Source organism: Amphiura filiformis, chromosome 19, assembly GCF_039555335.1.
Source record: "Amphiura filiformis chromosome 19, Afil_fr2py, whole genome shotgun sequence".
In the NCBI taxonomy this organism is placed as follows: domain Eukaryota; kingdom Metazoa; phylum Echinodermata; class Ophiuroidea; order Amphilepidida; family Amphiuridae; genus Amphiura; species Amphiura filiformis.
In genome coordinates, this window is record NC_092646.1 from 35,013,629 (window position 1) to 35,157,807 (window position 144,179).

The following is a 144,179-nucleotide window of genomic DNA, read 5'->3' on the forward strand; positions in this document are numbered from 1 at the left end:
TATTTTGATGATACAATTGCAGAAAAATGGGGTCATTAGCAGCCGAACATAAAAAAGGGAAAGTAAGACTTTAAAAAAGGTTAAAAGGGTCATCGGGTATATTGGCAGGCACATACCCGTCATTTCTATAGTTGAGTGCTCCCGGTTGCATCATATTTAGTGTATTTTTTTAACCATTTTTATTGCACTATCTGCAGTCTAAGTGTTTCAAGCAGTCGTATGATCACTTTTCTTAAAGTTTGGTCAGTGGTCAAGTTTGTGTTTACTTGTTATGGTTGTAGATTTTAATTTAACCTATCTTTTCAGTAGATGTATAGGAAAACGTGTGGCTTTTATAGATTTGCATCCAAATTGTTTCAAACACTCAATATTTATTGTTAAACTACAGTCAGTACATAAATTTGTGGTTCTTGCGCGTGGGTGTGTACTTTTGTATCATCTTAGTCCATCATCGTGCGTATTGTATAACTTAAAATACTTAAAAAGAGACTAAATTTGAGTAATTATATTGTCACGATTACTATAAACAAAAACAATACATTTACCTCATTGATTTAATAACATGGAATAACACACGTACAGCCAATTGACATATTTTTTAAACTTTCAATTAATTTTATTGGATAGTTAATTTTGTAAAAGAATATAATTCAAAACTTACGTATAAAAATAAATCTTACGGTACTGTTTGCTCTAAAGCTGAATTTATACCCCAGGTTGAGCGACGAGTAATTTGTATTTGACAAATGAAGTAGCGTGTTTTTCACAACGAACCAAAAACCACACTACTTCATTGGCTATGTAGACCAATCGCTATCGCTCTACGATGTAGTATAAATTTATCTTAAGTTCTACCCTCCTAATCCAAAACGAAGTATCCGCCTTGTTTTAAAATCAATTTTTTGTATATCTGTCATGTTGTTTACTTGTAGATACATCATGTTCACTTACAATAAGTAGACTATAATAAAAGTAGGAATCGAAGATACTAGTTCGCGTGTCACGATTGGTTTGTAGCACATAAAAGAGTGGTTGATTCATTTGGTGCCTTCATTGGAGGAAAGGAATCATATAAAATGGTGGACGATGTAGGTAATTTTATAAGGCAAAAGGAAATGCCAAGACCTAACTTTTCATACGGTCTGTAAAACTAAACATAGGGCACGCTGTATTTCCGCTGCAAGTTCGAAAAAGTCAATCGTCACGACAAATTACAAACAAACCATCTCTGAGTTTGATTGATATTTGACGTCAGACACGAACTAGTTTCTTTAATTCTGACTTATAATGTTCAATCATCTGCATCTTAGTAAAAGTTAAATATACTGCGTTTTATCCCATGGGCACTATACCAGCCAAATTGTTGATCTCTAAGAACCATTTGGCTACAAAGAGAGTTATATAATGTATTGATCCAATCAGAGATATGGTAAGAAAACGCTTAAAATTGCGATATTGTTCCATGTTGAATGGTTACGTAGATGATTGTATTATGTAATTAACCAATTTAGCCTAAACAGGTGCGTCAACTCGAGAAGTCGGAAAAGTTATCAAATTGAAGCCCGAATTGAAACAATTTGGCGCCACCTTTTACGCTATTGTTTGTTATGTATATAGCACAGACCTCGAAATGTGGATAATAAGCTATAATAAATGTGTGTTTCCTCTAAACAAACAACACGTGCTTTTCATTTTATGATTAAAGTTGCCAAAACATGGAAGGGGCATTGATTGTATCCTCATCTAAAGGAGTGGGATGTTCCCTCTGGACAGTGTCCATGGGGTTAATTTCGGAGGGCAGAGTTAACTACACTTACTATTACTTGCCTACATGTAGGTCATAGATTCCCATACTTCTACAATAAAAATACCTTTGTTATTTATACAGTCAAATGAAAGCTAAAAATCCCAATCACCACCATTACCGTCTACAGAAATAATTTCTGTGTAACACAATTATTGTGTAAAGAATAATTACCAGATTACTAGTGATTTGTCGAAATTGCCGCACAGCCTTTCAAACCAAGCAATAGATAAAAGGACACTGTATAGACTTTTATCTACAAGTGCGTTATTCAAAATATTCGATGTAACATATCTACGTTATTTAATATATTCCCACTCTACGTGTACTCCCGGTAATGTGTAAGTTCTAACGAATGGTTGATGACGCAAAATCGATAATATATTTCTACCCGATATTACACGTATGTCACAATCGATAATTATACGTCATCAAACATTCGTTAGAACTTAAACATTACTGGGAAAAGAATGGGAATATATTAATGTAAATGTTACATCAATATTTTATATACGTTGAATACTAGGAGTCTGTAGCTGCTTTAATTATGGACACCATTCGTTTGGTACAATGGTTTAAGTACTTACATGATGTTGCTGTGTAATTATTGTTGCATGATAATTTCATAACTCAATAACGTTTTCCAAATTTAAATGATTTCTTTTTAGATTTTTTACTTTTGTTTTGTATTTCATTTTACAAAGATAATGCGACAAAAATACCTGAGGTAATTGTGGGTTACAATATTTTTAATATTAGCTGAATTACTTTTACTAAAGAGTAAATTTCCCTTAAAATTTACATCTATACTTTTATAAGGCCAAATAAAAAAGTTACTCTCAGGAAAAAATAGAAAAAGACATAACGGTTTTCTGTTTTTAGTGCAAAAATCTAAGCGCTATTGTGTTTTTTTTTTTTTGGGGGGGGGGGACTTTTTGTGAATTAAAAAAGAAGAAAATAAATGTTCTAAACGTGAAAAAAACGACGAAAATATGAATTTTTAAAAGCTACGCGCGGTCTCTTAAGACAAAACTCTATTTTGTTTGGCCTAATTTATGCAAATTAATTTTGCTTGTAGCATAAAACGGTCACTTTTAGGACTTTTTACTTTCTCAGAGAAGAGCAGATAAGGTAATTAAGCGTTTGATTATACTTCTACATGTTTATACTACAGTACATGCTGTGAAAAATGCTGTCAGAAAATAGAAAGGAACATTTCAACGAATATCAAAAGCTTTAAAATAAAAAAAACCTTTCGTTTTTGACCAAAATCGGCATATGGGAGCAATACAATAAATCCCTCCGCATTTGGTGTAAACATGTATAGTTCCAGTAAAAATAGCGACTATGCGATATCATATCAGCCTCCAGATTTACAGATTTCGAGTCACTCTTGCTTAATTATATAAAAACGATAGAGTAAGACAAGTCTGCAGCTCATATCTCAAAAGTTAATATACATGTGTAAACAAATCAAACCTTAATTAAATTTCATAGTGTCTACTTTAAGGAAACTTTGTCACATCTGGTAGAAAAACGAACTTACTTGGTTATATTTTTAAGTGTACTTGAATTAATCTTTTCGAGATATGGCGTACACAATAGGAAGGCAGTCTTCAATATGGGTAAAACCCGGCAAATTCAAAAGACTTTACCCATTTCGTGCAGCGCCATCATATTGTGTCCTCCATATCTCGAAAAGGCTAATGGGAGGTTTATTTAGTGGTTTACCTAATATGATGTAGATTTAACATCTAAGTAACATTTTTGCTGCTCTTCTAAATTCATTTATAAAATGTCCGCTCAGACCAAGGTGAGGTCCATGAATGAAGTATTACAGGCAAATTTCAGAGCCCGGCTTTCCTGGTACGCTTCCTGTACGAATTGAAATATGAAATGTTTATTACAATTATTTTGTAATACTATTAAAACTCAAAGGATAATCATGCTTTTACAAAGTGTATTCTCCCGATGCTTCTCATAACACGAATTGTAAACATGTTTAGAAGAACATAGCCAATTAGGCAAACTTGGAATACCGCTCAATGCAGCATTCTAATAACAATAAATAATACATTTGGGAAACATAGTGTACGATACCAGCTCTGCACACTTTACATATTTTTACTGCTCACTGTGGCCCACGGTACACCTAATAAACCATTTTATCATATTCAGGGATATAAACATATGTGACGTGTCATGTCAAAAGGAGACACTTTTGGGCAGTTTATCAATTTTGAGGTTTTTACATATCCTGAATATAAAGATATTTTGCTCCACAACCTCGTTTTCCCCAATGAAATCGGACATTCCTAAGCGAAGATATTGAGTTAGTAAGTTAGGGTGTTATGAAATTGGAAATTGAGATATTGGCCTTTGAAAATATTATTGACAATGTTGAGAGTAGGAATTACCCTGAAAAATGTCTCATAAAATACAAGATGCCAGTTATATTCCGGTCTGAAACTATCAGACAATATTTTAAACATTAGTAACATCACAAATTCGCAACAAACCCAAATTGTGAAAAATTCACCCCGGGCAGTTTTTTGGCTTTTTTCTCCATTTACGATCCTGCCCAAAAGTGTCTCCTTTTGACATGACACGTCACATATTTAGAGTCCACTCAAGTATTTAAATCTAACGCACTCAGTTTGCAGTCAGGGAGTGTGAATTTCAAATGGGGTTACCTGAAATGGTGACTTCATTTGAAATAATAGAGGTTGTGCATATGACGTATCATACCGTAAATGTGGCCGACTACTCAAATGCATTTAACAAAAGCATGATTGCAATCTACCGCGACATTTAGTCTCACACACATCAAATGCACTACGATCAACTGCACTGCGCCATGATTACAGTGAAGGACATCGGTTCAAATCCTTTGTTTGAAGCCAATCAATAATTTCACGCACATCCCCTATACACCACTGTGTGGGAGATAAATGGCATGCCTTACATGGGGGTGTATAGATTTTAGCTGGAGTAGCCCAATCACTTACCGTGTACCATTTCGTCATCGAGGTTAGCGCATATTTGGTCGTACTCCGCAGAGCCGAGCAGCATCTCGAATGCTGGATCCCACCATGATGGCAAAAGTGAATCTTTGCGAACCATGATAGATTCTCCTGCAAATAATGGGTATATTGTGACAATTAAATATTTTGTATTTCATTCCTCAAACTGACGAATACCAGATTATTAAAAAAACCGTCAATATATGGGTACTATCTGTTTCTGTGTTAAGATGTTCATTGTGAGTCATAGCCATCCAGAAACGGCGTTACATGTTACCAATAATTCATTCCATTGACAGACTGTTTGTGTGGAGTGTGCGCAAATCAAACCAGCGGCACTGGAGACTACTAAATAAGAGTAGGCTACTCTTTCGTGGAAATCTACGCTTAAAATACAAGCTCACAAATACACACTATAGCATACAATAATCCACAAGTAAGAAAACACTTTGAACACTATGTATATGTGACCTCTCTGCTTTTAATATAGATTATTATGGTTTGACACATACCTCCAAGCAAGCAAGAGTCAAATCGACGCAAAACTTCCAGTCCATTGTCAGTTGCAACACCTTCAAGATCATCAGATACGAAGATAGCATCGATCTGAAATGAATTGATTTAAAGTTATATACAATATTGTGATTAAGTAAGTTTTAATTATTTATTTGAAAACGTGATTATAGTTTGTTAAGATAGGAAACTCGGGAACGTCCCGTTATTAGTGGGCTAGTCTATAAAGCCAATATATTATAAATCCCTACGTGACCCATGTGTTATATACCAAGACCACCAAGAGATCAATTGATTTCCTAGCCCTACTTTTGGGTTGCAGAGAGCTGAACGTCTCGGTGCTGCGCGTCCGGCTGCTCGCGTATCGCGCTCGCTAAGTCCGCTAAGTGCCACGGACTGCGGCTATTGATTTCCTAGTTCGCAAAAAAATGCCATCAACCTTACTTTTTGTTTCAAGAAATAAATATTTAAAATATTTATTGACTGAAACTCTTAAAGTATAAACAATACAAGTAAAAAAAACAAACACAAAAAAACCCACAAACTAAACAAAACAAAAAAACAACAGTTGTGCTGCAAGCATGTCAACAAACCGCCCTTGTGCACGTTCTTATAGTTGTATGTTGTAACATTACGCACGCTATTCGATACTGGGACTAACAAAATACGTACATACGTCTATTACGGCTGCCTTCGCAAACAGCACGAACTCGCAAACCAGTTTGCAAGTTCGGTCTTTGGCGACGGACACGCAAACTTTATCGGGTAAGGAGAATATAAGATGCAATCGTAAGTATTAACATTGCACTGGTTTAATGGACATGATGGATATTATTCAAGGTCGTATTAAGGGCGCAGTACACCAAATCACTATGTATTGCAATACGAGTTATATAATAATTATGCAGTGGAGTGGGAATATTGGTGGGTGTGTATATAGGGGGGGGGGTATTATTTCTTAGGGGCTGTGCAATAATTATGAGCCCTGGGGAGGGTAAAATTTGGGTGGCGGGCCAAGACATTTTTGATGAGCCGAAAGGGGCAAGCAATTTTTGGCCAGGCGAGAGGGGGTGGGGGCAAGCGATTTTTGGCACACATTCATGGGGCGCCTTTTAAATAAAACGCTCTAAAAAGCTTAGGAAAACAGTACGGAAACGCTTTAATATGCAAATTTTCCTGCTCGCTGCGCTCACAATATATATCTTGACTGTTTAAGGTTTGCACATTGGGATCCCAAAAATTTGGCATGTGTCAAGGGGAAGCAAAGATATTTTGGCGGGCCGAGAGGGAGTGGGGCAAGCGATTTTTTGGCGGGCCGTTCATAAATTTTACCCCCGGGGGCTCATAATTATTGCACAGCCCCTTAGGGCAAAAATCGAAAACTTATCTTAAATTTGGGCGAATTTGGCTACTTGATACCCATCTTGGGTCAAAAGAGTGGGTTTTCTGTGCTTTTTGTCGGGGGGGCAAACTAATCGTAAACACACAATCCCGGGCACACAATATCATATACCATACCACAAGATAACGGTGTATTGACCTGCTGATCATGCAGTGAATTCTTCTAACAATGCCTTCTATTGATAATAAACGAACTGCCTAAGAAAGAGGGCAGTATACTATTTGGAGTAGGAATTTTGTATAGAGTTTGCGTTCCCGTCCAGTTTGCGTTTACGCCCTTCACATACGTCACTACCGAACTGGGGCGACCCAATGTATAAAAGCTATAATGTCAGCGCGCATCCGGTCAAGTGGGTATTGCAAAATAGCCTAAGCTTACTGTTTATAGCGGACTGTCTAAACAATATCTAAATCTTCAAAATACTTACTTCACCTGCATCGAGTGCATTTATAATCGAGGCCAAACCCACATCCTCGGGATAGATCATAATCTGGTTAGCCTCTAGCTGAAGATCCTGAAGAAACAATGGAAGAAGTTACCGAAAAAGAATGGTTAATGTACTGAAATAAATATATTAGAGGTTAATGACTGCGCAGCAGTTGTTGTGAGGATATTGTAAAATACCTAAACATTATGCTTTAGATCCGAGGAATATATTCCAAGGTCCAAAGCACAATGTTTAGATATTAATCTCATTCATAACTGTTACATTTGACTTTTTAAATTCCATTAACGTCACATTTTTATCTTTTAAATTTGAAAACAAATGCAATTCTTTGGCGGGTATCTTCCGTTCTCCCTGTCAAAAATTGAATAGCCAATCATGCGATGTCCAAATACGGCGGCCAGCGTCCGCGTAAATAATGTTCGAATGCATAATACGTCACGTAACGCGGACATTGTAAAGCGTTATTATAGCTACGTCACGAGATACGGTCATTATACTTTTTCAATAACCTGCATTTGCGTCCGCGCATTTAAAAGTTATTATCTGTGACTGGATTAAACACATCGCGAATATACTTGAGGTTTTGAATGATGACAGATGCAATTATCTGGATTTCAAAGTGTGGGTTGGTGTGTGTGTGTGTGTGGGGGGGGGGGGGGGTCTTTGAAATCAATTTTACGGTACCACGCAGACTTGCGGATGCTGACTTTCTCTTTACCTACTTTTTGCTCTTTTGGCTACCCATTAGTATGCCAATTTTTCACCAAAGAAACACCCACAAACACCCTAATTTTAAAGACACTTTCCCAAATGCGTCCAATTTGGTTCCACTGAAAACCCACCATCGAAATACCAAAATCACTGAAATGGAACCATAAAACAGTGCAACCTACCCGTATACCTGCAACCATGGACACATTATTTCGCCCGGGTGTAAAAGTATACTGCCTTACCCTTTATTTAATTATTTAATAATTGAATAACTACATGATTAAAATATCAATCAAGTAATGTATCAATCAATCAATCAATCAATCAATCAATCAATCAATCAATCAATCAATCAATCAATCAATCAATCAATCGATCAATCCACCCATCCATCCATCCATCCATCCATCCATCCATCCATCCATCCATCAATCAATCAATCAATCAATCAATCAATCAATCAATCAATCAGTCAATCAATCAATTAATCAATTAATCAATTAATCAATTAATCAATTAATCAATTAATCAATTAATCAATTAATCAATTAATCAATCTTACCGCAACAGCGTAAAAACAGGCGCTATCAGCCCACCAAGCCTCCAGAAATCCAACGTTGTTACCACTCAGGTCATCCGCGTTAATACCACCTGGGTTACCTGGACGAGTAAACAGGACGGGCACAGGAGGAGGGGAAATTTCACTTGTGAATCCAGCCGAGCGTGCCCTGATCGATGAATGTGCAAAGGCTGCGTAAAAGAAATCATAATAATAATGATGATAATATTGACGGTGGTGATGATAATAATGTTGATGCTGCTGCTGTTAATGATGATGTTGCCTAGCTTAAAATTGGCTTGATTCTGTCTTAAGTGTAAAGTTTCATAATTCAACTTTCAAACCATTTTTCTTTGATATGCAAAACGTTTCTTTTGTTCTATAATTTTAAGGAGTTAGGGTACTAAAAATTGCCTCGGGGGACCGGTCCTCCCTGGATCCACCAATGGGGTACCCCTCGGAGTCAAAATCGGCAAAAAATCGTGTCCCCCCGATCCGCTTCTGGTATCCTTAATTATTTAGGTCAACTGGGATTGCAGTGGTTTAAAACATTCTAATCCATCAGCATCATATAATAGGTTAACTACCACTAATTATTTATTACACGGGTTTCAATGGGAAAATGGCTAATTCCGGGTAGAATTTTGTCATATTCAGAACTCTCACAGTTAAATGCCACTAATATCAGGTGCCATGACAAACCAGCGATCAACTAAACTGATATACGCTCGTAAAGGGCGTTTGCTCTAATGAAAGTGGTTCCTTGTTATACAAATGAGAGAGTTTACTAGGAGGCTAGGTTTTTGTTATTTTCCTATTTCTCGTGCTCAAGGACATTTCTTTACAGATGAATGAGCTTGAAAAGAGTCTTCCGCACGACTATACAGTGCGGACATATGAGCTGAATTGTTGTTAAAAACTGTAATGAACTATATGATTTAGATGCCAAATAATCAAAAACTCAATATAGGTTGACCTGGGACTTTTCTTGTTTTAACGCACTGAACCGTAAACACCTTAAAATGGCAGTGCGCCCCGAAGCTGAAAGTTACAACATGGTAGGGCGAATATTTACTAAAAAGCCGTGCGTATGAGTTTTGGTACTATCACAACAAAAAAGTCATAATATGAGAGAAAATATACCAGTTTGAAGCATCAAATCCTTAAAAATACTTTTTTGGCTATTTAATGCGGTCTTTTCAGATGCCATGCAAACAAATAGTTACTCATCGTATTTCCATATATCGCCCAGGGCTACATGTATTAGTGGTAGGTAACCTATACTAGCTATGGGTCATGCATTGTAAAAAAGGCAATTAGTTATAATATATACGTTCCACATTCATTGGGAGTAACTTTTATTTTTTGAAAAGGGCTCACTGATTCCACACTACGCAGTTAGGACGAGCCATATTGTAACATTTGCTGAGGAGGTTTTTGCTCAAGTTTTGTCAAAGTTCTGATTTTTACATGATTATATCAGTCACGATCTCAGTCACGATCGACGGATTGACTAGACTACCCCGTGGTCCACTTGCCCATTGTGCATACTCTGGATATTGTATTTAAGCTTAAAACTCTGATTTAATTAATGTGTGCACAATTGATAGATTTTCACATCTGATCAGTCACCCTACTCCCTCTGTTTGTTAGCTTCCCAAGTGGACTACTGACATTGCCTTGCGGTTAAAATTTTTAACACGGGACTCAATGGAGAGTTAGACCAATTTCTGGCCTAACTAAAATTGGCCATGATGTAATGCATCTTTAAATGGATCTGCCTTGTGATTGGTCGCCCATACCTCGCTATGGTTTAAATCGTCTGGGCCCGCGCCATTACCATTAACTACACCGTAAACAACTGTCTGTGGTATTTGCGGCGCTTTTGTGTTGACGCGAAAGTTAATCTCTCATCAAACATCTAGCGCGTACTTGTGGTTAATGGACTGATAAACAAGTATGCTTGACAGTGTGTTTTTAGAGAGCAAAGTCCAGGGGGTAAAGTTCTGCTTACAATTCAAAGTTCATAGTCGAAATTTCTGGGTTCGCTATCAATAAACTGGTAGATTCCAAAATCAGAATTGTTCAGTATTAAAGTGAGCCGTTATAATTATGCAAGATAATGTTGGATTCAATTACTTTTATTGTCACTAATCGTCAAATATTTTTAACTCTTTATGACCATTTTACTATTGAATACTTTAATTTTAATAAACATCAGTATAATTTTGAGTTCAACGAAATGGGTTCATCATGACTAATAATAACATATTTTAAATAAAATTCGACTATGGCATAGTCTACGGATTGACACGCATTGTCGATATGCGCTGGAATCAAACCGCAATAATCTTTAATGTTTCTCAGTTATCCGGCTCACAATTAAAAGGGGACATACTGATAGTAAAAACTAACATTATGTGGAAATATTATATACAAATCTTTGTATGGAAATGTTACAATATGGCTTTACCCTTTTCCCAACGTTTCAATGTAATTATGGAATCTATTTAAAAAAAATATAATACGTACACATGCAGGCATCAATCCACTTCCCCATCAAAGCTCTTTGTGGTAAATTGTTGCTCCAACAATCCAAAAAGTCGCCTTGCGAGATAGAACAATTCTTCCCTGCAATCCTGCATACTGAAATTAAAGACATTACAATGGTTTACAGATGGCTCGTCTAAAGTTTTCAAATGATAATTTATAACTGGCATGAAGGCCCGAACATTCTTATTACAAGTTTAGACTTCAATGGCTCCCCAGTTTGGTTATATATAAATAAAGTAGTTAATGTATTTCGCAGTGATCTAGAGAACAAGCGTATGCTGTCTGTGGTAGGTCACCCACCTTAACGTTTACTTTAAGAACAAGCGCAGTGATTTATAGTGCGATACGCACAGGCACAACGCCTAGACGTTGACTCACAAGCCTCAGCACACTTTACATGTTGTCACTGATCACTATGGCCCCACATTATTCCATGGATCATTTAACAACAACACTTTGTAGTTTCAAGAGCGCACACCCTAGACATTTCACAAATGACCATCGCAACCAGGATCAGCTCCGATCAGCTACGAGTTTCGTAAGGGTTGCAAGGAGACCAATTAGCAGTAAGTTCCTTGTCCAGGGGTATTAAAAGCTAACTCAGATTTTCCACTAGATCGTACTAAACCACCGCCAGGGTTCCAACCCGCAACCTCTCTCACCATAATCGAACGCCTTGTCGATTGAGCTAACCTCACTGCTTTAGTATAATGTAACATTATATCTTACGATTTAAAACAAATCAACGATGAAAGGTATGATAAATTACCTTCATTGACGACGTCCACTTGATATCCTGCCAACTGATTTGTAACTGAGTCTCTACAAGATAATATTATAATGGTCAAAGTTGTGGTCAAATGTCGAGAGACGAAAGTGTCCTGCTGGGGGCACTGTTCGCTGATATATGGCGAAATGACTTATTACTTTTTTTATAAAGATATGAAAAACATCAAATTGTTAAAACCAATGCTATATTAACATAGCAATACTTAACGTAACGCATTGTTCCTTCCATAACGATTTGATTTGCCGACATGCTATTCATAAAATTGTACTGTTTCGAACAAAAGGGTTCCGCCATTAAATTGGTAATTGATAGCATTTGCGCTTTACACAGTAGGCGAGTATCAATAAGTGACAACAACAAAGTTATGTGTAAGCGCACCTCTTGAGAAAGTAGTACCATTGTTATTACACAGCCCAAGAGTGTGCTGGGGCTTCCTCAATTTGGTCGCACGCGCAAATATATCAGCGCTCAATTCAGACACAATATATGAATAAAAGCTTCAGTCCGTTGGTCATAACATGCCAGACACAATTTAAGTAATTGCTTTGCTGGGGGGGGGGGGTACTTCAATGCAAAAATTGATATAGGTGTAGGTGTAGGGCTGACGCTTTCACAGTGAATGGCATTCGGTGGGAGCATATGGGTCAGTGGGTAAGAGCAAGATTTTTGTCGGGGTAAAAATATTGGGTCATCACTCATTGAGTGAGAAACGGACAGTTGGACCTATAAGGGGACATTGGGTGAGAACACGTACTTTTTACAAATTTGAGCGCCAAAACAGTCCCAAAGACACCTCGAACTTTGAATTTCTAGTTCTAAATGCCTTCAAATGGCTTCGTTAGTTACAAAATAAGTAACAAAATCGGTTATTGGCTGATTAATTCGAAATAAGGGTCTTTGGTGAAAGGAAAAATCAGGGGTCTTTGGGAATTGTAAATTCAAATATTGTTCTCATATTTTACAATGTATGTGCTTTTAATTCCATGTTTTGTAAAGCGCCTTGAGTTCTTTTGATGTAATTGCGCTATATAAGAAATAAATATTATTATTATTATTATTATTATTAACAGAGCACGTGTTCGAAAATGGTGGATTCAGACAGAGTGGTGCTGTTATTACTAATGAAGGTTTCAGGAGGTAAACATAAGCCTGTATTGTAATGCTACTTACGCATAAATCTGTTTAATAGGAGCTGTGAAGATTAGATTGAAATTCCAGATTCGTGGATCATAGTGTAAGTAGGTGGTATCAACTTCTCCTATAAGAAACGAACAAAGGACAAGTGTCATTATTAAGATACCTATAAGCTATTCCAGTTTAAATCTATACACGAGCTCCCTATGGAAGTCACGACGTTAATCTCCTACACAAGGGTGTAGATTTCAAATGGGGTTACCTGAATGGATGAGTCCATTTGTAATATGTAACCCTTTGTGGGAGATTAAGGTCATGTCTCACATAGGGTGTGTATGGATTTCAACTGGAATAGTCCAGTTTGGTTAATGGCCTGAGCTTCAGTCCTAGCAACAAGAGAAGAAGAAAGTGAGATGATGTGATGAAATGAATACAAAATGAATAGAACTTAATGGATGGAAAGTGGGCATAGACGAATTCAGTCGGCCATTACCTGGTCCCGTTTGCACCAAACAGGTGTTGTGACTGCACATTAAATCCGCTTAAAAATCGATGTTGAATTGTATTGTGTTGTAAACTTTCATCGTTCTTTTGTCTACGAGTAACACGGGTGATGGAATGCAGTTAAATATCCTCGCCAAGGCACATCATTTAACATTTTAGGTAAGATATACGTAAAGGGGGACCCAGCTTTGGTGGCCATTGTGGTGTAGGAATGCGTGAAATTGGATTCGTCTATAGTTGAGATGTAATGGACGAGAACCCAAAACGCACCAGAGCACACCAAACACATCAGCATGATCTAGGATTAATACATAATACAAGAAAATACCATAGGCGTAGATCCCGGGGGATGTGGGATTAATCCCCCAATATTGTGATAGGGTGGATGGTCCATACAAACATCCCCAAATGTTGGCGCCTGTATGTGGGTGTACAAATTAACCTCATATTTGCCAATTTTAGCCTAATTTAAGTGTCAATCAAAACAATACATAGATAGTAATGGTGGTTAATGAGAAATAAACGGACAGAGGCTGACAAAAATTAAGTATTAAAACAATACACAGAACTGGTGGTTAATGAGGAGAGTACAATTAAAGTGTATTGCAATGGAAGCGGGACGTGAGACAAAATAATTGAACTTAGGATTGAAAGTTCAGGCCATTAACAAAATTCAACTTAACTACAAATTATATAGAGCAATTGTGTGAATACCCGCGCAGTTTCTTTCAAAAGCTCATTCTTTAACTTTATTGATATAAGGCAGTTATGGATATTGATTAAACCATTACCAAGGTGAAAGGTAGAGGTATGCTTGTTATTTAGGGAATAAACAGATATTTTTGAGAACGAGCCGTGTATCTATCGCCTGATAGAACACAAGAGATGCCATTATATTTAGCGGAACAACGAGGCGGGACACCCGATTTGCTTGACACAAAAATAATAGTGTTCTTTGTCTTGTTTCGATAATAGACACACGGCGTGTCAAAACAATATTTTTATTTTCATTCCAAAACAGATCAACCGCAGTAAAAAGCTTCTTTGAATAATTATAATTCGCGTCCCCTTTTTATTGTCGTTCTGATCAAGTTCAATGGGTTTTATACAAGTCCCCCCCGTGCACGAAATTGGTGAATCCATTCAATCTATGCAATGTGATTGAACTCGAAATGCATTAAAGGTCGACAAGAGGATATCACGACATTAACCCAACAAAACGTTTTACAGAAAACGGTTAAATGTCGGGTTATATAAGGGGTATAGAATGGTTTAATAACATTCAGAAAGCATTTATGAAGCTGTGAATGCAAAATATTCTAACATAATGTTATTTCAAAATAACATTACATTTTGACAACATTTTAAAAATATTGCTGTAATATTTTTTTCATATCAAACGTTTTTTTTTTTTTCATGACCGTTGTTATAACTCGACTTTTTAAATATTCTCAAAAGTTTTATCCAAAACCAGAACGCGTTTGGTTTAAAAACATTGTTGTGTGTGGTGGGAATATTATGTGATACGATCTGGTCCATGGGGGCCAAAGGAGGCATTTTTGAAAATTGAGTTACTGTAATTTTTACATTATACATACAAAAGGCTATCATTTACTGAAAACACCAAAGCAAGGTCAAGCATACTTGGTTCTAAAGCAGAGTATGATTTAAGGAAGCCCCATCATACACTGTAAAAGTGTTATCACTAGAGTTTCAACTGCCACTTTACTTTTCCCATTGAATTCTGTGCAAAAGACGTTGTTTTAGAATTGTGAGTGTGTCATTATTACTTGGTCGATTTCAGAACAAAAGTGATGTATGCCTAAAGAATAATTCACACCTTCTGAGAAGTAATTCATTGGTAGCGCAGTCACCTTCGGAGCCTTATTTCACCCTTATATAGATGAGCACTCCATTATAATGCCTCTTTGAAGGTGTTTTGGGAAGTATTTCTTGAACTGCATATCTCCTTGTCTTGGGTAGGCATCAAACAATTCTCTTAGGTCTCTAGACTTAGGACCAGACTCTGGTGGGTTAAACCGGTTTTAAGGGATCCCAACCGTCAAAATGTTTTCTTCGAAACGTTTTAATAACATTTAAATGTCGGGTTATATAAAGGTCATAAAAACGTTTTTAAAACGTTATTGCAAATATTTTTGGCAAACATTTTTCGCAAAATATTTTTTCAACCCCAAAAACTAACTAACTAACTAACTAACTTACTAACTAACTAACTAACTAACTACATAAACTAACATAGGGGACTTATATAGCTTTATATAGCGCCATAACGTAAGATCATCGCGGTTTGCAAACATATTTTTAAATTCATTATATTATTTTCTCCCTCGCTCAACAAATGGCCCTTGACAAGTCATTTATGAACTATAATACCCGAAGCCTGTTGCTACAATGTATATTTTTATTCACAACAAGCGTTTTAGAAATTCAGCAAGCAAGCCAGAAATGCATGGTACTTTAGGAAGTGATAATGCTACTTGACGGGCTATAACTCAAAACCTGGAGCGTATGACACTTTGACACCTTTTTTTTATCAAGGTTTATGAAAGATAGATATGTATAAATAAAAATCATATTTTAAAATTAACGTTTTAGAGAAATTGGTTCACAGTAAAGTACAGAAGTATTTCAGGAGATGATTATAATAGTCAATAACAATATTGTCTCTTTTCAAAATTGTTGTTAATACCAATTCAGCGTGATTGGAGAAATCCGTTTCTTTATTTATCATAATTGAATTTAAATAACATAATAATATAATGAGGTTAGTTTGGTCAGAAACATTGGGGAAATGATTGTATGGACCATCCCCTTGCAAAATTTTTGGGGAATTTATCCTCCATCATCCGGAATCTACAGCTATGATGGAGGTTTCGCCAAATCTGCAAAAAGGACCAATATAATGAGGTTAATTTGGTCAGAAACATTGGGGAAATGATTGTATGGACCATCCCTATGCAAAATATTGGAGGACTTTATCCTCCATCGCCCGGGATCAACATCTATGATGGTGATCGAAAATCAAAGGAAGAAACAAATCCCGGGAAACAAATGTTCTAATCTAATGGAAAGTACGGCGTTAGTTATCTTGTTCGAGAACGCTTTATGTACAAATCAATAGAGCATCCAGATAATGGAGCAATTTGCAACTTTGCGACGGCACGGTACTCTGTGACATGCGACGACATAATCTATGTAATGCTCTATTTTTAGTTCGGGGGCACTCGTAATTCACGGACGTCTCTGATTTCAAAGACGGGTCAGTGATTTCACATACGAGGAGTCTGTGATATCACATACGTCGAGCTTTGTTGACAGCTGGGCACTTGATGCAGCACATCGGAACGAAGCTAAGTGTATTATATAGAATAAGCTTTCCTATGTTTAGCAAATATCTACCTGTGCAAAAATTATATCTATCTGTGCGAATTCTGACAAATGGTCCCAGAACATACTTATATTGCAATGGCCAAAATCAAATGTTTTGAAGTAAAAAAAATCCCATGAGTACCCGAGTCTGCGCTCTATATCATGAATTGGATAGTAAAATTAGCAGGCACTCCACTTGGGCTACCTACAACCCTGATAAGGCCTACTCACAAAATTATTCTCACTGTGCCGGCACATTCACCAAAATTACTAATATCGTTTGCGACTGGGTTTTAAAACTAGGGAGTTTTGAGACGTGATTTATGAGACGTGTCTGAAATATGATACTGTAATGTGACATGACCCTTCAAGAGTATTTGATATTATACGTCCGTGAATTATGAGTGCCCCCGAACTGATTTTGTGTGGCGCTTTGAAAGATAACCAAAATATTTCTTGTTTTTCAAAGATCCAAGAACCAGAAGAAACAGTGGATATTACAACGACGTAATCAACGCAGGTGACTGTCCTCTATTTTATTGTTTTGGGTGATTGGGATGTGCGGTCACATTGACCCCCAATTTCTAAGTCCCTCTCACCCAAAAACAGTTAAATTTTGCTCACAAATGTGACACGATCTGGTCCATGGGAGCCAAAGGCGGCAAATTTGAAACTAAAGTAAAGGTAAAAATATTCCACATTAGATTTAAAAATACTCACAAGCTTTATACAATTTTTTGATTAATTATATTTTGTATCAGTGTTGTTGCTACAAAATGCCCCGGGATAAATAAAGTGGTTTACGTGAGGAAGTTTAGTGTGTCAAAGGTTCAAAGCTTGTAAATGAGTTTTGAAATCCACTATTACCCAACTGTGACTAACTGAAAAACTTGTAACTTGTAACTTATACCTTGAACTTTATTGTCAATATTTCTGACCCGAATTGAGGATACAATGGCTTGGCCATCTCTACGTGGGTGTCGAAACTGTCGACTGCAGTGCAGATGAGAAGTTTCAAATTTTCTTTCAAAATTGCAGAATTGTACATTTTCAATTCCATATCAAGAATCATCATGAAAAATGCATTAAATTGAGTAGAAACAAGCCCGGCATTGGTTTAGTTGTTTTTTGAAATATCTCGTGATATTTTGAGAAAATATCTCAAAACTTGGACTTTATATCAAAGCCTATGGGCAGCATGGGAAATTCTGCATTGGTTCAAGTCGATCGTGGGCTTGCCTGGATAAGATAATATTTTGTCTATCCTAAAATGTTCATATAATGACGGGAATCCTGCCACAGTTTACTGTGAGGTTAGTTTTACTGATTGTGAAGTAAAGCAAAATATTATTGTAGAGTATCTTCTCACTCGTTAGCACGTGTGGTCTCCTATGCATGTCACATGCAGAGCCTCTATTTCAAACATATCGCGGTGTCTTTTTAAAGCCATTTCTTGTTCAATATCGTCCGGCGTGATTATGCTCTACAACTAACATAAGAATTAAGAATCATGTGGAGTGTTACAGTGGTGCTCAGAATATCAATGTAAATAAAAATTACTCAAAGTGAGTAAATAAATAAATAAAATTGAGTGAATAGAATTCAGTGTTGATTAAATTGTACTCAAATTGAAGCATATAACCAATATTGAGTTCCATTTGACTAATATTGCTGCTCTATTCCCTTTTTACTCAACACTGAGTATTTGTTACTATTTTTTTATTATTCAGATTGTTCAGTACAGACAGTAAATGCTAAATCTCTTGTGTTTTGCTATTTTTTGTGTGTAAGAGTGCATCTCACTGTCAAGAGGTATTAGTGAAAAGCGACAAATCTTGTCATCTTGACTTTGTAACCTGTTATTTACGCTACAATGATTCAACCAGTATAATCAAGCTTGTTTTCGCACTTTACAAATATTTTGTTGTCTTGCCATTTTGCTTTTTGTTAACCTTTCTGCTACAGTGATTTGGCCATTAATCAAAGTAGTTTTTTGAGTTTACAAAACAATTTTTTTGGATTATACATACCGCCAGTCTCTCCACCGCCAATGATCATCTCTCCAATCTCTCCACCACCTGCAACAGGAAAGAAATCGAAACCTTTCAAAGTTGTTTTTGTATTTTTTCTACCAGTTTAATTATTTGTTGCATCGCCTATCAGTCTATGGAGACTTTGTCGTCAAATTCTTCTTTTGTACAGCATTGGACAACTTTGCTAATCGGTTTTGCTCCATGACACGTTTAAATTCTTGTAGTCAAGCCTGTGAGTGTAAAGTTAGGTAGGCCTATGGCTAAAATTGCTTTTATGTTGATGTCCTGTATAAGTAAATTGTTCCAATTTGATTAAAATCGCTTTTAAAATATTTTCTGGTGATAAGTATTAAAAAATATCCGACTTATCCGAAAAGGTCGAAGGTGAACATTTGGGCTCCACACGTGTCGAAACAGAAATATATGGTCTCAAATTATTTGTGTTATTATATATATCAAAATAAGAATAGTTTGCACAATGTATGACATTTTGTTCCCTATGTAATACGGCGAAATTGGTCAGCCTACGGTACCTATTCAGTCGTATTGATTGTGACCTATTTTGCTTTTTGCTTCCTTGGTACAAAAATCTCCTACAAGTGCAAACTATACTTTTTTGAATTACTAAATTAAAATAGACAATTTGAGATCATGTTCATCCAAATTGGAGGTATACTTTCCCGTTTTGAACCACGTGGATCCAAAATGTTAATCTTCGACCAATATAACCTCAGGCTGAGGTCGTTGACGTAGATAAGGCAATCTACAGACAACAGAAGAATAAGTTACCCATTATGTTCACCCCTGTATAAAAATGCCGGGTATCTTCATTCTTTTGTTGTCTGTTTATATACGGCTCCAAAAAGTATTCTTACACTTGGAAAAATAATCACAATTTCAAAACTGAGCCATATTGGGGTACATTATCTAATCCGGCACATTATGACACCCCATTGAATTCAATGTGACTTCAAGAAGTAAAGTTACAAGCATTTGATTAGACAACGGTCTAGTTTTAGAAGTGACAAACTGGCCTATCCAAAACTCCACGGACTAGACAACTGGGTTGATAGTGGTAAATGGCTAATTTTGCTAACAAAAGGAACAAAAGATAACTGAAACAACAGAGATGACAAATAAAATGGATGTTATGAACAGTACAGAGAAGAAAAAACAAATAAATGCTGGTTTGAATAAAGCTTCATTGAAGAAACTGTTGCGCTTGTTGGAATCTTTTTGCGCCTTGTATAGGCCAGTTTGTCACTTTAATAACTGGACCTTCGTCTATTCAAATGATTGTAATTTTACTTCTTGAGGTCACATTGGATTCAATGTGGTGTCATAATGTGCAGGATTAGATAGTGCATCTATTACAAATACAAATTTACCCCAATATGGTTCAGTTTTGATCTTGGGATTATTTTTCCAAGTGTAAGGATACTTTTTGGCGCAGTATATTTTCTAAACATTATTAAAAGAAAAATATGGAATTCGTTTGATTGAATGTGAGCAATTTTGAATTTTATGTAAGCTTTGACCATGGATATCTCGAAATGCTCAAAAAAGGTGAAATGCTTCATATTTATCCGTGATACTGATAGTCACACCCAAGTTTACACTTTTATATTTTAGGGTTATCTAATAGACTATTTGACGCACTGCGGAGTATTAATATTTCGCCTAGAAACTAATCCTGTTTAAGCCCGAATTAAACATAGTAGTTTGCGTCTGACATCAAGGCAAAGGCGCAACGACGGTGCGGACCTGCGCAGTCGGCTTACAGCATTTTTGGTCTTGTTGACAGGACGTCTTTTTAATTCGGTCTTCAATTACAGGCTCTCGATTTCAAAGGTTTCATCACTATGCCAAACAATTAATTTTCCCAGATCTTAAAAACATTATTTAGACAGATCGCTACCATAAACACAGCAAACAAGATAATCATTTTGAACGTTTAAATGATGGGTTATTTTGTTTCATATTCATGTCACCCCTATCCAGGATAGGACATACCACGTGCTGTCATGAAGATCATAAAAATATTTTAAAAACATGTTATGTCAACAAAAAAAAAAAAATATAATGTGGAACAATATTACTGTAAAAACTGCAGAGCACTTGAAAGCAAAACATTTGTAAATGTTGAAATAGAAGTTGCCAGAATAAGACTTGAAGTAAAATTGTTGACACTCCATAGTTTGTTGGCAGTAACCTTCATTCTTTCTTCTTCAATTCTGCTGAATTCTTTTTTTCATATCGGCCAGCACAGAGCGACCGTTTAAACAAACAAACAAACAAACAAACAAACAAACAAACAAACAAACAAACAAACAAACAAACAAACAAACAAACAAACAAACAGACAAACAAACAAACAAACAAACAAACAAACAAACAAACAAACACACGTTTTCTGACACCCTTTATGCGCTCATTTGAATAAGTTAAGAGAACTTAGATACCACAATTTATTTCAAACCTTTGTTCACACAATTATACATGAGAACCCTTATTGTACGCTAGTATACAAAAATATTTTTTTTACCTTTTCTCACCTTCCCCGCTTCAACAAGACACATGGTAGAAAGTAAGGCAATCACCGCCACATTGATTATAATTCGATTCATCGTTTCAATGTTTTATGATGAAATGAGAGATGAAAAATCTACACGCTTATATCTGGTCAAAATGAATATAACCTCTATACGACGACGACGTGGTAACCATTAAGATAAATGAGATAATGGACAAATAGAGCGAATTGAAAGTCTATATATAGGCCTAAAACTGGGGTCACGGTTAGTTGAAATACCTAAAAAGAGATGCTACCCCATTATCAATTGTTAACAGGTCAACTGGAGCCAAATCTGCCCCTGGACGCACACAGAGCGTATCGTTACCAGAAGGCTTTACCTGTACCGTTGCACTCATTGCCACTTCAATAGTTGAAATCAGTTGATAATTTTAAAAATTGTGATCGAAAACATAAGGATAGAACGAAATCAAAAGTTGCACTTTAATGTTCTAATTAATGAAAAGCACGGCGCTAGTCCTCTTATTCGTGAAAGCTTTGTGTACAAATCAATTTGTACAATTTGTTTCAAAAAAATCGGTGGTCTCGGAGATATGACCAATAGTGTAAAGTAGTCTTAAAATAGCTTGGGTCACTTTCGTGTCTTTGTGTAGCAAAAGTAACCAAAATGAGTTGAATCATGAACCATCAGGTTTCAATTTAAAACAATGGAGTATTTAAAGTGGTAAATCTTTGGGCACATACTTTATTATTGATAACCAAGTTCTTTTCCACTTACCTACGTTACCATTCGCTTTGATGATTTACTAATATTATATATTTTGTGACTGCAATTTGGTGTCTTCAATGTGTTTTAAGCTTACCATGAATTTAAGGCTGATATCTGGTTATGCTCCGTTTAGAATTTCTGTCTGATCGTCGGCTTTTGCAGGCAACAGAATGCATATTGGTTCACAATTATGTGGGTCTCTTGATGATATACTTACTTTGTATTCATTGTGACAACAACTTAATCTTCGTCTGGAAACAGGGTTCCAGACTGATTTCGGAACAGCTGTAGTCTTCGGCGCCGTATCAACCCTCATATAAAAGCCCTCGTGGCGAGCACGAAAGCTTGTTTCAACGTCTATTCTATACTTATTAGAAACGTTGACCTTTGACCATTATTTTGATTTATACCTGTTATCAAACCTATGTTGTGATTGACACCAAAATGAGGTATCTCTTTGTATATTTCGTATGCCGGCCAATGACTGACCTTGATATGTACGCTTGATTGGGTACTGCTATAGCATCCAATTTACGACTGAATTGTTTAGCACCTGGTCAGTAAATAATCATCCAGGGAACACAGTACTTTGACTATGGAGTGAACATGGTGAAAGACCCATTATTGTTTAGGCGCGGATAAATAAAAGCACAGGTCCTTAGCGTGTATAGCAGAACATTATAAATAATAGAATGTTTGGAATTTTGTAACTAAAATACTAACTGCATTTTGCGTTATTTATCTATTTATGCCTATTTATTTAAATGTTTATTAACTGACTTATTTATTTGGTAGATTAGTAAGTAATCATTGGTTTATTATTGATTAATGATATCTTGAAAACTGAAAACTTGATTGATTGATCGATTGGTAGCCATTTCACAAAATTTTATGTGGAACGTCTATGTGAATAACATCGTGCATTAGATAAATATTAGTATTGATTTATTCTATTCAGCAATATCAAGGACTACTATAAAACTTTTCACAGAAAATATATAGTTAGTTGGCTAAGTAGTAAAGCATTGAGTTTCAGAACCGAGAGGTCTTCCCAGCTCCGCCTACTTTTTACAAGGCTGAGAATTTTTTTTGAACTGCTAACTTATTTGGCGCCCGATCTGAACTAGTCCTTTTCTGATGGATGTGTCTCTTACAGGCACACTCCCCCTGGAATCCAAACCAGGTTCCCGTCCTTTTTAAGTACACATCCCTTACTTAAATTAATTCTAAAAAGCAAACTAGCACCATCTAACCAGCAGAGGCACTTTGGATTGATCTAAATAAAACATTAAAGAGGCGGAAAATAATTTATAAAAACTGTTTACTAGTATTTCATTAAAAAAATCCAAAATGGACAAAATGAGTTGCTAGAGATCCATGTTGTATTTAATTACACTTGTCTGCGTCAACAACAGTATGCGCTTATTCGCTTCTCTTATTTTTGTTTCTGTCTGTCGCCGCCTCTCTCTCAAATGTGTTCAGGACAATATAATTTATCCGTTCCGCTTGTGTGCTGTTGAAATGAAGCAGTCACACAACGTAATCGTCCTGACCAAAATAATAATTTGACAAATTTATCCCCGAATACTCTTACATGTAGGATGCCCCTGTCTGACTGCTATGGTGCTTGCCGCGCGACGGCGTATGAGCCAATGATGACCCTTAGTTGTGCACGTTTGTCATGTTTGTCTACAAACAGCGTGTGTGAAATTCGCTGAGCGACAGTGGCATGATGATGAAACTAGTATAATACTTGCAAGTGTGTTCTGAATTAAATGAAACTTACAACAGAAAGGAATTATGGCATAGTATGCCGTCTTTTTAGCGAGATAGTTAGAATTTGGAACGGAGATCTCAAACAGATTGGTTCAGTCTAGGAATCAGCGCTCACTAAACTTTCGCGTTCACTAAATTATAATACGAGTATGTTTCTACATTGCTGCATGGTTCGACTGTGTGTGTAATCAGTGGCGTATGAGTTTTGGATGAAGAGGAATGGGTTTTTGGCATTGAGAAAATTAAGGGGGGCGGGGGGTACAGGACTTTGGCATTTTTTTCATAGGGCAATAAGGGCATTATGTAATTATTTATTGTTACACTATCCAGAGATGGAACCGAACCGAGACTGTGGGTCAGTCTATGCAGCTACAATCCTAACAATAAGTACCAGGATGGGGTTTATTGGCAAGGCACATACCCGTAACGTCGACAGTTGAGTGCCCCAGGCCGGGCTGCTTCATCTTTTACCCATTTTTATGCCACTATCTACAGTATAAGTATAATGATAATTTTTTTCTTAAAGTGTGGTCAGTGATCGACTTTGTGTTTACTTGTTTATATGGTTGATGATTTTTATTTATGGACCGTTATTATTATTTTAATGCCGGAGGGGCCGGGAGAACATTGAGATTTAAGGGGAAAATTACCCAACCCCCTACTGCGATGAACCCCTGATGAGATTTAATTGTTTTTCTTGAAGTATAGTACACGAAGCACTTTTTGGCGCTAAAAAAAGTTATGGTACAAATATACAAATACAACTTATAAGTTCCCCCTGAATACTTTTTAAAACAAATCGAAAAATATTTGACAAAATGAAAATATGCAAAAGTGTATGGGTAGCCTTTTTTTTGTTTTACACGTATGGACCAAATTATAGCGTCACACGTCATTGCGTTTAGTCACAATGGTTTATTGTGTAAAAAAAAGAGACCGTTTTAAACCGTGTTGCATCTGAGTCCATAGGAGTCAGCTCTCAAACAATACAGTAGGCCAGGTCTATTGTTTGTTATGTAGCACAGACCTCGAAATGTTGATTAGTGTCCATAGGGTTAATTTCGGAGGGCAGAGTTAACTACACTTACTATTACTTGCCTACATGTAGGTCATAGATTCCCATACTTCTACAATAAAAATACCGTTGTTATTTATACAGTCAATTGAAAGCTAAAGATCCCAATCACCAGCGTTACCGTCATTAGAAATTTGAAAAGAATTAGCAGATTAGTGATTTGTCAAAATTGTCGCACAGCTTTTCAGAACCCAATTAAGATAAAGGTCCCTATACAGACTTTTTTGTGGATGTAGAATAATCGATGTAACCGATCTATGTTATTTTATATATTCCCATTCTATTTCTGGCAATATTTAAGTTCTAACGAATGTTTGATACCGTAAAACCGATAATATATTTCTACCCGATATTATACATAAACACATTATCGATTGTACATCATCGAACATTCGTTAGAACTTAAACATTACTGGGTATAGAATGGGAATAGATTAAATAACGTAGATATGTTTCATCGATTATTCTATACGTCTAATACTCGGAGTCTGTAGTAGCTGCTTTAATTATGGACTTCATTCGTTTGGTACAATGGTTATTAACTACTTTCACGATGTTGCTATGTCATTGTTGCATAATCACTTAATAACTCAATGACACTCAAACTTAATCATTTTTATTTCTTTTGGGATTTATTTTTGCTTTTGTTTTGTTTTTCATTTTAAGATAATGCGAAGACCCGAAGAACTGTGGGTAACAACATTTTTAATATTAGCTTAAATACTTTTATTTAAGAGTAAATATCCCTTAAAAATAGGGCCAAATAAAAAGTTGGTTTCAGGAAAAAATTGAAAAAGACAAAGCGGTTTTCATTTTTCTTAGTACAAAAGTCACTAGCTCATTCTTTATTATTATTATTATATTTTGGTCACTTTTGTTCTTTTACCCTTATAAATGCACAAAATAAAAAATAAAATAAAAATATCAAAACATGGGAAAAATTCTAATGCACGAAAATATGAATTTTTAAAAGCTACGCGCGCGATCTCCTGACACAAAACACTTTTTTATTTTGCCTATTTTATGCGAATTTATTTTATATTATAGCATAAAATGATCACCAATAGGAATTTTTACTTTCTTAGAGAAGAGCAGACAATGCAACTAACTGTTTGAATATATTTCTACATGTTTATGCTACAGTAAAATGTCCCTTTCTTCCCACCAATACCCTAAATTCTTCAGCATTTGGTGTACACATGATAGTTCCAGTAAAAAATGGTTATATTTTTAAGTGTATTTCAATGGGAGGTTTATTTAGTGGTGTAGATTTAACACCATTATGATGTAGATTTAACATCTATAATGTAATGTAAGTAGTGGTTTTGCTGCTCTTCTAAGTTCATTTATAAAATGTCCGCCCAGCTTAAGGTGAGTAGTCGATGCAAATTTCAGCGGCCGTCCTTCCTGGTATGTTCCCTGTATGAATTGAAATATGAAATGATTATTACAATTATTATTTAATACTATTAGTTATAAAACTGTTCGTAGTTATAAAAACTCAAAGGATAACCATTCTTTTGCAAAGTCATATAAGTGTATTCTTGCGATGTTTCTCATAATTCGAATTGCAAACATGATTAGAAGATTAAGTGTTTAGCATTAAATAAATATGTTTAGTTTTTAATATGTTTAGATAATGTTTAAATGTTTCAGATTAAGCAATTTTGGACAAGAACGTGTCCAGATTTCGTGTTGAGAATCTAAACACGATTACTTCAAGTTCTATCAAAGAATCAGATTGGCTAAGGCCTGGGTTTTAGGGTCTATTATATTTCTTGATGTGATTTGGGCCTATGACCTGGGTTATATCTTACATGCAGCCAATCAGGCAAACTTGGCATTCTTCTCCAAGTGGAAGCAACGTTGTTCTACATAATAACAATAAATAATAAATTCGGGGACTTATAGTGCGCGATGCCAACACACAGACCTCTGTGCACACTTTACATATTTTTACTGATCACGCTGGCTGCACATCCTATAGGCCTAAAACTTTTTCCACATTCAGGGACGCAGCTCAATATAAGGCGCAGTTGCCTAATCGACCTATATACAACCATCGCAGCCAGCTCCTCGAGAAACGAACGTTTAAACCAAAACAACTAGACGGGTGTATATTTCAAATGGAATCCCCCATTCAGGTAACCCCATTAGAAATCCACACTCTCTGACTGCAAAAAGAGTGTTCAGCGTTTAAACTGGTTACCGCGGGTCATCACTGACCAGTCATGTAGAGAATGTAATGGTACTTTGACTAGGGTAGCTTTTTAGTGAAACTTTTGAAAATGCATCTTTTTCATTCAAGGGGTCACCATGGCTACAAACTTTGAGTTATCCAGACAAATGAGGTATCAGAATTTTCGGAATTAATATTCGTTTGTTTTTTCTATTTCATTTTTTAAATTTGATGCATATATATTGAATTTTGTCTCGTAAGAAAGGGAGTAATTACTTTTTGGTAGTAGTTTATTTCAACCAGAGTAGTCCTATCACTTCACTTACCATGTACCTCTGGATCATCGAGGTTATCGCATATTTCTTGGTACTCCGGGGAGTCGAGCAGCATCTCGAAAGCTGGATTCCACCACGATTCCAGAAGCGAATCTTTGCGAGTCATGATAGATTCTCCTGCAAATAATGGGTATATTGTGACAATTAGTTATTTTGTATGTCGTTGCTCAAACTGACGAATACCAGAATCCGGGGTTGGGTGGGGATGGGTGGAGGTAGGTGGGATGGAGGGTGGTAACTGGATATATTTTTGACGGGGTGTGAGACTCCAGACTGGAAACTCTTACCCATTTCAAAGAGCCAGATGGACAGATACCCATTTCTAAGGATTTTCTTAAAAATATAGACCCACATCTAAGGATTTCTTTTGAAATATAGACCCATTTTCCCCGAAAAGATCAAGATATAGCTCTACACGTCATGCTCATGGAAAAGGGGTTTATTTCAAAAACGGACCCAAGTCTAATGATTTTCTAGCAAAATTAGGGACCCATGTCTCAGGATTTTTTGCAAGAAAGCAACCTATTGAAGCGGCACATCCCCGTATGCCTCTTGTATGGGAGTACCCCGACCAGAAAACTATAAACCACCCCTTTATGACACGTGAAGCGACAAAAGCACCAGTAACGATATATTTCTGTTTTCGCCGTAGAAGTGATGTAACAGGATAGGAAATAGGTAAAAACAATATCGCCCTGTGCTACAAGCAGATTCATAGATTGAATACCCGGGTTGAGTACACCTTTTTCGTAACTGACCACTTCGGTGCTGTTGGCGGCGTTTGGCTCTGCTAACTCCAATTAGGCTGGAGTTAGCGAAACAGAAAACTGAAAGTGAGGTCGAAGATGTAAATTACATACTCCCAATTATGCAAATAAAAATGCTACATATACATTGGGTACACACAATTCATGTGTTTTTTAAAGGTATTTGGTTTTACACACATCGGAAGTAAACCCTTAATGACCTTTGACCTCAAATCTGTGTTTGAGTGGCGTTATTGTCCTACTTATTTTGTGGGAGAAGTAGCATTTTGAGTTGAAATCACGTTTTTGACCATGTGACTTTTGCCCCCATGAGTTTCATGTTACATGTATTGGCATGATCATTGATGTTTGTGACAAAGTTAGGTCAAAATATGTGTAAGCATGACGTGAGAACTAGAGCAAATGTAAATGTAGAGAGAAGAAAGTCACGTCACGGCTGTGTAAAGAACCTGTACGATAAAGGTCACAGGGACAAGAAAGAAGACTCTGTAAGGAAAAACAGACTTGACGTATGTCTGGGCTACAAGCATACAATAATCTACAAGCAAGGAACTATAAATTACGCGCTAATACACTCTAAACACTATATATGTATGTGGCCTCTTTGCTTCATATCAATTTATAAGTGCTCTTTTTTAAAAGACATAGTTCATTGAATTTACAACCGTATGACAAAACAGGCCAAAATAGTAACTTTTTGCACAAGATCTGCAATTTATCATTGCTCATTCTAGTGACTCTAGTATAAGTGTGCTTTTTCATTTAATGACATAAAATTTGAAAAATATTGTAAGGAACACTGTCTTGAGGTTTTGACCTTTAAAACCTACATTTTGGTCAAAAAATGTGCTTGGATAGGTAGTTTTCAACAGATTTTCCACATTCGCCTTACTATAACATTGAATTGCGTTATCTGTTGACCTAGTGACGAAAAGTGTTTTAAGGAGAAAGTGTTAGCTTTCGTTTGATGTAAATAAATTCTGATTGGATGAATCGAACACTTGAGGTTTCCGCAAAAACCAATGAAAGAGGCCTATTTTTTCAGCGAGAAGCTCCACAGCTCGTACATTGCTATGCACTCAACCGTATAGTGTAATGAAAAACTGTGGTGGAGACATTCACTGCTTGTTGTTCTCTGCTTGGAAGCTCTGGGCGAAAAAATGTGTGCTCAGGTGTATCGAGGTGGAAACTGTGCGCAGGATGGTATATAAGAAAATCGTTTTAGTATCGAAACTTTTCCATATGAATCTCTACAGATTACGTGGTTTGTAACATACCGCCAAGCAAGCAAGATTCATATGTCATGATAGCTTCCAGTCCATTCTCAATTGCAACACCTTCAAGATCATTGGACATGAAGATAGCATCGATCTGAAATGATTTAGTTTAAAGAATACAATAATAAGTGAATAAGTAAGTATTGGTTATTTGAAAAGGTAATCACATTTTGTTAAGATAGGGAAGTCGGGAACACCCTGTTAATACAAGTGAGCTTGTGTTATAATCTCCACGTGACCCAGGGGCCCTTTACCAAGACCACCAAGTGATCAATTGATTTCCAAGTTTACACAAAATGTAATCAAATTTACTTACACTTTCTAAATTATTAAAAGAAAGTTTATTGACGAAATCCGTACAAACACTTCTTGTCAAGTAAAACACCCCCGGATATCCGTTAAAATGTGCAGGATAACCATCCACTGTGCCAAAGGTTCCTATTCTTTAGTTCCCCTCAAGTTCGGTTGTGACGTCAATGCTTTTTCGCAGTTGTTGTACGCGTGTGGGTATGTAATCTCGGCGAGATTTACATTATGCGCGTGATTCAATTACTGTGACTAGCGTAATACCATTATAAGTCTCTAATCTGTGTTTCTGACTACAGTAAAATCTTTATGTATTCGTCATCACTCGTCTAAACATATCTAAATCTGCAAAATACTTACTTGACCTCTAGCGAGTGCACGTCTAATCGTGGCCAAACCCGCATCCTCCGTATAGACCAGAGCCTGGTCTTCCGGTAGTTGAAACTCCTGAAGAAACAAGGAAAGACATTACCGGATAAAAATAATTGTTAATCTATACCTGAATACATGACAAATGCCAGAACCCCAATTGACCATGCCAACGTGCACAGTGATATTCTGCACATTTATGGTGACGTAATCTTGGTTTATTTACAAATGCTTCTATATATATAAACAATTCTATAACCTCACAGTCCGTTATTCAAAATCGTGTTCGCGTACTGTGATGCGTTTGGACGAATCAACCAACCAACCAACAAAACCAATCAATCAATCAATCAATCAATCAATCAATCAATCAATCAATCAATCAATCAATCAATCAATCAATCAATTATTCATTCATTTATTCGCGCAATCAATCAATCAATCAATCAATCAATCAATCAATCAATCAATCAATCAACCGACCAATCAATCAATCAATCAATCAATCAATCAATCAATCAATCAATCAATCAATCAATCAATCAATCAATCAATTATTCAATCAATTAATCAATCAATCAATCAAACAATCAATCAATCAATCAATCAATCAATCAATCAATCAATCAATCAAACAATCAATCAATCAATCAATTAATCAATCAATCAATCAATCTTACCGCAACATTAAAGAAACAGGAGACATCAGCCCACCAAGCATCCAGAAATCCAATGTTGACATCACTCAGGTCTTCCGGGTCAATATTATTCGGGTTACCTGAAGCAGTAAACAGTAAGGGCACAGGAGGAGGGGAAATCTCATCTGTGAACCCCACTGATCGTGCTCTAATTGATGAATGTGAAAAGGCTGCGTAATAGAAATCATGTTAATAATGATAATATTGATGGTGGTGATCATGGATATGATAATAATACTGATGCTGGTAATGATGATGACATTTGCTTTTTTTACCTAGCTTAAAATTGGCTGGAATGTGCTTTAATTGCACCGTTTTTGCACTGAAAAACAATCCTCAAACCTTTTTTTCTTTGAGGTGCAAAACGTTTCTCTTGTTCTAAGTCACAATCGGCAGAAAATTCGTTACACATTTTGCCCCCCACCTTTTCTGGTATCATTAACTCCTTAGGTTAATGGAGATTGAAGTGGTATCAAACATTCCAATCTATCATTCTCAGGGGGCATGGGAGTTTGGGTCCGGCGGAATTTGTTTTCACAGTCTTCAGGCGACTAATTTTAATGTATACCTTTATACAGAGTTGGGTGGGGTAATTTTTTTCACCCATCAGTGAGGCAATTTTTTTTGGCATCTGACTTATGGGCGAAGTTTTTTTTCAAACTCCCATCCTTCCGCCTGGTAATCAAATGGCGCGCCCCTTAATAAGAACGTTGTGCGTTCCATATTCATTTGGAGTAACCTTTAACCTTGATAACAGGGTACATGGCGTACGGGATGGTCATAACATAGCAGCAGAAACGAACTCAGTCACGATCGACGGAATGACACCAAACTGCGATTTTCTTTTCTCATTTTTTCTGCTGAAAATTACCAGGGGACAAATTTGATAATAAAAACTAATATTTTGTTGATGAAATACAAATGTAGTTTATGGAAATATTACCACGTGGTTTTTTCTAACCTTTTCTCAACACTCCAATGTAATAGGGAATCTGTTTTATTTATAATACGTACACATGCAGGCATCAACCCACTTTCCCATTAATGCTCTTTGTGGTAAGTTATTGTCCCAACAATCCAGTAAGGCGCCTTGCAAGATTGAGCAATTCTTCCCTGCAATCCTGCATACTGAAAGTAAATACATTAATATAATAAGACATCGATAAAAAGACTTTTTCGCGTCTGACGTCATCTGTCTCGAGCACGGTTTGTTTACAAATGACTTGCTGAACGCGAAGGCACCATGTCAACAATGGCTAGTTGCTTTTTGCCTTGTAAAAGTACGTAATTTTTCGCCATTTTCTGCTATTCCTTTTCTCCGATCGGCACCAGATAAATCGGCCTTCCTTTTTACGTGCTATTAACCAAACAAGAATCGTAGGGAATTTGATTGACAGTGACGTCAGACGCAATAAAGTCTTTTTATCTCTGTCTCTCATTATAATTTCAAGGTGGCTCGTTTAAAATGAAATGAAATGAAAGTCTTTGAATTCAATAGTCTTTCAATGGCTTCCTCAGTTTGGTTATAAATAAGAACATGTAATGTATTTCGCAGTGGCCTAGAGAACAAGTACATGCTGTCTCAAAACAAACAAACAAAAAACTAAAAAAAAAAAAAAAAAAAGTTTGATTGCTTACCTTCATTGACGACATCCACATTATATCCTGCCAACTGATTTGTTTCTGGGTCTCTACAAAATAATATTATATTCATTAAAGTTGTGGTCAAATGTCTACAGACGAAAGTTATGCTAGGGATGGCTGATATATGGTGGAGTAATTGAAATTAAGTGTCATAACCATGGAGGTTGAATAAACATGGAGACATGATAGATTACGTAATCCATTTCTTCTTTAATACAGATTTCATTTGCCGACATTATTTCGAACAAAAGGGTTTCGCCATTAAATTGATAACTGACCCGACAGCATATTAACGCTTTACACAGCTGCCGAGATTCAAGTGAACACAACAAAGCCATGTGTAAGTGCACTTCTTGAGAAAGTGGTACCATTGTTATTACACACCTATTATGTATAGAATTATCTAATTTGTACAATTATAGGTGTCGATCTCACGACTTCATGAATACTGATTGGCAACATTTTTGTCAGCACTCCAATCGACCAATCGGGCACAATAGATGAATAAATGCTTCAGTCGGTTGGTCATAACATGCCAGGCCAAAATATTTGCTTTCCAAGGAGCATCCAGGGGCACTTCAATACGAAATGGATAGGTGTAGGGCTAATACTTTCACTGTAAGGGTCATTCAGTGAGAGCGACATATCAAATATGGGATTATGTCATTGGATGAGAGCAAGATTTTTTTTTATTCTATGAGAGAAAACGTACAAAATACATATAAGGTCATTGAGTGACAGACGGAATGTTTGGACCTAAAGGGGCGTTTGGTGATGACACGAACTTTTAAAATAAATGAGTACCAAAACAGTCACAAAGACGCCTCAAATATTAAATTTCTGGTTCTAAACATGATAAATGGTTTCTAATGGCTTTGTTATTTCACAATAATTAACGAAATCAGTGTTACATGAAAGTTGCTGGCTGATCAAATTGAAAAATAACGGCCTTTGGTGACAAATCAAACCACCATTGGTATATGCTGTAAATCCATGATTTTCATTTCGCTCTTATAAAATTGTTTCAAGAGCTATTGATTTTACCTCTTAGTTTTATCGGTGAAAATCGCATGTTCATAGAATATGTAGTCGAAAATCAAGTTTGGCAAATTTGCACGGTACGGGCGCGCTCACATTTTGGTTTCACTGAATAGAAGAGACTCATGGCCATACATTGGTACCAAATATAACGGTATATCTATATATTTATAATTGTTTTTTTTTGGGGGGTGCAACAACCTCCCTTTGAAGTCCGTGTTACAAAATATGACTCAGTAGTTCAAGGGTTAATCACGTAAATGACAGAGTGGTATTATTCTATAATGAAAGACAGAGATAAAAAAGACTAGTTCGCGTCTGACGTCAGAACATTAGCGCGACGTGATTGGTTGCCGATCTGCGCAGTACGGCATTTTCTGTCTAGTTGTCAGAATTCTAGAAGCGAATTAGTCTTTTTAGTTGAAATGTTACTTACGCATAAATCTGTTTAATAGGAGACGAGAAGATTTGATTGAATGTCCAGATTCGTGGATCATAGTGTAAGTAGGGGCGACCAACTTCTTCTCCTATAAGAAACGAACAAAGGACAAGTGTCATATTAATATATTTAATTGGACTAAATATGTCTAAATGGACTATTTCCAGTAGAAATCAATACACCCCCTATGGTGTAGATTTCAAATGGGCTTACCTGAATTAGTAATTCCATTTGAAGTATACAAGGATGGTTAGGCTTTTTGTTTTGGCCACACACATGGTCAAAAACTAACACTTTCATTGAAATCGGGACACTTTTAGCTTTTGATTACTGTGTGGCCAATAAAACCGACCACTCCCCAATGTTGACGTTTCTGCTTATACATCAAGAATGGTAAGTCGCAGATAGGTCAAACTATACTTTTTCTGAATCGTTATGACCAGAAGAATGCTTTGGCAAATATCTGAGCAATTTTGAAATTTCAACACGGTTGTATAAAATTTGATTCCTGTTACATAGCTTATATTTTTCTAGGCACGTTTTTTGATCTAGTATATTTCCGGGGTGCACGCTAGGCCCTCCTTCCAACTAAACTATAGTGCGTAAGGATCGACATCTTAGGCCATTAAATTACCAAATTTGAATTTAACTACAAAATATTTGTGTGGATGCGCAGTTTTTTTTTTTCAAAAGCTCATTCATTAACTTCATTTATATCTAAGATAGTTATGGAAATTGCTGATATACGCTGAAATGTAGAGGTATGCCTGCTATTTAGCCAGGCATTAACAGACATTTTCTAGAACGAGCAGTGTATCTATCGCCTGATAGAATACGAGGTCATCATTATTTTAAGTGGAACAACAAAGGAGGCGGAACGCCCGATTTGTTTGACGCAAAAATGAAGGTATCTCATCGTGTTCTGCATGTATTATTACGGCGATAATAGACACACGGTGTCAAAACAACTTTATTTTCATTCTTTAACAGGTCAACCTTAAAATCTCCTTTGTAAAGTACAGGGTGTCCCAAAAGTAACTTAACATTGTGAATTGGCCATAACTTGCGTTGTATTAATAGTGTTGTTACAAAAATTGCACAGTATGTAGATAATTCTTTTAGAAATGTTATGATACCAAATATGCTTATGTGGTCATGACCATTTTGCATGAAATTAACGGATATCTACCGTACCGTAAAACCCACTTTTATAAACGCAAAATAACTCGTCATTTGAGACGTGATAACACCATATAACGTGTTATCGATTTCAAATCTGTTTTGTTTAATTTTGTTATGTTTGTTTGTTTGTTTGTTTTCAATGCGTAATCTTCATTTCCTGTTTTATCTGGATTTTATATGGAAACTGCTCAAGATCTTTTCTGAGGATTTTGTACGCGGTACGTTGTTCTCCATTCAAAGTCGACGTACTGATCGTCTTGGGCTCTTCGCCACCACTCTTCGTATGACATCGATGTTTGTAGCCGATCTTCCTGTTCTTCCACGTCCTGCCCGAAGTAGATCATGAACAGATCCAGTTGATAGGAATTCCTGCACTAGTTGCTGAATTGTATTTCGGCTGGGTGCATACTTTACATTAAAATGTTCCCTAAACTTTGCTTGAGTGAGTTTTTCCGACTTTGTCTCCGCAAAGAATCTGAATCCTTTGATCTATAGGAAATTCATCTTCACTTCAACTGTTTTAAAGTAAAGTTTAATATTGCCAATATATCCTAATTATAATCTAAAACAGCAGTCATGCTTACGCTAGGCCACGTAATCCATGAATGTTCATACCTAATTGTAGCGTGTGCAGTGAGTGAACCAACTCTATTGTTGAGATGAGGGAAGCACATCATTCATGTGCTTGAACAAAGAACATAATTTTTTTATGAGCTTGCTTTTGTGGGTTTGATACACACATATGTACAGTCGCACAGTAAGGTCAAGGGGTCATCAATAATGCTGTTTTTGGTATCAGAATAATTCTAAAAGATCAATCTATGTGAATATGTTCTCCATTTTGGTATGAAGTAGGAAATATTTGAGATATGGCAAATTCACAATGTTAAGTTACTTTTGGGACACGCTGTATATTAAAAATAACAGGGAAACCGAGTATTACATTGCTAAAAAAAAGGGTAAACTTTCTGCTCATTATAAAAAGTGGAGATTTGACCTTTAATTTTGTTTTTGTGTATGTACTGCGCTGTGTTGAAGACAGTGTTAAATTACATGTATTTGGTAAAGTAGACTTTAATAATGATGTCACTTTTTTATATTGATGCTGCTTGTGATTTTTCTTGTGTGTTTTGTATTGATTCTTGTGATTTTGAAAATATATAATGAAAATAAAAGCACAGGGCACTTTGTGTCTTGTGGAAAGATTAAAAAAAAATATCCTTTGAATATAATTCACGTGCACATTCGTTTTTGATCAAGTTCAGTGGGTTTTATACAAGTCGCCCCCTCCCCCGCATGAAATTGTGAATCCATTAAATCGGCGTAATTTGAATGGACTCGAAACAAGAAATGTCTTTGAAAATGACAACGTGATATAATTAATATAACAAAACGTTTCACATAAAAAAGGTTAATGTCGGGTTATATAAGGGGTATAAAAACGTTTTGAAATTCAGAAAACGTTTTACTTGTATTCTTACATAAGTGTTCTTTTAGAATTACATTGCATTTTGACAAAATATTGTTGCAATGATTTTTGTCCATATTATCAAACATTTTAATTTGTTTTCATGACCTTTGTTTTACTCAATATTGAATATTTTAGCAAACTGAATGCAAAATATTTTTACATAGTGTTATTTTAAAATAACATCTTATTTTGACAAAATATTGTTGTAATAATTCATATTATCAAACGACCTTTGTATAACTCGATATTTTAAATGTTCTGAAAAGTTTTAACCAAAACGTTTGTAACATTTATGATGCGATCAAGCAAAATCAGTCGGAACTCGGAAATGTTAAATTTTCGGTTTCTTATAGGATAGTAAAAAGTATTTACAAATCTGGATTTTAACACCATGAAATTGAACAACCCAGTTCCAAAGATATAAGTAATTAAAGTTTTCCCAAAACAACTGGAAATAAAAGGAAATACTACTTTGTATGCCTAAATCTCAAAATCAATATTTCCGAGTTCCGAGTGATTTTGCTTGATCGCATCACATTTTAGAAACATATTTGTGTGAGCTGGGAGATACAAACTTTCTTCATAGTTCCCCATCCTGATGATTATATATTTACAACTGAACATGCTGTCAAGGCAGGGTGCAATGAGCGCAGAACTCCGACACACATGTAATAACGGGAATAACGTTACTATAGTGAATATGTGTCTCGGTATCTGTCAGTCAGTATCCCCCCTTCTCTATCCCTCTTAAATGCTCGGAAGCAATATACCATGGGGTGTTAAATGAAGCAGTCACACAAAAAGCAACTCAAACGTAATCTTACTGAACAAAATAATTTGACATGTTGATCCCCGAATGCTATGATATGTAATAGACTATTCCAGTTGAAATCCACTACACCCCGTATGCCGACTTTACCTTAATCTTCCGAACAGGGAGTGTGAATTTCATGTGGGTTACACGAATGTGTGACTCCAGTTTAAATCTACATCCCGTGTGGGAGATTAAGGTCATGTCTTCAATAGGGGTAGCGGGGGTGTCTGGATTTCAAGTGGAATAGCCGTACTTGCAAGTGTGTTCTGAATTTAATGAAAAGTTAATTGAAATATGGAAATGATAGGACACACTCTGCCGATTATTTAGCCTTTAAGAGTATGAACGTCAATCTATATGCAGTTTTGTTATAAATATATACATTGAAGGGTATTGAAACTTGATTTTATTTTATACTCATGATAATTCACGGATAAAATGAAATTAATATTCTCTCAGACAATCAAACTATATTGATGAATTGATTTTCTGGATGTTGTGGCAAAAATCTGAAATTAAAATTGTATATAGAGCCTTCTTTACTACCTTCTCACATTTGAAACAGTGGCAATAGACGTTACGTTAGACTTAGTAATTATTTATATAATAATAATATAATAATAATAATAATAATAATAATAATAATAATAATAATAATAATAATAATAATAATAATAATAATAATAATAATAATAATAATAATAATAATAAACATTCCTTTATTAATAAGCAATTCTTCGGCATCAATATCTGAAACTAGAACTGAGGATTATCGTCTTACATAGGATGTTAATAAAGTCCCTATAAGTTGAACATGTTCAGTTCCAGTTACGAGTAAATAGCCTTTTCTTAGCAATGAGCGGTCAGTGACACTCTCTTACAAGTCTTAAATCGAGATGGTTTATGCGTGTATCGTGAGTCCTAACACTGCTTTACACATGTACTGGACGGATACGCAATAAAATTTACACTTGTTCGGAATTGTACATCATAATATTTTACAGTGGCCAATTTTTGCAATTTTGAAATGGGGGAAGGAAGAGCTCGTAATGGCGAGAAGAATACTAGCAGTAGTGTATTTGTTCTCCTGTGCTTCCTGGCTCTAATTGTTGGGATTGTAGCTGCGGCTGGATTAGTAATGGCGATATTGAATTATACCAGAGAGGATGACACACCTATAAATATATCACTTGATGGTTCATACTCCGGAGTGGATTATCGTGTGCAAGTAGGCGGATCAGGTAGAAGAACAGGTGTGACAAAAGGAACGTCTTATCAAGGTAAGCTTGCAAGACATATTGTTTTCTTTTAAATTTTAGAGCAACAATAGCTATAGGACAACATGGAGGACAACTCCTTGGTAACGGGAAGGTTGAAATGGCGATGCAAAGACATATTCTCTAAATATGTATATACTACTCTTACCAAACAAGCCCCGTAAAAAAGATATAAAAAGTAAAGTGGATAAGAAACAAGAAGAAGACAAACACATAGACAAAGAATGAACAACTTGATGTAAATACCCGTAAAAGGAGCAGAGGAGGCGAAGGAGGAGGAGAAGAAGGTAAAAGAGGAGGAAGAAGAGGTCAAGAGGAGGAAGTGGAAAGACGAGATAAAGAAGAGCAGATGAGTATCCTAGGTAAATCTCTTTGAATAACATGAAGTACCACAATCATTATTTCAAGTGCCCTACAAATTAATTATACATGTACAACACAATGCTACTTTTCAGGTCACTCGCTTGATTGTATATAAAATTATAATAAGCAGGGCAAACTTGACAAAAAATAGTAAATTTACTCTATTGTGATTGCTGTTTTGCATGACTTTATACGCGTATACTTTCTCAATTCTCACGTTATTTTCCTTAGCCACCGGTTGTTGGCTTTTAATTTCAATGCGTTTATGAACGCATTCAATGGTTACAAATTGGGCCTTTCAAATGTTTATGTAAGGCCCATTCTCAAGACGCTGGTCGAGGAATGTCTTTTCCCTTAATGTTATATGTACAGGTATTTTAAGACCATTGTTCTCCATCCCACGTTTGGCTTGTTTAGACCTATATAAACCCTCTCAGAAAAAAGTTGCACACATCTACCATTCAGCTGCTTGACGATATGAACAGAAGTAGAAGTACTTTGGAAATCAAGACTCATAAAATATAAGGTTTAAGATATCATGAGATAAGCAGATAGGTTTAATCGTTTTAGTAGTTTTGAATACATATAAAGTTATGAAATATTGTTCCTGTTAAAATGCTGTGTGAACCATTTTCGACATTATTCGCAAAAGGTTAGAAAAGGTTGCCAGAAAACGTTAAATGTTGTGTTATATAGGATATATAAAAGGTATATAAAACATAATGTTACTTTAAAAGTGTTAACAAAATATTTGGCAAAAAATGTTTGCAAAAGTTATTTTACAATAACATTTTGAAAGCTTTTAAAAATATTTTATAGTGTGCTTTCATACAAAACGTTTTAAAACATTTTCATTGCCTACCCAGCAAACACAAAAACGTTTTAAAAACGTTTTAAATAAGTTATATTTTGGCTTTTGGTTTAGGTAAAACGTTTTAATAACATTAAAATGTCGGGTTATATAAAGGTCATGATAACGTTTTAAATCGTTTTGTATGAAAACACACTACAACAATATTTTTAAATGTTTTCAAAAAATGTTATTGTAAACTATTTTTGCAAACATTTTTGCCAAATGTTGTGTCAATACTTAAATAACATTATGTTAAAATATTTGAACCCAGCAAACACAGAAATGTTCTTAAAATGTTTTTTTCAAAACCTTTTAATAACGTTTTTAAAACGTTATTGAAAATATTTTGGGCAAACATTTTTCGAAAAATATTTTTTCAACCCCAAAATAACATTCTGTTTAGAATGTTTTGTATCAAGTTTTCAGGAATGTTTTTGGAATGTTATTAAAACGTTTTTATACCCTTTACATAACCCGACATTTAAACGTTTTCTGTAAAACATTTTTATTTGCTGAGCAGTAGATTATCAAAAAATGTTTTTTAAGGATATGAAAACGTTTTATACTCTTAATATACCCTTTATATAACCCGACATTTAAACGTTTTCTGACAACCTTTTATAACCATTTGCGAATGATGTTGAAAACATTTTGTGTTTGCTGGGTATATATAACCCGACATTTAATGTTATTAAAACATTTTTTACCAAGTCCAAAAATCCAAAATATAAGCTATTAAAAACGTTTTGTGTTTGCTGGGATCATTTGTAGCATTTCCCTGAAACTAAATGTTGGTGTTTTGATATATTATTATTATTTTTTATTAAAGTGATGTTAAAATAATTCATAAAAGTGTATAGGTGATAAAATCTGTTTAACATAATCATGACACACAAAACACCCTCAACATAACCCTTGGCGTCTGTACTACATTATAATGACCAATATGGCATGTTCAGAAAATAGGTCTTGTTCAGTTCCACATTACAACCCAAATAATACAGGACTTTGCACTACCTCAGGTGCATAAACAATTGGCAAGAAACTAACTCCCCAAAATATGCGTGTTGAATGAAAGGTGCGCAAAGGAAAGAGGTTGAATGTTTGTTAAACTACGTTTCGAAATTCTCAGATGGCAAATTTATCGCCTTAGGCAACGGTAGGGTTTACTTAAGGAAGGGGTAATATATATAGTGTAATTACCCCTTATTTCTTTTGTCATTTTTGTGTTGTTTGTAATATAAATCGGGTACAATTTACATCCTTGAATCTTTGAATGGACTTTTTGTGGGTACATTTCACAATATAGACTTTTAGAATTGGGTTAATATAACGACTGGAATTTAATATTCATTTTAGTTATAGCTCCCCAATTGCAGCTAGTATGACTATGGGATATAGCTGGTCTAAAGTTTCACGAACACCCCTCTACCTTCATGAAGACGCACCTCCATACATCCCACCCATACATACATCCCAACCATAGACATCATTTTTATAGGCCTAAATTATGCACTACACACACCAACCCCACACTCACCCCATACACTACCCACACTCCTGCACCCTCCCAACATATAAACCTACTACATACACACACCCCCACCCAAGCATCCACCAGCCTCCACCTCCACATCACCATCACCAATACCCCTCAAAAATATACACATCTATCATGCACAAAAACAAACGCAAAAAAAGTTCGCACAAATACCACCTATTTGGACAATTGAATTCTACTTATATAACAAACAAGACAAACAGGTGTCGCAAGCTGTATGTTAAGGTCATCTAAATGTATTTTCCCTATATTTTTTATACATTTCTATTTAGATAAGATTATTTTCATACACGAGCTAGGTTTAGATCCAAAGTGGGGAAAACACTTGCATGAAGGTGTCCTCAGCCATATGCAGACCAGTTAATTTCATTCCGTTTTAAATCGTCTTACAACTAATTAATCAGTTTCGCGGTTTGTTAATTCGCCAGGCATATCGAGTTTTACCGACTTTCATCTGATAATTAGTCCGTCATATAAGGTGACATGACAGGATTCCAAAGTCAAAAGGTCGTGTTACATTTAAATTTCATATTATGCAAATCCTTTTCCTCGAAGTTACTTCACTTCAGAAATGAACAAAATTTAAATATACAGTATGTATCTCAAGGAAAGTAACAATATTTGAAATAATTAAAATTTGTTTCGACTATTAAAATCATATTTATTTATTTATTTATTTATTTATTTATTTATTTATTTATTTATTTATTTATTTATTTATTTATTTATTTATTTATGTATTTATTTATTTATGTATTTATTTTCCTTCTTGTTTATTTGTTATTGCAAATTACAGATTTGCACTATGACTCTCAAATTTGGACAATACGACTCAACGACGAAGGTAACAGACTCAACTATTTGTAAGTATAAATGTTTTTGTCTCGCGGGCGTCAAACCCCCTTTCTTAGGCAGTATGCTTCGACTTTATTTATAAAAACGTATTTATAAATACGCACGTGACCACCTCCTCGCTGCCATAACAGCATGTAGACCTTCTACACAGCGGGGGTCTGCCTGTACATTTGAATGCAAAGGCGGTAAACAACACGAGACTACTGTGCACCCCGCTCGTCATGGCCGTCGGTTTATGTAAGGCCGTCGGTAGACGGAAGGCGTTGTTGAAAAAAAAATGGGTTAACAATAGACTATTTTTCACCCAGGGTGACAGGAAAAAGGGGAGAATTGTAAAGAAAATGATTAAAAATTGTGAATTACACATAAAAATTAGGTGTTTTTATGTTAGTACCGCCTATATTTTTTTTTTTTTTTTTTTTTTTTTTTGCTCTTCACTTTTTCAAACCATGCAAAAAATTTTTGGGTCAACAAATCACAACTTCCGTCGGTAAAAAATATTTCCGTTGGTACATTTACAAGAAGTTGTGCCCCCTCGGTTCTAAAATCCTGGCTACGCCACTGACTGTGCAGCAAAATTGTCTATTTTGTTCAACTTTGTGATTATATTGTAAACGTTTCCGTCGATAAATATTTTTCCGTCTGCAAATACTTTCAAAATGTTGTTTTTGATAACCTAACACAAAGTCGGAATCCCCCATTTGTAATAATTTTGCTATTCAATAAATACTTAAATTTGATGATATTTATCTAAAGAGTTCCTATCCTTTTCTGCATAGTGGTCAATGGCATGATGATTTGGTCATGCTTGCTGGTGTTGGTATGTCGTGCCCATGGGTCACGAGCGTATTTATAAATACGCATTTAAAATATAGTTGAAACATACTTTTAAGGTATCATTGCATTAACCATCCATCTACTTTTGCATTGAACGGTTTGGATAATGCACAATCTGCCTTGAATAACATCTCTTTATTAAATCTGTGTACACAATGGTAGAATACACCTAAATGCCTTGTTCCCTTAACACGATTTTATGTATTAAACGTGAACACTTGTTTACCTCCTTTCTATAGAGTAACAGCCTGTTGTCCTATAAAGCTTTGAGAGATTTGGTTTGTGATCGTCACGCTTAATTGCGAATTTGAACAGCATTTTGCAATTCGTAACATTGTGTTTGTATGCTAATCTATTGTAGCACAGAAGACGCAGATATTTTCCACACATCTTCTCTGACTGTTATAATAACAAGACACTGGAAATAAAATTCAAGTTTTAAGTGTTTTTTTTATTATCTTGACGTAATATTTATAGAACCCCGACACATTTTAAAAGTTTTTAAAGACTATTATTGCACTAAGATTATTTGCACTATTCAGATTTTCAAAGAAAATAAGTGTTCCGTTTCACACGCCAATGTAAAAATATTCGGATAACACTTTTGTGACACTTTAACACGTTTATTTCCGTACTTTACACTTAAAAGTATAGATGGCATTGTATAGGATTAACACGTCAACGCGTAAACTTATGAGGGTATTTTTTTCATAAAAAGTATTAACTCACCAACATAAATATAAATACCATACCCTTGTAAACGCGTTGTAGTGTTAATCGTAAGCAACGCCTCATTTACTTTTATATACCTGTAAATTACGGAAATAAACTCATTGAAGTGTTAATGACACATTATTTTGACACAACAGCGCGAGAAATACGTCGCGTTAAAAATCCGGGTATTTTTACAGTGAATAATGTATCTACAATACAACGTGTGTCGATATAGTCCAAAGAACAAATTAACAATGTAAGGGCTCTCGTTGTTTAATTTTATAAAGTCACATGAAGGCGGAATAATTACCCTACGCAATTATGTCCAAATATATGGTGATTTTATATAAATATTAGAAAAGTCTAGTTAGTCCCTTTTCCCATACTTCGCGTGGTTCGATCAATACGTCTTGAATTGCCTATGGCTCAATGTGTAGAAATCAGGCCAGGTGAATCAGGTGAATTCTGGCATGTTCCAATACATTGAATGTAACTTTAAAATGGAAGCTCTAAATCACACAGAAAAAAACCATCCTGACTAGCCCAATATCATGCTTCATACCCGTAAAGAAAATTTTGGAAATCCCTAGTGGAAAACAATATTTAAATTTTAAACGCTTTGAGAAATATCCTGTATACTGTTTGGGTGAGAGTGCTTTTAGTCTCCTTATTCATGTACGGCAATACTTCCCTGTCACCAGTTTAATCACTTTAATTGTATTGCTTTTAACTCCTAACACCTGTCCTCAAAATACGTTTTTAAATAATGAGAGCCATTTGGCTATTCCGTTTATCCACATTCCCCCTGTGGAAGATTTGGGAAATATCTTCCACAGGGGAGTAAGAATTTCGAATAGAATTGGCACATAAGGCAGTTCAATTTTAATTTCATATACCCTCTGAAAGAGATTCAATCCGAATCTTCCACAGAGGGACGATGAGCTTCAAATGGAGCTACCTAATGTGCTCATTCCATTTGAAATCCATACTTCCCCGTGACAGCTATTTCCAAAATTTTCCACAAGGGGAGTGTGGATTTTAAATGGAACAGCTGACTTGCACTGTAAGATGTAAATTTCCTGCATCAGTATTCGTTACAAAATTTAAATAAAAAGGTGGTCCCATATCCGATGGATATCTATGCCAGATTATTCAGACTGTTTCTATTTTGAATTCTCTATTTTCTCCTGAATATATTTACATATTCTCTACGCTATATCGCTCGCTGTGTTGTTTAAACGGCACGATATTTTTAACTTCATACATTATTTTCATCCCCGACAGATGACCCTTGAAGAGTCGTTTATCAACCCTCTCAAAATTACTCGGAGCTTGTTGCTACAATATATTATTTGTCACAACAAGTGTGCTCGAAATTCGGCTAGCAAGCCAGAACTGCATGGTACTTTAGCAAGTGTTGTATGACACTTAAGGTGTTGCTTTTGAATCCTCTGCATATATACCTGTTTCCGTGAAACCCGGAGCATGTCAGCAGACCCTATTCCAAGATAAAAAGCCTTTTTCAATATCATATGCATATTAAACTAACGTAATAACCTGAACTGCCCAGAAAACCACAAAACGTTTTAAGGGAAATGTTTGGATTATATGGAGTTATATAAAGGGTATTTAAATGGTATAAAACGTTTACATTCTGAAACATTTTGGACAAGTTGATGCAAAATATTGTAATAGTATTAACAAAGTATTTTGTAAAAATGTTTGTCAAAAATATTTTAACTTAACATTATACCAACATTTAAAAAATATTAATAGTGTTTCTTTCTACAAAGCGTATTAATGCCCTTATCATAACACTCAATTTTAAATTTTGTTTAAAAAAAAACACGTTTTGACCAAATCAAAACACGTGTATAACTTGCTTATAACGTTTTTAAAATTGTTTTGTGTTTGCTGGGTGACTGCTGACTGACTATAGCGCCATTGATCATCTTGCTTTACAAAAAGATAAAACAATAAATGAGCAGAAAAACTTGAAACAACTGGATAAAACACTATCAAAGAAGCACAATATAAAACTACCAGACACACAGACAAGGGGGGAGTAAAGTGCAGAAAAAATAACACACGGCGTGCTTCAAGAACTATAGAAAAGATAACCTTCCAACCACCACACATTACTATCAAACACAAAGTCAAGAATTTCAAAATAAGATATTTATTTAATCACTAATTAGAATTTTCTCTTGACTTTTCTTAATCCATATAATTGCAGAATTTACATTACTTTACTTATAAAAGATCTTGGCAATTTAAATCATAATCGTATATTATTTATACATGATTGAAAAACATTCTGGTGTCATTTTAAAGCTTAATATACTGTGGCATGTTCCGGGCTTTCTGAGAACGGAGCTCATCACATTAAGTTATATGCACTTTCCATGCACTCATAACATTTTCCCCAAGATACCCTAGTTATTATACAAGTATCATATTTGCCCATTAACGAATGAATTATTAAATTTTGATATGCTTTTAAAATAAAATGGAAATGTATTATAAACATTGATGAGAGCAAAATATATATTTTGAACAAAGATGACAATAACATGTGTTTTCTTCTCATTCTAAAAGCATATTGAATATATAACACCCAAGTACGACAATCTGTGAAATGGAAGTCTTATTCTGGGGTCTTATTCCATTTATATTTAATAAATGCGACAATATGTGAAACATCACCTCCTTCTAAGCCGATTTGCAAAGATTTGAGTGCATGATAGACATAATATATGCTGTAAACATGCGTAAGACATGTTATCATGTTAAGGATGTTTTTTTAAACCTGGGCATCGCAGAACATGCAGAAGGTATCATAGCAGTCACTATCGCTAAGATTGTACCATATTTAGGGGGCGTGTGATACAAGTGGGCGAAGGATTTATTTAATAAAAAACATGTTGATAATATGTTGCCACAAGATACTATAGCCAAATGTGTAACATCCTGACAATTTCTGTTTGTCAGATAAAAAGATCAAAAAACCTCATGAAACGATTACACATTCACAGTGCATGGAAAAGTATGCGCCAACATTATCCCAATAAAAATAAAACAGATTTTGAAACCTTTAATTGGTCTTATAACAAAGTCTGGAAAAATTGCTCTTAATTTGTCTATGGCTCGATGTATAGATATTGGACCAAGTAAATGTTGGTATGCTTCAGTAAATTGATTGACACTTAAAAACAAAAGCTCTAAATCAAACAGTATATGGTCAATTCCAGCCAAAGCGGGACAAAATTCTCTCTATGTTAACTTTCCACTTTAAAATGTCATTAATAAAGGAAATTACGTTATTGATGGAGCATATCATGTCACGTCCAATGTGGTCTCTTTGAGCATATAGACCTTTACTAGCAAGTCATACCAGGGGACTAGTTATGATGGCTTAAATGAATTGGCGTTACCCACGAATTCAAAGATAAAGCACCATATATGTCATTGAATGTCCTTCAATCAAAATGAAATTATTTCCGTTAGAAAGACGTTTGCATGATCTCTCATCATATGTAAAACGATTGAATTCCACCAAAGTTTGTGGACTCTAGAGGCCATTAAGTCAATTTGGCTAATAATTTTGTTACCCGCGTATCAAAAATTAAATGATCGTTCTGAAAAATGTTAAGTGAATATGCCATAAATGGCTATATCATGAAACGAAGTTTCGTTGTATAATTCTGAGGTCCAAGTGATTATTTTATGCAAATACATTTTACCCATAAAATTCCATAAAATCAAATTTGACGTTACCCACGTATCAACTGTTACCCACGAGTCCAGCAAATATAATTGCCATAACTTAAATTAACATTTAATGACTTTGGACACTGAATTTAGTTTGACAAGCGCTTAAAATTGTAAATCGTAAAAATACGTTCAGCGCTTTCAAAAAGAACCTACGACGGTTTAAACTTTTGATACCCACGAATCCCGAATAGATGCTAACCTTGAAAAACAAGGAGATTGTATATTTTAAGTTTAAATCAGCACATATTCAAGCCATGGGTATGCTATAATTTTTACAGTACTTACAGTTTATGCACCTAAGAAACGCAAACCCCAAACGGTACTATAGTACTTATAGCTTTACCCACGAATTCGGCGTTACCCACGAATCCAAGGATTTACTCGTAAATTATATGTTTCTTATGCATCTTAACATTTTGAAAACATGCGCAATAGGTTCCAAAACAGTCCTGTTTAATAGCGTCCTCTTGAATGTATACTGAAGCTGTTTCATGAAGTTTTGATTGATTATCCTAAATTACCATATTTTGGGTAAATGCAATTGGTTAGAGAAACGGGAATCATTGAAACACAATGGAGGAATAACCGCATGATGGTTTCCAACATTCTGTAATATTTTCTATTTTGCCGCTTACCAATACATACCTTCAAATATGTGTTACCCACGAACATTTTGGTTACCCACGAATCCCTACTTAAATTATAGTTAACATTGTATTGATAGTGTTTTAGTTCATAGGAACTGTCAAACACGAGTTAATAGAATATTGCTGCATGAAAATATGGAATGATTTTACTAAAATAATAATATAAAACTGTTTGTTCTGTCTATTTGAATTTGGCAACTTCATTATTCTCAAATTTTTTATACCCAAAATGCCATAATGATCAATTCTAAATATTCTATGTAGTTTGTATTTTGATTAAAATTCATTTTAGTGCCATTGCAGCCTGAATTATTGACATACGGAAAAGTAATTTTTATTTTTATTTAAAAAAAATTACAAAGTTTAGGGGCCTGAGCTTTCGATCCTAGCAGGATCTTTATCAAAGGCAAAGTGACAAGACAACACACAAACATGCATATATATAGTGACATGGACATAAAGGAAAAGGAAATAAGCAAGACAATAGAAGACATAAGTGGTTCCTGGGAATTGGGGCAGGAAGTGGGATGTCATGAATGGAGATGAGAGGGATAAGGAAATGAATGAAGACAATGGGCTGAATAGAAAAATGAAAATGTGTGGTAAAAATAAAAACTACAAAAACATAATACATGATGATAGAAGTAAAAGGGAAATAAAACTAAAATAATAAAGTGGATGGAAAATATAAATAACAAAATAGGAAAAAAAAAAAAAAAAAAATGGGGGGGGGGGGGGTTGGTTGGAATATTATGATAATGAAAACCAAGTTAATCGTTTCCCTCTTGGATGTTGAGACCATGTGGCTGGATGGTACGTAGGCGCTTCATCCAGAATTTCTCCCTGCTGGCACGGACGGTGTCAGGACGGTTACCTAAAGACTCAATCCCCTGAAGGATCATGTCAGAGATAGAGTGGTTGGGGAGGTTAAAGTGATCACCAACAGGGGTGTCAAGCTTCTTGGTCTTGACTGTGGACCGGTGTCCATAAAACCGCTTCTTAAGTGCATTCTTGGTTTCTCCCACATACTGTATACCACAAACTCTGCAAGAAATGAGATACACTACATTAGATGTGGTGCAGGTGATGTTGCCCCTGATCCTGTGGGAGGAATTGTTGGAATTACTGGTGACAGAATACCCTTCTTGGATATGGTCCTTGCAAACAACACACCTGGAATCACATGTGACAGTACCCTGTTGTGTGGAAGGAATAGTATCAGAAAGAGGGGGGACTTCAGCTTTCACAAGAAGATCTCTAAGATTGCGGGGACGTCTGTAGGCCAGGATGGGGTTATCGGGAACCGCTCGTTGTAGCCGATCTGAGGTTTGAAGTATATGGTGATTGTCATTAGTGATGCTGCGGAGAGGAGGGAGGTTAGGATGAAAAGTGACCACAAGAGGGACTCTGGTATTGGTGTCTTGGCTTCTGGGCTTCCTATTGAAAAAATTAATAGGAATTGTTATTTTTCAGACGCTGTTACCCACGAATCCATCCGAGATCCTCATCCTGCGACGAGATACACAATCTAACTTTATATTTCTATGAAGCATTTATTCTAATCTTTCGAAATAATACAGTAATGTTAAATGACAGCCACTTTGGAAAGAGTTCGAAGAATTGACACAATCTTAACTGTACACCTGGTTCTTTCTTAAAAATTGTAATAACCAAAATATTTCTTTGTAGATATATGTAATAAAATTCTATTTTACGTTCAAAGTCTTCACCGATTTCTAGTGTATATGAGTCACACATAAAATATTGAAAGATATTAAAGAAGGTGAAATTTTATGGCGTACAACAGGTGAAAAAGGCTTGGATTCGTGGGTAACATGCATATGCGCATTTAACACTTTATTTGGTCTAGCAAGAAAAGTTATTTTTCAATCCGATGGCACTTCCACCTGATGATTCACAAGATATGATCGTCTCATTTGATAAGTCTAGAACTGAAAAGGAAAACATTTTTAAAATGGCCCCAGAGAGAATTTTGTCCCGCTTTGGCTGGAATTGACCATATATTCCTGACTTGGTCAATATCATGCTTTACATCACTGATGAAATATTGAGATTCCTTTTATTCTAGTGAAAAAAACAATTTTTGAAAATTGTAAAATTTTTTTAGATACACCTTGGTGAGAGCGCTTTTAGTGTCCTTTACCTTATAATACTCTTTGTCAGCAGTTTAATCACTTTAATTGTGCGGATTTAAACTCCTAACACCTGTCCCCAAAAGGCGTTTCTAAATAATGAGAACCATTTGCACTGTAAGATGCAAAATTCCTCAATCCGTATTTGTTACAAAGTTATAAATAAAAGGGTGGGCTTTATCTATTGAATATATATATACCAGGTCATCTATTTTGAGTTATCTATTTTGTCCGAATACATTATTTTTTTTCTATATAGTATACCGCTGTGTTAAAACAGCAATATTCATGGTTTTAACTTCATACATTATTCTCACCCTTGTCAAATGACCCTTGAAAAGTCATTTATCAAACCTCTAAAAATTACTCGGAGCTTATTGCTACAATACAGTAAGCCAAATAATTAAGGTACCAGTTACGTTCACCCCATGTATATCCTAAATAAAGGCAGATCTGTCATAATTGGAACCAACAGCCAATAGCTGCATCTTTTAGCTCGAATTTAAGACCTCATTTGTTGAAATTGTTCAAGAAATAAAGACACGACGATCCAAAAACCCAAGGAAGATGCAAATGAAAAAGTTGCAGTTTGCCATGCACATTGCATGCCCTATTGATTTGTACACAAAGCGTTCGCGAACAAGAGAAGTAGCGCCGTGCTTTCATTGATTAGCACGAAAAACTAGCGTCGTGCTTTCATTGATTAAAACACAAAAGTGCAACTTTTTATTTCGTATCTTCATTAGGTTTTGGATCACCGTTTCTTTAATTCTCAATCAATTTCAACAAATAAGGTCTTAAATCAGAGCTAAAGAGTACAGGCATCGGTTGCTTGTTTTAATTTTGACACATTTGTCATTATTTCGGATATACAGGAGTGAACACAACTGGTACCTTAATTATTTTGCTTACTGTATATTACTTTTCACAACAAGTGTGCTCGAAATTCGGCTAGCAAGCCAGAACTGCATGGTCGATTTGCAAGTGATGGATGGTACTTGCGGTGTTGCCTTATAAAGGAATACATCAAACACTTGTAGCCTATAACACTTTGACATGTATCCTTTGCATGTATCCTTTTCTTAATGTATCCTTAACATAACCGTGACTGTCTTACGAGAAACGCAACATGTTAACAGACATTATTCTTCAAAAATATACATGACATTATGCAATATGCATAAAAATGTGTCAATAATAACTAACTAACTAACTAACTAACTAACTAACTAACTAACTAACTAACTAACTAACTAACTAACTAACTAACTAACTAACTTACGAACTAACTAACTAACTAACTAACTAACTAACTAAGTAACTAAGTAACTAAGTAACTAACTAACTAACTAACTAACTAACTAACTAACTAACTTACTAACTAACTAACTAACTACCCAGCAAACACAAAAACGTTTTAAAAACGTTTTAAATAAGTTATATTTTGGCTTTTGGTTTAGGTAAAAATGTTTTAATTACATTAAAATGTCGGGTTATATAAAGGTCATGATAACGTTTTAAAACGTTTTGTATGAAAACACACTACAACAATATTTTTAAATGTTTACGAAAAATGTTATTTTGCCAAATATTGTGTCAATACTTAAATAACATTATGTTAAAATATTTGAACCCAGCAAACCAGAAATGTTCTTAAAGTGGTTTTTTTTTTCAAAACCTTTTAATAACATTTAAATGTCGGGTTATATAAAGGTCATGAAAACGTTTTTAAAACGTTATTGAAAATATTTTGTGCAAACATTTTTCGCAAAATATTTGTTCAACCCCAAAATAACTTTTGTTTAGAATGTTTTGTATCAAGTTTTCAAGAATGTTTTTGGAATGTTATTAATACGTTTTTATACCCTTTTTATAACCCGACATTTAAACGTTTTCTGTAAAACATTTTTGTTTGCGGAACAGTAGATTATCAAAAATGTTTTACATGAAAACGTTTTTATACTCTTAATATACCCTTTTTATAACCCGACATTTAAACGTTTTCTGACAACCTTTTATAACCTTTTGCGAATGATGTCGAAAACGTTTTGTGTTTGCTGGGTAACTAACTAACTAACTAACTAACTAACTAACTAACTAACTAACTAACTAACTAACTAACTTACGAACTAACTAACTAACTAACTAACTAACTTGGGGGGCTTATATAACTTTATATAGCGCCATAAAGTAAGATCATAGCGCTTTGCAAACATATTTTTAAATTCATTATAATATTTTCTCACTCGCTCAACAAATGACCTATGACAAGTCATCTATTAACTATAAATACCCGAAGCTTGTTGCTACAATGTATATTATTATTCACAACAATCGTTCTAGAAATTCAGTAAGCAAGCCAGAACTGCATGGTACTTTAGGAAGTGATATATGTTACTTGAGGGGCTGTAACTCAAAAACACTTTGACACCTGATTTTTTTATCAAGGGCTTTGAAAGATATATATGTATTTCAGTGATTAATATTCAGATTTATATTGAGCCAATTCAATGCACGTGACGTTTTGATATTCATTAACCTGTAATCACATTTTTAAATACAGACAGCAAAAAAATAGTTACCAGTTATGTTCACCCCTGTATATCCTAAATAAAGTCAAAAATATGTCAAAATTAAAATATGCAGCCAAGACCTGCACATGTTAGCTCCAATTTAAGATCTCATTAGATGAATGTGCATTTTGGGGGCTAAAAGGGCCAAATATGTATATGTGGATGGTTGTAAGGACCATCCCCCTAGCAAAATAATAATATCCCCCATCCCCCGGGATCTACGCCTATATGATGGTGATCGAAAACCTAAGGAAGAAACAAAATCAAAGCTTGCATTTTAATGTTCTAATCTATGATGGAAAGCACGGCGCTAGTTATCTTGTTTGAGAACGCTTTATGTACAAATCAATAGAGCATCCAGTTAATGGAGCAAATTGCAACTTTTGAATTTGCATCTTCCTTGGGATTTTGGATCACCGTGTCAATTATTCTGGGCCAATTTCAGTTAATGAAGTCTGAAATCAGACCTAAAAGGTAAAGCTATATGACACATCTAGCTGTCTTTGTATAGGATACAAGGATGAAAATACCTTAATAGTAACGTGTAGCGTGTTCACTTTGTGACATGCGACCACATATAATCTATGTAATGCTCTATTTTGTGCGGTGCTTCTTGTGTTTTTCAGAGATCCGAGAACCAGAAGAAACCGTGGATATTACAACGACGTAATCAACGCAGGTGACTGTCCTCTATTTTATTGTTATGGGGATGTGCGGTCACATTAACCCCCATTTGTCAAGTCCCTCTCACCCAATGACCCCCAAACTGATTTTGCTCACAAATAAGCTTATAACATTATTTTAACATCATTTACACAGATTGAAATTGATTAAGTGTTAGTATAGATCTGGCCACGTATTTAATGTAAACATGGTAAATTATATTCCTTTTGTGGGCAGTCAGCTTAGTGCAAGAAGTTCGTTAGTTCTTTGTTATGCACTTACGACCTTCAGCTAATAAGTATATAGTCGAAAATTATCAGAAGGTTGAAAGACACGACTACAGATAAGTCGCGACTACTACATTAGTCAACTTAGTCGGGCAACCAATGGAACCCTGGAGGCCTAGTTTTCCAATGTGGCTTACCTGGGGCGATGGTTACTGGGCCATGGGCGTTTGCCCGACCGGGCGGGGACCGGGGACCCCAGACTCGGCACCGGAATTCCCGGTGGGTGGATTCTGCTAACACGAATGGACTTGCCCATAGTTCGGCACTAGTGCAATATTGTCTTGTATTTTAATGTGTATTTTTATAGTGTCTTTCTCAGGGCAATATATGTGTGTTCGGGTATGGACGGACAGCCGGGTGGTGTCCTGGGCGCATGTGGATCGCTGGACCTTTCTCCTTGGATGGGGTGCTACTGGGGACTGTGACTGGTTAGGGGCTTGGAGAGGATCAATTACTGTTGTTGTCTCCCTGCTCCCTGACCAGCCTCTGGCCCTACCAGTGCCATGGTCGGGGTTGGGTCCTGCGGCCTGCATGTGGATGGGAGTCTACTTCGGCTGTCCCGCCTGACCCTGATCCACTCTTTTTGCCGATTACCTTTTTAAATCTGTGTGCTAGTTTTTTACTATGTATATTATAGTTCCTTCTGTATTTTTATATGTTGTAACTTGTGTATTTTAATGTTGGCCTTGTGCCACCTGGGCACCTTGGGAGTTTGATTTGATTTTTATTTGAGTTTATTTATGCATATCATTCAATTTACAGAGTTCACATTATAAAAATGATGGCAGTGCATTGAAAGGTTTAGCCAGGTTAAACAAGAATGAAATAAATAAATAAATAAATAAATAAATAAATAAATAAAGAACCACACGTTTTCAACACGGACCACATTGTTTACATGGTATATTATTGTTTTACCTTGACAGTATGCCAAATAGCTGGTAAGAATTGTCTAGTAGTCGATGATGAATGGCAGCGCTGCTTTTCCGATGGATTCCCTCAAGAAGGTCTTATGGCGAGATGGTATGACGCATGTGCAGGTAAGTAAGCTTACCACATATACCAGTTTCTACTCCCGATTCTTGAAAATAGAGCACTAATTGTTTTTGAACAAAACACATTTTTAGGTCTCTTTCAAAGGGACGCTTAATTGGTGGTGTGCACCTTACGGCATATGTACGGGTATGTTTGCATTGTTTATCTCTTGTTACATTAAACATCTCTAGGAGCTTGCTAGACGTATAAGCTTCGGCGTGCATTCATCTTAGGCGTTGTCTTTTACCCCAATGGCCGTTCATACCGAGCTGCTGCGCGCTTTCGTTTTGCAGTGCCCCGGGTGTAGTGCGCATTTGTATAATACAACCCCCACCCTTACTTTTATATACAAATATATCGGTAAGAGAACGTTAGAAGCATTTATGGTGTGATTAACACTTGAAGACCTGAGCGCAAGAAGACCGTAAGTCCACTAGGCCCCTCAACATGTATACACTAAAGTTGAGTATAGTTTCGTCTAGTTTGGTAATGTTTTATACATGTTCAGGGGCCAAAACAAATCTTTCACAAACTTTCATGAAGTTTTAACCCTGGAACATGTATTAAACATAAAACCCTAAGAAACGATACGTAACTTTAGTGTATACATGTTGAGGGGCCAATTGAACTTACTGTCTTCTTGCGTTCAGGTCTTCACTTTTAATCAGTGAGAATATTTGATTATGCGTTGATCTCTCTGACATTTTCATGATTTTCGAGCATTCCACATTAGATTTAAAAATATTCACAAGCTTTATACTATTTTTTTGATTAATTATATTTTGTATCAGTGCTGTGGCAACAATTGCCCGGGGATAAATAAAGTAGTTTACGTGGGGAAGTTCGGTGTGTCAAGGCTGCAAAACTTAACAAATTTCATTTGCGCATGTTAATGAGTTTTGAAATGCACGATTAGTCAGCTGTGAATAATTGAAAAACTTGTAACTTATACCTTGAACTTTATTGTAACTTCTGACCCGATTTGGGGAATACAATGGCTTAATCATCTCTACGTGGGTGTCAAAACTGTCGACTGCAGTGCAGACGAAAAGTTTCAAATTGTCTTTAAAAATTGCAGAATTGCACATTTTCAATTACATATCTGGTATCATCATGAAAAATGCATCAAATTGAGTACAAACAAGCCCTGCATGGGTTCAGTTGTTCTTGAGATAGGTCTTGATAGCCTATGGGCCGCATGCAAATCATTACTGGTAAGGAAATTATGCTTTGGTTCAAGTCGATCGTGGGCTTGCCTTGGTAAGATAATATTTAGCCTATCCTAAAATGGTCATAATGTCGGGCATCCTGCCACTATGTGCAGTTTAGCGTGAGTAGATTTTCTTCTCACTCATTAGTACGTGCGGTCTTCTATGCATGTCACATGCAGGGCCCCTATATTAAACATATCGTGGGTGGTGTCTTTTTAAAGCCATTTCTTGTTCAATATCGTCCGGCGTGATTATGCTCTACAACTAACATAAGAATTAGGAATCATGTGGAGTATTACAGTGGTGATCTGAATATCAATCTAAATAAAAATTACTCATTCAATGTGATTGTTGAGTAAAAAGGGTACAAAATGAGTGAATGGAATTCAGTGTTGATTAAATTGTACTAAGAGCAAAACCGTTTTGCAAAATTGTCAAATGTTGTACAAAAGAAGAATTTGACGACAAAGTCTCCTTAGACTGATAGGCGAGGCGACTCTGAATTTTACTCAAATTTAATTAGTTCATCATGACTAATAATAACATATTTTAAATAAAATTCGACTATGACATAGTCTAGTACAGTACAGACAGTAAATGCTAAATTTCTTGTGTTTGGCATGTTTTCTGTGTAATAGTGCATCTCAATGTCGGTAGGTATTAGTGAAGAACGACAAATCTTGTCATCTTGACTTTGTAACCTTTTATTTATGCTACAATGATTCAACCATTAACAGTTCAATCAAACTTATTTTCGCACTTAACAAATATTTTGTTGCAATTGTCTTGCAATTTTGCCTTTTTGGTAACCTTTCTGCTACAGTGATTTGACCATAAATCAAAGTAGTTTTTGGAATTAACAAAACAATTTTTTTCGGATTATATGTACATACCCATAGACATATCGTCATCATCGTCGTCATCACCACCAATATGTTCACCACCTGAAATACGAAAAAAAATCGAAACTTTTCAAAGTTTTTCTTATTTTTCTACCAGTTCAATTATTTGTCGCCTCGTCTATCAATATGAGACTAAATTCTTCTTTTGTACAGCATATTGGACAACCTTGCAAATCGGTGTTGCTCTGTCTATAGCACAGTAAATCTTTGTTCTTAAATTTCCTGGTGATATTCTGATTTTGTGTAGCATTGGCCAATCTTGCCAATCGGTTTTGCTCTATAGCACTACTATCCCTAACAATTCATTTTCCCAGACCAGAAACACAGTATAAATTTTATATTTTAAGTGTTTATAAAAATCATGAAAATATTAAAAAAAACACGTTATGTCAAAAAAACACCCAAAAAACAAAACAAACAAAAAACCAACCAACCTACCAACCAAACAAACAACCAAACAAACAGACATACAAACAAACACACAAACAAACAAACAAACAAACAAACAAACAAACAAACAAATAAACAAATAGACAAGCAAACAAACAAAAACAACTATAATGTGAAAAAATATTACTGCGAAACATTTTTGCAAAACATTTGGTAGCAAATCATTTGTAAAAGTTGCAAAAAAATGTCTGACAGTAAAATTGTTGACATTCCATGGGTTGATGGAAGTGGCACTCATTCCTTCTTCTTCAATTCTGCTGCAATCTTTTAAACAAACAAATAAACAAACAAACAAACAAACAAACAAACAAACAACCAGCCAACCAACCAACCAACCAACCAACCAACCAACCAACCAACCAACCAAACAAACAAACAAACATACAAACCCAACAATTAAACGTTTTCTGACACCCTTTATGTGTTCATTTGAAAAAGTTACGAGAACATTGATACCACACCTTATTTCGAGCCTTCGTTCACAAAGTTATACATAGAACCCTTTACGCTCATATACAAAAATGATTTTTTTACCTTTTCTCCTCTTCCCACGGTTCCCCGCTTCAACAAGACACATGGTTGAAAGTAAGGCAATCACCGCCACACTGATTATAATTCGATTCATCGTTTCTATGTTTAATGATGAAATGAGAGATGAAAATTCGACACGATTATAGCTAGTCAAAATGAATGTAACATATATAATATGACGACGTGGCAACCAAAGGATAATGTGATAATGGACAAAGAAAGCGAATTAAAAGTTTATATATAGGACTAATAACCGGGGGTCACGGTTAGTTGAAATACTGAAAGAGAGAAGCAACTGCATTATCAATTGTTAACAAGTCAACCAGTTACAGCCAAGTCTGCCTTATCTATTGGCCCCTGAAGCTACAGAGCGTATCGTAACTTTAAAACTAGCAGTCATTTACCTGTACCCTTCAGCTCAATGCCACTTCACTAGTTGAAATCGGTTGATAATTAAACAAAAATTGTGATCGAAAACATAAAGAAATAACGAAATCAAAAGTTCCACTAATCAATAAAATGCATGACGCTAGTTCTCTAAAACTCCTCTTATTTTAAGAAAGATTTATAATATGCAAATCCATACATGTTGTAACAATTTTTTTTACAGTCTGTAGATTATCCATAGGAAAAAACTGCAACGTCTGAATTTACATATTCCTTGGGATTTTGGATCAATATATCTTTATTCCTTGACAGATTTCAACGAATTCGGTCTTAAAGCCGAGTTAAAAGATGCAGCAATTGGCTAATCTTCTAATTATGACCTCAGATAATTGTTTGATGCCTACCCAAGACAAGGAGATATGCAGCTCAAGAAATACCCAAGACACCTTCAAAGAGGCATTATAATGAAGTGCTCATCTGTATACGGGTGAAATAAGGCTCCGAGGGTGACTGCGCCGGTGCTCTACCAATGAATTACTTCTCTAGTTAAGAATATACAGGGGTGAACTAGTCCCTTAATAATTTGCAGTTTTATTTGACATGGTCTGGATAGTAATGACTGTTCAGCAATATAGTAAATAGTTCATAGATTTTACAATGTTATTGTGTCTTTGCAGTGTTCGCACATTCTGCCGACAGAGCTCGTTCTGTAATGTTCAGCAAGGCATTGGCTCAAGTTCCAAAACCAGTATTTTTAACAAGGCGAGGCAATCCGTCTAAATTTGATCCAAGTAATCTTAGAGGAAAAAAGATTGGGCTGCTTGCTGATTGGTGGTCTAATGCCTATTGTCTATTCAGTGTTACGGTAAGTTATCATAATTCGCTGCAGAAGTAATTACCATAGCGATAGGTGAAAATAATTTTTGAATGAATTGCACTTCCCTAGACGTACATTGTAACTCTGCATCGCACCAATGATTATCAAAAAATAAATGTCATATGCCTTTGCAGGTAGACTTCTGATTATCACGATGATGCGCACATTGTTACTGCACATTTCAATGCTTTGAAATACTTGTTAAGGGCTGGGTTAGCGACGTTCTTTAGGGTAGCCCCTGTCGAAAAGTAGACATGACCTACACCTACTATTTAGTGTGAGAAATGCCATGGGTCAGTACATGACATGTATACTCTTGTTTTACTAACTTTTGTATCTGGTAAGATTTTTGGGGGCAAATCAGTGAAAAATCGGGTTTTTTTTGCACATTTTTCAAATGGGATTTATCAAAAAGGTCAATTTCAGGTAACCCTAAATACTTTACGCACATGCGCACGTCGTTCATCATCGATCGTTCTACACAGGTTGAACGTGTGCTGTGAAAATGGTCGCATTGTTGTGCTCTTATAGAATTTACTGCCAAGGTCAATCTGTTTCTGGCTTTGATAGGTTATAAAATATTATCACGATTAAATGACTGTGACTACAATAGTGTTCATTACTTTGTTTATTTGTTGGTCTGAATTTTATATTTGCTTTTCAAATGGCATAATTAACAATAATCCATGATCCAGAAAGTTGGAACCTTGTTTCGACGATTGTTTCTCACATCGCATTGATGACATCCCAAAGAAGTACAACGCACACACATTCCCTGATCTAAACACCCCAAATATATAGGCATTTAATCGAATAGAAAATACATGAATGGGACGCTGGTTATTTTGTCCTCTGGAATAGACCTACAGCATCATATGTTAAACTTTGGTCCATCTTAACTTAGTAGTGAGGTAAACCAAAGTATAGCCATGTTTCTTATTACATATCGCATGATTCTAATGAGGCAATGGTAATGCACAAAGATTCCATTTTATTGATATATAATTGCACGTATTAGGTATCATTAATTTGATCTCGTGCGGGAGTGTTTTCAGTGTCTATAGCAATGGCATAGATTTCTTTTTGACATTGGGGGATGGGATTGGAAATTTGTTTTTGAATATAGTGAATGCAGCACCTTTTGGCGAAAAAAAGAGTTTATGGTACAAATGCGCGCGAACAATTTTGCCATATTGAAGCTAAACTAGTGAAATATGTTGCAAAAGTGGAATAAATTCGCGCGAAGCGCTGAGAAATTGGCACTTTTGGGGCTAAAATGACCAAATATAAGGTTATCAGAAACCAGCATACAGGAATCAACATTCGGGGTGGGGGGGGGGGGGTGATTTTATGGCCCATCTCCCTGGCAAAATATTGAGGGAGATTTATACCCCTATCCCACATGATCTACGCCTATGGACTCTATAGTGTCTATATATCAATGTACCCATTCAGGTTACAATAATGTAAGTGTCTTACCTTACTATTCCATTTTAGTTAAATTTTCTACTTTAATATAAGTCTTAAAATATAAATACCGTAGTTTTTGTTATATTCACCTTTAAAATCACCACATTACGATCCTTAAAACATAATATTCTCCATTGTATATCAATCCAGGATTATGAGCTACAAGAAGATCAAGTGATTGCCTACCCTGACTCGGATTATTCTCTTATAGTTTCAGCTGTACAAAGAGGCGAGGTAATTTCGATCTAACATTTTAATGTAGAAATTGATTAATATGATGAAAATTAAAATATGATGATGTCGTGATCATATTACGCTTGAATACCGTAAAACCTGTCAACAAGCATATAGAGTGTGTTTGATGAAAGCTAAATTAATAAGAAATAACCGTAAATATGCCAATACAATAGATTGGTCTTACAATAGTACTTGTTTTTATAATGTATGTGCTCAAACGCCATAATATTATAATTGTGTCAATGGATGGCGCTATCGCACACCGCTTGGTAAATAATTACATTGTACAGCAGAGACACTAAAATCAATACCCGGGATCGATACACATGTATGTGCTATGCACGGTTTGATATTCAGACGATAAATCTTTGGATACCGGGGGTAGAAAATGATGAATATCTCCCGTAATTTTTTTATTCTAAAGAAGCCGATTTCAAGGCTTGCACTTAAATATATGTGTTAAAAGAATATGATAGTCATTAGCTTGCGTATTGAGAAAGAACCGTGCGTATTGAACTCAAAAACTGACAAAAATTCTGATTTTATATGTGCCGAACAAAAAAATACAGCTGCCCTCTTGAGGTAGTCTAAAAGCAGATGACGTCATCGGAGCAGTGACACTATTTATCGGTCCCCGAAGAGGTACCGATGACACTTTAATCATGCCCAGAACATTTGTACAGTGTATTTAAATGAAAAACAATAACACTATGCAACTGTTAATCATTATGCTTGATACAATTTATTTTATCTCTAGGGAGTGATGTTAAGAGTCATCGGTACCTAATCGGGCACCGATAGTTCTATAGGACCAAATTGGATGCGGTGCCTTAGCTTTCATCAAAAGCACTGTGTATGCTTGTAGACGAGGTTTTACGGTATAGATCAATTATCACTACACAAGGCATGATTCAATAACATTAAGCAACTCGATAGCTTTGACGCGTACACCATTATACGTATAAAGTATTATAAACACTTTCATCCAGAATCAACTCCCCGAATTTTATATTACAGAATCAAGACAATTAGGGATAAACTATGCTCGGAATCGCCGTTTCAGTCAAGTTGCCGGAGGGCGACCAGTGTTTGAATTTTGTAGCAATCCCAAAATATTTTACCATTGCATGGGGATTTAAACGGTGTAGCTGTTGTTCGTTTGTCTTCACCCGTGGTAAACTGGAGGTTGTTACACACACTCCCTACACACACCCCACCAATACGCACCCCAAACTTTACACCCCACACATGGGCACCCCCGCACACATTCCCTCTCCCTCTCACAAAGACCAATTGAGTTACTTTCTTCTTATACAACAGGTGGATGCTGCGTTTATATCCAACGATCTGTCACCAGCCACAGATGGCACGCTAGAAGTCATTCAAGAATATAAACAATGCTTATTGGGAGGTATGTGTTCAAAGTAGATGTTACGTCCTATTATGTTATACCATATTAACATATGATCTTTGCAAATTCTGTTCCCTCGTCTTGCACCACTGAGGTCCCGAGTTCAAGCCCCGGCCGTGCCCAAGGACTGTATGTGCACTTGGTTCATCCCAATCAATGTTCGCTCTCGCATGTTTCTTCGGGATCTCCGTTTTCTTACTGCTTTAAAAAAATCGGTGATTAGTTTGGTCATGAAAAAACTTCCTTCACCCAATGGAATTTGGAGAAAATTGGTGGATGTTACAATCAAAGTACGGATAGATTTGCGCCAGGTTTGGCTGCAACTTGCCTAGTTAATGCGATCTGATTGTGATGATTCACCATTACAGCGAACTGACAGGGCTTTGAATCCTCCAAGATCTGGTAAAAAGGCGCTATATAAATCAGAAATGTATTTATTATTATTATTATTATACTCAATATTATTGGCTTATGTAATTTCATTTCCCTTCATTTACACGTACATGATACATGAATCCCAAAACCACGCAATGGGAAATACTATACACCACAAACTAGTTAGGGTCCATATATCCTCTTGGATTTGGATAAACGCTTTAGAATGTTGATCTTATCCATCTGGAATGAAACAAATCAGAAAATTATTTCCCACAGTAAAGGATAGGTATCCACAGTATACATAATGCATTTCTTGGAAAAGATTGTGCACTTTCTGGTCCAGCCAAAGTGACCACTTGTGTAGATATATAATGAGATTAACCCAGTCTATAGAAAAATTACTTAATTCGTGGAACATTCAACTACGCTTGTTACTCGCTACTCTACGCGGCGTCCATATTAGCGAGGTCATCTGCGTACAACAGCTTACTACGCAAAGGCACGCAAAGAGTATGTTCCATGATGTACACGCATTAAATAATTTTTCTATAGTACTCATGTTCCTTATTTTGGATTCTCCTGGACTGAATGAATATAGCTAGAGAAGATATCTTACCCTTCCCAGAATCCTTTGAACATCATCTCAGCCATCAAATGGCACTTCCATTACTTTGTACAGATTCCTTATGTTTTCATGTTGAGAACAGACTGCCTAAACATGGGTCGCGTCGATAGTAAAAGAATAAACATATTTGTCAAGATCTGGATGTGCTCTGTTCATGGATGTACATTTCTTCACCGTTGACTCATGTTGTACTTGATAGCAAACCAGAAACGGAAGTACTGCATTGTGGGACGGGTAAGACATCTTCTCTTGAATATAGCAGACACAATGAGCATTGTCCTTTATTTTACAGGTGAATCTTTAATGATGCGAAAAGACTCATTGCTCAAGTCGTGGTGGGATCCAGCATTTGAGAAGCTTATCAATTCAAGAGCATATCGTGAAATATGTAATGATATAGATGACCCACTAGCTCATGGTATGTTTGTTTGATTACTTGCATGAACCAATAATGTGAATTTTCTTTTCTTTCTTTTTTTTTCTTTCTTTCTTTCTTTCTTTCTTTCTTTCTTTCTTTCTTTCTTTCTTTCTTTCTTTCTTTCTTTCTTTCTTTCTTTCTTTCTTTCTTTCTTTCTTTCTTTCTTTCTAGCTCATGGTATGTTTGTTTGATTACTTGCATGAACCAATAATGTGAATTTTCTTTTCTTTTCTTTCTTTTCTTTTCTTTCTTTCTTTCTTTCTTTCTTTCTTTCTTTCTTTCTTTCTTTCTTTCTTTCTTTCTTTCTTTCTTTCTTTCTTCTTTCTTTCATTCTTTCTTTCTTTCATTCTATCTTTCGTTCTTTTTCGATTTTGTTCTTCTTTTTCCTCTGTTTTTTCTTCTTGTTGTTCTTCCTCCTCCTATTTCTTCTTCTTCCTCTTCTTTTATTTTATATTCCTAAAGAAGTTGTAACTACCAATTCTGTTTACATGTTGTCAGCCTGTTACGCTAATTGCCAAAGTCATTTTTTGTAATTTTGAGAACAAAAACAAAATGTGGTTCAAGCATGCATCAGTTACGTAATCACCATAATTATTTCGAATTATTCCCTTTCATTTGTATCATTACCATTTGTTCTTGTGCAAAGATTTGTGAATAATTATGTTTAAATGTATGCTTGGACTATATTTTGTACTTTGTTCTCAAAATTACAAAAATGACTTTGACAGAAATCGTTGCAGGCTGACGCTATGTAAAACTTGTAAAAATGCATGTTAGTTAACAGAGCTGGCTGGTTAACAAATTTCTATTTTGTTTTCTTTTTAGGGATTCAGCCTGGAAAGTCTGCAAGAGAAATATGTGTTGGCATCTATTAAAGTCTAACTTATTAATTAATTTAATTAGTCTATACAGTAGATGTCTTGTTAAAATAGTAAGCTTTCATAATTATAAGAAAAATGAATTTGAAGGCTCAATAATACAAACTGATGCTAAGGAAAATTGTGTTTTTTTTTGTTCATACACGTGCAAGAAGGTCCTATCTTCAACAGCTGCCTGCTTTGTGCTCATAATCGGGGAAGATTTGCCATCATCTATAGTGTGCTGAGTCGGCAGGCTACTGGCAAATGTACAAATCCCTGCTCGAGTGAACTCTCTTCTCATGCGCCCGGGTTTTGTTAACAGCCCAAGACATCAGCCCATACAATCTCTTAATCTGACTGGTCGAGATCGCATCTTTTTGCATTTCCATTTTCTCATGACGGTATTTCTATTCCTTATCGTAAACAAGAATATTCTGAAAAAGTGTATGAACCCCATCAGGATTCTACCCTGTTACATTCTTTCTAATGTATGTTGTAAACATTTAAAATATGACGCCTGGCAGCTATTGCAGATGGGGTCTCGTACATTACCCTCTCGATATTATTTTCTCATATCCGTTTACAGGATCATTCAATCAATGATCGAGAGGGAAATGGACAAACCCTTACACGGGTGAACGTGGACACTCTTCATATATTTAAGGAAAAAAATGTGACTGGTCTTAGGGTAAAATGTATATAAAGTTAGATTAGTATTGTTATTACATTATTATTGTTGTCCTTTATTAAGTTTCCTTAAATTAAAATGGTGATTGTAATGATGTTGCAATATGTTAAACTGAGCAAAACCAATTGATGAGTGTCTTTGTGTTTATATAAGTTTTACTTCAAGTCGATCTTTAGATGTTAACTTTAAACAGTATTAACCTTTTTAATTGACGGTGTTAGATGTTAACTTTAAACATTATTAACCCTTTTAATTCTCGCGTTTCACAATATGATGCGCCGCCATCAGTTGTTTTTGGCAGTCAAATTTTCGACTCCAGAGTCGACATCGCCGTTCTAGCTGCTACTGATTTGTCACACGAGTTTTGATAATAAATATGTTGAAAATAGCTCTACGAAGGATTCATTGTGATCAATAGATAGAAAATGGATCTACTATAGTTGTAAATTGTTGTTTTAGTGTGCATTTGCATGTAACATCATTATAATAACATTTAAACCCACAATGATGCATGTTCCTGTATTGTATTCGTATTACGCGGGCTTTGGATGTCGACTCATCTTCCCATGATGCACTGCGTATTTTGGCCTCGACCCAGCGACCGCTGGAGGCGCATCGTATTGTGACGGTATATACATATTAAGTAAACAGACAATCATCTTGCACTGTACATTTTACGTTACGTGCTTTTTTCAAAGAATAAAGTTCAAACCTCTGAGTGTTATTGTTTTCTATTTCTATCGGACCTTGCGCTATAGAGGTCCTGCATATGACGTATCATCCGGTAAATATGGCGGACTACTCAAATGCATTCAACAAAAGCATGATTGCAATCTACCGTGACAGTTCGTCTCACACACATAACCCTGCACTACGATCAAATAGGTTGATGACAACATTTGATTGAATGGATTGCACTCCGCCATAACTACGGTGAAGGACACCGGTTCAAATCCTTTGTTTGGAGCCAATCGATAAAAGAATGCAGGGCCTCTATTCAGTATCGAAGTTACGTAATGTTACTATGTCAACGGGATCACGCGCTAGAGTAATGAACCACGATCGAAATGATCACCACATAAAGTATATGGCACTCGAAGGCATACCAAAGTAGCGTGATCCGGTAACCAAGAGAATTACGTAACCACTTCGATGCTGAATTGCTTTATCGAGCTTTCCTAAACCAAATCGTAATATATAGCATGAAAGCGGTCAATACGTTAACGGTGGTGGAAGTTATATTATAAATATGCTTTTAATATAATTGCACGAACCTTGATTTGGAAGCAACATGTTTGTTAAATTCTATGCCATTATACACTTCTCGACGTTATATTATAGGCATAGACAAGTGTAAGTTAAGAACAACTACCCGAACTTAATGTTAATGTAAGTCTAGTAGTTCCCTTTATGTTTTGACAATAGATAGGCGATTGCCACGTCATAGTCGAAAGTGGCGACTACAACTACTGTAGCCGACCTAGTTGTTCATGTTATTATAAAGATAATCTTTTCAATGACCAACAGGGAAATTAACACAACTCACACAAGTAAACAGCTACACAACACACAACATTCGTGTATTAAGAAAATATGTTATTTAAATATTTTACTAGTTTAATGTTAACATATATAATGCTACCTAATTCCCTTTAAATTTAAATTAATAGTGATTTTAATAATAAATGAGTTTCTTAAACTGAGCAAAACTAGATGGTGAATGTCTTTTTGCTTTACAATTCAGTTTTTACCTCAACTTTTTATAAATTGAATTGAAGTAATAGACCATCAAATTGTACCAGGGGTGTGGTAAAAGGGTGGACAGTGTGGACGAAGTCCATGGGCCACGAGGGAGGCTAAAGAGCCGATAAAGGAGATGTTAAAAGGGCTCCTGCTACGCCTCTGAATTGTACTCACATACTGTAGAAACATTTAAGTCTCCGTCTTCGTCTCTTCAGGAGATGATTAGTTGAACGTGAACAGAAGATACTTTAATTTAGTTTTGGTTATTGGACCATTCCAGTTGAAATCCATATACCCCAAAATGGAAGACATGACCTTAATCTTCGATTTAGGGAGGCAATGTGAATTTCAAATGGGGATGGGTAAATCCGTTTGAAATCTACACACACTGTGTATGAGATTAAGGTTACGTCTTCCAGGGGTTGTATGTGTTCTAACTAGAATATTCCATTATATTGCCAGTTGGCTCTTCAGTTATTGTCACATACACCATGTACCCTGTAAATATATATTACTTTTTAATTGATTGCTTCAACAGTATTAATAAATTGTTTACTGATGAATTATGTTGTCATTCTATAAGTCGTTTCTGTATTCAGGTTACGCACAGGCACAACGCCTAACCGTTGATCCACAAGCCTCAGTACACTTTAAAGGTTGTTGTTGACCACTACGGCCCACTTAATTCTATAAAACATTCAACAACAACTCAGGGACTTTGCAGCTTCAAGAGCGCACACCCTAGACATTCCACAAATGACATTCAAAACCAGGATTAGCTCCCCGAGTTTCGTACGGGTTACAACGAGGCAATTAGCAGTAAGTTCCTTGTCCAGGGGAATTTTAAGGTAACTCAATTTACTAAGCATGCTAAACCACCGCCAGGATTTGAACCCGCAACCTCTCGCTCCATAGTCCAACGCCTTATCGATTAACCTACCGATGTAATATCTAAATTGCTTCCATGGCCTGATTGGCTTAGATCGTGTCACAAATGTCCTCCAGTAAGAAAGGTGTTTGCAATTATTTTATTATCTGCAATTATTATGTATTTTAGGATCTTTATCTTTATCCAGGTTTTTAATAATAAGATAACAAACTAAGAAAAAAAAAAGTCTAGCCTCCTTATCGTGTTAGACAAAATTCTGCCGACGACTGACCAAATCGATCTGTAAATAAATGATAATATTGAAAAAGAATGTAAAAAGTAAAATAAAAGTAAAATACAATTATAATACAGATGTTGTACAGAAAAAGAGGAGGTGAGATAAATGGGCGGCAGGAGCAGTCCCCCTTGTGAAAAACATTGCCCTCCCTCTTGGCCTCCTCTGTGATGCTTGGAGCCCTGCTATTTACGATTTACAGACTTTGCTACTTTTTAGCCCATTTTTGAAAATTAAGAAGGTTCGTGGCCTGCCCTTAGCTCTTTACCCCTACTCCTTCTGAAAAAGTCCTGACTATGCTACTAGGTGATGGGAGAGATTACAAAAGAAGGAAATGAGAGAGCGAGGGAGGGAAAGGGAGAGAGTAACCGAAACAAGGGCGTGAGAGAGGAAAAAGGTACTTGTATAAGAGACAATACAAACGGGACAAGAGTAAGAGACCTGTACAGCTAGAGAAAGGAACTCCGAATCCACGAGGACAGGGGAATTCAAATATATAGCGGAAGATGTTGACAACATATATCATTATAGAGTGTAACTAGCATTTAAGAAGAATAACATCGGGTATGAATTTAAAAATAAATAGAAACGAAGCGTGAACAGAAAGCGACAGTGAACGCAAAAAAATGCAGTATAACACTAAAAGTACATAATGTATATCCGAGTTAATATAAAGGGAAATGCATCAAATAGGAATACGGATTTCTATAACGACCACTTGAAATCTAAATTTAAAAAGCCTTTCAAAATTGTCCAGTTGTTTGAACCTGATATAAAATTGTTAAGAGTTATGATATAGTTCAATACATTTGATTGAATTTCCAAGATTTGTTCACAAACAAACAATTTTTTTGGAATTAGAATTGTTTGCAGAAAGCATAAAATGTTTTGCAAAACCCCTCTAATATTTGCTCGTAAAGCCCAACGTAGTCGTATACTTACTATAAATGGTGTCAATTCGATCACACAATTCTTCATATCTATGTGAATTAAGAAGTCTTCGCCATGCAGGGTTCCACCAATTAGGCAAATGACTGTCTTTTCTACACATAAGTGAAGCCCCTCCTAGGGTACATCGGTCAAGATAAGGACTAACAGGATGTAACGCTTGTACAATGTCACTTAGATCTGGACTAACAAATGCAGCATCTGCCTGAAATTTTAAATAAAATCGATCACATTTATAAATATTTCGGTTGGAATTCATATCACTTGATATTATTCATACATGTGATTTTACAGATAATTTTTAAATGCTGGTCTCTCATATTTTGCTCTGACTGGTGATAATGACTGATTCCGGCTTAAAGCAAAACATAACGTGTATTGCCCACCACCTTGTTGTGCTTCTTTTGGCTTTCATTATCAAAATTTCTTTTACGACATATTCACAATCTGTTTTCTCATACCCACTTACCTCTCCAGATTGGACTGCTTCGATAACTCCGTCTGTTGTGGGTTTAACAACTATATCTTCATCTTGAAGTGATGAACCCTAAAAATCCACAGAATAGGTTTACGATCAATTATTTGTTGGATTTGATGATACATTATTCAATATATCGACGAGCGTTTACTATGGATTAATTTTCTATATCATGTATCGTTTGATTATTCTCCTTTTCATTTCATTTATCAAGTTCACTATCATCTTTTCTTAGTGGATGGAAGGATTTTATTTTATTTTATTTCATTTAATTTTATTTCATTTAATTTGATTTCATTTCATTCAGATCTTCATCTATTTTGCTCTTCTTTCTATACTTCGTGTCTTCGTCACACCACGAGTTGGGGTGTGTCGGCAATCCTTGGCGCCTTTGCGCAGCAAGATTGCCGACAAACTGTCCTTTTACGCTTATACAATTAATATGTGTACGCTCTCGGCGCATTGTTGGTTATTATATTTTTTGTAGCGTATTCGAGTCTTTTGACACTGGCCACGATAATGCGCACCTGTGTCACAACCAGACTGGAGGGGAAGCAAAATCGATGGCCAAACACAGTTTTTGGTGACTTTGGTTTGAGAGTTGTTTTTAGGTAATTTTGGGTCGCTGATTTCAAATATAGCATTAGTTTTTGCATATCACGTCACATTTTCACTCTATGGTATACCCCCGCTTATATGAGAGGGTGTATTGCCCGGGTCCATAAAGTTACTAAATCACATGAACCCAATTCAAAGTCAAATGGTAAATGCGTAAATATTGACATAATAATATCAACTATATAAAGGTACACTAATTTAGCAAGAAGATTTGCCTTAGCATGTTTATGGAACAAATTTCCGTCTGCGGGATTGTCAGAAATATACAAGATTCCATGTGTTTCAGAGCTCCATTATGTGGTGCAAAGCATCATGGGAAGGTATGATTTTCTGCTATTAAGCTGTATTTATCAGTCCAATTCCACTTAATGTACAATATTTTTACGACAAAGGCAAAAAGTCATCCTGTCCTTGCTTATTAAACATATGTGTTCTAAATAGTAATTCATGAAATTTCACCATTTGTCATAGATCAAAAACTTGACCTGATAGGGAAAAACTGATGCCATATTTGAAATCAGCGACCCCAAATTAGTTAAAAACAACTCTTAAATCCAAGTCACCAGAAAAAGGTAAATTTTGTTGGCCAGTGTTATAACCGCAGTATTATTTTATTTTCCTCGGCTGCCTCATAACGTGGGATTTGATGGTCCACTATTGAATAAACAAAATACGGTGAAGTGTTTCTCCATTTTCTATCCAATCATCCAGTAATCCACTCTCTGTTATCTTGGAGGATGGATGATATTGTCCTTTAAAAAAGCGCAATATTTTGTGTTTGCTAATCATTTTACTGGACTAAAGCAGGGATCGATAATTAATATCCCAAATGATATTTGAAGACCTGAGCGCAAGAAGACCGTAAGTCCACTTGGCCCCTCAACATGTATACACTAACGTTACGTATAGTTTCTTAGGGTTTTATAGTGTTTAAAACATGTTCCAGGGTGAAAACATCATGAAAGGTTGTGAAAGATTTGTTTTGGCCCCTGAACATGTATAAAACATTACCAAACTATACGAAACTATACGCAACTTGAGTGTATACATGTTGAGGGGTCAAGTGGACTTACGGTCTTCTTGCGCTCAGGTCTTCATTTTGTTCATGTCACGGTGGACATAATGCATACTTACTTCAATCATATCTGAATATCTCTTTATGCATGCCGGATCAGCAAACCAACCCTCATAGAAGGCAATTTTTCTACCCGCTAGATCCTTCCAATCGAACCCTGTAGGGTTACCATTCGCTACTACAAACACACCCGGCTCTGCCTTGGTAAATGGCTCGGTGAAGAGGAAAGTACGAATTCGGGGAAATGTGCTAAACCAACCTGCACAAGGCCAATAAAAATTAGGTAAACATGTAAAATTGTGATACTATTTATTACTAGACCTCAGAGAAGCCATTGTTTATTATGTCACAAACGTTACACATCTTCAATTGAAATGTTATGAACAGGATATCAGCATGGATTTAAGGTTATTAGCAAACTACTAAGTCGCAATCACAAACTGAATCGGTAACATTATGACAGCAAAATTAATTTTAGAGGAAGGCACAGGCGAACGTTGACCAATCCTTTATCGTGGTACCTCTGAGATACTGTGTGTCCGGGGTGTCACTGATATAAAAGGAAGGACCTGTAAGTGAGACTGTCAAGGGTCCCAATTGCAGACGCCCTTGAGTTCCAAAGTTAAGTTAAGGATCATTTTATTCTTCTTTAGCCCCACTTTGAGTAAGACTCCCAAAGTTGTGGCTCTTTAGCTAAAATCTGGGAGAATGTGAAAATTTCATAGCTCCACAACTTCTTTTTTTTTGCCCATGGAGCCGAAAATAATATTATGTTGACATTTACTGTTCAGAACCCCCTATTTTTCTGGGAAATCAGTTTTCAATACAGAGGTTTTAGTTGCTGGATATCCTGACCACTATGCTACGTATCACGAATATCGAAACCAATTACTGTTTCTGTTTTTTGTTCGTTTATGATAATTTAATAAAGATACCTTGTGTACAGTCATACCGTCCAGACATTAGTGCGGGCCCTCCTAGACCACCACTCCATGCATTGCCGTAAGAATCTAGTACCAGTTGACAGTTTTTGTTAGCGATTTTACACACTGAAAAAGGTAGATAGGTATAATATTTGACACAAATACTATACAAGCAATGTTTCACATAAGATACTAATAGAAATACAGATGGATCGATAAATTACTGGATCATTACAGCAGCTAAATTTGACGATGTTGATTGTACACTGGCGGAACAGTAAGTTTTTGCCGAATCAATTTCCCTTACACATACACAAAACACACCTGGAAAACTCCTACCTTTAATACTTACCCAGCAAACACAAAAACGTTTTAAAAACGTTTTAAATAAGTTATGTTTTGGCTTTTGGTTTAGTTAAAAACGTTGTAATAACATTAAAATGTCGGGTTATATAAAGGTCATGATAACGTTTAAAACGTTTTGTATGAAAACACACTACAACAATATTTTTAAATGTTTTCAAAAATGTTATTGTAAACTATTTTTGCAAACATTTTTGCCAAATATTGTGTCAATACTTAAATAACATTATGTCAAAATATTTGAACCCAGCAAATACAGAAATTTTCTCAAAATGTTTTTTCAAAACCTTTTAATAACATTTAAATATCGGATTATATAAAGGTCATGAAAACGTTTTTTAAAACGTTATTGAAAATATTTTGGGCAAACATTTTTCGCAAAATATTTTTTCAACCTCAAAATAACATTCTGTTTAGAATGTTTTGTATCACGTATTCAAGAATGTTTTTTGAATGTTATTAAAACGTTTTTATACCCTTTATTATAACCGGACATTTAAACGTTTTCTCTAAAACATTTTTGTTTGCTGAGCAGTAGATTATAAAAAATGTTTTTTAAGGTTATGAAAACGTTTTACACTCTTTTTCTGACAACCTTTTATAACTTTTTGCGAATGATGACGCAAACGTTTTGTGTTTGCTGGGTTAACCATATCTGGGTTAATTTATTTGTTTAATAGATCTAATCCTGCACATTATGACACCCCATTGAATCCAATGTGACTTCAAAGAGCAAAGTTACAAGCATTTGATTAGACAAAGGTCCAGATTTAAAAGTGACAAACTACCTCTTTAAAAATCAACGGACGGCTTCTGGTTTGAGAGTGTTGAATGGCTAATTTATGTGCTCCTTTAATTTTAAACAAAAGGAAACAAAGAAAACTGAAATAGAACTGACAAATAAAATGAACGTTATGAAAAGTACAGAGAGGAAAAAACCCCGACACTGTGTTGTCTTTTTGTTGCGCTTGTTAAAATCATTTCGGCTTGTATAGGCCAGTTTGTCACTTTACTGGACTTTCGTCTCATCAATGCTTGTAACTTTACTTCTTGAAGTCACATTGGATTCATTGGGGTGTACTAATGTGAAGTGCATCTATTAAGAATATAAATTTACCCAAACATGGTTCAGCTTTAAAAATAGAATTTTCCCAAGTGTTCTGATGCTTTTTGGCGCAGCATATTTTACGAATACTCACCCTCGTTAATAACGTCAATGTTGAAACCGATAATTTCTCCCGTTTCCTCATCTCTGAAAAAATATTAAAATTTAGTTGATACATCACAAAACGTTGCTTTGCGTAATGTTCTAGCTTGACACAAGTTCCAAAGACATGGCAATAAAAAGAAATTTGATTTTCCTGCTTTAGCAAACGCAAATTTGGAATTCTCTTGTAAGGGATGGTATACTCCAAGGTCAATGAAACCATATGATATATAAATGGGGTTAGTTGGGTGCTTGGAATTTAATATCGGATCTTATCGGCTACTCAAACCATTATACGCCATTTTCCGGTACCAATATTTATCATATATTTAATACGGAAGACGAGGCAGATCAATGAACAAGAAAGAAAGCCAAGTTTTAGATGCAAGAGGAAACCAACGATCCCTGGAGAAAACACGCGCGGCTCGAACCCAGGACCTCAGTGGTGCAAAGTAACGACAAAACCGCTACAATAACCCACCCCCATGGATAACTACTGGATGTTTGAATATTATGATTGACATCCACTTGAGAGGTATTTGATTCAATTCCCTGCGCATAATCTAATCCTTTGACTCATGAGAAGGAAGTAGTACAATAGTAGTTATATTCGTTGTTGGTTATATTCGTATGAATGGCAATGCTCATTCTATAGACAAATCCGACGAGCCAAGTGATGGTCGGGAATTACTGGGTCCCGTCTGCATTACTGCCCAATTGAGTGGATTAAATCCGCTTAAAAATCGATGTTGAATTGTATTGTGTTGTAAACTTTCATCATTCTTTTCTCAACGTGTAACAGTAACACGGGTGACGGAATGCAGCTTAATATCCCCACTAAGGACACATCATTTCACATTTTAGGTGGAATAGACCTAAGGGGGGACCCAGTAATGGCTGCCATTGGGGTGTAGGAATGCGTGAAATTGGATTCGTCTATAGATTATATCTAGAACTTACAGATAGTTGTTTGCACTGTCGTAATAATTTTGTGCTATCATCCACACTTGCTCGTCGTACGATCCATCGTCCTTGAGGAATGGTCTATCGTTGTCTGAAAATTAATTCAGAAGAAGGGTATTTAATTTCATTCCTGTCGCTCATACATTGAGTCATTTCTTATTACTATGCCTTACCTTCATAAATGTTTTGTCCCAACATCCGGACTCCCAATACTTCCCACACACACACCCCTACACGATTCATAATTCTACTCATATATCTACGAGTTTTGAATGTGAAGTTCAGAGTTGTAAGTAAACCACTAGGGAAAATAGCTTTACCATTCTTATTCCTATGCCTTATCTTCGGATAGGTTTTGTCCCAACATCCGGGCTTCCTACAGACATTTCATACTTCTACTCATACTCATGAGTTTTTAATGTCATAAGCAGTTTAGACTTGGAAGTACAAGTTGTTTGAAATGTAATTTTTTTAGCTGTTTAAGTAGTGAACCTGAGCAACTCGGTTGCTTAAAATATTTTTGCTGTGTTGGGTAAAATAGCATTACCACATACTTGTGCAATTATGGTATTTTAAATTTACCTCAAACAAAGCGATAATTGCGCTTTCTCGCTTTTAATTATAGTAATTTATTTTGGTGATTTTGGTGAACTGGTGATTTAACATGTAATAGTTTTAATCATTTTGTTATGAAAAAAAATAGCAACTTGTTAAGTTACCATTATTATGTTCGTTTAATTACTATTTAAAAAACCAGTTTGATTTACCTACTAAGTCCCAATATATAAAGGAAAAGAATATCGCCACCCTGTTACGAAAACTGAGAGTTCTTAAAATTACAAAAAATGAATTAGACAATTATCGTAACAGGGTGCCGATATACGAGGGTCGGCCATTAAACGAATCTTGGGTTTAGCCCGGCAAAATTGAAATATATAGTTGTTGAAATTCAAAGATGTCCAATTTCCAATCACAAGTTTAATGGCAAGTCTCAGATTTTACCACATGCAGACCCAGGACCTAGTGTTTATTCCTGCCTAACCCTAACCATATACACCATGTACTTTTGCTGTTCTCGGACGTTTTAAACACATGCCTTTGTTGTAATTTAATATTTGGCAGTGTCCCTAGTCTATTAAAGTTATACTAATGTTGTTACGTAATCAAGTATATGGTATCATTTACACATTATGTGTTGTGAAAGACAAAGGTACAGTATTTATTCGTACTCTCGTACTACAACCACGGACCGGGAACACGGAACATTTTGATTATGAAAAGCTTGTTAAAATACCAGGTAAGACGTAGTACGACTGTTGATGCATTAACGAAGGTTAATTAATAATAATAAACAAGCGCAGTGATTTATAGTGCGCTACGCACAGGCACAACGCGTAGACGTTGATCCACAAGCCTTGGCACACTTTACTTTTTAAAATACATGTCCTTTCTCATAAAAACCCACATCTTACATATCTTACCTTCCTGATTCTGTTGACTGAGAGGCCCACCAACAGATACTTCTATGGTTTCTGATCTTTCATCAATATAAGTCGCCACAGTGAGTACCAAAGTCCCGCTTGCAATGGCCCCAACTGCTGTAATTAAAACAAGGGACAGACAGACTATTCCTCCATTGAGGTCTTCTATATCATCATTCTTTCCCATCATGTTGAAACAATGGTTGTTTTAATTTAATACTACGTGTATTACTGTCTCGATCCAAAACTATAAATAAACACTTACGTCCAGAACGCCCTGGATTTGTCTGGTTATTGTTCAGTGACCATTTTACTGACCAAGCACTGTTGCTTTATCGAACTTTGCTGAACCGAATCGTCCTAATATTAAAGAGGTCATTGCGTATAAGTGTTGGTATCAATTAAAGACTGACATGGTAATGAACTTGAATTAGTCTGTGGAGTAGATGTATTTTGTCACCTGTTAATAGCGCACACTTTTATATAAGAAAACATGTTGAGTCTCAATAATATTAAAACTGTTGACTTGTTTACACACACTGCTACATCTTATTAATGAATGAATGAATGAATGAATGAATGAATGAATCAATGAATTAATGAATGAATGAATGAATGAATGAATGAATGAATGAATGAATAAATAAATAAATGAATGAATGAATGAATGAATGAATGAATGAATGAATGAATGAATGAATGAACAAATGAATGAATGAATGAATGCATTAATTAATGAATAAATGAATAAATGAATTAATAAATGAATGAAAGAATGAATGAATGAAAGAATTAATTAATAATTAGGATTGCACGAAGTCATTTTTTTAGTTGTTGACAAATCGGCACAAACTTTATAGTTGCAACTACGTAGTGCACAAAATAAACAAACATCTTATCTCAAACACTCATCAAACAGAGTCTAATAAAAGAATAGTGTGCAAGCAACATACTGCACCAACACTGTGTTAAATAAATAGGCATAGACAAATTTTAACAACATCTATAGGCCTGCATGAAATTAAAAAGATTTGTTAATGGCCTATTGTCCGATAAAGTGTTCAAGTTTGGTCTCAGAAATGACAAAATGCCAACCACGAAGAATTCATGAAAAGCATTCAGAATCGTAAACTTTAATAGTTTCAGAACACAAAACAATGCATGGGTGATTTTTCAACAATACTTCATTTTTGAGCAATATTACTTGTACGTATTGGGGGTAACGTATCTGTGGTAACGTATCTGTGAAGCCCTTTCCTACCGTTGTCTTCCAGTAAAAACTTACCAACTCAATACTTATACTTGATCAGTCATCACCCAATGTACTAGAGTCTGGTAGGTATTTGGCTTCATTTATCACAGCGTTTTTTCCGAGGGGAGTAGTATTTAGGTTACGTATCTGAACGTTTTTTTACTTTGAAACCATTGTGATATGTACCACATATATAATATAACTGTGGAGCCTGCTTGATCCATCACATATGAGAACATTCATCTAGCCAATTATTTTCACATTATTGTTATCCAATAGAAATATGGTAACGTATCTGTGAACCATATTGGCGACATAGTCTCAAAGATCTGTTGGAAAATTTAATGTGATGTTTTATACTTTATAATTAGAGCATAATACCAGCTAATGAAAAGTACCTATAATTCATTGTATGCGCGCATGTTTAGCGAGCAGGGACACATTATACTGAATGGCGACATGGAGGAAAACAATGGATATGCATAATCAGCTTTATTGTTTTATACTTTCTATGCATGTTACAACCTCTAGCCCCACATATTTTTAGAAAGCAACTCCTAAGTATAAGTTATATTAATAAAAGTTATTTCTTTCTGACGAAACAAGTCTGAATACGACTTGAAATATGGGCGACACATATTTGGCATTTTGAACATTTTATCGGAGAATGTGCCTAATATGAATTGAGTAGCTCTATTTGTGTTATTTGTGGATGGCACAATAAACTATCACCCCCCTCGAGGGGAATAAACCCCATTACAGGGAGCCTTGGGATTTCATGTATTGTACCCACACCTTTCCCTGAGTGTGGGCTCAAGAGGTTTTCTGTTCAATGACCAACAGGGAGATGAACCAAATTCACACAAGTAAACACAACACACAGCATTCATGTATTTAAGAAAATAAAACAATTTTAATATTTTGCTGATTTTAGGGTCAAATGTACACAGTTAGGTCAATGATGCACTTTATTAACTCTCCTTAATTTAAAATAGTGATTGTTTGTTCTTGTGCTGGAAAAACTTTGTGTCCATTTTCACTATGACCTATTTGGCAAACAGGGAACAGTAAACGATATGTGAAATTTAAAGGCATTTTCATGATAGGTCATAAAACACACTTGTCCAATAAATATCATTATAAAACTTAGGTAGGTTTTGTGTCAAAATGAATGACAAGATTGTTTTTGTTATATTCGATGATCTGCCAAATAGGTCACAGTGAACATGCAAACACATAATATTTTCAAAACGTTATATTTTGGGTTTTGATTTAGATAAAAATGTTTAATGACATTCAATGTCGGGTTATGTAAAGTTATGGAAACGTTTTAAAACGTTTTGTATGAAAACACACTACAACAATATTTTTTTTAAATGTTTTCAAAATGTTATAGTAAAATATTTTTGGCAAACATTTTTGCCAAATATTTTGTCAACACTTAAATGACATTATGTTAAAATATTTGCAGTAGGTTATCAACAATTTTTTTGAATGTTATGGAAACGTTTAATACCCTTTAGATGACCTCTACAAAACATTCAAATGTTTTCTGGCAACCTATGCTAACGTTTTGCGAATGCTGTCGAAAATGTTTTGTGTTTGCTGGCCATAGGAGGTTTTCCTCTTCAGGGACATAACAGCCATGCTAACTGATGAATTGCTTTGCATACAATGTTTACTTCAAATTTAAATCATTAAATGTTAACCTTAACTATTTATGGTTTACCTATAAATTGTATTCTACATGTTACGTAAATAGAAAGCAAATTTATACTTCTACGCTACTCAAATTTGGTACACTCACCGGAGTGCTTTCACCGGGTCAACCGGCGTCTTCAGCGGATGTTATTGCTCTGAAGATTGTTGTTGCTAGTGATGTAGTACTAGGACACCTCCGATGGACACCTAGTACTACATCACTAGCAACAAAAATCTTCAGAGCAATAACATCCGCTGAAGACGCCGGTTGACCCGGTGAACGCGCTCCGGTGAGTGTACCAAATTTGAGTAGCGTAGAAGTATAAATTTGCTTTCTATTTACGTTTACCGCTACGTATGAATATACATCATTATACTTGTTACGTGTTTTTATTGTCTGGTTAATCAAATTAGACTATTCCAAATGTGATCCATAAACCCCCTTATGGGAGATATATCTTAATTTCCCACACAGGGGGTGTGAATTTTAAAAGGAGTGACCCATTTAGTGTCGTCTCCTCAAACATGGATTATTCCAGTTGAAATCCATACACCCCTATGGGAGACATATCTTAATTTTCCACACTGGAAGCGTGAATTTCAGATGGGGTCCCATTCAGTTTAGTCACCTCCAATATGGGTTATTACAGTTGAAATCCATACACACCCTATGGAAGACATGATCTTAATATCTCACACTGTGTGATTTGGAACTATTTCATTAATTTCAGCTGCGGTATATCCAGTTCGGGAATAGCCATAAAAGAAAATGTTATTTTAATAAATATGATTATATCTAGCATCCTTATCGTGTTAGACAAAACTCTGCTGACGACTGACCAAATCGATCTGTAATTAAATGATAATATTGAAACCGAATGTTAATAAAAGTAAAATGAAACAATATATTAAATACAAAATTAAGTTGTTATTTACGAATTATAAAAAGTGAGGAGATGAAATAAAAGGGCGGTGGAAGAGATTAGAAGAAAGGTAGATGGCGAGACAATGGATGGCGAGGAAAATGAGAGAGGGAGAAAGGGTGTTAGCGAGTGAGAGAGTATAAGGAGACAGATCAGGTGTAAAAAGAACGGGAAAATGGAGCAAGAGAATACGCGATCAAGAAAATACATTCCAATGGGATTTGGATCTCATCATTACCACGTATGCCTCGCTGATCAAGCACACATTGCACCGTAGGAATGAGACTACCAAGTCCCGAAAGATGGAGCGAATTCATAAAGATGGTATACCCCGGAGGTATACCGTACCATCGAAAGTTTGGAAATAGTGAGTAAAATTATGAAGAATCCCACGAAATGCAACTTTTCAACATGGTCTTGTAAACAGAAATTCGTTAGAACGCCGTCACCGGGTATATGTAATATGGGTACACATTAGTCAAACGGAGCGTGAACGGTGTTTGACCACCCAAAAGTACTGTGGAACAATGTGGAACCCTGGAGTACTTTGTGTATAATAGAGGGAAAAACTTCAAATAGACCTGTACATGTGTACAGTTGAAACAGAATGGGCTATTTCAGAAACTAGGTCCATGCGCCCTTTTAGAGGTCGAGTACGGATTTCCAGATTTTTATGACCGCTTGAAATCCCGATTGCAAGACATACTTATTGAGAATTATGTGTCTGTGATAGTTCAAAACATTCAATTGATTGCCAAGATTTGCAATTGTTTTAGAACTCCACTTGTAAACATGGTAAAGAACAAAATGTCTTGCAAAAGGACCCCTCTATGTATGGGGCATGCATCTATTTGCTAGAAAAGTTCAAGATCAAGTTCAAGATCGTGGTATACTTACTATAAATGGTGTCAATTCGATCACAAAATTCTTCATGTCTGGGGGAATTAAGAAGTCTTCGCCATGCAGGGTTCCACCAATTAGGCAAATGACTGTCTTTTCTACACATAAGTGAAGCGCCTCCTAGGGTACATCGGTCAAGATAAGGGCTAACTTGTTGTAACGCTTGTACAACGTTGCTTAGATCTCGGCTAACAAAAGCAGCATCAGCCTGGAATTTTAAATAAAAACAACGCAATTAAAATGTTGATACTTCATTTAGGTCAATAGCTGAATACAGCGCGGGACCTGGGGCAATCAAAACGAAAGTTTTGGGCGTTTCCCTCTCGAGAAAAATAATTTACATGGGACCGAGGACCTCATTTAAGACATGAATTTCAAATGGGGTTATCTAAGTGGGTGTCTACAACCCATGTCTGAGAGTTAAAGGTCATGTCTTTTATAGTGGTATGCGGATTTATCCCATTGTATCAATTCAAATGAAAATGATACTTTCTGACGATTACAGTTTAAATATATCAAGGTACAATTTCAACGGGTTTAAATGATTGACACAATTAAAATATGTAAATATGGAGAACATGATCTTGGATTTTTTGTTTTGCTTTGTTTTGGCTATTTCAATGTGGACATTTGATATAAACATCTACCAAAAAGTAATTACTCCCCTTTAAATAATTACCGTTAGTCCTAAAGGGTTAATTGTATACCAAATTTGGAATATGCAGGCAAAGCAGAATTTAGTTCTGCGCATTATGACACCTCATTTGTTGCAATGGTCCCAATATTGATGTCACAGCGTACACTAATGAATGTAACTCAAGATTTGACAGTTGTAGCAAAGCCCTATTGCCTTATATTCAGTATCCATTGAAGGGACCATTGGAATAAATGAGGTGTCATAATGCGCAGGCATAAATTCTGCTTTGACCATGTTGACTGCATCTTCCACATTTAGCATACAATCAACGGTTTATGAATAATGGCCATTATTTCAAGAGGAAGCCCCGCCAGAGCAGTACTTCTGGGCTAAACCAAACCTGTCTGGTTATCAAATTAATCAGTGACAAGGGTATTTCTGAATTTGACAGGTGCTAAGTGATGTTTTAATGTTATTGCATCAATTAGCATCTGTTAAATTCAGAGACAACCTTGTCACTGATCAATTTTATAGTCAGGCAGGTTTGGTTCCCAGAAGAACTGCTCTGACGGGCTTCCTCTTAAATGGTTAATTACTTTTTGGTAGATATTTACAAGTATTGACGTGTTGTCTACACTAAATACAGTAACAACTTTGATAGTTTCAAAGTTATGCAATGATCACAACTTACCTCTCCCGATTGGACTGCTTCGATTACTTCTTCTGTTGTGGGTTTAATCACTTTATCTTCTTCTCGAAGTGATGAACCCTAAAAACAAATTCAACACGGCATATGTTTTCGATTATTATTAATGATAATGATTATAATCATATACATATATTAACTATAGCCTATATACCTTTCTCGAGTCAATAATTTAGGTATTGCTTTTTGTTACCTCTAAATGTAATACGGTAGTATATAAAAGTATACATTTTAAGAAGGAATCTAATTAGTATAACAGATTTCTGCAAAATTTTACTTTACTTTAATGACTCGAGGAAGCTATACAAACTATGTCCATTCATTTGGTATGTCACAATTTAATTATATTATTTCTATGATTTTGATTTCATTTTTATCTACTAGTGTTTTCAAAAACTCAAAAATTACAGAATTGTAAATTCTCATGACCATATTTGGAATCAGACATTAAAATGAGTACAACAAGCCTAGTATTGATTCAGCGGTTCTTAAGATAGCTCTTGATATATATATATTGATATTTTGAGAAAAGTCTATGGCTAGCACGAAGAGCGTTAAATTAATTTAAATGGATCCCAAATGACACTTTTTGTGTCATGTTAAGCAAATGTATTCCCTCCATATTGTTATATATACTTACTTCAATCATATCTGAATACCTCCTTATGCATCCCGGATCAGTAAACCAATTTTCATAGAAAGCAATTTTTCTACCGGCTAGATTCTTCCAATCGAACCCGGTAGGGTTACCATTCGCTACTACAAACAATCCTGGCTCTGCCTTAGTAAACGGCTCGGTGTGAAGGAAAGTACGAATGCGAGGATATGTGATAAACCAACCTAAAATACAAAACGAAAACAAGGCAAAACGAAAACAATGGTGACAAAATTGTATTAAAGCATAGTTTGGCTATCATTGTCAAAAAGGAGTCACAGCTTCCATGCCATGACGTCACTGTAAAAAAAGGCTGTAAATTATCGGACGCCCGTATTTCTAAATTTCCCGTAATTTTACGGGAACCATTTTTTTTAAATTTGATTTGTTCGGGTTTTGACAACCCTGGATAACCCAAGAAAGCCTCTATTGAAGCTTATTTCCATTGGGGTCCATTTGAACACCAGGACGGGTTAGGAACAGTCAGGGGTTAACACCCTACTCTTTTCGAAACTGGCTGCGAGATACATGTACAGGTATGGCTCTCTGTACACGGGACCGACGGCTTAACGTCCCCTCCGAAGGACGGAGTACTTTCATGATTCGTTTACCCAATTCTAAATGAACCATGGGGAGAGCGGAAGTCTGAATTTAATCTACATAAGCTGCCAATTAATTTCAGACTGTTTTTTCCAAGTCAATATCCCAGCAAATCGCCACCGCCGGGAATCGAACCCGGGACCTCATGCACTAAAGGCAAGTACCCTAACCATTGCTCCACGCTCTTACCAACCGTAAGCAAAACACATTTTTGTGAGCAGAACCACCTACCTACCTCCACACCCACTCCCACACCTACATGTAATACTACAAACCCATGTGTATCCCTAACTTCCTCTTACTCCTGCTTAAAATTTAAATTCCGTAATTTTACTGGTCCCCGTAAAAGTACTGAAAAACTCATGGCAGCAAATTTTCCGGCTATCCCGTAATAACAACATAAAAAACAAAAGAATCAGAATGTCTTGCCATGTTCATGCAAAACATACCATCCATGAGTACATTCGCGAGTTGATTTTGACAAAATTGGTAATCGGAATTGAAAAATGGTGTAATCAAAACCGAAATTCTGACAAAACTATGACATATTCCCTTATATGATGTGCTTTAGAAAGTTCGGAAGTATCTTTCGTTAGCGAATTATGCTGAGAAGCAAAAACGTTGTCCCCAGAAAATGTGAAAATAAAAAAAACACCTTACACTAGAAGCCTAAATTTCACACCTAAGTTTGACACCAGGGTTTGAAAAAGCAAAGCATAATAGTTTTCTTCTGACATTTACCGAAGATATGAAAATTATAATATTGCTTTTCATTTGACCGAGAAAATTAATTATGAAGTGAAAAGGTGTAACTAAAAATGTTGCTTTATTTCAACACCGAATTCGACCGTTTCAAGCGTCTAGTTAAGTGACTGAGTGGGTCTTGTTTAACAATAGGCATTTCTGCTTCGCCTACATATTCCAAATTTGGCATACAATCAACGGTATAGGAATAATGGCCATTATTTAAATGGAGTAATTACTTTTTGGTAGATGTTTACATCCTTCTTATAAATACCCCCCCCATGAAGAAGGCGATTGGTTGCCATGCAGACTCCAAGTATTGGACGTAGAATATTCGATGCCACATGTCTTCGTTATTTAATCTATTTCAATTATATTTCCAGTAATGTTAAACTTCTAATGAAAGTTTGATGACGTAAAAATCGATAATATGTTATTTAGAGATTTATCGATTATTATTCGTTACAAGTTATATGTGACGTTGTATATGAAAGTTCGTAAAACGTCAAAGTGACGTATATACACATCATACTAAAGTAAACATAATAATGCTTATGTCAGCGACGCTGTGATAACGTTGGTTGTAATAACGTTAAAACGTTACCAGGACGTTGTACAAACTTATATGCAACGAAACTAGGACACATAACCGACGAGCTCAATCTGTTTGTTTGTGTTATTGATGTGACATAATTACTCGTACCTTGTGCGCAGTCATACCATCCGGCTAACAGTGCGGGTCCTCCCAGACCACCACCCCATGCATTGCCGAAAGAATCTAGTACCAGTTGACAGTTTTGTTGGCGATTTGACACACTGAAAAAAAAGGTAGTAATATAAACATACTGTTATGACACAAATCTTCCATAACGGCCACTATTACTATAAATCATGCCAATGTAACTTGTGAAATGCCTGATGTGACTCACTGAGGGTGAGTACTGAGTAGCGATCATGGCCAAAACTGCTTTATACTGCAGATTTATGTGGTCACCCCAGTGACAGATAGAAAATTCTTAGGGGTAAATGCGAAGTGAGAATGAAAACTACTTTTAAGGCAGAGGTAATGTAATGGGCTATTCCAGTTGAAATCCATACACCCCCTATAGAAGACGTCACCTTAATTTCACACACAGGGGGTGTATATTTTAAATGGAGTCACACATTCAAGTTACCCTATTTGAAATTTACAGTGCCTGAGCGGAAGATTAAGGTCATGTCTTTTATAGGGGGTGTATGGATATTACCTGGAATAGCCCAATGCACCATTAACCGTATGTATACCTGTGCACACACCTCAAAGCACATTGCGTTTAAACACACCCAGATTGCGAGTGTATGCCTACATATATCTACGCAGTTACGAAGAATACTCACCTTCATTAATAACATCGATGTTGAAACCGACAATTTCTCCTGTTTCCTCATCTCTGAAAATGAAAATGAAAATTTAAATATAAAAATGAATGAATTACACCAAAGTCATAGATTGTTCAAGTTTGTCAAGATGTATCGAAGTGTTTTTGGGTAGACATTGGTTTTATGCATAGGATAAAAATTCTAATGTTTTACCCTAATGTCCTGAGATTCATTTTTATATTACGTACAGAAAACATGCTAATTTTCAGCCAGAATGCCAAGAAAGACCCTTGATTTTGACTATTCATATAGCTCCAAAAGACCCCCTTTTACTTGTTTGCTCTACCAGTACGCCGTCAGCACCCAAAGACCCATCACCTCAAAATTCCGGAGGGGGAACCACTTGAGAGGTATATTTGTCATTCACTGACTCACGCACACTCGGATATCTCTATTGGAATCATTAAAGGGAATTAGAACTTAGAACAACAGTAGTTACGTTTTTTGTCAGTGGCGTAGCCTGGATTTTCGAACGGGGGGGGGGCATAGCTTATAAATGTACCGCGGAAATATTTTTGCCGACGGAAGTTGTGATTTGTTTACCCAAAATATTTTTGCATGGTTTGAAAAAGTAAAGAGCAAAAAAAAAAAAAAAAAAAAAAAAAAAAAAAAAAAAAAAAAGAAGAAAAAAAAAGGATAATAGGCGGTAACAACATCAAAACACAAAAATTTTATGTATAATTCACGATAATGTGCATACTTTTTTCACAATTCTCTCCTTTTTTCTGTCACCCTGGGTAAAAAGGGTTTATTGTTAACCCATTTTTTTACCAAGGCCTTCAGTCTACCGACGGCCTTACATGAACCGACGGCAATGACGAGGGGGGTCAATTAAAGCCAATGTACCCTTTGAGATCACATCTAACTTACAGGTAGTTATTTGCAGTGTCGTAATGTGAATTCGCTATCATCCACACCTGCTCATCATAGTATCCGTCGTCCTTGAGGAATGGTCTGTTGTTGTCTGAAAATCAGTTCATACATTTACTTGTTAAAACATGATCAGTATTGATAGAAAGATTCATTACCTGTCACAACACTCCTATACTTTGATCAGCTCGTAATCGGCGGGCCTTATAACATCGCGGATTAATATCAAAATATTTTATTTTTAGAATTTTCTTGTGACATCTGGCCAGAAGTCCTATACTTTGTCTACATTCTCTAACACACAGAATAAAGACCAGGCACGTCAACTAATAGCGTGGATCTACTTATTGGCGTAGTAGTAAAAGCCTAACATTGCCCGCCTATTACAAGCTGATCAAACTATAGTATAATACCTTGACATAATTCCAACAATCTTGTTCTACTTTTTTCTCTTTGAGGTTTCAATACCATAAGCTTTAACTTGATTATTACTAGCCCAGTTTGTATTATGGCCAGTGGCCACGTCGTTTAATGCAACAACTATTGAAGTAATACTCTACTTGATTTGTTTTGTTGCCTTATTTGATTTAGAAAGCCAAAATATAATTCTATGTATGTTTACATAATGAAAGTATAGCAATTATTCATCCAATAAACACTAAATTGACTTGGGGTTATCGTTTTTAATTGTAATAATTTATTTCACAAACAGGTGATTTGACATGTAAGAGTTTCAGTAATTTCAGTCTATAGTAGATGCGTTTCAATTCAGGAGTTAAAATTAAAATTAGCTTATAGGAATTACATAATAATTGTATAAAAAATATTTCGTAAAAACTTATCATATTCCAGTTCAACTTCGACCAAAAAATTACAAACTTCTGCTATAATACGAATACGATGTCAATGCATTATGTGTTTATACGTCAAAGACTAGACGTTAGATCTTAATTATTGGGACCAGCGGTCGCGGACACTTCCACATACACTTATTAAGCGTATCAATTGGGGGGCGATCGAGTGCTACCCAACCGCGTCAGACCACCTCTGAAATGCACCATTAATGGCGAATTTCACATAACCTAATTTCACCCCTTAATGCCGAAACACATGCAAAATCCTACCCTAAATGGCATAGCACATGCAACAACCATACCCTAAATGGCGTCAATTGAGAAATAATTTATACCGTAAGTCATGTAAGTGGCGTAAACAGGAAAATAAACTAATTTTATACCCAAGGTCTCTTTTTGATGTTGCATACCTATTATAGATACTAAAGAAAACATGCACAAAGGTAACAATAATCAATTGGCTGAAAAGGACTTCTAAATGGCGATGCCTTCTCAAAAAGTACCCCGTTTTCTTGGACGCGGGTGCGTAGCAGTGAGTAGTAGTGAGTGACCCCCGGGGTATCAATTCGCATTTTCATGGAGTAAGACCAATTTAATGGATATGGGATTTTTTTTTATTAATAAAACATAATCTTACCTTCATGATTTTGTTGACCGCGGGGCCCACCAACAGATACTTCTATGGGTTCTGGTCTTCCATCAAGATGTGTAGCCACAGTGAGAACCAATGTTCCACCTGCAATGGCCCCAACTGCTGTAATTAATACGAGCGACAGGCAGACTATTCCTCCATTGAAATTTTCTATATCATCCTTGTCACCCATCATGTGAAACAAAGAAGACTTTAATTAAATACTTATAACGTCAAATTCACTTTTTTCTATCAAAAAGCTACAAAACTGAACTCCATAACGCCCTGGAGTTTGGTTATTGTTGTTGAATTGAACCTTGCGCTATTGCTTTATCAAGCTTTGTTGAACCGAATCGTGGAAAATTAAGAGGTCAATGCGTTAGGTATACCTGGATTCAAGTATACATGTAACAAGTTTAATAACGATGTTAATGGTGGCTGAACTTATACTACTTCTGATTCCACCAATTTATGTTTTTTTTATTGTATTTATTAATTTGTATTCGCCAAATAGAAGAATCGTGCTCTGCAAAGCCATGGTTAAAATTAATATAACTTTTGCTTTTTATTATATTTCTATTCTATTCTGTAAATTGTCCTTCCCAGAATGGAAGAATATTATTATTATTTAGCCACAGTGAAACATCATGTCATAACAACAGTGTGGCCACTTTGTCAGAACTTCTGGTTAATTTACACATCTGCCATATTAAAGTATTCCACGCCTGTTCTTTGAAGAGCCAATTCTTTCTCTCTATATATGTTGTCTCTTACCCATTTAAAAGAAATGCAAATACTTGCTGTTTTAACGATTTACTTATACAAGGCAAAACTTGAGGAAATTTGGAGCTAAAAAAAATCTACATTATGTTAACTGAAAGGACATCATAATATTAAAAACTTAAGCAATTAATTAATAAAGCCTATCAATATAAATTAGGCAGATCGACATTGATGAACTACTTGTTGTGGAACCTCTTTATATATAAAATTCGTATTTACATGTACAATAATTGCGCTTTTAATTCTGCTTACGTACACGGTATTCTTCTAATAAAGTATCAGCAAATCAGAGTCAACATATTAGCCGCACTGTATTATTCTAATTAGGGTACAAGGCATACCAAAACGTAACAATACGACAGCGAAAATAGAGGTTACGTGAAGGTGGTACTACACCCCCTGATAAATTGTGTGACTAATTTTGCGTTTTTCTTAAAAAATAACTATACATTGTTTGCAAAAGTTATGTATATTATAGGGTAAGGAATCCAATTACTTCACTGAAATTTCAGCAATTCAAAACAAGTGATTCATTATATATGTTAAGAAATGAGGTACATTCTAGCGGTAACTCTTTTCTTATAATAAATAATGTACCTCTTGTCTTTAGTCACTGAAATTCCAGTAACTTTTCCTACTAGTCATGCTAGTATGTTATTATTTTTTGAGAAACATTCAAAAATAGTTACACATTTATCAAGGGGTGTAGTACCACCTTAAGACAAAAAGTTTTAAGCAAAATTACAAATACTATTGTTTTCTTGACGTCTTGACTCGAGTATACAAATAAATACACAAAGAAACAAAAAACAAAAACTTAAAAAAGTTGAATATTCTAGGTGAAAGGTATACTATACTTAAAATCTTAAAATATAGCAGGGTATACTAGTAATATTCAAGGTCAATTTGTTTCCAATCCCTTTCAAATTCAAATTCAAAGTCGATATATTAATGAATGTTCACTGAACCAATTCAAAACAACAAGTGTCAAACTTAGCCTGCAAATCTGGCAACACTGAAAAACTCCTAGGTCCCTCTTCCACGGTTCAGAACACTACTTTACACAGTTTTGTTCAAAATCTGTTGTTACAGGTCGTATTGAAGTTTTCTATTCAATTGAGACAAATTGTCTAGGTCAATGAGTTCATTTTGACCGATTTTCAAAGGAAATGCAGACAACACCTTCGTGTGTGAACAAATATAATACGTAAGATTTGCGTAAGAAAAGGTACAATTTACAGACTTTTTTAATGACCGTTTTGGTATTTTGGTAAAATTGACCTGTCAAAAGCTAAGGAGTGGAAAGTATAGTGAATAATACAATAATATACTTAGATATGGGTCAATTTTGGATTTGGTTTTAGTAAATGATTTTTTTTTTGTAGTACAAAATATTAACTTGAAAATTATCTAATTAAGCTTATATTCAACTTTCTTTGAATTGTTAAAACCGATGCAGGATATTTTATTACCAAACAACATATCACATAAATAGTGAATTTAAATACTTTAGTTAAAAAATATCAGAAAACAGCACTGTTTTAATTTCAGCTCTATATTAATTATTATGTATTATGGTAACAACCTTCTTCGAATATGATGGGTTTATTTTCCAAGATAATTGGTAAAATTATGCGAAAGGTGTTAGTTAATATCTGCCATTTTATGTAAACTTAGCCTCAAACGATGAACTGGTGTTTGATATAGTTGCATTCAATTTTAACCATACGAAAACCTGACCAAACAAATTAATTGAACCTAATTGCGTTACGGTTAAGCTACAGTGTCGATGGCATATTATAATAGGCTACTTGTATTAAATAATTTACATGTAGAGCTCTCAGCGAATTATCAAGACGAATTGCCCTAGACTATGCTCTGTTCTTAACAAGTTCATTGTATAAGTGGAATGTAGCAACCCAACCAAAATGTAAACAACGCCATTCAGTATGCATAGGAATAGTATTACTCTATAGGTAAAGCCATAATATAGCTAAGTTTTTCGTGATATGGAATATGGACGAATTTCACTGAATCTGAGGTAGAAAATGGAAAAATGGTTTCATAGATAAAATTGAAATAATTGAAAAAAATACAAATCAAAGGTTGTTGTTTTTAATTAAATAAACGTGTAAAAAGTGAGTGTAGCTTGCAATATATCTTTATTAAACTTTTTGTAAAATAGACAAAACACGGAAAGCCAAAGGAATTAAGTAAAGTGACATAAAACAGAATTTAAAAAGTATAACACGGACAACTTATGGCTTTATCTTTAGGTCAAAATGTGTAACTATATTTAGGGTTATAATCAGTTTTTGCTATATATTAGTTTTATAAAAATGACATTCTGCCTCTTATTTCTTGCACACACGTATATAGCTATAACCGAGAAAGTTCATGGGTAGTTTGGTTCAGCTATAATTATAACGCTTTACATGTACCGTGCTGAACTTTATGTCATGCTTGAATGCCCATTGATAGCGGGTGTTGTATCTATCGCCAAGTACAGAATTGTTTTGGTGTCGCCATTAAAAACAGCTTACAGTTACAAGTCTTTACAGATTGTAAAGTAGATTCCTCAATTCAAAAATGGCAGATGATCAAGAATCAGTCTCCACATGCTCCAGCGATGAATCACGCGAAGAAGATCAAGAACGAGAGTATCACGGTCACGAAAACGGAGGCTATCGTGAGACTGAATTTCGCGAAAGGGGACACCGTGATCGGGGTGACGATAAAGATTATCGCCATGAGGAAAGGTATCACCAAAATGGCTACCGCGAGCAGCAGGTTACGAGTCGCGATCTGATCGGTCGAGGTTCAGGAGCAGTTTGCTGTTTCTTGTTGGTGACATTAATTGTAGGAGCTGTGTCGTTTGCTGGGTTGGTCCTTAGTATCATATCCTTTGTGAGAGATGAGAGGGCTGGGTCACCTGTAAGCGTGGTGGATAATCGGCCAGTACCGACTGGGCAACAAGATGATAACTACCCAGAAGATCATGGTAAGTATTAGCAATGACATATTCAGTAAGTTGTCTAAGATACTTGTATGTTAACTTTAAAATAACAATACCTAAACAAGAAGAACAACAACAAAAACAATGACGACGGGGACGACAACATCATCTACAATAACAATAACAACAATAGCTACATCCACAACGACAGTTCAATTGTTTGACCCAGTACACAAAAACACAAAAATAACTACTTGAACCTAGTGAATATTAAGGAGTAGGTAGCAGGGTTTTGTTTTCAAAGATGTACTTCCATTAATACAGCGTATTACAAAATGATCTCTAGGACTGATTAGTACTGACAGTTAGCAAATAAAGGTATTGTTTTTAGCCACTCTAGTGCATCTATTGTCTCATATAACACGGATTGTTTTACGCCAAATATAATGATGTCGCCCGTGTTATATGAGACGATAGATGCACAACATCGGCTAAAAAACAATATATTTGTTCTCATTCTTAAACACTCAATTCAAAATATATTAATCATATTTAAAGCAATACCAAACTTTAATCAAATTAAATCGTAACTTTTCAGTCCCGTTAATATGCAACTCCGATTGTTTCAAATAGCGCTTACGAGTACGCGCTGAACAGTGTTATACCGTGTCAAATCACACGCCAAAGGACCAATAAGATTGCAGAAACTTTCTCAAGTATTTAAGAATATAACACTACATCTTTCAATTTGCACAACATAATATCCATTATGTGCTATAAACAGGAGATTGGACACTAAAACGCAACATCGAACTACAGGATATTTTGAAAAAGGTTGTAATACCTAGTCAATTTGAGTCACTTTGTAATGTCATAGCTAACAATAATTAATTGGTATATATGAATATCCAGTTTTTCGAGAATAATAATTATTTTTTATCCTGTTATTTATTTTCAATTGCAGTATATGTCCCTGGCCCGTACAATCCAGAAGAAGTGTGGCTGTTACATATCGACGTGGATGGTAGTAACTTTGAATACTTGTAAGTACGGCTACTTTTTAACAGTGACGTTGAACTTATTTAATATACATTAGTATGAAGAACATCATACTACAGTATTTTCTTTAAAAACAGAAGAAGATTAAACGCAAACATGATCTGATCAGATTGGGCCAGCTGTTGTTATGGATCACAACGGCATTGCCAGTATTCCAATTTTCAAGAATTTACTAATATTTTTGCGACTGACAGAATCATTCAAATTCTGTTCATTAAACGATTGCACTTTGGTGAGAATGTATATATATAAAGGATAAATTTTACCACTAAAGGGTACACGATGTCTTGTTGGTCGAAGCAGCCAAAAATGTTTTCATTATCAAAATCAATATTATTATTGAAAAATAACACTTTGATGTTTTGCAAAAGTTCATTCTACATATCATACAGTTTGAAAAATGTTTGATTTATTGTTGTTAATGAGTTATTAATGAGTGTTGTTGTTTCAGCCCTCTTTACAACATAACTCAAGAACTAAAGGACTTACAAAATATATCTGTGATATTTAAATTCTTCGCTATGAAATGATCAATGCAATTTTTACCAAAAGCTCACTACCATTCGCAACATGCTGTGAACTACCAAATCGCAACAGTTTAAAATAGTTGCTAACCTTATACGATTTGGTGAGAATTTATATAAAGGATAAAACTTATCACAAAACATCCACACAATGAAACAATGAATAGCTTCCACGTGTTAGATTTGACATGTAGAGCACTTGACATGCTTGATAAGAACACACTTAACAAAGGGCAGCTATGTGGGGCCTTCTTGTCCGGAACCTTCGAAATAGTGTTTTTTCTCATTATTGTCTTGTTATTTTTCTTGCAGTGATCCAGTCAAGGGAGTTATTAATGGACACAACATCGATATTATCAATGCAGGTACTTGTTATTTCAAATCGTACTTTAATTTATTTATTTTCTGTTGGTTAAAATTTTTTCAACTAAATAAGAACATAAGTGGACAGATTGAATTTCATGAGTAAAATACATAAGAGCTAAAGAAATTCAATCCTACTAAAGCCATTTTGCTCACCAGGAAAATGTTTGCTGAGAATCGATGACTTTAAGGCCAGGTATCTGCAAGTTAATTTAAGAAAAGCCGCTACTTTAATAAACGGAATAAGATTTAACAGCAATAGTAGTCCGACGAATGGGGCCTGTTTTTCCTTAGTATACCTACTATTCTCTGACTCTGATCCCTGAAGAAAGATTAACAACAAAAATCCACTAACCGCTCCTACCCGCTTTTCGGGCGGCGCGGTCACTGGACTTTCGCGAATCGTCTTTCTTGTGCGGGCAGCGCAGTAATTTATAGTGCACTACGCACAGGCACAACGCCTAGACGTTGATCCACAAGCCTCAGCACACTTTACAGGTTGTCGCTGACCACTACGGCCCCACATCATTCCATAAACCATTTAACAACTTGTGCCATGTGAGTGATCATAGTCTGAACTGTCTGGTAACTTAGAAAAGAAAGGTCCTACTCGTTGGACTAAGCAATAGTGCTCATTGAAATACCAATGCAATATAAATTGTTGCTCGTAAAATTTTCCTTGTTAGGCCAAAATAAAAAGTTTGTCTCAAAGCGTGCGCGCGCATTTGTAAAATTTGCGAGATTGAAAAAAAGAAATGCGGATTTTTTAAAAATTTATTTTAAGTTTTTTCTGGCGAAATATCAGACTTTTTTTTTTGAAAATACCATAAAAATACCATGTCGGGAATAAAAAAAAATCGTATTTCGCATTTGATTTCAAACCACTCGTGAGCTTTGAGACGAACCTTTTTTTGGCCTTATCATAAATCTTCAGTAAACTTCATTTATATATTATTCATATTTTGAATGCTATTTTTAACCCTCGATCTACTGAGTCACTTTTTGTGACACAAACTATGAAGAGTGGGTGGTTGCAAAATTGGGACATTCATGTACCTAAGTATTTTAGGCAAACATTTTTGGCGAAACTTCTACAACATGCGATTTTCACTATGTTCTCCACAATATGACAAGAAATGACTATTTATTCCTTACTACCACGTAAAAAAATTCGGTGTCACTTGGAATAATGAAAATCATGAATTTTACTGTAGAAACCCACGATGGGCATCAACAACCACCACTGGTCGTTTTTGATGGTCGATCATACACCCAGGTATTAGGTTCTGGGGTAACAATGTTATGACTGCAATTAGCGCAAAGGATGGATCTAAGATCAGTTTAAGTCATTTTGAAGTAAACGCGCGTTTTTGAACAACCCTATAGGGCTGTTAAAGCCATGTCACACTCCCCATAATATTGTATTACTAATTTTGTTTCTTTTTTGGCTCCTTTTAAATATTTCTAATTCGCCGTTAGAAATACTCTTTGAGTAAACTTACTTGAGTAACGTTAGAAGTTAAGACAAAATCACCTGATATTGATTAATGAAATCAAAATTGTTTTAAATAACAAATTGTGCTTATTACTATGTTTGAATCTTGTTTTTCAGTTTGCCGTAAAGCAAATAAGAACTGTCGTATTGTGTTCGATTCTTACTCGAGATGTTGGTCTGGAGGACTCGGAGCAGAAGGTTTGATGAGCGGTTGGTACCATGCATGCACAGGTAAATACATCCACATAATTATGAGACAAACGCACTTATTAGGATAAGAGCCTACAATTAGCAGTGCACAATTATTTGACCCATCCATGCTTTCAATATTTCATAACATTATTTTTTTAGTTTTCCTATAAAAATGTCCATATAAAAAGTTTCAATATTTTGTTTGGCATGTTTTAATAATGTCATCGCAAGAAAGCTCGGAGTACTCTTAGCGAAGGTGTAGTCGGTTTGTCTCTTTATTTGACTGGTTTATTGGTGATACATCATGCAACACAGTACTAGTATCGCCGACTTAAGGGTTCTGTTATGAACATCTCGATAGTATTTTGTGATGTCAAATAATTTAGATTTTTTGAAATTCGCGATATAATACAACTTTTATGATAAATTATCAAGCTGATATATTTAAATTTTTGATATTTAACCTTCCTCGAACATTGTCAAAGTAACCTTTCTAAATCTAATGATATGTACTTGAAGCGTATGTAGCTGGGTTGAAACGCCGACGATCAATTGAATATTTTGACCTTTCATATTGAACATATACATTTATTCCCCAAAAAGACCTAAATGTTTTTGGTGTTTTGGGGGAAAATTCTATATACGTCTTCAATACGAAAGGTCAAAATGTTCATATGATGGCGACTTTTCATCCCAGCTACATACACTTTAAGTACATATTATTAGATTTATACAATTTACTGCGAGGACTGTTAAATTTCAAAAATATAAATTTTTAATCATTTGCCATAAAATGTGTATTACATCACGAATTTCGACAAAATAAAATTACTTGGATATTCCTCGTTTTCAAAATGCAATTCAATATGTCTGATGTGCTGTCAGGTCCCACAAAAATACTTGAAAACGTCGCTTAAGCTGCAGGTTCAAGAAAAACAAAATTGAAAAACAAAATACTGTACGTGCAACATACAGATATTTGCTTTTGTTTATCCTTGTTCATTAAAAAACCTTCTCAATATTTGCCCGTTTTAATTCCTTTTCTTCCAATAGGATGGAGAATCACAAGCGACCGTGAGTTGGTTTTCAAATTTACTGACCCGTTCCAGGTGCGGTCACCGGCTGTCTTAGTGGCGGGTTCTGGTAGTAGTGGTCAATTCGATGTAAGCGGAAAGAAGATCGGGTTCGTGCAAGGTTGGTCCACTAATGCTGGGTGCCTCAACCGAAACGACGAAGGAATACAGGTACATGAAACTGATACCCAGCAAACACAAAAACGTGTTAAAAACGTTTTAAATAAGTTATATTTTGGTTTAGGTAAAAACGTTTTAATAACATTAAAATGTCGGGTTACATAAAGGTCATGATGACGTTTTAAAATCTAAACACTACCGCCGTAAAGCTGGAGTCTCCCGGGGAGTCTCCTCAGCAGTTAGTGTGGTTCGCTCTTTTCACAGAATGTGAATGACGCGAAACAAAAGTAGCGGTTGAGGAGACTGACTATTCATTCATAATTCCCTACCCAGAAATCCGACGTACTTTTAGTATTTTAGAAATTGGTAGCCTGTAAAGGCCGATGTTTTTCATGATTTCTCCGGAAATACATCGACTTGGGGCGTCAAATTTCAGGATAGTAATGAGAAAAATAGTATCTATTATGTGATACCAAAACCTCTTAAACAATGAAAAATATCGGGGGGATGATGCTGTCGATCGGGTTACGGACCTTTAATGATAATTACAATAGTAAACAGTATGTTTCGACTATAATTATTTAATACGTTTTTACAAATACGCACGTGACCCATTGGCACGACATATACTAAGACCAGCAAGCGTGACCAAATCCTCATGCATTGACCACTATACAGGAAAATGATAGGAACTCTAGAAGATAAATAATCATCAAATTTAAGTATCAATTGAATAGCAAAATTATTACACATGGGGAATGCCGAATTTGTAATAAAACAACATTTTGAAAGTATTTAAAGACGGAAAAATATTTAACGACGGAAACGTTTACAACATAATCACAAAGTTGAACAAAATGGACAATTTTGCTGCACAGTAGTCTCATGTTGTTCTGCCTTTTAATTCAAACGTATAGGAAGACCACCCGTTATGTAGAAGGTCACTTCAAGACTTACTGTCTACAAGCTGTTATGGCAGCGCGGAGGTGGTCACGTGCTTTAAAACGTATTTATAAATATAGTCGAGGCATACTGGTAAACTTTATGTCTATGCTCAATACAGTGATACATAATGACACACCAATCACACAATTTAGTGATATCAATCACACAATTTAGGAATATTATTACCATGACCAGACTTAAAATTGTTCACCAACCAAATGCATCTAAAATTGGGATATTGCTCCGCTGAAATAAAGAAAGTTTCACCAATTTCAAATAATACAAATAATTTGACCATTATCCTTAAATGCTTTAAATTACAAGTCGTTGCCAAAGACCTCCCACATCCATACCGAGGGGTGGAGGGTGAGCGGATGAGCGGCTGAAGTCAAGCTACGCAGCCGCTACGACTCACTGAACTCTAGCGGGCATATGTCGGTTTTCATTAACTTTCCACAGGCTGTGGAACATACTAGTATTTTTAAAACATGTTTTTTTCATCTTTGCTTATTCAGGGACTACCTTTGAACAGCGACCAAGCAGTGGAATATCCTACACTGGAGCGACTAGAAGCTGCTTTGACCAGTGGAGAGGTAAAATAACTTAAAGTTTGTTCTTATTGTTTGTAAAATACCAGGTAAAGTACTATTATTATTACCATGATTACTTACAAACGTCCAACTACATTAGCAAAATATCATCACTAACGGCTTACAATAAGACAAATATTCGAAATATACAGTATTAATATGCAGTCACGTATAATTCATTCAAGTTAATAGGTTCCCGTTTCCAGATGTTGACCTTGCGGATCGTAATGGCCTTTATTATACTAACATTATACGTTAGGTCTGCCTGAAACAAAATGTACATTTTTACTGGAGTTGAATTTAACCCTTGCGTATTCTATAATTATGTCATTGAGGCGACCACAGATACGTGTTTTCATATAACCAGAGGTAATACATGACCTAGATGGGTCTTAGGGTTATCCTTTTACAACTATTGCATAGTTCGTATTTTAAGTGTTCCTTGACAGCGTCAAAACATGTCTTATGTTATAGGCACTGTTTGGTTAAATTAGTTAATACTAAATCTGGCTAAAAAAGACAGTGAAATATTACATATCCTTCATGTCACGTGTAGCCTAATGAGGTCTAGAAACCTGGCTGTAACACATCAAGTCATTTTGGTCTGGTTTTCGTCAAAAACCTAAAACTTCCTAAAAAATCTTCTCACGACTGCCCAATATAAGATCTGCCATGTACATGCAGCTGAATATTTCAGCCAGGAGTTTCATGCTATAAAACTCACCCTCTTCACATATTATTTACAAACGATATATCATTGCAGGTTGACGCCGTATTTATAGGAGCTGAAGCGACATTTGTGTCACGGAATAATATAGTGTCTGAAGACCTATTTTGTTCTAAAGAAGGTGGCGCCATGATGATGCGAAAAGACACTTTTCTTGACAAATGGTGGAATCCTGCTTGGAGAGCGCTCTTAGCATCACAAGAATATCAGGATCTTTGTAGGGACATTGCGATAGCACACGGTAAGGACATTAACGTAACACGGAAACGTACGATTTCCGTCAAATTTTAATTTTGTTATTCTTTATTTTAAATAAAAAAGGGCTTTTGTAAAACGTACATAACTCATTAACAACAATAAATCTGCCAAGTTTTCAAAGTATATGATTTCTAGAATGAGCTTCTACAAAACATCAAAGTGTTATTTTACAATCGCTTTTTTTGCTTGCTTAGACCAGCAATACCAAGTCTACCTCTTTGGTCGAATTACGCGTCCTTAAAACAACGATTTTGATCATAGACCATGTTTTGATCTACGTCAAAGGTCGTTCGTCCAATTTCAATTTTCAGGACCAATAACTTATTATGACCCTTCGTTGATGGTGTATATTTCGTGATTATTTTACTAGGTATGACAAGTCCCTTACTTCTAACGGGACTCGTGACCATTTGAATGAATAATTCATTTTTTTCTTCTTTTTTTTCAACAGGAGATAGACCCGGTTTGAGCAGAGAGATGATATGTCGTGATCCGTTTACTGATCTGGAGGGGTAACCATAGCTACAAGAATCAGACGATATAATAAATATAGCTTATGGATGTTACCTTGGCCGTGGAAAAGATATATTTCTGCCTCACAAGTTATTAATAAAACTATATGTTAAACCATAAAAATATACATAACTAGTTTCATCGGAGCACATATCAAGTTTATGTGGACATGTCCTTAACATTTTTACCCCGAATAGTAAGTATAGGGGTAATAAATTTTCTTTCCCTGATCTTATTTTCACATACCACTGCCAGCAGGGGATAAGGACAGGGGCTATCATATATAATTTGGTTGGAGCTCTCCCATGCTGACAGTGGTATGTGAAAATAAGATCAGGGAAAGAAAATGTATTGCCCCCGATACTGGCTATTCGGGGTACAATTTTCAGGGAATATGTTCTACCGGGTTAAAAATTTGTATTTAAGTGGAAGGCCCATAATATTGGTATACTTCTGGAATACAAATGGGTACTTCTGACAGGCTTTGCACAAACTTGAACAGTCAGATATCTGCTTCAGAGGTGTATCAATAAGATCCTTAAGGGATCTAGAATGAGCGTTTTGAGCGTTTCGACAGTATTTTTTATGGGACATGAGAGTACATCAGATATATCGAATTGCATTCTGAATACGAAGAATGTCTTTCTGATATCAAATAATTTTCATTTTTTGAATTCACGATATGATACAAATTTTATGACAAATTATTAAAATTTGATATTTTTCACATTTTTGATATATAACAGTCCTCGAAGTAAATTTGATAAATCTAAAGAAATTTTCTTAAAGTGTATGTAGCTGGGAGGAAAAGCCGACGATCAATTGAAAATTTTGACCTTTTATATTGAAGATATGGATTTTTTCCCCAAAAGACCTATTTTTTTGGTGTTTTGGGAAAAAATCCATATCTTCAATCATGTCAATACGAAACGTCTAAATTTTCAATTGATCGTCGGCTTGTCATCCCACCTACATACACTTTAAGTATAAATCATCACATTTATAAAGTTTACTTTGAGTACTGTTAAATATCAAAAAATATCATTTAATCATTTGCCATAAAATATGTATTACGTTGCGAATTTCAAAAAATCAAAATTATTTGATATCAGAAGGACATTCTTTGTATTCAGAATGCAATTCGACATGTCTGATGTGCTCTATTGTCCCACAATAAATACTGTCCAAACGTTCATACCCCACCCCTTAAAGTATACCTGGGAATATCTTGGAACAGATTCAACAGGAATGTGAAGTTAATTAAGTTCTCAGTTATGCAGAACAAATTCAAAATTGGTATTCACTTAATTAGGCAGTTTCGTCACCTGGGTGACAAAACTGTCTGAATGAGTAGAAATTTTGGATTTATCTACATAACTGAGAACTTGGATTGCATTATTTTATAATAATATTAATAATAATAATAAAGACTGCACTATATCATTAAAGGTTCAATCAAAAGTAAGTCATCTGTATCCACTGGCCAAAGTTTAAAATAAAATAATTAATATGAAAATACAAAATATGTTGCACTGTGTTTTTTAATGTTTTGAAACAATGTCGATTGTCATAGTAGGAGCCTTATTTTAGGACTTTTAGCCATTTAAATTTAATAAAAAACTGCAACTAGCACTTCTTAGTATTAATACATTGATCTAATATGGAAATGAGAAATTGCATTCATATTTCCATAGATCTTCCTGTTATTGAGTTAAGGCCACAAATAATTACAATAAAATGAACAATTTGGGCGTTTTCCTCTTCCTAGAAAAATCAAGCATTTGGCTCGCATTTATAAACCTCATACCATCAGCTTTGTATTCAAAGTGTATTGATGTGCTTCATGCCGCTATAGGGTATATCATAATTGTATGTTGGGCTCTCATGAAACACTTTCCAAAATGTTTGGTCATGACAGTAAAAAGGACGTCAAAAGACTCAATAAAGGTATGAAGCAACATGCGATATTTTGATAAAGGTATCATACGCGATAACAATTTTTGAATTAAAAACCTAAAAAAAATACTGGATAGGCTCAATTATATTTGACTCGGCTCATCGAACATGTACCTATTTGTTCATGTAAATTTGGTATATTTCCAACAGATTTTATACGTCAAATATAATTATTTTTCATCACAACAAATATTTGATAGAAGCTTAACTTAATTTCAATGCTTGTTGCATAGATTGCAGAGGCCCTACATGCTTTTATCGGTAGACTTCAAACAACGGACTCGCAATATCGACCTGTCCGTTAAGGCCCGTCAAAAGTAATTCTTAGTTTACGGTTTAAGATTTTTAAAATTCGCGCGGTAGCTTTTAATAATTGATTGTTAATAACTAATTACTTAGTATTCTTTATTTTGAAACGAGTGGTCACAGCCCAATATCAACAGTACTTTTTGGCACTGTCGATTTAATTATATTGCAATTATGTTTGATTTTATATTATTGATAATAATACAGGGGTGTTCATTGTTTCTTCAGCATATTAATGTTTTAGTATTGTATTAGTATTTCGTGATCCTGGCATTTTTAGTAGATATTCACAAAAAAGCCATCTATTCCCAAAATTTAAGTTGATTCCGATTTTGCGTTTGCGAGTTATAAATGATTATGTGTATAACACTGTACCGTAGGCTAGTGTTGCAATTTCGTTCTGGTGTACCAGAGTGTATTTCAAATTTGACGACATTTTTGCTAAACGAATTAATCTGCGTGAATTCTTTTTTGTATATAAACATTCATGTAGCCAGTGGTTTCCAATGGTAAAAGAAAAGTGAGATGAGGCTGTAGATCACGAAATGCTCTTTCAAGATGCTCAATGTAAGAAAGTAGCAAATTAATTTAATTAGAATGTCATTTAACAGAGAACATTTCAAATAAAAATCAATTAATTAAATATTTTGCAATTAACTGTTGGGGCTAAATACTTCACATACAGGGCATCTAATATACTATTCGACCTCGGATACATGGAGTATAAATAACTATAAATCGGCCCTAATATTTATAAATTATAGGCTAATACACCAACACAACTTATTATCAACGTTCATGACAGATTTCTACAGGGATAATACAATAGCATCTGAAAAGTCAAAGCCAGGGTCAGGGTTTGTGCTAAAGTTCTGGTTCGGTGAGTAAACTAAATTACGCCAGAATGGGTCGCAAATCTCGTGATTTTTAAAACGCAACCACTGTAACATCAGAAGAAAGCTTATTTCAATTCCTATAATTGAAAATGCAACTTTTAAACTAATTCTGAAGTCACCGAAACAAAGACTTTAGCTCTGTCAAAGCCGATCTTTATAAATATGCTTCACGAAAGTAAAGTACTAAGGTGGCGTACTGCCAGTTTAATAACAGCAACGCCATATTGTCATTGTAGAAGAGCGGTCGATACATGTACTTACAGTTCAAGTATAGTTCAAATGTAACGCACAATAAATATGCCCACAAATTGCTTAATGTAAAGAGAAAACTATCAACTTATATATACTGAAAAAATAATTTCAATGTTATTTCAGGTGTTTTGGCTATAAAATGAAAGTTAAAAGCTAACCTTTAGAGGCTAGACTTCCCAGCTCTTATCATTGCGCGGCATGTAGCAACACATTTTGATGTGAATTGTAGTTGGACGTCACCTTTTGGCAAAATGAAAAAAAAATTGTTCTTTAGCCTGTTTTGGCAAAATGACAACTTTTTGGTTCTTTGCAGCCAGTTTTACTTTTGATAATTCAGGCCGAATGTCCCCTCCCCCACATTTCAAGACGGATAGACGCTAATGGTTAATGGTAAGTTATAAATATCAGCCACCAACACTGATAATTAAAGATAGGGCCATTAGTGACACACGGTGTTTGTGTGGTGGACGTGTGGTGGACGTGTGATGAAGGTGTCTGAAAAATGTGCCTAACTTCCAGTGTTGTAGGTCTCGAGACCAGGTCTCGGTCTCGAGACCATCTCGAGACCTGATTTTGCAGGTCTCGGGTCTCGGATGTCAAGGTCTCGGTCTCGGTCTGGTCTCGGTCTCGGTCTCGGACATCAAAAGTCTCGGTCTCGGATGATTTTAAGTTCGAGACCTGTCGAGACCTGAAGAAAAAATATAATTTTCTGTTGTTCTTTATAACTTATTTTGTACCAAAATTTCATTGAATGTTGAAAATAATCATTGTATTGAAATACACTCAACTTGAATATGTAGGCCCTACTGTTCATGTTCATAGGCCTTCTGCCAATTTTTTTACATTTTTGACTGCATATTAAATACAAATAGTTTAAATTATGAGAGAGTAATCATGCGTAAAATTGGCAAAAACATGTTTGCCCTAAAATAATAATATTATCATTTCCTGTTTTAGGGTGTCCAAATTGAAAACAGCGCGTCCAAATGACACCTGGACACTGACAGTGGACACCCCTCTGGCTAATGCCTTGAATGCAAAACAGTTTGTCACTTTCGTTGTTGCTTTTAGTGATTTAAAATAAAATCTACTATAGGTTCAACTTCAGATTGAATCAGAGAATGTCTGGGGCTGATGCAACAGCGGAATTCTTACGTGGAAGTTGAGTTTCATAAAGAGTAAACATAATTGTTAAGAATAAAGATATAGAAATCATATGATAATAACATGTATGATGAGTTAACAATAAATGGACCAATAAAGTGGTCATGTTCAGGATCAGATGCGAGCTTCCGATATCAGTTCATGATTAAACAAAGGTCTCGGTCTCGGTCTCGGTCTCGGAACTTAGAGGTCTCGGTCTCGGAAGGGATGGTCTTGGTCTCGGAAGGTTTGGTCTCGGTCTCGGTCTCGGTCTCGGATGGGCAGGTCTCGGTCTCGGTCTCGGTCTCGGACATAGAGGTCTTGACTACAACACTGCTAACTTCGCAATATCCCCCAACCGATGACATGGGGGTTCTATAAATCCAAAATATGAAGTAAAATGTTATGTTTCCATTTTATGTTAGAAAAAGGGTGGAAAAGATAAACATTGTATATACGAAGTTACAAGGATAAAATACACAGTAAACTTTGTCTGTCAGTTTAGTTGGTTGTGTGTGATGGCGGTATTTCGGATTTAGAAACGATACAACCGTTGATTCTCCGGGTGGGGGATAAGTTTGGGCATGCGAAAAAACCCTGCCAAATGGCGGCATTAAAAAATGTATACCTTTATACAGAGCTGGGTGGGGAAAATGGATAATACATAATAGTATCTGAAAAGCCGAAGCAGGGGTCAGGGTTTGTGCTAAAGTTCTGATTCGGTAAGTAAGCAAAATTACACGAGAATAGGTCGCGAATTTGATTTTTACAACGCAACCACTGGAACATCAAAAGAAAGCTTATTTCAATTCCTAATATATAATTAACGTGCAACTTTTAGACTAATGCTGAACTCACGGAAACAAAGATGTTAGCTCTGTCAAGGTCGACCTGTATAAAATTGATTCACGAAAGTAAAGTACTAAAGGTGGCGTACTTTAAGTTAAATTAACAGCAAGGCCTTTTCAATATAGAATAGCGGACGGTACTTATAGTTAAAGTTCAATTTTTTTTTTTCAGGATACCAAAAACTCATTAACAATGACAAAAATCGAGGGGATGATGTTGTTGATCGGGTTACGGACCTTTAAGAATATCTCATGATATATTAAAACACGGGCAAGAACCACAATGAAATTTAAGAAAAAACGACAACTGTTTAAGGGATGGGTCACCAACCTTTGCACAGTATTTTTTGTGGGACCTGAGAGCACATCAGACATATCGATTTGTATTTTGAATACAAGGAATGTCCTTCTGATTTGAAATTCGCGATATAATACAAATTTATGGCAAATGATTAGTAATAATTGATATGTTAGAAATTTAACAGCCAACGAAGTAAATTGTACCATTCAATGTCTGATGTGCTCTCAGGTTCTACAAAACATACTGTGAAATCGTCGCAATCCGAGCCTTTAAGAATTACTTTTACAACTCATCGGGTCAAGAATCAACGAAATTATACTTTAATAAACCGGTTCACATTTTATCCAAGTTTATAAAGGGTATAGGAGGTATTGTTTTTTTAATTGTTATTTCAGTGTTTTTTTATTCCCTGTACTTGGGTCTGGTTGGATGAGAAACGTACACCTAGATGAACCACCAAACCTCTGCTCTTAGATTACTTCACTTTAATACAATAGCAGCATCAATTAATTGTTCAATATAACACTTCATACAGTAGAATTGTTTTATTTTCATTACACGGGCTCTTTTAATTGGCAACGTATTTATAAGTGTGCATGATCATTACATCTTCCAAATGATTTTAGCTAAGAAAGGTGCAGGGTCTTATGGTCTTTCACCTTCTTTCCTAAATCAAAAAGGTTACCTTGTTACACTGTCATTTTATAGGGTAATATTCTTTATACATATCTTACATAAGGCCTGAAAAAATTGTTTGATTGGCGAAAAAAAAAAAAAATTAGGGTAGGTAGGTCGGTATTCTTTTTTAAAAACAAATTAAGCTGTATATTTCGTTTGATAAAGGCTTTGGAACTTTTTCCTTTTTTTTAACTACATTATTTTTTTTTAATTTTATTATATTTATTTTGCAAAAAAAAAAAAAAAAAAAAAAAAAAAGAAGAAGAGATGTGTTAGGGTCGGGCTTAATTTTAGGGTAGGTCGGGTTACGCCAATCAAACAATTTTTTCGTTCTAATTTTTTGTGTATCCATATAAGATATGTTCACTACTAGATTAATATGTTTCACTGTTAAATTTGTTATTCTACTGATAGATATATACTGTAGCAATGAAGTAGATTTATAAAGTTTACTTTGAGGACTGTTAAATGTCAAAAATGTCAATAATATTAATTTTTAATAATTTGCCCTAACAGTTTTATTCTATCGCGAATTTAAAAAAAAATCCAAATTATTTGATATCAGAAGGACATTCCTAGTATTCAGAATGCAATTCGATATTTGTGATATGCTCTCAGGTCCCCCCCCCCCAAAAAAATATCGTGAAAACGTTGCTTTAATAATCGCATTTACAACGCATCGTGTCAAGATTCAATCAAATTTAACTTAAAAAACAGTTCACATTTTACCCGAAGTATTGTTGGTGAGAGCAGCCAAAAAATAGAGTTTCTGTATCTTAATCAATATATTATTGAAAAATAACACTTGGATGTTTTGCATACTTTGAAATCTTGCTTGTTTTAGAAAGTGTTATTGTTTTCAGCCTTCTTTACAACATAACTCAAGAAACACAGGACTTACAAAAGTATATCTGTGATATTTGAATTCTTCTACACGCTCGCTATGAAATGATCAATGCAATATTTTCCAAAGCTCAATACCATTCGCAAGATGATGTGAACTACCAAATCGCAACAGATTAAAACAGTGCCTAACCTTAAGGGCGTTTTTAATATCTCTCTTTCAGTCCACACAGGCACCCATAGTGGGTAGGAGAACATGAAAACTAATATGAGATACTGTATTAGGATCACATATTAAGTATCATGTGAGAGTATACTCTTGTACTCCAGAAGACAGGATCACATATTAAATATTTGACACCATAGAATATAAAAACTAGTAATTTGATAAGTTAAAATGAGATTTTTAACGGAATAAATCTAAGTAATATGATTATGCAGTTTATTCCGTTAAATATTTACCCCATAATTTCTCTCATTCTTCAGGCCCTGCCCTCTATCGGGTGCTAATTTAAAGTTTAAGCTTGATCGTTATTGTTTCTTTGTAAGCCTGCGGCGCAACCTTGAACAATATTGTCTCTTTGTAAGCCTGCGGCGCAACCTTGAACAATATTGTCCTTGAGATATTCCATAGTGTCGCACATTTAATATGTGATCCTGTCTTCTGGAGTACAAGAGTATACTTTCACATGATACTTAATATGTGATCCTAATACAGTATCTCATATTAGTTTTCATATTCTCCTACCCACTATGGTTGACACAGGCTAGTGCTTAGACGAAGGTCAAACGTGACTGGATGTTATGCTGATGCTAATGGTCGTTTTATATTTGCAGTAAGTTATCCAAAAACGTTTTTGAATGTTATGAAAACGTTTTATACCTATTATACACTTTATTTAACCCCGACATTTAAATGTTTCCTCGCAACCTTTTCTAACCTTTTGCAAATGATGTCGAAAATCTTTTGTATTTGCTGGGGCAACACCAAAGAATTACATTCAAGCGAAACTACTTGATTCATTCACTGCCGTGACAATTGGAATATTATTGTTAATCTGATAGGAGGCTAATACTTCAGAATAACAATGACATACGAATACGAATACGAAAACAGAAACTGAAAAGCTAAAAAGACCCTTGGTCGGAAGTTTGTAAAATTAGATTCTCTACGGTGTTCAATCGATACGATTGCAGACACAGCAATCGGATTTGGTTATGACGGAGTACGGTAATAAACAATTTAAAGCAGGCTTATTCAAAATGAAGTAAACTCTCGTCTGTGGTGCTTTTGTACAAAATCTATAAGAAATCCACTGTAAATGAAAATGTCATTGAAAAGAGAACAGTCTCAACCTCTAAATTAAAAAAGAATTGTTGATAACTCGAGTTAGACTCGTTTGAATAAAATCACCCATTTCTGTAGCTGCACACGGTTTCACGTACCATCCACGTAGGCGCTATTTTCAGATGCAAAATACATGATGGGGCTGCAGTTTGTATGAGTACCTCCTCGTAGAACCATGGTAACTCTTATTAGGTAGTTAGGTATATTTGCAACACATGCATAACTCTAGTAATACTTGGAATCTAATCCGCTGTGGGAAACTGAAGACGAAAGAGACGATGAACTTCACGGGGACACTGAAACTATGTTGCCATAATTGAGGTGCCATATTGTACTGGCCCGTTTCTATGTGTGCAGTGAAAAAGGATAACATTGAATTTGAAAAATTAAAAAGAACTGTTGAGGCCCGTCTTGAGGCCGTGATGTACCATGATCATGACTACATTCATGGGAAGTAAAACCGTGTGCAGCTACTACAAAACAGGGTGGTTTTTGAGTATAACTCTTGTTTGGTATAAACAAAGACAACATTATTATTTTCTTCATTTAGACGTTGAGACTCTACTCTTTTCAATGATATTTTCTTATAGATTTTTTACTATAGTACCTTATACCAGATAGAGTGTACAGTACAGTGGCACGTTTTCAAAACGGTGTGTGTGCGTGTGCGGGGTGGACGTGTCTCGATTGCCCCCACTGTTCAACAATTTTCGGCTCCCTTCGCTCACCGTAATAGGTAATTCCCAAATTTCCCCCGATTGGGTACATTTCCCCCGACTGACTGACAAAAGTGGTGGGGTGGGGGTGGGGCATGTGCCACCCGGCCGCCACTCCCACCCTTTGCTCACGCCACTGAGAGTGTACTTCATTTTAACTCACCATGTAATACATTAAAAAATGAATGGCACTTTACTTTGGGCATTATTTATTGCATCTGTGAATTTTGTTCGTTGTGAACAATTGCAACTAAAAATGAAGGTGATTTACTCACGCTTTATTGACGTTTCACCACTATACTAGTGGTTTCGTCAGACTGGCGACTCATGACATCAGAATGTTTTTAGGACTTTTTTGGAGGGAGGGCGAGTTAGCGCAGCGGTAGTTCCCTCGCTTTGCACCACTGAGGTCCCGGGTTCAAGCCCCGGCGCGGCCCAAGGACTCAGGTGCACTTGGTTTATCCCGATTCCATGTTCGCTCTCGCAGGTTTTCTCCGGGATCTCCGGTTTCCTCCTGTATCGCAAAAATCGGTGATTAGTTGTTTGGTTATCAAAACTTCCTTCACCCAATGGAATTTGGGGAGCTGCACAGATAATTGGTGGATGTTACAATCTAAATGCGGATAGGTGTGCGCCGTTCGGCAGCAACCTAGTTGATGTGACCTGATTGTAATGATTCAACGTTGCAGCAAAATTACAGCGCTTTGAGTCCTTTAAGATCTGGAGAAAGGCGCTTTATAAATCCAAAAATTTATTTATTTATTTATTTATTTATTTTTTGTCCTCATTTAGGGGATAGGCCATATTTTAGACCTATTTCCATTTATTACCAGTTGTAATGTTTCCTTTAAGTTCTGCGTTCTAATGTTGCCAGTCAGATGAAACCACTAAGTGTAGTTGGAGTTGTTCACAACGACCAAATTGCACAGTTGAAATAAGCATTGTTCAAAAATTATTGATTTTAAATTTTAACAATATGAACAATGTCCAAGTACATATCAAATTTAGCTTATTGAATCTTATGAAATTTGACACCGTACGTATGTCCTGTCTATTGGAGAATATGTATACTGTACATTTTCCTGCTTACCAACATTTTATTACTGGCTGTCATTCAAAACATGACGTTACCATAGTTTAATACTCTATCACAGTTATATTCTCAGCCTGTGGCCCCTTTTCTCCTGTACTAATTTCAAATGAAACCCTTTGTCCTTCCTTAAGCGTTTTGAAACCATCGGTATTGATCTGCCGAAAATGGGCGAAGACATCTGCACCTCCATCGTCTCGAGTAATGAAGCCAAAGCCCTTTTCCTCATTAAACCATTTCACTGTACCTCTGTAGGTCGGTTCTCTGCGACTATCAGCTCTGTGAAAGAAACCGAGACAAATTATAAATAAGTTTCACATCATTATGTCGTTTTACAGAACTGGCAGTCCAGTTATTCTGCTTAGCCGAGTGTCTTTTTCATATCATGATATATATATGAGACCTGCACTTTTAGTAGGGAGGCTACTTTGCCTTTCTCGGTCGCAGTGCGGCTGCAGGGCTCCTAACCTTGTCGACGGACCAATAACATCCCATTCCCACAGGGCTGCGCATTTCATTTCATGTGACACGATCAAGCAAAATCAGTCGGAACTCGGAAATATTAAATTTTCAATTTCTTATAGGATAGTAAAAAGCATTTACAAAGCTGGATTTTGCAGAAAATTCAATATTCCCGAGTTCCGACTGATTTTGCTTGATCGCATCACATATGAGGCCTTATAATTTTAGTAGGCAAGCTAACTTTGTCGACCGAGAACACCCTAGGGAACACCCCCTCCCCACAGGCCTACGCATTTACAGCTGCATGTGTTGTGTTTGTCTACTGCGCATTTATGAATTGAATACCTGAGTGGAAGAAGGGCCCAACTCCATCAAAACAGTTTTTGAGATATTAAGAAAAAACTTAATATTTGGAAAAGTTTTATAGACAGAACATCTTCAGGGGACCTTTAATACATGAACATACAGTATTACACATGATGCACTTATGGTCCATGGCAAGCCCGATTCGACCTTTGTGGCATTAAACCCAGTTAACAGGAAATTAATCCAGTAAAGTCGTGTTCACACAGTCGGACTTAAATCACTTATTACCGGTCTTAAATTACGTCGGTAATAGTATCGGATATAAGTGGCAGTGTGAATTAGCGTCGGATATAACTATATCCGACGTAATGTGCTTTAAATCCGACAATTTGTTCACACAGTCGGACTTAAATTACGTCGGTAATAGTATCGGATATAAGTGGCAGTGCGAATGAGCGTCGGATATAAAAAAAATTACTATATCCGACGTTATGTGCTTTAAATCCGAAAATTTAAGGCTGAAGATGACCAGGGTTAAGAGCTGTTAAAACCGATCGAAACATTACGTCCGGTAATAGTTATTACGTGTGGACATGCAGCACTATTGGGCTGTCGGATATAACTGCGAGTATATCAATTTTAAGCAGAGTCATAGGCGTAGATCCGGGGGATAGGGGGGGGGGGGATAAATCTTAAAATTTTGCCAGGGGGATGATGGTGCATATTTCCCCCCCCCAATGTTGACGCCTGATAATGGGTTTCTGACCAAATTTACCTCATATTTGCCCATTTTTTGCCCCAAAAGTGCAAATTTTCGCGCGCTTCACGCGCATTCTACTTTTACACCATTATTTCATCGGTTTAGCTTCAAAATAGCAAAATTTTACGCGCGCTTCGCGCACAATTGAACCAAAAACTTAATCTGTCGCCAAAAGGTGCTGGATTGACTATACTTGAATTTTTTTGCAACTCCACCCCCCCTATGTCAAAAAGAAATCTACGCCACTGAGCAGAGTAATTTACTGCGTGATGTCATCATGGCTGCAGCTGCAAATATTAATATAAATAAACGCAATAGAGGGGTCAATTGGAATGACAAGGAAACATTGGCTATCCTCAAAATTTGGAGAGACACGGAAAGTATTTCTGGGATAAAAAAAAAGCTTTGGGAGGAGATAGCCACGCTATTACATGACAAGGGGGTCCCCATACGGTCGGGGGAGCTAAGAGAGCAGATACATACTAAGATAAAGGCACTGAAAACTCTCCATCGCACCCTCCAAGATCGGGTGAAAAGTTCAGGCGCAGGAGCAATTGGGATGACCTACACGAGTTTCTAGGGGGGAACCAAATGTAAACACTCCAGAGGGCTCAGTGGGGGGGCAGTTTGGCCCTGGATGTAGATGGAGATGACATTTATTAAGCCATAAGCATGATAACAGAAAGGCATGCAATTAGATTTTATAAGATGATTAGGTGGTCCCAAATATACGGAAAGAAAAATAGGGGGTGTCATAAAATATTTTTGATATCTAGGGAGTCGCAACACAACATGACTACAGATAGTTTGTTTATTTTATTCCAAAAGACTGATGCCTGTTTGGGGGGGGGGGTGCAGACGGTGGGGGCCATAAAATCTTTGCTGACGAAATAGGGGAGGTCGCAATTTTATTGAAGCCGGCTTTTTGTAAATTTGGGACCCCCAAGAAAAAAATAGCATGATGATGGGAGTCATTGTTATTTTTCTATTTTTGTCATTTTTTCAAAGATGTCCACCATGTAGGGCCTACATGTATAAAATGCGATATAGAGCTAAGTCTACTGTAAAATGGGACTACTTTGTCAAACTAAAATAATAATAATAATAATAACAACAACAACAACAACAACAACAACAACAACAACAACAACAACAACAACAACAACAACAACAACAACAACAACAACAACAACAACAATAATAATAATAATAATAATAATAATAGAACCTACATAAATACAAAATTGGTCTGAATTTTGGAACTTTTGAATTTGCATTTTTCTTACATGACATACCTACCGCATTGTCTGCAATTTTTTTTCTAAAGAGGGGCGTTTATTGAAAGTGAATTTTCAGTGAAAAAATTTAAAATCGGGTTACATTTTCTGATGATGCTCATGTAGAAAGGAGGGATTTATGACCGGTAATAGGCTTATCGGACATAACACGTCGGACATACGCTGGCGAAGTTACGCAATTTATCGGATTAATTACCATAGCAATAGGTGAAAACAATTTTGAACATATAGATTGAATACAATACTGGTCTTTTCAAAGATACTTATCTTACAGGTGCAAGTAATCAGCGTGATTCACCTATTGCTATAGTAGTTAATCCGATTATTACGTATGTTCGACAGCGTATAGCGCTATTGCCGACAAATGTGGACGCGCTAAGGGATTAGCGGAAATATTTAATTCGATCGGACATAAGCCTAGATAAAATATTACCGGTAATAAGTGCATGTGTGAACACAGCTTAAATCGATTCAGTAAAGCAAATAAGCTCATGCATTCGATCACTAACGGCAACCAGCTTCGGTCGATTACCCCAGCTGCAGCGTGTGTAAACTCTAATTTGCATAGAGGCTGTACGTGAAATTATTGATTTGCTCCAAACAAAGGATTTGAACCGGTGCACGTAATCATGGCGCAGTGCAGTCCATTCAATCAAATGTTGTCATCAACCTATTTGATCCCAGTGCATTGTTATGTGTGTGAGACGAACTGTCGCGGTTGCTTGCAATCAAACAAACGATGTCTTATGTATTACTTTGTTCCGTGATGAAAATCGTGATGTTTTATTTAATCACTCTCGAAAAATGTATTTCTTTTGTAGGCCTATTACTTTGTTTTGTGATGAAAATCGTGATGTTTTATTTCATCACGCTTTAAAACAAACGATTTCTCATGTATACACCAATCCGACTTCGCCATTACTGCGGTGTCCCCGATCATGGAAGAAAGAGATGAGAAGGAACCACAACGACTTCGATCGGCCAAGTTTTAATCCGCTTATCTATTGACGCATGAAAAGAAAAGCTATCAATGGTACTTCCTTTCATGTATAGTCCATTTACCGCGGTCGATGCTTGTCGAAATCATTACTGGAAAAAATTTATAACAAACCCATCCACGAACAAACAAACGCTACCCAGAAGTAAGATTATGGAATTTCACTGATGCTCTGATCATGTATAGTAGCTTTGTTTTGGGATCTACAGTCAAACTGTTTTCTTGATCGTGTTGTGTAGAAAATGTCCTATAAAACATCGAAAAGGTCATCAAAATCGGCCGTTTTTTTGCTGAGTTTCATCTTTAGCAAATAAGGTAAGATTTTGGTGACTTTTTCGATGGAAAATAGATGTAAAATGTTCTTAAATAATGCACAATGTTCCGGTTGAGTCCGGTACATGAAACCTGTTTAATTTAATAGTTTATATGTGTATAATCGTAACTAGCTAACTCGTTTTAGTGCCAAAGACTGCCAACTCTGAGAAAAAAGTCATCAAAGTTCGGGAAAATTGGGCAAAATGGAAGAAAAAGATGTAGGCCATCAATGACCGATGATCACGTCACCAGAGAAAATCCTTGCACGGAAGGTCATTAGTTCAAATCATGCTTCAGACACGCTCCAGAAGACATGCAAATACATGGAATACAATACCAATCACCTATTTAACGCGGGGTATTGATCAAAGTAAATCCTCATGAATAACAATGTCAATTAAATGTCGGTAAAGGGAGTGGACAAAGTGAATGCGTTCGTTGTGGTTCCTTCTTATCTCTTTCTTCCATGCCCCGATGTAAAACTGCGGTGTCCCGAGGTCGGGGGTTCCACCTTCCACCCATTATTTATTGCGTGCTACACAGAATTGTATCCGGGAATTGTACACAACAGTGATATTCAATACACGATCATACGTATTGAATTACGAATTAAATCTCCCGCTCTGGTACATCTGTGCAGAGAAGATGATAAAAGAGGAGGTCGCTCGCTGCTCACATCAAATAAATAATGTGTGCATCCGCCTATTGATGGAAACAATGATCTAATCCGATTGATCAACTAATACGATAAGTGGCTTTGCGAGTCAAGACTGTATAGCTCTAAACGGCGCATGCCTGGATATCAATTTGTTACGTCAGTTGACCGCGAAATATAATTTCTGTATTGTTTGGCATGACCGGCTGCTAAGTTTGACCCGAGATCCCTGTGAAAAAGACCATCTTTTTGGATCCAAATAGCATGTTTGGACACGTTTGGACACAAAACGGGAGTATATGGAGAAACTGACACGAGTTTGAATTACTGATTACACTAGTTTTAAGTTTCCGTAAACTGCCGCAAATATTCAAATGGTTATCATTTAAATTTCTTTTCCTTTGACCTTATATTAATTTTACTGGAAAATTAATTATGCTTGAACTTCCATAACTTAACAAAACTTTTGATTTTTTTAATGGGAGTTGCGATATATATAATGCTTTTTCACTCGTTTAAAATCATGGTCACCCTGGTTAGAATTATTTTTTAAAAGAAAAAACATGATTCTGACTGCGAAATTGGTAATTAAACGATGTACTTCCGTGTGTGGAATATTTTCTCCACTAAGAGAACTACCGAATCAGTCGAGCGTGTGGCGGATGAACAGATCACCACAAAGAAAGTTTCAAGTAGTGTTTTAAGTACCCCAAACAAAGAAAAGTGAATGGAGGTTAACTGTGGGTAATCGGATTATATGTTCGAGCGATCTCCTCTTTTCTCATCTTCTCTGATCTGTGTTACCGTCAATAGAGGGCCAAATACAGTAAACGCTTCTCGGATTGGTGTATTACTTTGTTTCGTGATGACAATTTTGATGTTTTATTTCATCACTCACGAAAAAATGATTTCTTATGTATTACTTTGTTTCGTGATGAAAACCGTGATGTTTTATTTCATCATCACGCTCTAAAACAAACGATTTCTTATGCATTATATTTGTTTTGTGATGAAAATCGTGATGTTTTATTTCATCACGCTCTAAACAATAATTATAGTTACATGCATTTCAAGAAAAAATCTTATTAAAACGGTAGGCCCTATGTTGTTTAGAAAAATGTAGAAAGTGATGATGATGATGATGATGTCGATGATGATGATGATGATGATGATGATGATGATGATGATGATAATGATAATGATGATGATGATGATGATGTCTCCAAAAGTGTCCCGGGTTTTTTTATATCTATTAATAAGGCACTTCAATAATCAATAATCAGTCCCGTGACGGCCTCCGCTAACTAGCTACTAACTTGGGTTTATGGGTGCTGATATTTCATGTTCACTGTCACTTATTTATCAGAAAAGTGCGACCCTTTGTCAATCACCTACAGTACCCAATTTCGGCATACTATATAAGAAACTCATCATGATGATTGCCAGAGAATAGTTTAAATGTAGCTTGTACCGTTTTTTTGTGGCATCCTTCAGAAGTGAGCGGTCCGATACCAATATTTTCGGTCAAATCTCCATTCAATTAACACGGGGAGTTGGCTAGCTATGCCTTGCCCTCACTCATATTTTACAAAAGTGCGACTATTTCTGAACATCTAACATAGCTGTAATTTTAGGTCATGTTAGAGAAATATATTTGCTAGAAGTTTAGAGAATAAGCTAAATATTGGCTGGTTATTTTTCACACAGTGATGTTAACTAGGCAAGTGCCCATTCTTCCAACATACATCATTTGTAGAGGTCACGCGTCAATGGGGAGAGCACTGTGTATTGTGTATAGGAAAACGGACAGTAACTGCAGTATGATACATTCAAAATTATATGTGATGTTTGCATGACAAAGGTACAGGTCTTAATATGAGCTGGAGTTCCCTTCTTCCACTAATATACTGCAAGTGCCAGTTCCGTAAAGCTGATGTGCTATAAATAGCTACAGAAATTTGGAAATTATCCATTAATTGGACAAGTAGAGGCATGTAATATTTAACAAGAAAGTTTATTTCAGTGAAAAGCAGATTACATGGATGAACGAAATGCCACTTTAACCCAATATGTGTGGAAGAAGGGTCTAACTGGGTCCTCCTGGGTAAAAAATAGTCTATTGTTAACCCTATTTTTTTCACCAACGCCTTCCGTCTACCGACGGCCTTACATCAACTGACGGCCATGACGAGGGGGGGGTCCATCGGCCCCTGGCTCCCCCACTGGCTACGCCACTGCCTCCACTCAGGTATTCAATTATGCTGTTCTATACGCCGTAGAAGTGACGTCATAATCGGATTAACTACCGGTACCATAGCAATGGATGGATACAATTTTATATGCATGCAATCAACGTACTGGAGGGTCTATTGTTCTATTGTGTCCGATTTGAGCGCTGACATATTCAGTCCCAGAACAACGCCAAATATGGATTAAAAGACCTTTGACCTTGGATGTACAACAGCATGTTATGATCTAATGGGAAACTGTGCACATCAACAAACACCATTTCTATCAAAAAGGCAACGGCCGATATAATTTGAAACCACATAAATTACTAGAGTTGGTTCTTCTCTTGGATTTGGACCAAGCTTTAGAATATCGAATGTTGCGTTTTGAAATAAAACAAACCAGAAATTTATCACCCATTGTAAAAGATATGGCACATGTACCGAATACATGTACATACATTGGTTGACCTTGTGGATTTCCTGGCCCAGCCATGCTAACCACATAAGGAGATTATACGATTAACCTAGTGCAGCTATTGTCATAGCAGGGTATTATTATGTAATACTCCTGATCCATATTTGGCACTCTCTTGGACTGATATTGGAAAATGTTGCCACTCAATATTCATGAGAGTGTACATTCAACGTCCAGTTATCGAAATTGGGTGACTTGTGTTTGGCAGGTGTGAAATATATCTGACTGGGTGTTTTAATTACGTAACGTATTAAGGTTTTGGCGTTATTAAATGGTTGCCTAGTGCTGTTACATGCTTAGATTCTATAATAATAACTATTATTTTCTTTATTCATTCCTTTCTTTTCCTTTCTCTGCACTTATATATTCTTTCTTATGCACACACTTAAGCAGTGGCGTAGATTTCTTTTTGACAGGGGGTGGTGGATTTTTAAAAGTACCCGGTACAGTGAACCTTATGGTACAAATGCGCGGGAAAATTTTAGCATAGGCCTATTGAAACTAAACTGGTGAAATATGGGACAAAAGTGGAATTAATTAGCGCGAAGCGCTAAAAATGGCATTTTATGGCTAACATGGCCAAATATGAGGTTAATTTCGACAGAAACCAATACACAGACGTCAATATTGGGGGGGTGATTATATCGACCACCTCCTTGGCAAAATATTGGGGGATTTATCCCCCCCCCACACACACACACAGTGTGGACAACCTGTATGATAAATATAAATTTAATACTCCGTTGGTGAGCGACGGGCGAGTGGTATTTCACCGAACGCAAGAAAAGGAGTTCTATCTGATTGGCTAGCAATCGATCGCTAAATCGCTCAATGGTGAACTACAAACTTAAAATGGAGCGATGTATTCAATTCGATTGAAATCTATTAATCTATTATTGACGTAGATAAAGAGAGTGGTACAGTGTGTCATAATGTGCATTGTATTATAGATTTAGCACCTGGATCTGACATGGTTTCCTTTATATAATTTATTTCTCAAACAGTTGAATATATCAAAATTTTAACTGTGGATTTCAAAATCGTTACATCAAAATTGCAGTTAAACATATCCACAGCAAAATACCGGTCCTCACTAATTAGTGTATTTAATTTCCAGTTAGTGTATTAAAAACCTGGGATTTACCTGACAACAAATAAAATTTTCTTGTAATAGAAATATCATATGGGATACTGATATGGTAGGCCGCAACCGCCACAACGTGGAGCTGCTACGCGAGGCTGACTTTTTCCTCCGTGGATTCAAATTGACCAATCATGTTAGAGTTTTTCATTACTCGGAGGTAAAACTTACCAATCAAGTACAACTTACTCATTACGTGTAGCGAATTTATTCATTAAGAATTTGCCAGACGAGCTTCGCGTAGTTTGCAATATATCCTCGGTCACGAAAGTTATGATTCAAAAAGTAGTTAATGAAAAGTACGAACCGACTTATTATTAAGATGGACATGCACTCATAAGAAACTCATACAGTATTGAACATAACTAAAGTCTGCACAAAAAGTAACTCAGCTGTTGTAAATACGCCTATAGCTTCAGAACTAATAATTGTTTCCATAATATTTCAACATAGAAAGAAGGACGATTTATTTACGCGCATTTTGATACCCCATTTGTCCAATTTCGTTCAATATTAACATCACAGCAGTGTTTTTAAAGAAAATTACCCGAATTTAAAAGTTGCAGCTATTTGTATTGATTTGAAGTCAGCGCGAAGATAAATGGAGGGTGTTACTTGCCACAATGCTTGTGTAAAAACCATTGATCGCTGTAAACTGCAACTTTTCAATTCGGGTATTTTTGTTTAAAAGCAATACTGTGTTGTTAATATTGAGCGACATTTGACAAATGGGGTATCAAAATGCGCGTAAATAAATCGTCCTTCTTTCTATGTAGAAATATTGTGGAAACAATTATTAGTTCTGAAGCTATAGGCGTATTTATAACAGCTGAGTTACTTTTTGTGCAGACTTTATATAGCTAGGCAGAGTGGTGGTAAACCATGCACACAATTCTGCGATCTGCAGTGTATCGCCGGGAGCTAATTTGTACAACTGGCACGGCGTGGCCTGTGCTATAAACTGTCTGGTATCATGCTTGATACGACAGAATTCGACCTTCAGCAAACCAGTTCGGTTTACTTAATATACTAGTAGTAGGCCATACATACTGCAGTTACTGTCCGTTTTCCTATACACAATACACAGTGCGCTCACCATTGACGCGTGGCCTCTACAAATAGTGTATGTTAGAAGTATAGGCCATTGCCTAGTTAACGTCACTGTGTAAAAAATAACCGGCCAATATTAAAAGTACTCTTCTGAAATTCTAGAAAAATATAGTTTTGTAACATGTCCTAAATTTTTAGCTAATTTAGATGTTTGGAAATATTGGTAATTTTGTGTTTTATGAAGGATATGTAAACGACAGATAACACCAAAAAATATGAAGAAATTATTTCTAAACCGTGTTAAGTCTGCAAACCATTATGCTTCTCATTTTCAAGATCGCTGGTTAACAATAAGCAGACTATTGTCTCATTTCGTAAACAAAAGCCCACACAGTATTGTTACCTTGCGTTCGCTTTATTATCGTTCACCCAACTGAAACTATAATACCAGCTCATTGCTCATTGCACAGGTAAAACAGAAACATGTGCAGTTTGTATTTAACCAGAGAAGATCTGATGTAACATAGTTTAGCTCTTTTCAATGAGTGTTATCTTGGTTTAATAGCTTTTAATGGGGTTTAAGTCCTTCAAACGGGTCGTGGTGAATTCTACTGTAGACATGACTGCATCATGATTAATTTAAAGTCAACAACATTCAATAATATGATCACCGTGATAGTATGACAGTATCAGTACCGTGGGTGTCAGTGATCCTGGCCTGACACAGTAGACAAACAAACAAACAAACACGCAACACACATGACACATGCATGCAAGGGTAACATTGACTATACACTAATCAAACAATGGTATTGATCCTGTACAACTGGTCGTGGTTTATTTACATTCGATTCATTTATAATCCCCATAGTAAACATTAATTTTGTCAAGAGTTTTCTCTCTCTGGAACGAGGATGTATCCACTGGCTACGCGTAATGAAAAGATCTAACATGATTGGTCAATTTAGCTCCGCGAAGCGAAAAATAAGCTATGCGTAGCAGCTCCACGTTGTGGCGGTTACGGCTAGCCATACACTGATCATGCGAAAATCGTAAAAACATAGAATAGAAACTGTGTGGCAGGCTCTCTGGAATTTCATATCGTATGCTTAGCCTGAGTCTCGAACAAATGTAGCTGCGTAGCTGATGAAAAACGAGAGGATTCATCGTACTATCACGGCAATTTTTGACACGAAGATATAGGGATGATGACGCTGTGCCCCACCCACCCCGATCTACGCCTATGTAATTTAGAGCCCTGTGACTCCATCGCTCTCCTTCTCCCCTCTTCCTTTTTTTGTCTTCCTCCCCTCCCCTACAATCTCGATCACCCATCCGCTTCTCCTCTTTTCACCTCTCGACCCCTCATTCACTACCTAAATTGGACTGGCTTTTAAAATGGATATTCGTGATATTAAGAAATCCATTTGATTTTATTGAACAGGCCTATAACCAAGGAGGATAGATAGAAAAGAGAGGAAATAGATTACGTAATGCTTTGTTCCTTTGATGCCGATTAGAGATTACGACAGGCTATTCATAAAAGTGGTACCATTGTTTCGAACAAAGGGCAGTGAATGGGTTCCGCCATTAAATTGGTCACTGATCCGGCATCATATTAACGCTTTACCCAACAGGCGAGTATAAATAAGTGACCACAATACAGTCATGTGTAAGGGCAGTCATGTATAAAGTGGTACCATTGTACTCACGTATCCCAAATGTGCGCTTGTGCGGGTCTGAAGTCTATAATGGAGGCTTTAGTTGTCGATGTAATCTTTTTTATCACCCACCTGACTTTAGACGCTTCGTTTAAATAAATTGAATGCCCCTGCTGATCGACTACACATCAGAATGTATTAGCTGCCAGGTTCACATTTCTATAGTATTCTATAATGGTAATCGCTGTGTATACATGTAAGTATAAGTATAGGCCTATAAAGTTTTTTTCACAAATGTCCATTTATCTTTTATTTTAAGAAGGAGATTGGCATAGAAATAGCGGCGGTGGAAGGGGGTGGGGCAGATTCTCCCCTGTGAGAAGTCTTGAGAGGGGATATGAGGGAGGAAAAGGGGAGGAGGGATATGGAGAATGAGGGGGCCTACTGGAAGGGAGAAAGAGGACAAATGAAGAGAAAGAAATAATGAGAAGTAAATAAAATAATAGAAAGATAAGGACATATTTATATTGGAATGACAGGGAGAGTGAGAGAGGACAAAAAAGAAAAGAAAGAGGGGGAAGAAGGCAAGAGAGAGAAGGATGGCGAGGGAGTGATAAAGTTAGTGTAGGCCTAGGAAAGAATAAATGCAGAGAAAGAAAAGAAAGGAAAATAAATGTAATAATAATTATTATAAAACTTAACACATAACAGCACTAAGCAGCCATTCGATGACATCAATGCCGTTGTGCGTTACGTAATTAATGTTGTCATGGTTATAGGCAACGCTCTGCAGGGTCTATTGTTCTATTGTTTCCAATTAGAGCGCTGACATATTGGAAAATGTTGCCAATCAATATTCATGAGAGTGTACATTCAACGTCCAGTTTTCGAAATTGGGTGACTTGTGCTTGGCAGGTGCGAAATACATCTGACTGGGCGTTTTAATTACGTAACGAATAAAGGCATTGAAATCATCGATTGGCTGCCCAGTGCTGTTATGTATTTAGTTATTATATAGGCCTAATAATTATTATTAAAATGTATTCATCATTCCTTTCTTTTTCCTTCTATGTACGTATTCTTTCCTAGGCCTACACGTTATCACTCCCTCGCTCTCCTTGTCCCCTCTCACCCTCCCTCTCTCATTCCCATCATTTTCCTTATATTTCTATTAATCTACTTGTCTTTATTATATTTTTTTTCATTTCTCCCTTCCTCCAGCCCTCTCTCATTCTCCATTTCCCCTCCTCCCCTCTTCCTCCCTCCTCCCCTCCCAAGACCCCTCCCCTCTTTGGGTACGCCACTATTTCTATACCAATCTCCTTCTTAAAATAAAACTAAATGGACATTTCTTAAAAACAACCTTTATAGGCATATACTTATACTTACTTGTATACGTATAGCGATTACCATTAAAGTGTAATATAGATATGTGGAAATGGCTGCAGCCTTCATGCATTTTAATGTGTAATCGATCAGCAAGAGCATTCAATTTATTTAAATGAAGCGCCTAAAGTCAGGTGGGTGGTAAAGATGATTGCATCGACAGCTAAAGCCTCCTTTATAGACTTCAGACCCACACAAGCACACATTTGGGATACGGGAGAACAATGGTACCACTTTACACATGACTGCCCTTACACATGACTGTATTGTGGTCACTTATTGATACTCGCCTGTTGTGTAGAGCGTTAATATGATGCCGGATCAGTGACCAATTTAATGGCGGAACCCATTTGTTCGAAACAATGGTACCACTTTTATGAATAGCCTGTCGCAACTTCTAATCGGCATCAAACGAACAAAGCATTATATAATCTATCGCGACTCTATTTCTATTTAAAGCTCTTTGCATGCAATCATAGTTTGAATACAATACCGCTCTTTCCAATGATACTAATCTGACAGGTGCGAGTGATTAGCATTTCTTTGACATCTATGGTTCAATGTATCGGTACCATGGAGCTATTAAAGATGGAGAGTCAATAGATTATGTAACGCATTGTTCACTTGTGCCTATTTGAAATCTGACAAGCTATTCATCGAAAGGTACCTTTTGTTTGGGACAAAGGGCTTCCGCCATTAAATCGGTAAGCTGACCCGACAGTGTATTAACGCTTTACCAGCAGGCTACTGTCAATAAGTGATCAAACGAAAGTCGCGTGAAAGCGCTTACTGGAACGAAAAGTACCCTTTGTTGTCATACCACCCAAGGGTGTGATTGAGTAGCCGTAAGCACAAAAGGCACACATTAGCCGCTGATGCAGTTCGTTGTCACCCCACTGACTGTAGGTGCTTCATTTAAATAAATTGAATGCGCTTGCTGAATGATTACACATCAAGGCTGCCATGTCTGCATGTCTAGTACTGTATAATGGTAATAGCTACGTATACATGTAACATATAATAAGTATACCGGTATAGGCCTATTATAAAAGTTGTTTCACAAATTGACATTTTATTTTATTTTAAGAAGGAGAATGTCATAAACAGTGGCGTACTGAAGGGGGGGGCAGCTCTTTGTGAGAGGTCTTGGGAGGGGATGAGGGAGGAAGAGGTGGAGGAGGAGACATGAAAAATGAGAAAGGGGCTGGAGGAAGAGAGAAAGAGGGACAAAAAGTATGAGGGGATGGAGAAGGGAGGGAGATAAGAGAGTGATACTTTAGCAAGGAAAGAATAAGTACAGAGAAAGGAAAAGAAAGGAATGACAAATAAATGTAGGCCTTATAATAATTATTATAGAAACTAAACACACCCCCCCCCACATAGGCCTAACACTAACAGCACTATAGGCAGCCATTCGATGATGTCAATGCCTTTATGCGTTACGTATTTAAAACGCCCAGTCAGATGTATTTTACACCTGCCAAGCACAAGTCACCCAATATCGAAAAATTGGTCGTTGAATGTACACTCTCATGAATATTGATTGGCAACATTTTCCAATATGTCAGCGCTCAAATCGGACACAATAGAACAATAGACCATTCAGTGAGCTGATCGGTACCGCGTGAACGTTGTAGTGCGGGGCGATATAGTCAAAATATTGTATTCATCCATTGCTATGATAGTTAATCCGATTGACTACGTCACTTCTACGGCATATAGTGCATGGGGATGATGGCCGGTTACAACTGAGGAGGACCTCCTGTGAAAAAATATCACGAAAAATATCAATCTGCACTAATACACTTATTGGTGTAGCCTGTCAGTATGAATAGCACCGTACTTATGACATTTCATTTCTATACCGCCACTAATAATCTTTATTCATCACGTCTATTGGCCCATTTTCTTACATTGAACTATTATAGGAACTTACATCAATGATAACCAGCGTACACCACAAGACCCCAGAAAAAGAGCATAGGCTCACGTCAAGTCGTCTGTACACCTGTCTTCAATCATAATATATTGAATACAATATACCGCTCTTTTCAAAGAGACTAATCTTACAGGTGCAAGTGATTAGCATGAACCGCATGGACGTTTTAGTGCGGGCGATATAGTCAAAATTGTATTCATCTATTGCTATGGTAGTTAATCCGATTAACTACGTCACTTCGCCTGCGTATAAACGTATTCTGTTAGGGAGTAGCCTGCATTAAACAATTACAATTTCAAACTTTGTGATTGGCAATATACCGGTAGGCCTACATTAAAAAGTATGCATGGGTGACACCCAGGGGCGATTGTAGTATTTGTTTCCTAGCTACATCATAATTTTGATTGTTTCCGGTTGCCGTAATTTAACACGGAATAAAAGCAAAACTCACTGAAAAATAACATTTGTTGAAAAATCAAATGATTTTAGGGAGTGTTCAGAAATACTTTGGTGGGGAGACAATATATTTTTTCGTGTTACAAATTTTTAACCCCTCCCCCCTAATAATAATTATGTTTCGTTCGGTAGCCGATACAAACGGAAACTACTCTGTCCCTTAATCAAACGTCTATTATCTACATGTAGGGATGACCAATGAACCATCAACTTGATTAGAACACTCCCATAGACATGCAGGGAGCTCAACTGTGCACTGCTTGCACAGACATTTCTAAATTGAGCTCATTCTTTTATTTTTCATAATTTTTCTGTATGTTTTGTAACTATCTTGCAAATTACAGCAACATAACTTATTTCATTTTCCTGTAAGTGCGAGTCAAAATTGGTCCATCGTCACAGTGCGCTTAATTGCCAGTGGCTGAGTTCAGCACTGCTCAAGAATGGCACAAAATATTCATGTCAATAAGATCAGGTAAACAACGTGGCCTACTGAGCTGTAATTTGGCAGAGTTGCCAGTAATACCTCTACCATACCCTCTGTAAAAAGGTTAAAAAATTGAACAAGTAGATCTTGAGTTACAAATTAAATCACCAGCTTCCCTTTGGAATTTCCATACTCCTTTCGAATCTTGCTAAGAAGACACCTTTCTGAACATAAATGTGAAGTTTCGTGCTCATTCGGTGTATTGTTCACCTGATTTCAACCCTAAACGTTTTCTTATATTTAGGCCTATACCATCTACAACTTGCTGCTGGCTATACCTTGTTTAGAACTTTCAAAAGAAGTACCTGAATGTGCAACCATAACTGTTTCAAAATAGCCCGCGAAAATCATGCAGGCAACTTCGAGGTCATGCATTGAATTGTATTGAATAAGGAATACTACGGGAACCAGCACCTTTACCTTTTGTTAGAAGTCACACATGAGCATGATGAGTGAAGTGGATAACCTCTATTGTTGTGAATGAGTCAATGACCTTCAATGACACTTAAGATTTTCTTTGCATACACCTACTATTGGTCATATTAAACCCAATAACATTGACATTTTTGGTTGTGAAAAAAAAGTTCACCTGTACTTAGTGCAATTTTGATTTTGTGCCATATCGGCCATCTTGGATGATTTTTGCCAAATGTTCTCTAAATGCATGATTTCAATGCCTCGGTTTGAAAAAATAATTTATGCTATTGACTAGTAAAGTGCCATTTCATAAGAAACCCCTTTGATACTTTCACAATATGCTTGTTTCATGTTTGCATAATGTTAAAATAAAGAAATATATAAAGGTAAATATATATGCTTATGCCAATTTTGCTCCCAATTGCTATTTTTGGACCTTGTCATTTCATTTCGTTCCAATGACCGGTCAGAATGGGAAACTTTGAAAATTCATAATTCGAAAAGTTTTTGACCGATGTTGACCATTTAACCACCAAAATACTTCTATTGATTAGTTCTATCCAGAAAACGATCTTTTGTAGCAATAGGGGCAACATGAAATTTTGATTGTTATCCCTACTACATGTGCTCGTGAAATTACGTGAAATACGTATTTCAACATTATGACATTCACGGCTCGCTTTACATAGTGGATGTATTGGGTACCTAGTGGATGTATTGGGGGTACTCGATTAGTAACCTGTCTTAATTAAAATGTGTTTTAAATGCAGATAGACCGTGTTTGCGACCGTTCTATCTGCAGTAATTCAATAATATTTGACAGGAATTATCTCACGCAGTCGGGGTGTTGTGCTGTTAAGCCGTTTTAGGTCTCACTCCAGGCATGGAAGAAAGAGATGAGAAGGAACCACAACGACTTCGATCGGCCAAGTTTTAATCCGCTTATCTATTGACGCATGAAAAGAAAAGCTATCAATGGTACTTACTTTCATGTATGATCCATTTACCGCGATCGATGCTTGGCGAAATCATTACTGGAAAAAAACTATAACAAACCCATCCAAGAACAAACAAACGCTACCCAGAAGTAAGATTATGGAATTTCACTGATGCTCTGAACATAATAGTAGCTTTGTTTTGGGATCTACAGTCAAACTGTTTTCTTTATCGTGTTGTGTAGAAAATGTCCTTTAAAAAATCGAAAAGGTCATCAAAATCGGCCGTTTTTTTGCCGAGTTTCATCTTTAGCAAATAAGGTAAGATTTTGGTGACTTTTTCGATGAAAAATAGATGCAAAATAATGTACAATGTTCCGGTTGAGTCCGGTACATGAAACCTGTTTAATTTAATAGTTTATATGTGTATAATCGTAACTAGCTAACTCGTTTCAGTGCCAAAGACTGCCAACTCTGAGAAAAAAGTCATCAAAGTTCGGGAAAATTGGGCGAAATGGAAGAAAAAGATGTAGGCCATCAATGACCGATGATCACGTCACCAGAAAAAAATCCTATAGAGTGCTTGCACGGAAGGTCATTAGTTCAAATCATCCTTCAGACACGCTCCAGAAGACATGCAAATACATGGAGTACAATACCAATCACCTATTTAACGCGGGGTATTGATCAAAGTAAATCCTCATGAATAACAATGTCAATTAAATGTCGGTAAAGGGAGTGGACAAAGTGAATGCGTTCGTTGTGGTTCCTTCTTATCTCTTTCTTCCATGCTCCAGGTATGCACTTTATAGATGCTATAAAACCCTTATAAAGGCACGTAAACTTCAAAGATTACACGCAATAAATAGACACAATTACATTTATTTTATAAGGACATGATATACACTGTGCAAAGTCGATTATGCAACCCATTTAACCCAATATAGAATATTACGAGACGTCATCATCGCGTCAAGCCCTTTCTGTCCAATATATATATTAACGCCCTATAACCAGGTCAGACCATCATCATGATGCAGTTTTGTCTAAAGTAGAATTCACCACGACCTTTGCAGGACTTAAACCCCATGTAAAGCTATTAAACCAAGATAACACTCATTGAAAACAGCTCAACTATGTTAAATCAAATCTTCTCTGATTAAATCTACACTACACATGTTTCTGTTTTACCTGTGCGATAATTGCAATGAGCTGGTATTATAGTTTCAGTTGGGTGAACGATTATAAAGCAAACGCCAGGTAACAATACTCCGTGGGCCTTTGTTTCCAAAATGAGACAATAGTCTGCATATTGTTATCCAGCATTCTTGAAAATGAGAAACATGCGAATATTTCCAAACACCTAAATTAGCTAAACATTTATAAAATGTTACAAAACTATATTTTCTAGAATTTCAGAGAGTACTTAAAATATTGGCCGGTTATTTTTCACACAGTGACGTTAACTGGACAATGCCCATATACCTATAACACACACTGTTTGTATAGGTCACGCGTCAATGGTGAGAGTACTGTGTATTATGTATGCGAAAATGAACAGTAACTGCAGTATGTTTTAATGACAATATGCTATTAACATAAGAATGGGATGGGGCACATGCAAATTACTAAGTGTCACATCCTGATTTATGTTCCTTGTCGTTGTGTATGAAATTTCACATTATGCAGAGTTCATGTACTTCTCACTCGCACCTGTACGATTAGTGTATTTGTAAAGAGCAGTATTGTATTCCATTCATGATTGCATACATACACAAACATGACAGGCAATGAGTGCAGTCTACTTATATAGTGCAGGGGAATACATTCAAAAATTGTTTTCACCTATCGCTATAGTAATTAATCCTGTCACATCACTATATTTATACTGCAAATATAAATGTGCATAAGAACAATAATTATTTTTTATATTATAGTAACAAAAAGAACAGCCAAAAGAAAACTTTGCATTATAACGCTTGATAAGGGAAAAAAGGAAAGTCTGTACTTCAAGTATTATAACTCTTGTGAAGTTATAGGAATAACAAAGATCAAATATTGACTTCAAAGAGTTGCTTGGAGTTGCGTTTAGATTGTGCAAGCCAAAATTCCTTCCAAACTTTCGTGAAATATACAATACGTTTAACAACGTTTACTAACTAAGTAAGGGTATTGCATTTGCCTGCAAAGGAAAATAAATTGGCCTGCAACGAAATTATTTCCATTTTAAGGACTATTCTTGTTGAATAATAAATCGTTGTCATTAAATAAACTCAGAAACATGAAAAACCCAACTGTACTGCTTATTGTCTGCTGTTTATTGACAATTTCCTATGCAAATGTCTATTTTAGCCTTTCAATTAAATTCCAACATCATACCCATGCACAAAGTTCCTTATCTGTACAAAAGTATACACCACGGTGAGAAATATGAGGCTATGATACCAGGTCTAACTTTAGTACCAGGGCCTAATATTAGACTAGGCTTCGGGAATCGTAAAATAAGTTAAACATATAGGTTAAGGCTTACGTCGGGACTAGTTCGGCTTATATCGGCTTAAGTTAAACCAGCTACGTTTGTTTTATTTTTGTTTTATTTTGCAAATCCTCACTGGCGGTGCAACGCCGAGCTACCTATAATAATAAAAATACACATCGATTTCAAACAATGGTTTGGCCGTTTGTAATTGACCGCATCAAGTAATGTAATATTAAACTTACATTTCATTTTCAGCTCTTTCTACGTCATGAAGAAGGTCAATCAAATCCAGTAGCTCCCTGTATTATTAAAATAGACGATGTTGATTGATTGAAGTTATGTTAAACAAATCCTATCAACATCTGATTATTTCTTAGGCCTATACTTTATCACCCCTCTCTCCTCTTCCCTTCTCCTTCTTTCTTTCTTTCTTTTCTCTTGTCTTCCTCCCTCTTGATCCCCTCGGTTTCCTTCTTTTAAACACCCCTCCTACTCCCTCTCTTGTCCCTGGGATTTTAAAATGGAAATTCGTGAAATTAAAAAACAAACAAACATTTGACTTAAATAAATAGGCCTATAACAAAATATACTACGAAATATTTAAATTATAGACATATGACCACGTGCTTTATATTGGGACCCTCAGGACCAAGTGCTCAATCTCGCCGACTATTAAGTCAACGGCGTCTCGGAGCATTTCGATGGCTCTCCTGCTGTTTGTAGTTTTAAGACGCAACACGCCTATGAATTAATATAATGTAGCCATATCACTTGTTGCGAATTTGCGAGCAGTTATGGGCATCGACTTCACAACATCTTGCCATCTTCTTGCTCTGCCGTTTGTCATTCATTACTCGAAACCTTTATATTAATGTTTATTGTATACTGTGCCCAAAAAGTATCCTTACACTTAAATTTATTTTTTTAATAGATGCACTATCTAATCCTGCACATTATGACAACCCAATGAATCCAATGTGACCGCCAGAAGTTAAGTTATACTCATATCATTAGGTCCAGTTTTAAATCGGGCAAAAGTTATATTTGTCTTTCTACATTGGTGTGGGATGATGCCTTGGTCAATAATTGATTCTTGAAAGGCATGATCTATTATTATAACTTTTGCAAAACACCAAAGTGTTATTTTTCAATAATATATTGATTCAGATAATGAAAAAAAAGAAAAAAAAACGGTGCCCCTCCCAATCATGGTCGGTGACCACCACCTTCTCTGGGTGAATCACGCTACGCCACTCTGTTCCCGTAACAGTTTGATAACTCCTTCGGTCGCCTTTATGTCTGCCATGTCAGGATACGGCGCTTAAGGATATACGAGGTATTGTTGGTCGAAGCAGCCAAAAAATTTCTACAAATCACAAAAGTTATATTTGTCTTTCTACATTGGTGTGGGATGATGCCTTGGTCAATAGATTCTTAAAAGGCATGATTTGTTAGTATACATGTAGAGCTTATAGGAGCAAGAGCGGGTGCTGATGGTAGAGTGGCGTAGCGTGATTCACCCTGAGAAGGTGGATTTGGCATTAGAACATAAAAAGGACGTGGACAGAGCTTGTTCTAGAAAATACACCAGATCAGCACGCAAAGTTTCTGAGAGCGAACAAAATAAGTCAGCTGTTGCTGACCATGCAGCAAGAAGCAAGCATTTAATTAACTGGGAGGAGTCGAGAGTTATTGATAAGGAGGAGGTACGTATCAAGCGATGGATAAAGGAATCCATATGGATCAGGAGGAGAGGAATAAATAACACCATGAACCGAGACGAGGGCACCTACAACCTGAGCAATCTCTACAACCCTCTGCTACAAAGCGACTCAAGAACTGGCAACACTAGGTCGTACAGTAGCAGAGCTTCATCACTACTCTGAAGAAATCCGACTGAACAAGACGGATGAAACGTCAGCTGGTGAGTTATTACCATCTATTCACCACAATAAATTGGTTTTGTAAAAACAATCTGTAATTATTTATTACATCGTATACCCTTAAGCGTTCTGTTTACTATCACTTAGGATTCTGTTCTTAACTTTCAATACCGGGATGGAATCCCGACCAGTGTCGTAGCTAGGGGACAAAGGGGAGGGGACTTGCCCTGGGTGCTGATTATATTGAAATTAGTATTATTTGTGCAAATTTGCATTATTTCAGGAATGGGGAAGGGGGAAGTAGGGGCGTCATTATGTATCCTTGCCCCAGGTGCCACAACCCTTCTCAATGATAAAATATGAATGAATGAATATGAATGAATTCGGGTTCCCTGATCGTTTTGCTTTGTAATAACTCATCTGCTTTGCTCTGCATTAGCACTGCAAGAGGAAGGGGAAGAACTGCAAGAGGAAGATAGAAAAGTATATGGCACAATACCTTACCAAATAGCGCACGCCTCGATCATCATCATATCGAATCGCAGACAGTATGAAAGATAAGAAAAACAACATTATTTGCAAAACGTTTCCTACCTCAAATCTGTGGGTGCCGACTCAGCCCCGTTGAAAGCAGTGGCCACGATGGTCACGAGTAATAAAACATTGGTCAATGATGAAATCATTGTTACTCTCGCCAAAACTTGGAGATATCTGTTGCAATAAAATTACAGAAAATAATTTAATAGGAAAATTGACGAAAAACGGTTCCCCCCATCAGCCCCCTGTCATTGTCTCCCCCTCCCTATCCCTGTCCCATAGGATGACTCACGAGCAACGGTTTCATAGGTTTGTGGTCCTAGTGCATGTGGAATGATATACCAAGCACGATTGAGTTCATTCTTTTCTGCATGGCTGTTTCTATTATTGACTTACGCCCCTATGGAATCAAGCCTTGAAAAATCCACTGCACCTTAAGCATGTTAAGCATCATTAATTTGATCTCGTGCGCTAGTTTGTAATGTTTGAATGTTACCATGTACCAGTGTATGGTACGTAAGCTTCTTCCCTTGTTTGCTATAAAATACAATTTTCTCTGAAAATAGTGATATTTGATATTTAATATCACACACTATCATCGCTTGAATATGTGCTATCATGGAAATATCAAGAATATTCAAATAATTGAGTTTTTCAGGCTTTTCTTCAATTGCCCATGTTCGATTCAGAAGTGAATGCTAATAACCCAAATGGCCCAAGACTTTTTTTTTTGCCAGGATTATAGTTTACATGTAGTCCGAACTCGGGTTGGCTAACTAAACAAAAACACTTACCTAAACAGAAAATGGATTGCAGGGATGTGTACAGCCAGTTAAACTTGAATTGGATGGGAGACAAATAGCTGAAGCTACAATTGTTGAGCCAAATACGCAACCGTGATAGATTTCGTTTATGTATGTGGTATTTATAACTTATTCCAGCTTGTCAGCAATTGTTATGCATTTGAGTTCTAGACGTGAATTCCGACATTGGGTTGGTCAGTAATGTATTTAATATCCGTAAAGGCTATTTAAAGTTTGAATAGGGATTTTATCATTTGACCCTGAACTACATGTATAACAAAAGAATCAAATATGCCCAATTCCAAGTCCAATTCCAAGTTTAATTCAATTATATCAACTTGTAAGCGCTCTTTGTTTATTTACCCTTCAATGGAGGCCCTGCAGCAAAAAGTACAAGGGTCTCTATGAATTCAGCAATGTGTGGACAAAGACAAACATAAAGGTCAATGGAATAATCCAGGGTTGAAGTGGCCAAATAATAGTAAATTACTATATTTTACAAGGAATTACCTAAGTTAGAATCAATCAATCCCGTTGTTGCTATGTGCCTCCGATTGGTTCAAAGCGATTAAGCGTATCGCGTCGACACGCACGCGCTGTGCCGTGTTATATCGTGTCATATAAGGGGCCGTCCATAATTTTCGCCATTTTCACTTACGTACAAAGCGTACGTAGCTTTTTACCCCCCTCCCTCCCTCGAGTTACGTACAAATAAAATGGCGAAGGATTTCCAAGAGTAGGCCTACTACTAATAGCAAAATTGAGATGGATTGGGGTTGTGGTTAAAGTTTAAGTTAAAGGTTTAGGTTTAGGGTTAGAGTTATATTAGTGTTCCATGATGACAGTTGGTTTTGGATTTATGTTTTTAAAGATAAGTTGAGAAATGCTGAAAAAACTTCCCTTTTAAACCATATTTTCTTGAAACGAAAGCCATCAATAATTAAAATATAGCTTAAAATGCAGGCCGAATCGAAACTTAGGCCTAATTACTAATGCACTCCAAAATCTGTTGAACATCAGCAACTCTCTTTCCCACTAAGAACCACCGGGATCACATCATAATATGGGGATGGGGCAGGGCACATTCCTTTGACATGTTTGGTGTATGTTCTTGCAATTAAACTATGGGTTTCATGTCTTTTGTCGCAACAGTAACAATCCGCACTAGAGCCTTTGCTGCCATTGATAGCGCATATGCAAAATACTATTTTTGTAAGTTTTTGATACGAAATAAATGAAATAAATGAAGCATAATGTAAAATAGGACAACTGTGCATATTAGACTCAAAATTAGAGAGAAAATTATTGTTTGCATGGCATGTTATTAATTATAGAAATTGTTAAAACGAATTGAACAATTTTAGGTCAATTAGTTATAAATTATGAATAAAATATTGGAAAATGCCATAATTTTTGCTCAAATAAATCGCCATTTTTCTTACGTACACATGCCCAGGATTTTTACCCCCTCCCTCCCTCTTACGTACGCTTTGAACGTAAGTGAAAATGGCGAGAATTATGGACGGCCCCTAAGCTATTATTTAGGGAACAAACCAAAAGTTCGATGACGTCATATAATCGACTTTTTCCATTTAGCAGTTTATAAAACCATAATTTTGGGGTCAAATATCGGTCAAAATTGATCTTTCGGTCTGGAATTCTCAATATTTCACATTTACGGACGGAGGGAACAGCCTCCAAACGAAAGCATATTCGTTTTATACGTCGTCGACCTTTTGCTTTGTTCCTTTATTTATATCTTTTCCCCTCCTCTCCCTCTCTTTCTTCCTCTATCTCTCTCTCTCTCTCTCTCTCTCTCTCTCTCTCTCTCTCTCTCTCTCTCTCTCTCTCTCTCTCTCTCTCTCTCTCTCTCTCTCTCTCTCTCTATCTCTCCTTTTTCCTCTTTTTTCCTTGCGCTAGGGGGCGGGGCCCAAATAGCGCTAGAGGGCCCAAATAGCGCTAGGGGGCGGGGGCCCAAATGGACAATTTTTGCCAGGGGGAATTGCCCCTTCCCCCCCCCCCCCCCCCGGCAGCTACGCCACTGTATATTTGACCTTTGGAGCTTATGCATGCATGTACCATGTAATAAAAACTTCGAATAAACTGAATAAAAAATATAAACCTGACAAATGGCAATATATAAATCAATCAACGAATAGAAAATAAATAAATGAATAATAAAACAGATAAATATATAAAGGAATAAATGAATGAATACACATTAATAATTAAAACATAAATAATTATAGATAAAATAAATATAATTATAGGCCCGTATTAAAGAAAGAAAGAAAGAAAGAAAGAAAGAAAGAATGAAAGAAAGAATGAAAGAAAGAAAGAAAGAAAGAAAGTAAGAAAGAAAGAAAGAAAGAAAGGAAGAAAGAAAGAAAGAAAAGAAAGAAAGAAAGAAAGAAAGAAAGAAAGAAAGAAAGAAAGAAAGAAAGAAAGAAAGAAAGAAAGAAAGAAAGAAAGAAAGAAAGAAAGAAAGAAAGAAAGAAAGAACTTGCTGAACTTATTATTTTCAAAAAAAGGAAATAAATGAGTTAAACCCCAAGTTTTTATCAAGCGTGTGTCCTCCAATTCTCTATTTTTCTTAAACATATTGAACGAATAGGCCGGCCTACTTCACAATTATTTTAGCTTGTGCATATGACGTATCATACCGCAAATATGGCGGACTACTCAAACCCATTCAACAAAAGCATGATTGCAATCGCGACAGTTCGCCTCACACACATAACAAATGCACTTCGATCAAATAGGTTGATGACAACATTTGATCGAATGGACTGCACTGCATCATGATTACGGTGAAGGACACCGGTTCAAATTCTTTGTTTGGAACCAATCAATAATTTCACGCACAACCTCTATACAAACATAGAAACGAATCGAGGTTAACCAGGACAATATCAAATGTAGTGATGACAAAAAGGAACAGATTGTGCGCATACAACCTACAGGTCAGTGAACTGAGCGTAAGAAGAAAACCGGGTATTATAATAGCATTAACACTCATAAGCAACTGAAGAGGATTAATAATCAATTTTGTTACGCAATACTGTTGTCAATTCCAATCTAGAAGCTAGTGTTCTGGTAGCAGGTAGGAAAGCCACATCTACTGACAGCTATTGATGATATTCAGTCAATCGGATTGGCTGAATATCATTAGTAGCTGTCAGTAGGCGTGGTTAATCAGTTTGATATTTCCCCGACTTTCCGGGAAGGATATGTCGAATGTCAGTCCAAGAGAGCGCCAAATATGGATCAGGAGTATTACATAATAATACCCTGCTATGACAATAGCTGCACTAGGTTAATCGTATAATCTCCTTATGTGGTTAGCATGGCTGGGCCAGGAAATCCACAAGGTCAGCCAATGTATGTACATGTATTCGGTACATGTGCCATATATTTTACAATGGGTGATAAATTTCTGGTTTGTTTTATTTCAAAACGCAACAGTCGATATTCTAAAGCTTGGTCCAAATCCAAGAGAAGAACCAACTCTAGTAATTTATGTGGTTTCAAATTATATCGGCCGTTGCCTTTTTGATAGAAATGGTGTTTGTTGATGTGCACAATTTCCCATTAGATCATAACATGCTGTTGTACATCCAAGGTCAAAGGTCTTTTAATCCATATTTGGCGTTGTTCTGGGACTGAATGTAGAAGGACCCACGCCTGACGGCGTGGACTATCGTACTAAATGGAGCGTGGTCCTATTTGAAGGACTAGCCAACCCGAGTTCGGACTACATGTAAACTACAATCCTGGGATACTTGGGTCATTGAGTACCATGCATTAAAATCGACCCCTTGTCCCCCGTACAATGTTGATTGGGTGGTGAGCAATATGGATTCAAGGAGGGTTCAGCTAAATGCAGAGCATTGTTTGAAAAACGTTAAAATTACGCGAATGAGATAACAGAGGGCATAATTATGATGCATCAAGTGTCACAACAGATTTTGTCCAGGATTGTAGCTTTCTTCTCTTTATATGCCCTTGATACTGGTAAATAAGTGATGAGTATGTGTGGTGGTTAGGTAGATTCACGGTGAGCATGGTGAGTTTAAAGAAGATGTCCAGCACATATTACTACGGTTGCATTAAGGGTAGACGAGGTATTGTTGGTCGAAGCAACCTAAAAATCGATTTTCATTATCTAGGTCAATATATTATTGAAAATTAACACCTTGATGTTTTGCAAAAGTTCATTCTACAAATCGTATACTTTGCAAACTTGCTTAATTTATTGCTGTTAATTAGTTATGTACGTTTTACAAAAGTGTTGTTGTTTCAGGCCTCTTTACAACGTAACTCAAGAACCGCATCACCTATAAAAGTATATCTGTGATATTTTAATTCTTCTACACGCTCGCTATGAATGAGCAATGCAGTTTTTGCCAAAACTGCATTGCTCAATACCATTCGTAAGATGCTGTGAACTAAATATCAACAGTTTAAAATACTTTTATAGGTGATGCGGTTCTTGAAGGTTGTATAGAGGCTATTTGAAACAACAAACTTTTGTAAAACGTACATAACTCATTTAACAACAATAATTAAGCAAGTTTAAAAGTATACGATTTGTAGAATGAACATTTTTGCAAAACATCAAGGTGTTATTTGTCAATAATATATTGATCTAGATAATGAAAATCGATTTTTAGGTTGCTTCGACCATCAATACCTTGTCTACCCTTAACGTTTAAAAATCAACGTGACGCGTAATCTAAAAAACACTTTTATTCATAAAACGTATTTTCAGTTGGGTAAAACACATATTTATTGATTGTCCCTACCGCCTGCGTTACGCGGTTATTAACATTAAAAAAGCTCCAATACTTTAACAATTATATACTTAGATGTGCTTTTTATATCATAACAAATCGCAATTATGAAAACTACAAACTTTTAAATTGAACATGATGATAATATATGTGACGTGTCATGTCAAAAGGAGACACTTTTGGGCAGTTTATCAATTTTGAGGTTTTTACATATCTTAAATATAGAGATATTTTGCTCCACAAGCAAAGATATTGATTTCGTAAGGGGCCGTCCATAATTTTCGCCATTTTCACTTACGTACAAAGCGTACGTAAGAGGGAGGGAGGGGTAAAAATCCTGGGCATGTGTACGTAAGAAAAATGGCGATTTATTTGAGCAAAAATTATGGCATTTTCCAATATTTTATTCATAATTTATAACTAATTGACCTAAAATTGTTCAATTCGTTTTAACAATTTCTATAATTAATAACATGCCATGCAAACAATAATTTTCTCTCTAATTTTGAGTCTAATATGCACAGTTGTTCTATTTTACATTATGCTTCATTTATTTCATTTATTTCATATCAAAAAACTTACAAAAATAGTATTTTGCATATGCGCTATCAATGGCAGCAAAGGCTCTAGTGCGGATTGTTACTGTTGCGACAAAAGACATGAAACCCATAGTTTAATTGCAAGAACATACACCAAACATGTCAAAGGGATGTCCCCTGCCCCATCCCCATATTATGATGTGATCCCGGTGGTTCTTAGTGGAATGTAGTAAATATCAAACAGTCATAATTGGCGGTCATTTCAAATCATCCCCAAGTCAACGAGGTTTAAGAAAGTTCTCTCATTGTTAATTGTTGGTTATGCATACCTGTACAAAATACAATGCCTGGTAACCCACCACTTGAACAGGATTTAGCAATATAAGCAAACAAAGACCAGAGCTATTAAAAGTTCTATAGCCATCTAAGGTAGAAGCTTATTATCCACTTCAACAATAGGATTATTAATTAGTTTTTGACTATCGAAATGAGACGGATGTCGGGCCAGCTTAAGTTACCGATGAATATGACCTTCGTACACATTTTACACCGTAAATCAGAATACAATTTAGGGAATTTACGGCTCATTTGTGCTGCCGGGTCACATATGAATTCCTTAGACCCAGACAAATAATATGACATGTTTTGGTGAATTTGGAGCATCTTTATTTTTGTCCCTATATGACTATGAGCAATGAGCATGTAGGGTGTTTGAGGGTCTTTATTGAGGGTCACGGAGTTCCAATATAGCTTGGTAGACAACAGTTTTTAATTCAGCATACCCGAATTAAACAAAACAATTTTGCGCGAACTTGCCACTTCATGACGTGATGCTTAAATAAGACATTTCCAAAATAGAACCAGACATATATACCCGGCTAATATAATTATGTGAGCACTGCTTTTACAAAATAATTCAACATGGTATCACGATTTAGGCCTCTATCGAAACTCAGCGACTTCAAAAGTGTGAAGTGTTTTGATCCATAAAATCTCAAAATCAATCGATTGAGATGATTAGCGTACTCGTCCCAGTTACATAACAGATGTGGTTAAATGATGGGGCGGGGTTACCAACCATATTTGGAGTCATTGCGTTTTCATCAACTGGGTTGGTTCAGGTCACTGCTTATGGTATTCGAGTGCGCTGCTGGGGGTAGAGATCGAATCTATAAGGACCAACGCCTGACGGCGTTGATTATTGTGCCAAATATTGCGTTGGTCCTGTATGGACTAGGGTTGGCTAACTAAACAATAAACACTTACCTAAACAGAAAACGGATGGCAGGGATGGGCACGTACAGCCAGGTACTCTTGACTTGGATGGAGACAAATAGCTGAAGAAGCTTGAAGCTACAATTGCTGAGCAAAGACGCTACCGCGGTTGATCTCGTTTATGTATGTGGTATTTATAGCATATTCTAGCTCTTCAGCAATTGTTATGCATGTCAGTTCTAGACGTAAATTCCGACACTTGTTTCTCATTGGCTCGAAAGTTTGATTAACCACTCCCAGTAAAACCTATCGATGGAGCAATAGTAAGACTAAGTGGTACGATGTAGTGGTACGATGTGGTCGTGGGACTCGGGCAGTTATTGCCGGTCCGTAACGATCCGTAAAAGCTTTTAAAATTTTGAATAGAGATTTTATCATTTGACCCTGAACTTATAACAAAAGAATCAAATTTGCGTAACCAAGTCTTACATATCTACATTTTTTTGCTGCTTCGACCAACAATACAACGTATAACCATATTAAGCTAGTTTCGTTAACACTACAACACTAGAGAGGGGGCAATCACTAAATATGGATGACGGGGTTGTGCGGCAGCGGACGCCATTGTGAGTATAGAATAGCGGACGGTAGTTATACATGTAGTTAGTTAAAGTATATTTATAGTTCAACTGTAACGTGATATACATATGCCCATAAAATTGCTGAAGTAAAGAGAAAACTACCAATAGCATGATAAAAAACATAATACACGCTTTAAAATGAAAATAACAATAAGAGGCTAACAATTCTTATCATTGCGCTGGATACCAACATATTTGAGCATTGTAATTAAGTTATGTTAAGTTAAAACAATACAAATATCAGTCAACAACCTAGACTTTTCTGTAGTCCACTTGCCCATCGTACTAGTACATACTCGATCTATTGTATATAAAACACCGATTTGTATGAGTTTGATAGATTTTCCACATCTGATCTTTATAGTGACCATACTCCCTCTGTTTGTTCTATTTCCGAGTTTCTTTACCCGGGGTTTCGCGATCATCAATAAACCGGTAAATAGTTCAACAAGTGAGCCCTCATTATAATTATGCCAAGATCATTTGCATTCGATAACATAGGTCATACGTATGCTACTTTACTTTTACTGTCAGTAATTATTTACAAACCTTTTTACGACCATTTATTGAATACTATGCCTATACGCATTAATTACGATTTCAACTGAATGCTTTCATCATTATTAATAACATATTTTTACTGATCAAAAGTCAACTTTGACATAGTCTATCAACAACCCACAGCGTCATCATCCTGATATCTTCGTGTCAAAAATCCTCTCGTTTTTCAACAGCTACGCATGGCGATTTTGTTCGAGATAGGCCGAGCGACTCAGGCTAAGCATACCATTTACACAACATGAGATACCACAGAACCTGCCACAGAGTTTCTATTCTACGTTTTTACGATTTGCGCATGATCAGTACCGGGCGGTACCCCATATGATAATGCCATTACAAGAAAATTCGATTTGTTGTCAGGTAAAACCCAGGTTTTGTTTCCAATACACTAACTGAAAATGCAATACACTAATTAGCGGCGATTGCTGTTTGCTGCCGATATATTTTACTGCATTTTATCCATAACGATTTTTCAATCGTTCATCAAAATTGTCATATATTTTTTTTGAGAATTACAATTATATAAGGGAACACGTGTATGGCAAGCCAAGGGGTCCAAACGCGTGGAACTGCTACGCGTAGCTTCTTTCTCGTTACGAGCAGTTGTTTGACCAATCAAAATAGTCAAATTTAATCACGTGGTTGGGTCGTTAGCTGCGCGTAGTATAGTGCTAGGTATCCTCTTTCACAATTATTATATCGTAATTAATTTACGGAATTAGCATAGATAACGAGCGGGTAAGGAGGCCAAATCACAGCACGTGTCAAGAGAACATGTTGCTAATGCCTGGCTAAAATGACACAAAGCATATTTATTTAGTGTTTCCAAGTTTACACCGTGTTTAATAGCAAGTAACTTTATACTCGGGCTGTATTAGCGGTGCAGGGGATATGAAGGTCAAACAACAACTATTACTGATGTTAAGCGCTGTGTAAAGATATTGCAGGGAAAGCGATATCACATGCCACTGTGTAAATATGGAGAGAGTAAAATGGGTCATCATTTTTTTCGGAACGGGGGGGGGTCCTAAATTTACAAAACGTCGGCGTCAATAAAATTGCGGCCCTCACTATTTCGGCATCAAAAATGTTATGACCCCGACTCCCACCACCGATACACCTTACCCCCTAGACAGGCTAAAATTGTATTGAAATCAATCTTTTTGAATACAATAAACACACTAGCTGTAGTCATCTTGTGACTCCCTACATTTTATCATTATCAATTTATGACCCCCTCCCCCTTATTTTTCTTTCTAAAAAAGTATGACCCCCCTATATTTGGGATCCCCTTCCGAAGAAAATGATAGCCCCCTAAATATAGAACAATCATCATTCTGTTCAGATATTACTTTAATAGCACCTATACCATTTTTTGCTGATATACTACAGATATTTTAATTTACAAAAATTAACAACGTAATATTTGTGAGAGAGGATGTTTACATCAGCTCCACGTGTTTAAAACCGCAAATCTAATTGGTTAATAAGCTGCACGTAACGAGAAAGAAGCTACGCGTAGCAGTTTCACGCTTTTGGACCCCTTGGCTTGCCATACACGTGTAGGTGCTGTATAGAATATTAAATCACATGTCTATAATACAATGTACATATCGACACACTATGCCACTTTCTTTATCTGCGTCAATAATAGAATATTGATTTCAATCGAATTGAATATATCTCTTCATTTTGAGTTTGTACTTTACCACTGAGCGATCTAGCGATCGATTTCTAGCCAATCAGATAGGACTCCTTTTCTTGCGTTCGGTTAAATACCGTCGCACACCAACGGAGTATTAAGTTTATCTTACTATAAATAGGGGAATGTTGTGGGTGTGTATATGTGAACGAACCAGTTCCGTCAGTTTCGATCCAAATGTCGCCAAATTCACACGGGAGATCGAGGAATATACGACAATGTGTTTAAAGTTTATTTGGTTGAAAACAGTCAAGTATTGGCCTCAAAATCAGTAAAAAAGTGAGTTTTTCGGGCAAATAATAGACCCCCTAGCTAAGGAACTAATTGCAACCGAATTTTTTTCACCACAATGCATTTCTTTGATGTCCCCAAAGTACCATATTAAAAGTCCCAAAATATCCAAGTATGGGAAAGGTGCCTAATTTGCATAAATCCAAAATGGCCGCTAAAATTTCAGAAAAATCTAAATTTTGATATACCTTCACTTCTAGATGGCCTATTACAATGATTTAACATTCTAAGAAGGGGTTTTTGGACACATCGAGTCTAATGGGATATGTTACAAAATGTTTACTCAGCAGCATCATTAGCATATTTTCAAAATGGCCGCCAAAATGTAAATTATCTGTATTTTACACAGGAAACACATCATTTCGTATTGTAGAATAGCTTGGAACACCTGTAACATTTTTTTTCACCACTATAATCATTTGAGAACCCTTTAATACTATACTAATAGTACCAAAGTATCCAAGTATCAAAAAAGATGATTAATTTGTATAAAAATCCAAGATGGCCACCAGCCAAAATTCAGAAAATGTAAATTTTGACATAAATTATCTGTATTTTACACAGGAAACACATCATTTGGTATTATTTTGTAGAATAGCTTGGAACACCTGTAACATCGTTTTATTCACCACAATAATCATTAGAGAACCCTTAAATACTATACTAATAGTACCAAAGTATCCAAGTATCAAAAAAGATGATTAATTTGCATAAATCCAAGATGGCCGCCTGCCAAAATTCAGAAAATGTAGATTTTGACATACCTTTACTTCTAAACATGCTAAATGGACTATTACAATGATTTAAGTTTCTAGGAATGGGTTTGTGGACACAACCATTCTTATGGAATAGGATACCGTATAAACTGACCATAGAGAATGATCACTAGCATATTTTCAAAATGGCCATAGGCCTATTTACACAACCATATCACTATGTACAACTACACTTGGAACAAATTTACAGTTTCTTTCAATACAATGTATTTGAGTTCCCCGAAACAACATTCTAAAAGTTCTCAAATATATATAGAAAAGTATGAGAAAGTATAGGAAAGATTTATTTGCATAAATGTATCCAAGATGGCCACCAAAATTACACAATCACAAAGAACACAATCTCATTGTTGATCGTTACTCTTCCCACACAAGAAAATCCATAAGTTAACTTGGAATTATCCCAATTGAAGGAAAATCAACCAAATTGACCATACCTTAATCAACCGGAAATGACGTAACTCCTTAAAAGACATCAGAGTGTAGAGAGGATCTGATGTTGGAAGTGACCATAACCTGGCAATTACTACCATCCACGTAAAATATGACACCAGTAAACTGCTAGAGAGTGATGTTTTGACATACT

At 36.0% G+C, this 144,179-nt stretch overlaps 6 protein-coding genes across 7 annotated transcripts; 2 read left to right on the forward strand and 4 right to left on the reverse strand.

Moving 5' to 3' along the window:
• Nucleotides 1-3,386: 3,386 nt before the first annotated feature.
• LOC140141220 (uncharacterized) lies at nucleotides 3,387-18,905 on the reverse strand. The gene is made up of 9 exons (XM_072163018.1): nucleotides 18,862-18,905; nucleotides 12,974-13,061; nucleotides 11,783-11,835; nucleotides 10,993-11,106; nucleotides 8,464-8,651; nucleotides 7,170-7,256; nucleotides 5,340-5,433; nucleotides 4,813-4,938; nucleotides 3,387-3,679 (listed from the first exon to the last, which is right to left on the reverse strand). Exons 1-9 carry the CDS (start codon nucleotides 18,887-18,889, stop codon nucleotides 3,639-3,641), a joined length of 819 nt encoding a protein of 272 aa, XP_072019119.1. The 5' UTR covers nucleotides 18,890-18,905; the 3' UTR covers nucleotides 3,387-3,638.
• A 6,725-nt stretch (nucleotides 18,906-25,630) lies between these two features.
• LOC140141218 (uncharacterized) lies at nucleotides 25,631-58,434 on the reverse strand. Its single transcript, XM_072163017.1, has 10 exons — nucleotides 58,226-58,434; nucleotides 57,233-57,283; nucleotides 34,067-34,157; nucleotides 32,587-32,639; nucleotides 31,963-32,076; nucleotides 30,931-31,118; nucleotides 30,242-30,328; nucleotides 29,576-29,669; nucleotides 27,523-27,648; nucleotides 25,631-26,436 (listed from the first exon to the last, which is right to left on the reverse strand). The coding sequence occupies exons 1-10, from the start codon at nucleotides 58,314-58,316 to the stop codon at nucleotides 26,384-26,386; spliced, it is 948 nt and encodes a 315-aa protein (XP_072019118.1). The 5' UTR covers nucleotides 58,317-58,434; the 3' UTR covers nucleotides 25,631-26,383.
• LOC140141217 (uncharacterized) lies at nucleotides 38,395-67,879 on the forward strand. Its single transcript, XM_072163016.1, has 9 exons — nucleotides 38,395-38,816; nucleotides 42,387-42,453; nucleotides 53,770-53,822; nucleotides 55,020-55,133; nucleotides 59,287-59,474; nucleotides 61,107-61,190; nucleotides 62,514-62,604; nucleotides 63,900-64,025; nucleotides 64,851-67,879. Exons 1-9 carry the CDS (start codon nucleotides 38,564-38,566, stop codon nucleotides 64,898-64,900), a joined length of 1,026 nt encoding a protein of 341 aa, XP_072019117.1. The 5' UTR covers nucleotides 38,395-38,563; the 3' UTR covers nucleotides 64,901-67,879.
• A 10,797-nt stretch (nucleotides 67,880-78,676) lies between these two features.
• LOC140141221 (uncharacterized) lies at nucleotides 78,677-88,767 on the reverse strand. Of its 2 annotated transcripts, XM_072163020.1 has the most exons (8): nucleotides 88,434-88,756; nucleotides 86,943-87,036; nucleotides 86,031-86,083; nucleotides 85,357-85,469; nucleotides 83,295-83,494; nucleotides 82,640-82,717; nucleotides 81,309-81,519; nucleotides 78,677-80,337 (listed from the first exon to the last, which is right to left on the reverse strand). In XM_072163020.1, the coding sequence occupies exons 5-8, from the start codon at nucleotides 83,301-83,303 to the stop codon at nucleotides 80,294-80,296; spliced, it is 342 nt and encodes a 113-aa protein (XP_072019121.1). In that variant the 5' UTR covers nucleotides 83,304-83,494; nucleotides 85,357-85,469; nucleotides 86,031-86,083; nucleotides 86,943-87,036; nucleotides 88,434-88,756; the 3' UTR covers nucleotides 78,677-80,293. The 2 variants fall into 2 exon arrangements, with proteins under 2 accessions (XP_072019121.1, XP_072019120.1); XM_072163019.1 differs by lacking the exon at nucleotides 78,677-80,337 and having other exon boundaries at nucleotides 81,458-81,519; nucleotides 88,434-88,767.
• A 2,930-nt stretch (nucleotides 88,768-91,697) lies between these two features.
• Nucleotides 91,698-100,132, forward strand: LOC140141222 (uncharacterized). The gene is made up of 8 exons (XM_072163021.1): nucleotides 91,698-92,211; nucleotides 93,131-93,209; nucleotides 94,062-94,114; nucleotides 95,725-95,838; nucleotides 96,853-97,043; nucleotides 98,453-98,530; nucleotides 99,291-99,495; nucleotides 99,964-100,132. Exons 1-8 carry the CDS (start codon nucleotides 91,800-91,802, stop codon nucleotides 100,026-100,028), a joined length of 1,197 nt encoding a protein of 398 aa, XP_072019122.1. The 5' UTR covers nucleotides 91,698-91,799; the 3' UTR covers nucleotides 100,029-100,132.
• A 10,152-nt stretch (nucleotides 100,133-110,284) lies between these two features.
• On the reverse strand, nucleotides 110,285-133,235 carry LOC140140713 (cold shock-like protein CspG). Its single transcript, XM_072162469.1, has 4 exons — nucleotides 133,067-133,235; nucleotides 132,330-132,446; nucleotides 130,095-130,151; nucleotides 110,285-110,681 (listed from the first exon to the last, which is right to left on the reverse strand). The coding sequence occupies exons 2-4, from the start codon at nucleotides 132,416-132,418 to the stop codon at nucleotides 110,450-110,452; spliced, it is 378 nt and encodes a 125-aa protein (XP_072018570.1). The 5' UTR covers nucleotides 132,419-132,446; nucleotides 133,067-133,235; the 3' UTR covers nucleotides 110,285-110,449.
• Between the last annotated feature and the right edge of the window lie 10,944 nt (nucleotides 133,236-144,179).

Excerpts from the sequence above, each read along its gene's own strand:
- LOC140141217 (XM_072163016.1), top strand. The coding sequence starts at position 38,564 with ATGGGGGAAGGAAGAGCTCGTAATGGCGAGAAGAATACTAGCAGTAGT. Across the intron at positions 53,823-55,019 it reads CAACGACGTAATCAACGCAG|TATGCCAAATAGCTGGTAAG; the intron begins GTGACTGTCCTC and ends TTACCTTGACAG. Across the intron at positions 55,134-59,286 it reads ATGGTATGACGCATGTGCAG|TGTTCGCACATTCTGCCGAC; the intron begins GTAAGTAAGCTT and ends GTGTCTTTGCAG.
- LOC140141221 (XM_072163019.1), bottom strand. The coding sequence starts at position 88,623 with ATGATGGGTGACAAGGATGATATAGAAAATTTCAATGGAGGAATAGTC. Across the intron at positions 86,084-86,942 it reads GACACTGCAAATAACTACCT|AGATGAGGAAACAGGAGAAA; the intron begins GTAAGTTAGATG and ends TTTCATTTTCAG. Across the intron at positions 85,470-86,030 it reads CATCGATGTTATTAATGAAG|TGTGTCAAATCGCCAACAAA; the intron begins GTGAGTATTCTT and ends CTTTTTTTTCAG.
- LOC140141218 (XM_072163017.1), bottom strand. The coding sequence starts at position 58,316 with ATGAATCGAATTATAATCAGTGTGGCGGTGATTGCCTTACTTTCAACC. Across the intron at positions 34,158-57,232 it reads TGATGACGATATGTCTATGG|GAGAAGAAGTTGGTCGCCCC; the intron begins GTATGTACATAT and ends CGTTTCTTATAG. Across the intron at positions 29,670-30,241 it reads GTGCACTCGCTAGAGGTCAA|ATCGATGCTATCTTCATGTC; the intron begins GTAAGTATTTTG and ends AAATCATTTCAG.
- LOC140140713 (XM_072162469.1), bottom strand. The coding sequence starts at position 132,418 with ATGATTTCATCATTGACCAATGTTTTATTACTCGTGACCATCGTGGCC. Across the intron at positions 130,152-132,329 it reads TCGGCACCCACAGATTTGAG|GGAGCTACTGGATTTGATTG; the intron begins GTAGGAAACGTT and ends TTAATAATACAG. Across the intron at positions 110,682-130,094 it reads GAAAGAGCTGAAAATGAAAT|AGCTGATAGTCGCAGAGAAC; the intron begins GTAAGTTTAATA and ends TTTCTTTCACAG.
- LOC140141220 (XM_072163018.1), bottom strand. The coding sequence starts at position 18,889 with ATGATCATTGGCGGTGGAGAGACTGGCG. Across the intron at positions 11,836-12,973 it reads CCTATTAAACAGATTTATGC|AGACTCAGTTACAAATCAGT; the intron begins GTAAGTAGCATT and ends ATTATCTTGTAG. Across the intron at positions 4,939-5,339 it reads TGACTCTTGCTTGCTTGGAG|GAGAATCTATCATGGTTCGC; the intron begins GTATGTGTCAAA and ends CATTATTTGCAG.
- LOC140141222 (XM_072163021.1), top strand. The coding sequence starts at position 91,800 with ATGGCAGATGATCAAGAATCAGTCTCCACATGCTCCAGCGATGAATCA. Across the intron at positions 94,115-95,724 it reads CATCGATATTATCAATGCAG|TTTGCCGTAAAGCAAATAAG; the intron begins GTACTTGTTATT and ends CTTGTTTTTCAG. Across the intron at positions 97,044-98,452 it reads GAAACGACGAAGGAATACAG|GGACTACCTTTGAACAGCGA; the intron begins GTACATGAAACT and ends TTGCTTATTCAG.